The 144,179-nt window shown below is 43.7% G+C and overlaps 1 protein-coding gene and 1 non-coding gene across 3 annotated transcripts; one reads left to right on the top strand and one right to left on the bottom strand.

Moving 5' to 3' along the window:
- Positions 1 to 28,265: 28,265 nt before the first annotated feature.
- DOK5 (docking protein 5) lies at positions 28,266 to 88,561 on the bottom strand. 2 transcript variants are annotated; one of them, XM_028735241.2, is made up of 8 exons: positions 88,178 to 88,561; positions 49,531 to 49,638; positions 40,167 to 40,281; positions 39,924 to 40,043; positions 37,464 to 37,614; positions 35,874 to 36,009; positions 31,768 to 31,888; positions 28,266 to 28,825 (listed from the first exon to the last, which is right to left on the bottom strand). In XM_028735241.2, the coding sequence occupies exons 1-8, from the start codon at positions 88,241 to 88,243 to the stop codon at positions 28,767 to 28,769; spliced, it is 876 nt and encodes a 291-aa protein (XP_028591074.2). In that variant the 5' UTR covers positions 88,244 to 88,561; the 3' UTR covers positions 28,266 to 28,766. The 2 variants fall into 2 exon arrangements, with proteins under 2 accessions (XP_028591074.2, XP_028591073.2); XM_028735240.2 differs by having other exon boundaries at positions 37,464 to 37,653; positions 88,178 to 88,559.
- Positions 88,562 to 95,780: 7,219 nt separating this feature from the next.
- Positions 95,781 to 95,888, top strand: LOC144327893 (U6 spliceosomal RNA). Its single transcript, XR_013393068.1, has one exon. It is a non-coding gene; the product is annotated as a U6 spliceosomal RNA (small nuclear RNA).
- Positions 95,889 to 144,179: the final 48,291 nt, after the last annotated feature.

Raw genomic sequence — 144,179 nt, 5'->3', positions numbered from 1 at the left:
CTCTGGCTTGCCTCATAATTAGCTAAGGGAACTTTCCATAAAAAGGTGGGTCTTTTTTTTTTAACTGAAAGTTTTCTGGGAAAGGTTAGAAAGTTGGCACCCCAGGGAGAACTCCCCACTAGTCCTGTGAACTCCTTCTCCTCCAATGTGGGCAGCCGCCACTGAAGGTTGTCTGGACCAAGGCTGGATTTAGGTTTGATGAGGCTCTAAGCTACTGAAGGTAATGGGGCCCTTTATATGTCCAACTGTCCTTTGTCAACAACAAATTGTCACTGTTTTTTGTGTTGGATATATGCCATTTTCACACAGCAAAATATGTATTTTATCAAAGTAATTGCTGAACTGAAATACACTTACAAAGAAGCATATTAATGGTGAAATACAATTAAGAAGAAGTATATTAATAGTGAAATAATTATTAAGCTCTAACTTAAAGTGATTTTTTATTCAAACTTAATAATGCAAACACATTAGCATTTGGCAATAACAAAAGTTCCTTTAGAAACACAGTTTACAAAGACTCATAATCTAGTCTCTAGAAACTTGCTATAACATGAAATAATAAGAGGTGCAAACTACTAATAATTATAAAAAGCAGAATGTATATGGAAATGAGCAAACCAGTGATATTTTAGGGAGCAGGCAGGGCCCATTACTTACATCACAGGAGCCTACACAACACAAAACACTGTTGGTTTTATTTTATTTTTATCTTATATTTTGGAAATGTACATCCAGTTTTTTTTCCTTTAAATTTTTTGGGGGGTCCCCAAGAGAGTGGGGCCCTAAGCTATAGCTTGTAAATCCGGCACTGGTCTGGACTCTGAAAGATGCAGCTCATTAAGAATGTGGGTGCTAGGTTGGTAAGTAGGGCAGCCGAACAGGACTGTATATCATCAGCCCTAGAGTCACTACACAGGCTGCCAGGGAGCTATTAGGCCAATTGTACAAAGCCTTCAGCAACCTGAGACTCAAATAGCTGAAAGTGTGCTTCCTCTAATATCAACCACCTTGAGACTGACAGTTAGCAAGGGAGGCCTTGGGGTGTATGTGGTGCCACAGCCAGGGTCTGTCCAGGTGGTGTTGAACCATTAAAGGGCCTTCACAGTGGTGGCCCCGTTTGTAGAATGTCCTCCCTTGGTGACATGCATCTGTCTCCCTTACTGTTAACTTTGAGGATCAATTTTAAAACATTCTTCTTTGCCCAGGCCATTGATGGTTGAAATATACTGTTCTTAGTATCCTTGAAGTTATTAGCTGTGGAGTAGATAACTGTTTCAGGAAGCGGGTGGTGCTGTGGTCTAACCCACTGAGCCTACGGCTTGCCAATCAGAAGGTCAGCGGTTCGAATCCCCGCGATGGGATGAGCTCCTGTTGCTCGGTCCCTGCTCCTGCCAACCTAGCACTTCAAAATCACGGTAAAGTGCAAGTAGATAAAAAGATACCGCTCCAGCGGGAAGGTAAACGGCGTTTCCGTGCGCTGCTCTGGTTTCACCAGAAGTGGCTTAGTCATGCTGGCCACATGACCCGGAAAAACTGTCTGTGGACAAACGTCGGCTCCCTTGACCTGTAAAGTGAGATGAGCGCCACAACCCCAGAGTCGTTCACGACTGGACTTAACTGTCAGGGGTCCTTTACCTTTTAGATAACTGTTTCACTTGCAAGGCATTCGTCAATCAAGGTGCGACTGTATAGGGTCCTGCTAGAATATTGCTGCACAAGGACTTCTGCAAGCGCAGTGAGATTTCCCCCTCTCCTCCCCCACCACACACCAGCCCCAAATTGGCTCAGGAGTGTCAAGACACGAGAGAGGTTAGTATTGGTGCCAGCACCACAGAGAATATTAAAAAGATCTCAGAACACCGGCTGAAATAGAGATGGTGTTCTTGCTTTCAGGTCATCTGAAACTCTTGGTGAATAACGGTCGAGTCAGCACTTTCCCTTTTTGCTCTGAAATGACAAGGTAAATTGAACCATCTGCTGCCTTTTATTAGAGCTGTGCGGAAAGCGCATGAAATAATGTTGGAATATCTGACCTCTAAATTCTCCCTTTGTGTTTGTTAAATACAGATGTGTTTGGAGTAGATTGAGTTGTTGACATTTTGACACAGTTACATTGGACATGATAATATCCTGGGACTTATAAAAGGTATTGCAAAGGGAAATGGAAGGTAGATTTTTTTATATATTAAAAAAAAAGTCTTTTAGCCTGGCAGTAGGAATATAGCAACTATATATTCATTAAGGTGCTAAATAAGTTGCATGTTATTACCAAGAATACTTGGAGAATTCGATCTTTGCCAGTTCAGAAATGAATTGACCAGATCTGTACCTTAGAGATTGATGTGTGGATCAAAACTTAGGACATGTTATTGCTGCAATAATGGTGGCCCATTCAGACTGCAGGTTTTTTTAGTTGTTCTGCAATGCATTATAGCCACTGGACACCCTTGAGCTAGAGCAGAACAAAAGCTACAGCAGGACAAAAGCAGGACAATCCACACACACACACACACACACACACACACACACACCGCCCACAAATTTATGATCTGAAATGTCACAGGATTGTGGCAGGAAGCTATGAAGGAATGTGTCCACCCTGAAACATTTTCAGGTGCAAACGTTATTGAGAGGTGGATATAACTTCCCTGATGCCGTCAGGAGTAGAAATCAATGCACAATAAAAAGGAAGTCTGAGTCCTTTGTTATCCCACAGCTTCTGCACTGCCTGAGTGCTTAGAAAAGAAGTCTCAAATTGAATTTGAAACTACAACTTTTGAGAGCAAATATGTTGAGAAATGTGTCTTTTTAGAGAAAATGCATTTAAAAATACATATTTTTATATAACTTTCAGAGGAGCGGCCACGATAGTTTCATACTGCAAAACAAAAACAAAAACAAAGAGCCATATGGCAATTCTTTTGATGTATGCTTTTGTATATCTGGTTAAGTGGGCTGCAGTCTGAAAAATGCTAAAATAAACTTGTCTATCTCTAATGTGCCACAAGACTCTTTGGGTGGAATCCAGCTTGGCACTAAGGCAAACATCCCATCGATGCAAGGATTTCTCTTCTGGAGCATATTTGCAGAGGTTTGCATCACACACAGGAAGGGGAGGAGAGGAGGGGAAGTCCCAATGTGCAAATGGAAATCCTTGCACTGACAGGACTCATTAGTAGAATATGGCTCTTTGTTATATTGTTGTAAGTATTTAAATCATTTTTGGATGCATTCCAGAAGCTCATTTCATAACTTATGTTCATCTTAAATATATATGTATTATCAGGGGTGGAGGATGGTTTTGTTGTCAATTTGATTCTAATGTATCAGGACTGTGGTTGTCCAGATGTTGTAAAGCATGGAATCGGGGAGGGGAATATTCATTGTGTACTTTTTACAGCTGAAATAATATGCATTAATATCTAAACAAATGCCCTGTGAGACCTCCTGAGAGTTCTGCACTGGCTGGCAAATTCTTACTGGGACAAATTCAGGGTGTTACTATTGGTATATGAAGCCGCTAACAGCTTAGAACCAGTTTACTTGAAAAACATATATGTGTCCTTGCAGCCAATGCAGATCTCCAAGCAGAGATGTGATCAGCTAACAGAGTCTCACTCATTTCAGCAATCCTGACTATTTGATTGATTGATTTCTATACCACTTAATATATTTAAAGTATCTCTAAGTGGTGTACAAAAAACAGAAGCAACAGTTAATTTAAAATATTACCAAAAAAACCCCCACAGTTACATATAAAAACATTGCATTAATGCAAAATTACTAATATATTTCAATCAATAGCCATTCGTTTTCTCCCTCTGTCTCCAGGTTGTCACCCAGGGTCCAAACAAACTCTCACATCACCCACAAAAGTCTCACAACGAAAAGAGTTACTGGCAACTCTAACGTCAGCCTAGCCTAGACCCAGGTGGAATCTACACACATATAAAAAAAAGCTGTGAAAATGTCTTATTTTAAAACGTTTTGAAAAATACATTGAATTTTACGTAGCTCACTGTCGCCATCTAGTGTCGCATTTGTATACTGCACTTTACAACACATATAAAACGTTTTATTTGCAGCTGTGTAGCTGTGTCCTTGCTTTTTATGGGCAGGCTAAAGGTGGATGCCCACAGCTGTGTTCTATTCAGCTGCACTCTGGACACCCTGTTCCAGGTACAGCAGGTTTGTTGAGTTTCCCCAGGGGGTTCAAAGGATGAGAAAAGGGTCCCCCTCAACTCACAGCTCTTTCTTCACCCTCTGTCCTCTCCTCTTCTCCTCCTCCTGCTATAATATTCTGCACCTAATAGTTTCCACACCGAGTATGAAGGAAGCATCACAGACTTGCAGTAATCTAGTTTGAAGAACCAATGCCTAGACTACTACAGTCAGTGCCAGATTTACGTATAAGCTAAACAAGCTATAGCTTAGGGCCCCACTTTCTTGGGGCCCCCAAAAAAAATTAAAGGGAAAAAAAAGCTGGATGTACATTTCCAAAAAATATGAGATAAAAAACAAATAAAAGAAAACCTACATACAGCAACAGTGTTTTGTGCTGTGCAGGTTCCTATGATGTAAGTAACCACCTGCTAGCCTGCTCCCTAAAATATCACTGGTTTGCTCATTTCTATATATAGGGTGCCTACATTCTGCATGGACTGGTTGCAGGGCAACATGTGCAAATGGCTTTAGATACCCATTAGGACCATAAATTACCATATAGCATATTTTCAACACAAAAAACAGTGGCAATTTGTTGTTGACAAAGGACAGCTGGGCATATAAAGGGCCCCATTACCTTCAGTAGCTTAGGGCCTCGTCAAACCTAAATCCGGCCCTGACTGCAGTCAAGGAATCTTGGTCCAGGAAGCATCCCCAGACTCCTTCAAGGGGACTGCAACTATTAAAGTACTCTCAGTCAGCAAAGCATCAACACCAGTAATGTTTTGCTGACTGCGGCACAGTATGCCTTCTGTTTGAAGCTCAGAACTCAATGCTGCGGTGGTGTGGTGTGTTTTTTTAATCTAGTGACTGCCTGTCTTACTTAATCGTTGCCATTCTGTAGGCTTTCATCAGGCAGAGGCGGTGAGAGTGGCTTTCTGTTTCCCCACATGTCTTGCTTTATTCCACATTTGGTGGCAAACCACCAGATAGGTCGTGTACATATTACAGTGGGAGAGACAAGTCAAATTTTAATTAACACATAGGAGGCTTTGCGTTCACGATGCCTGAGATCTCCTTTGAGCTATGCTGAAATATGTCTAATTAATTTCTTCTGCTGCCCTGACTTTAAAGCAGGTGATTTTCATATTATCATTTAGATAATCTGAAATCAGACTTATAGATGCATTTATCATAGAATTGCAGAGCTGGAAGGATCCTCTAGTCCAACTCCCTGCAATGCAGGAATATTTCATCCAACATGGGGCTTGAACCCTTGACCCTAAGATTAAGAGTCTCGTGCTTTACTAACTGAGTGATCCCAGGTCTGATATGAGGGAGAGGGAGAGAGGGAGATGATCAAACATGCACCTTGCTCCCAGTAATGTATGTATGTATGTATGTATGTATGTATGTATGTATGTATGTATGTGATTTGTCTTCCTCTTCTTTGGCGATCACTCATAGCCGAGTAAGATTGTCTTCCATAAACACAGTTTTAAAAGTGAGTCCATAAGTGACTTTGGAGGCCAGTTCTGGATCCACACATCCTTCCACAGTGGGGACATAGATTTCCAGGCGGGAGTTGATCATGGTGAGGGTTTCCCTTCCTCTTCGCGCGTTTCTCCCTTTTGTGGGGATGTTTAGGGAGATAGGAGAGGATATAGTATTTAATAATATCCTTCCTAACTTGTGTTAGCAAGTTCTCACATCCCACACCTTTCATCCTGAGTTCAAGCGTCTTCAAAAACCCATGACATCTTTGGTAAAGGCTGTTCTCCAATTGGAGCGCTCGCAGGCCAGTGTTTCCCAATTGTCAGTGTTTGTACTGTGTGTGTGTGTGTGTGTGTGTGTGTTTAGATTTACCTTGAGAGTGTCTTTGAACCTCTTTTGTTGACCACCAGCATTATGCTTACCATTTTTAAGTTCAGAATAGAGTAGTTGCTTTGGAAGATGATAATCAGGTATCTGCACAACATGACCAGTCCAATGAAGTTGATGTTGAAGATCTCAGAGTGGTCCACAGCATAAATGAGCAGACAGTTGTCTTCACAGAGGTTCACTAGGTAAGCATGTGGTGGGGATTATGGTCACAGCAGCAGGCCCCACCCCTTCCATGTGCCCCACCACACCTAACTTTCCATACATTGGTCAGAATATCTTCAGAGCAACCTCCGTGCACTAGTCTTTATGCCACTACGCGGAAATTGTGTGGTTCAAACACCAGGGAAATGTGAGCGAAGTGTCAAGGAGCTGACCAATCCATCAAGTAAGGTTTGAGAGCCTTTTTCACCCCAAGGGTGTGTGCCCTCCCTGCAAGGAAAAATGGGGTGAGTGAAGATCGACATCAGAAACAAGGTGGTGAGAAAGATTGACATTGGGATCTAGTGATCACCATGTCAACCTTTCCTTAGCCATTAATCTGGGTGTTGTATTTTGGACCAGTTTCCAAGTTGTATTCAAGGGCAGTCCCGCATAGAACACATTCTAAAAATCCATTCTGGAAGTAACCAGAGCATGGAGTACGAAGGCCAAGTCGTCATCGCCTGGGAAAGCTTCTGCTTTGCAATACCTGTGTGGAGCTTTGACTATTTATTCATGATGGGATGGAAAAGCCCCAGCTGAGTCAGAGTCAGTGAGCAAATCAGCTGAGCTGATGCTAAGTGCAAAACGATTGCCTCGCATTGGCTGTCCACATGATGCCTCCATGCATAAAGGAGGGGGATAAAGCTGTCAGCCTTTCAGAAGATGATATCCTGAGTCATTAAAGAAATCCAAAGATACATGCATTGCTGCAGGCTTGAGAGAGGAGCCTGAAAGACGACGAAGAAAAAAACTAGGTTGGAAATCTTTGAGCGCTGTGTATAAATTGTCACAAGACGACTTTGAGTATTGCTCGCTCAGTCTTCTATAGAATAATCTTTCCTTCACAGGTGGCAGCCCGATCCAACGGATCAGCTTTAGCAGCTTGCTCTTCAGAAGCTAAATCGGCATAGAATTGCTTTGCCTTATCCTGATGATGTCTGTAGCATGCTGTGATTCTGCACGAGAGCAGTAAAATAAACACAGAATGCTGCAGGATCAGCACCAGGACCTGAGAATATCCGTGATAGGGCTGGGTGGGGCAGGAGTTGATTCAGTTTGCCTCTTCATGTGGACCTACCATATTCACAGTTCTTGAAACAATGTGTAAACCAAAACTCGCTTTGAAATTTACACTTCTCCGAAGTTTGCCATGCAGTTCTCCAACCAATAATGTGCACGTTTGGGGAAAGAATGCCCAAAATGTGTATATCATTTAAAATAACCTAAATATGCATTATGTATGGGGAAATGGCTTGCAAAAAATACATGTACAGGTTAAGGAAAATGCACACTGAAATGCTTACAAATTTCAGTGATGGCTTAACAATAATAATAGTTCCCAGTGTAAACATGTGGCAAACTGAATTTATGATTGCAATAATGGGGGTGGGGGACAGAGAGAAATGGTGGGTGCTTGCTGGCACCCAGAGAGACAAGGCAGGAAGCTCTGGCTACTTCTTCCAGTACTTTTACCTCTGGCAAGTCAGAGTAAGAGAGTAAGTAAAGGTAAAGGGACCCCTGACCAAAAGGTCCAGTCATGGCCGACTCTGGGGTTGCGGCGCTCATCTTGCTTTACTGGCCAAGGGAGCCGGCGTACAGCTTCCGGGTCATGTGGCCAGCATGACTAAGCCGCTTCTGGCGAAACCAGAGCAGTGCACGGAAATGCTGTTTACCTTCCCGCCGGAGTGGTACCTATTTATATACTTGCACTTTGACGTGCTTTCAAACTGCTAGGTGGGCAGGAGCAGGGACCGAGCAATGGAAGCTCACCCTGTTGCGGGGATTCGAACCACTGACCTTCTGATCGGCAAGTCCTAGGCTCTGTGTTTTAACCCACAGCACCACCCGCGTAAGAGAGTAGGTGCAAGCAAAAGGGAAGAGGAAGGGGCAATTGTATCTATATGTATGGAGTTTTAGGGGAGGGGTAGTACCTCTGTATTGAAAAACAAGCAACCGTAAGGGGCAGCAGACATTATGAAGGTTAAAATCTTATCCGAGAATGAAAACTTTTGAAACCAGAGAGGTGGAAATGCAAGGAGCAGCAAATCTGAAGTGATTTGTAGAGCATCAGCTGCTTTTGCCAAAGATTCTGTAAGTAAGCAACTCTGGGACCTTCTACACAGCAGAGGGAGGAATATCTCCAAAGATGGAGCAGGGAAATCAGCAAATTGCATCTCTCTTCACACCCTTCACCAGGGTGGAACTGAAGTGAAGGACAGATCCATCAACCTTCTGACAGTTGTCTACACCTGTAGGATGAAGCCCTGCAGAGAAGCTACACAGCCTGTGTTTGCTTTGGTAGTGCAATGAAGCAGGAGGATACGAAATAGAAATGAAGACTTTATGGCTAGACTTTTAAAAGTTTGGTGATTTCCTGTGGAGAAACACAGAACGCCACACTGTTGTGGAAACGGCAAGGCGGTTTGGAGCTGAGCATTCTTGCCTCCTACATGAAGCATCTCATCAAAGGAATGGAATGGAGAAAACCTACTCACAGTGGAGGAGCAAATAATAATGTATTACCGTATTTTTTGCTCTATAAGACTCACTTTTTCCCTCCTAAAAAGTAAGGGGAAATGTGTGTGCGTCTTATGGAGCAAATGCAGGCTGCACAGCTATCCCAGAACTCAGAACAGTAAGAGGGATTGCTGCTTTCACTGCACATCGATCCCTCTTGCTGTTCTGGCTTCTGAGATTCAGAATTTTTTTCTTCTTGTTTTCCTCCTCCAAAAACTAGGTGTGTCTTGTGGTCTGGTGCGTCTTATAGAGCGAAAAATGTGGTATTTGTACCCTGCCCATCTGGCTGGGTTTCCCCAGCCACTCTGGACGGCTTCCAACAAAGATTAAAAATACACTAAAATGTCACACATTAAAAACTTCCCTGAACAGGGCTGCCTTCAGATGTCTTCTAAATGTCAGATAGTTGTTTGTCTCTTTGACATCTGATGGGAGGGCGTTCCACAGGGCGGGCGCCACTACTGAGAAGGCCCTCTGTCTGGTTCCCTGTAGCTTTGCTTCTCGCAGTGAGGGAACTGCCAGAAGGCCCCCAGTGCTGGACCATCATTGCTAGTACCCATCAATAGCCTTCTCCATGATAATCCTCTTCCAACGCCATCCAAGTTGGGGGCCATCACTGCCTCCGGGGGGAGTGAGTTGTATAGTTATGCAGTACATAGAGGTGGGGCTTGTACAGTTTGGCCCAAGATATTTTTCTGCCTGAAGTGGAGAATCAAATGCAGAAATCCAACTCAGTTTGCACTGAAAGGCAAATGAACCTAAGTCCTACTTTCCAAAGCAGTGCATGAGCCAAAACATGACATCCATAAACATCCGCACATTTCTGATTTTACAATGCAGGTCTCCAACCAAGAAATGTGAAACATGCAAGAATACATTATATTAGAGAAAACTGTTTTGAAAAAGCAATGTGTGGATTCAGCAAAATCACACCAAAACACATGCATATTAGGAGAAATTCACACTAAAGTGCTGGTGCATTTCCATAAGGACATTTTCTCAAAATGTAAAGAAAAGAAAACCACAAACTGATATGGAACTGTGGAAAACAGAGCTTAAGATTTTAAGAACTGAAACTGACATACCCATCCCTAGTAGAACCCAAAGCTGGTTAGGTTATTTTGACACCTAAGGAAGGAAACCCCACAATCCCATCTCCCACTACCCGGCAGTAAAATGCAACAACAACAACAACAACAACAACAACAACAACAACAACAATAAATGTGCCAGAACAAGCCTAGATTCAGCCACCTCTGCACCCACAGCCTTGCCACTTAGGCTAAACAGGCAGAACGCAGAGGGTAGAGAAAACTCTTCCCACGCTATCCTAGTCTGGGGATAGTGGAGATATCAGGTCCAAATCAAGCCCAATTCTATCAAGTGATAACAGTGGCTTAGCCACTTCTGAACCATACAACCAACACCCTCTGGGGGCTAAGCTCCACCTGCCCTTTGGGTATGTGGAATGGAGCGATCTACTCTCATGGAGATCAGTGGAGCTGTTTGGGGCTTAGCATCATCCAATCATTCCCCCCCCCCTTGGGATTGGGGGTTTGGTTTGCAGCCTACACAACAATTTGCTGTCCTTTCAGGACACTGAAGCCAAATACTAGAGGTGTTCATTTCACTCTGTCTAATGGAAGCGTTAATCAACCCTGGGCTATCCACCTATCTTTTTAATGCACGAAGAGAAATCTTTCCGGGTGTTTTAATTACCCTTTGTATGCTTTTTTAAAGTTGCTATTTAGAAGTGTGTTAGTGCTTTTTTGTATTTGCGCTTGTCATTTGTCGTTTCTCATTTGTATTGTGAGCTAGCCTGGGACATATATGAAGAAGCGCTATATACCAATGTCATTCATAAATGAATAAATATCGGCAAGGCAGTTGTGTGTTTGTGTCACCATCATGTGCGCTCCCTAGCGGGCTTTCCTTTGCTACAACTATCGGAAGACGCAAGTGCACTATGCTCTTAGCTTACCCAATGGCATCATGACAACATTAGCAGGTGGCAGGATCCCTCAGGATCCTCCCCTAGGAGGAGCTGGCTTCAGGCAACAGACCCATTGGCAAACCATCTCCGAGTTACAAAGACAGACGGTTGCCAACAACAACTCAACAGTGCTTAATTTGAGCTGCGTGATAGCTAGGTGCAGCCTTCAAGGCTTAACCAATGAAGCAAGTGAAGCAATCTAAAAGAGAGTGTTTCTGAGCATGCATAAGGAACTTTTCCTTTCAGCCCTGCTTAAGCCCAACTACTAGCCCACACACAAACCATGCATCTATTTAGAAGCCCAGCTTCCAGATCAGATTGAATGATCTGGTCATGCATGATCACACATGCCTTATGTCTAAACTGATTACTGTAATATGCAGCCATCCTATTTCAGTTCCATAGGTGCCAACTCCCTGTTACTCTGGGTACCCAAGCACCCACAAAATTTCCCATGAAGGGACCAGGCACCCATAAATTTCAGAACCAGGGCCAAGCGCGCTGCATGGCACCTATGATCCAGGGTACCCACATTCGTGGGGCCATGCTGGCACTCAGGTTCTGTTCTGTGTTATTTCCATTGATTGTGGGTCCCTTGGCTCTATTGGGATGTGACATAGTTAGGTAGCCCCAGACAGACCAGGAGAAGGGGGAACACTAAGAAGGAGCAGATGGGGGAGGGGATGACTGGTACCCAGGGATGGAGAAGAGGGGATGGAGAAGAGGGGTCCTCTCCTTGTGACTCTAGGTGCCAGAGAAGGAGATGGAAAGCTGTCAGATCCTCCCCGCATCCCCCAGCAGAGCATGGGGTCTCATTAGGGTGGGGAGAGGACTTCAGCACACACTTTTGTATGCATTTCTGCCCCCACCACCCCAATGAAGGAAAACTGAATCACAAAGCTTGGAGGTGTGCACAAGTCAATTGTTAGCTGTGTTTCAATCTATGTATAAACCCAAGAGCTGCTAACTGGGCTACTGTACTAGCAGCCCAATCCATGAAGAGGAGAGAAGGGGAGAAGAAAACAGATGACCCCCACCCATATTGGATTTGACCCCCCCCCCCCCCACTTCTGCCAAACAGCCCCAAATAGACTAGCTCCAAGGAAATGCAGCCCTTGATAGAAGGAAGGATGCACACCCTTGTTTTATCTGGTTCCATTACTTATTTCAGCACATCAAAATCCTTGAAGGAAAAAATAGTACTTAAGACATTCCCATTCATAACCTTCTTCTTCAAACTAAAGCAATGAAATGCTGCTTTTAGCTTAGAATCTGGGCAGGACTGAGCCAAGGTGTGTGGAGCTGAAGCTAAAATCAGACTAAATAGCTACCACTGAGGGTGAGAATAATGAATTAATCAGTACATTTCTACATGTAACGTGGTGAGAAAATGCTAAGGTTTGTATCCCTCCCCTGATGATAAGTGGGAGACTGTTACTAGAACCTCAATTTGTAGATTCCCAAATCACTTTTATTTCATTTTTCCAGCAGTGCACATTTGATTTCTGTGAGCCAAGCAGGGGAGGAAATCAGAAGATCGGGCCAGGGTTTTCTCTCTTGCTGATTGCACTCCTAAAGAAGTGTCTTATGTTCAACCTACAAAGGGAGGTTACGGTGAACCTAGAGATGAGCCAAACTCATTGGAGCCATTCCACAGAACAATGTGCCCAGATTTTGGCACATAACTGATTTGCCATTCCTGGGGTACAAATCCCACTCATAGATAGATAGATAAACTTTATTCGCATTAGCCAACAGCCATAGCAACATAAAACAAGCAATATATACAATTAAAAAGACAACAATGGGTAAAAAGGACAATCAAATGACCAAGATTATCGTTCAGATAGTGGCCCTTAATCTCATTGAATCCCACTCATAGTGGCCCCCCACGTGCTGGCATTCTGCAGGAAGGTCAAAAGTGTATCTGGATCACATGGGGCAGGACTCCTGTGAATGCCCAGACCATAGCTGTCAACTTTTCCCTTTTCTTGTGAGGAATCCTATTTGGAATAAGGGAATTTCCCTTTAAAAAAGGGAAACGTTGACAACTATGGCCCAGACCCCTTTCCCACTCAAAGCCACAAGTGTTTGCCCCTAACACCTGAGTATTAGTGACTGTCGGGAGCCAGTGATGCAGTGGGCCACTCATTGCTCCATGGCTGGAAGGTGAGTCAAATAGGCTGGAAGTCAGGACCACGGCAATGATATGGAAGACGCCTGAGGAAGTGAACAGACAGAAGAGAAAGCAGTGGCTGGCCCTGAACAGGGTAGGGTGGAAGCAGCAGTCAGAGTAACAGAAAGGCCAAGCAAGAAGGCAAGAGGCAGGGGCTTGGAGGCAGAGGAAGAGAAGAGAGAATGAATATGGTGGGAAGGAACAGTTGGTGGGTAGCCTTATCTCAGCTACAAGTGCAATAGGGGAAAGTCTGGGGCAGGTAACACCAGTGGAGTGCACAGGGGAAGCGACAGAATTGTAGCAAGCAAGCACAGATCCTACATTACAGAATGTAAGGGTGTCAGTAGGGATCATACACTACAACGAATAGGTGAAAGGGCCCAGGAACTTATGCTGACGAGAGCACCCAAGTTCAGAGAGTGAGGGGCTCACCAGGTAGGTGAATACAGGAGACCCTCTGGAGTTCTGAAGATCCTTCAGACCTTCGGGGGGGGGGTCTCCCTGAGAGTCATAAACAGCTGCATCCAAAGTAACACTGATTAACACATTCTGCTAGCAGAATTGTTGTTGTTTAGTCGTTTAGTCATGTCCGACTCTTCGTGACCCCATGGACCAGAGCACACCAGGCACTTCTGTCTTCCACTGCCTCCCGCAGTTTGGTCAAACTCATGCTGGTAGCTTCGAGAACACTGTCCAACCATCTCGTCCTCTGTCGTCCCCTTCTCCTTGTGCCCTCCATCTTTCCCAACATCAGGGTCTTTTCCAGGGAGTCTTCTCTTCTCATGAGGTGGCCAAAGTATTGGAGCCTCAGCTTCAGGATCTGTCCTTCCAGTGAGCACTCAGGGCTGATTTCCTTAAGAATGGATAGGTTTGATCTTCTTGCAGTCCATGGGACTCTCAAGAGTCTCCTCCAGCACCATAATTCAAAAGCATCAATTCTTCAGCGATCAGCCTTCAGCTAGCAGAATAACTTCCCCTTTCTCCCCATGCACACACTGAATCTGTGCAAGGAAACCCTCTGGAACATAATTGGGGAAGGTGCTGGATGTCCAGGGGAGAGGGGGGAGGGAATCCCATTGCACAAGACATTGATGGGGTGTGTTACTTGTCTGCCACCCACTGGGTCAATAACTCATGAGCCTTACCTGGTATAATTGGGCATAAATCAGGTCTATGCCGTTTGCATATGAACATGCAGGGCTTGCAAAAATAAATGTCCATTGTCTGGATCCATTCCGTATAATGTTCTGATTGTATCTGAACCCAGCTATATTCTGCAGGACTTCTGTTTCCTTATTTACCTTTAAAGCTTGCAGTGATGCTACAAACAGCCCCATCCTTTCCCACCCTGCTTTCTCTGACTGCCTCATCCATCATAGTTACACACGCAACAGCCTGCATAACCCAAATTCAACTGATATGAAACTGCACACTCCCAACAAGTGACTATTATTTTGCTGTAAGTGAGTATATATTTTTTGAGCAGACGGAGCTGAATAAATAAAATAAAGGACAGCCAAAGGGACCTCGAACAAACAGAGAGCTTAACACACGAGTATGGAGATGAAACTCTAATTAAATGACTTGTTCTTGCTCAGAGCAAGCGGATCGCACCATTTTAAGCAATTCGCTGTGAGGACTCTGCCATCACATGCTGGAAAGCAAAAGCAACTTTGGATTGATTTGGTTTCAAGCTGTAAACAAGTAAATTGAATAATCTATTGGCAGAATAAATGTTATAAAAACACACGGAGAGACACAGGCCCTGAAAGAGACCTCGGCAAAATGTATTTTCTCTATTTCTGCTCAAGGTAAGCTCCATTTTCTATCGATCCTTATCGTCATCCTGCAAAAGGTCATCAAAGGTCCACTGCAAGGCTTCTTTGTTCCCACAAATATTTGTTGCTTTCTCTTATCTGGAATGAAGCTGTATGATTGTATGAGGCACTGAGGGTCCCCCCCCCCCTTCCCTCTGTCCGTTATATTCCTTTTTTAATGTTTTGAGGAAAGATAAAACTGCCACTAGTCAAATTAAACTTTCTATTTTTCTTTTTTCTTTTGCAAAGGTTTGAAAGTCTTTTTCTGAGTAAACTTGGGGCGGGGGTGGAATCAGACCAAGACCACATTCACATCATAAAGCTCTGTAATGCCACTTTAAACAGTCGTGGCTTCCCTCAAATAATTGTGGGGAGCTGAAATTTGTTTAGGGTGCCTAGAGTTGCTAGGAGACCCCCTCATCCTCTCTCAGCACAACAATTCCCAGAGTAATTCAACAAGCAATCATTCTTCACAGGAAACTTTGGGAATTATAGCTCTGTGGGGGGAATAGGGAGTATCCTGTCACCTCTCAGCACCCTCCAATGAAAATAGGGACATCCTATTCCATCATCATAATCTTCATCATCATTTTGCTGTTTATACCCCACCCATCTGACTGGTTGCCCCAGTCACTCTGGGTGGCTTCCAACATACATAAAAACATAATAAAACATTAAACATAAAAAACTTCCCTATACAGGACTGCCTTCAAATGACTTGGGGGGGGGGGAGGTCAGATAACTCCATATCTCCCAACATTTCTCTGATGGACATAGAGACGTCCTAAGAAATAGCAGGATCAAATCAGAAACCAGGGCAGCTTCTGTAAACTTGGGACTGTCCCTGGAAAATAGGGACACTTGCGGGGTATGGCCACAGAGGTGCTATGAAGCATGGGGGGGGGGGGGTATAAGTTCTGAAGCCCTGTTGGCCCCATGCTAGCCTCAGTCTGGCCAATAGGCATCAACAGGTACTGTCAGCAGCCTGCAATTCTGAACGGTGAGGATCAGAATTGGTAGAACTGTATTTTCCCGGTCTGCAAAGCAAGAGCTGTATAGGCAAAGCCTAACGGGAGGCATTTGTGATATAAAAATAGAAACATATGGCTGTAAATATAACACCTGTTTCTCAGGGCTTAAAACACTACAGGATATTATTGTGCATTTAAATATATTTTAGAAAGCACGCTAAATGTAGGTGCCCTTCTCTCCCTTGACTAAATTATGCTAAAAATAGAGATCATCCATCATTTAACACCGTGCACGTTTCATCTGGGTCATTACGTGTTTGTGAAGGAATCAGTGTTGATGCAAATATTAACTCCAGTTTCAGAGGCAAGATGTTTTGCAAAGGATGGCTTGCCTTTATCGCAGAAAGGGAGAAGTTAATCATTGTGGCCTGCGTACCTTTAATATCTTCATATAAAATGAAACATTAGCAGACATCCATTGAACATGGATGGGAAGGGACATAGGAGCCAACTCCTAGGGCCTGTGGGAACTTCAGCCCTGGGCAGTCCCATTCAAATGGTCTGTGTGCAGTGCATCATGTGATTGATTAAGCAGGGCGGGGCTTACTTGGGCCCCTACAATATTTTGCAGGGTTGCGGGGAGCCATTCCTGGTTAGCTTCCTGGCAGGTCAGCTACTATTTTTTACCAGGAGGGGGAAAAACAAGGTGGTGGGAAAGTTGGCATGGGGCAAATACTGTAGCACCAAATTGACTACACCAAGGCATTTGCACCACGCTGACCTCTCTGCCACCTCACCCCTCTACCTCCTAGATTGGGGTTCCACCCACTATCCACCCAGTGATATTTTTCTAGAAAAAAGAGATGCCAGAACTCAACTCCCTTGTTCTCTTATAATGCCAATGGTGCCCACCTGAGAGGTGCCGGAACTGAGTTCCAGAAAGTTCCAGCTGTTAAAAGCCCTGGTTCCACCCCACCAGCAAGCCTCTTCTGTTTTAGTGTGGTGTTGGGTGTATTTTTCCCCCTTTTATGATTGTTGTATATCAAGCTTGTTGTATGTGCATTTTTTCTGGGGGTACCCAAGGGTATGCAGTACCACCACTCCCCCCCAAAAAAATATTAAAAGTTTGGCACTTACTGTAACGTCTTCAGTGTGAGTACGGCACCCTTTTTCTATTTTAAAAAAAATGCACTGCCTAATCACCCTGAGCTCCTGTGGAAGAAAGGTGATTCCTAAATAACTAAAATAAATGCTATCATAGATATAATTACGCCAGTGCTTTATTTTAGGCCATTACACTAGACGGTCGGGTTGTGAACGTGAACTGTGCGGGAGGCACGTTCACAACCTGCAGCGTTCGCAACCGGCAGAGCCGCATCTGCACATGTGGGGGTCGTAATTTGGTGCTTCTGCACATGCACAAAGCACTGAAACCTGGAAATAACCCATTCCGGTACTTCTGGGTTCAGCGCGGTGCGCAACCCGAAAACGCACAGCCTGAAGTGTCTGCAACCCAAGGTATGACTGTACTTTGTTAATGTGAGGTTACATTATAGGTTTCTGGGAGTGGAGGGGTCAAAATGAGCAGAAGGAATGAAAAGCTGCATGAAAATTTCAGGAATTTCCGGAATTATCCTACGTAGCTTGGTGTACCAGGATTCAGGAGAGGTGAGATGCGGAGCAGAACAAATCCATGTGAAGAGACTTCACATGACCCCATTCACATGTTGAATGAAAATTGGGGGGGGGACTGAGGGGCCTTGTCATATCCTTGCCCCACAGTGACAATATTCACATTTCAGTGGACATCCGAGGAGCACATAACTTTTATTGGCCCATATGTGTAAAGAATGGCACAGATGACCATGAGTAAAGGGTAAGAAAGAACAAGAATGCAGCTTCCTCCATGCACTCTTTGAATGCAGGGAGGGGGTTTGTGGACACCCAGAAGGAGCTCATCTGCTGAGGCACAGCAGCAAAGCACCACTGCCACTGTTTGCCAGGATAAATAGCAGGAAGGACCGGGCAGTGCCACTGGTGGATTAAGGGTTGTGCCAGATTGGCTCCCTCAGTGTCCTCAGGCAGCCCTGACCTTCTTGCTGGTAAGCACCAGAGATGCAGATGTGGCTCTGCCCCACTGGGCAAGCTCCCCCTATGCAAACCATCTCATCAAAGGAACAGAATGAAGGGGACCTGCTCAGCCCCATCAAACCATGCTGCTTCCGAGTCGCTCCATTTTAAGACCCTAAGAAAAGCCTGCTGCATCAGGCCGGTGGCCCACCTGGTCCAGCATCTTGCTCTCACAGCGGCCGACCAGATGCTTGTGGGAAACCAGCAAGCAGGATCTGAACCCAAGAGTCCTGTGGCTTCCAGCAACTGGTATTCAGAAGCACTGCTGCCTCCAGCTGTGGAGAAAGAGCACGGCCACTGAAAGCTCTCTCCTCCATGAATTTGCCTAATCCTCCTTTAAAGCCATCTAGAAGATTGGACTTGCCAACAAAGGTCTGTATAGTTAAAGCCATGGTTTTCCCTGTAGTGATGCATGGAAGTGAGAGCTGGACCATAAAGAAGGCTGATCGCCGAAGAATTGATGCTTTTGAATTATGGTGCTGGAGGAGACTCTTGAGAGTCCCATGGACTGCAAAAAGATCAAACCTATCCATTCTTAAGGAAATCAGCCCTGAGTGCTCACTGGAAGGACAGATCCTGAAGCTGAGGCTCCAATACTTTGGCCACCTCATGAGAAGAGAAGATTCCCTGGAAAAGACCCTGATGTTGGGAAAGATTGAGGGCACAAGGAGAAGGGGAGAACAGAGGACGAGATGGTTGGACAGTGTTCTCGAAGCTACAAACATGAGTTTGACCAAACTGCGGGAGGCAGTGGAAGACAGGAGTGCCTGGCGTGCTCTGGTCCATGGGGTCACGAAGAGTCGGACACGACTAAACGACTAAACAACAACAAGAAGATTGGAGGCCATCACTGCCTTCCGGGGGACCCTGTTTCATAGCTGAACTATACACCGTCTGAAGAAATACTTTCTCTCCCATATTCTCAGACTTCCGATGTCTTTCAAAGATAAAGGTTGGGGACTCTCTCTGCAAGACAGAGGCATTCCCTCAAGCAATGTGTGCTGCTGTTTAATCCTCAGAGCCAACCCACATCTCCCCGGACCAAAGAGGAGGCAGAACCTTGAAAGAGAGGATTCTCTACTTAAACCCCGCAAGTCCCTGTTCATACCGCATGTGGAGCAGCAGCTCAGGGAAGGTTTGCCAGGGCCGATATATTTGCAGAGGAGACGATTACAGCTCATCCCCCTTTCCCATTTACACTTTTATTGTTTTGTCTATAAGGTTTCGCCGGCAAGATCCCATTTAGAATAGCCCAGGTGCCTCACGCTGGCTCTATTGCTCCACGAGCAACAGGGGAGATAAAGGATGGAGGCTTGATACAGCAGAAACTGGGGACGGTTCCACAAGTGAGATAAAAGAAGAAAAAGTGTAAGATGTTTTGACTTTATTAGCTATAAACCCCAGTTTAGCCAGGGATCAAAGCACAGAGTAGGCACTGATAAGTAAATAAAACAGTTGGCGGTTTCCTCTCTTGTCCTCTGAGATGGAAAAAGAGTGACACCTAGTGGTCAGAGGAGCAACAACGTTCCCAAAATGAAAGGTAAGAAGTAGGTCTAAGACCAACAACAACAACAACAAAAACCTCCTAAATTCTACAATGTAAAACTTGTTTTTCATGTTTTGTAATCATTGTCCCATTGGGCTGGGTGTGCTTATCTTCCTTTGCAAATAGATATTTATTTTATCAGCTGAATTCGTGGTGCAATTTTTCAGTGATATCTTGATGTCATCTGTTGTGATATAAAGTTATTCTGTTTGATGAGGTCTCAGGGGCTAAGTAGGTAATGGGCTGTATTCAGCTAAGGCTTACAGTCAAACCTCGGTTCTCGAACAGCTCCGTTTTTTAACGCTTTGGTTCCTGAACACCAAAACCCCAAAAGTAAATGCTCCAGTTTTTGAACATTTTTCGGAACCTGAACGTCCGACGCAGCTTCCCCTTGAGTGCAAGAAGCTCTTGCAACCGATTAGAAGCCACACTTTGGTTGTTGAACATTTCGGAAGTCAAACAGTTTTCCAGAATGGATTACATTAGACAACCGAGGTTTGACTGTACTCAGAGAACACACATTAAAATGAATGGACTTAACTTAGTCATGTTCACTCATTTCAGTGTGTCTGCTATTTAGTAAAGCTTAGCTGAATGCCACTCACTAGGTTTTGTCACATTCACATACTTTTAAAAATGAGATATGAGAGGGGGCAATCTGGAATCAGGTTCGTGGCGTGGGGAAGCATATACCCCCTCTGTGATATTTCCCCAACAAAATCTCTTCCCCTATGCAGCTGCTATTTGTCCCGAGAGGGAAATGGATATGGGTGCAAAAGGGAAAATAATTCCTGAAAAATGGGGTGGAAGAAATAGAAAGAAACATTGGGAGTTATATCTGTGGGGTGGCAACACTGATCCTCTCCCTTTGTGTACTAGCTACCTTGTATTTTCATTGGGACCTCACCATACAGTTATGCCATTGAGTTCAATGAGACTTATTCCCAAATGGGTGTGCACAAAAATGCAGTTTAAATCTTAAGTCTGACATGTTTTTAAAAGTGACAAACACTATTCATACAGTTGTGCATGAGCCATATTGAGTGCCTTTCCACACTTGCAATTTATAGTGCTAGGGGTGTTCTGGATATTTTGGCATGTTGCCACACAACATCATCAGTATTTAGCTAGTATTCTGGAATACCATACTCAAAAACCTGCTTTTTCCCCTCCTGCAAAAAAACAACAACCAAAAAACCTGACTCTTGTGAAAGACATCCCTACTCAAATGTAAGGCAAGCATGCCAAAAGCACCCCACCTGTGAGAATTTCAGTGAAACGGTCTCTTCCCTTTGATGATTTCTTTTCTCATTAACCAATCGGTGAAAAATAGGAGACATTTTCAGCACAGCACCAACATCAATGGCTTACTCACGCATAGGAGGGGAACCATGAATGAACAAGGTGTCTGCTTCATAACGACCACATCTGAGCCATGTCTGTCTTCGGAATCCATTTTAAAAGACTAGTAGACTGAAGACCTTGAAATATTTATTAAATCGTAGACATACCATTCAGGCAAATATGTCTTCTCCTTTGAAAGCACACGTTTTGACAGCGGGGGGGACGAGGAGAAACTAGTTAGAGAGAATTTTCTCATTTTAAAGGAGTGCTCATCGGGTCTATTTTTCCTAAGCAATCCAACAGATCCACCTTTCTTGAAATGGTTCCCAGTCACCAAACCGGCCAACACTTCTCTGGTGAAAATAGGAATGTCCTAAATAATAATAATAATAATAATAATAATAATAATAATAATAATAATAATAATTTTATTTGTACCCTGCCCATCTAACTGGGTTGCTGCAGCCACTCTGGGTGCCTTCCAACATATATAAAAACATAATAAAGCATTAAACATTTTTTTTAAAAAAAACTCACCTTCCCTATACAGGGCTGCCCTCAGATGTCTTCCAAAGGTTATATAGTTACTTATCTCCATACCCTCCAACATTTCTCGGGTGAAAATAGGGATGTCCCAAGGAAAAGTGGGACATTCTGGGATCAAATCAGAAACCGGGATGGCTTCTGAAAATCCATGGCTGTCCCTGGAAAATAGGGGCACTCGGAGGGTCTGTTGTTCCCTATTATGTTGACAGGCTACTGACAGCAAACCCAGCCAGGTCATCTTTGGTCCACTGAAGAGCATAGGAAGAGCCTGATGGATGAAGCCAGTGGTCCATCTATACCAACATCCTGTTGTCATAGTGGCCAACCAGATGCCTGTGAGAAACCCACAAGCAAGACCCGAGCACAAGAGCTCTCTCCCCTCCTGTGGTTTCCAGTAACTGGTATTCAAAAGCCTTACTGCCTCCAACCATGGCAATTCACACAGCAGAGGACCGGTACTGTTTATTTTAGGATTTATTGCATCTCTATCCCACCTTTTTCTTGAAGGAGCTCAAGACTGTGCACGATTCCTCCCCTCCTCAATTAAACCCCACAACAGCCCTGTGAGGTAGATTAGGCTGAGTGACAGTGACCCATTGAGTTCCATAGCTAAGCGGACATTTGACCCTGGTCTCCCAGGCTCCAGTCTGACACTCTAACCCAGGCTTCTTCAACCTCGGCCCGCCAGATGTTTTTGGCCTACAACTCCCATGATCCCTAGCTAGCAGTACCAGTGGTCAGGGATGATGGGAGTTGTAGTCTCAAAACATCTGGAGGGCTGAGGTTGAGGAAGCCTGCTCTAACCACTACAGCACACTGGTCACAATATCATTGTCCCAGATGCAGCAAGACTGAATATTGCTAAATTAAGAATGATGAATAATTATGCTATAATAAAAAATATCTGCGTGTTTCACTAATGAATGGGCATAATCTCCTGCTTATGCATGTCTTATGCATGTCTCCTCGGATGTAAGTCCCATTGAGTTTAAACAGGGCTAGGGTTGCAGGCTTGGACTCCCAGCTAGAGCAGGAGATTTCTAGAAGTGGCTGAAACTAATAATTATAATAAATTTATTTTTTGTACCCTGCCCATCTGATTGGGTTGCTCCAGCCAGTCTGGGCAGCTTTCAACATATATAAAAACATAATAATGCATTAAACATTAAAAACTTTCCTATATAGGGGCGCATTTCATTCCTGCTTCGAACCAAGGTAGTTTACTCTGTCCTTGTTAAAATGAACAGCAATGCAAAGACAGAAAGTATGTCAGATTCACTATGCGGAGCCACAGGGTAGCAATGCTCAACCCTTATTTCCTCTGCATGCTGTTTATGTGCAAGGTCATTTAATTAATAGTAAGCTGAAATCGCAGTCCTGGGGTGTTTAAAGGCCTTGTTGGTTGCATTCCAGCACAGCTTTCTAAGCTCTTAAGTCTCATTGATTTCAGAGGGATTTTGGTGCCCAGGAAGCCATGTGCTTGATCATGCACACTCCTGCTTTTATACCTATATATATATGTCCACAGCACTTATGAAAATGAAATGTTGGATGTTAATGGATGGTTAACTTGAATAAATGGTTAAGCCATGCAAAGATTTATTACAATCACATACATGTATATTCCATTGCAAACCGCTTAGCGGTCTTCTGTTGATCAACTGGTATTTACATTTTAAAATAAAACAAATAAAACCAAACTTAAAAACGTTAAATCAATGTTTCCTAAATCTTATGGGGAGGGGGTTATTATTATTTTTCTTTAATACTGTTATTTTATTTTTGTGTGTTTTTATATTGTAAACCACCCTGTGATCCTCAGATGAAGGGCAGTATAGAAATCTAATTGGTTGGTTGGTTGGTTGGTTGGTTGGTTGGTTGGTTAAATTTAATATTTCAGAACCTTTTGGTATTCCAGTGAACGAGGCATGCAGTGTCAAAATTCAGTCACATGTGCACCATCTCATCATGCAAGCCCTAAAGTATAAAGGAACCTATTAGAATTCATTTCCAAGCAGCTTTTTGGAAACCTTTTACCCAAAGCCAGAGGCGATCTGATCTCGCAATCCCTCTCCTTCTGCTTAGCTAATGACCTCTCTAGCTAATTCAGCTCACAATGGTGGAGCAACAACCCATCTGACAAATTGATTCTGATCATCAGTATCCACAGGTACACATTTGTCTAACAGTTTGCGACAGCTTTTGACACCAAATGTCATAAATGATATTCCAAATCATAAGAGGAATGCAAAACATTCGAAAGTAGCATGACCTCTCTGGGTCCCACTCCCTCTCTGCCACAACTCCGGTGGAATGTAGGCAGCTATCAGATGCAGCTGACTAACGGGCTTATTGTTTCAAGGCCAGGTTTATGGAATTTCCCATCTTCCTTATAACTGAACTACTCCATTGTATATATAGTTGCACTGTGTCAATTACTAGTGGAAGACAGGAGTGCCTGGAGTCCATGGGGTCACGAAGAGTCGGACACGACTAAACGACTAAACAACAACAATCAATTACTGGGTGGATATAGTCTTGATGGAGGCTTCTACAGAACTGCCACCTCCATGATAAACAGGAACACAAATGGATGCTGTCGTTAGCCCAAGGGAAAGCGCGAGCAGGACAAAATTTCCAAGATAGCAACCAATTCAGTCCCAAATTGCCATTTAAACCACTTATTTATGTGAGAAGCCCAGCCCAGAAATAAATAACGTTTTAATCTGTGTTCCTTATAAATTAAGCTCTGCGGAATTAAGCAGAGCTGTGCAGAAGGTCTTAAACAACAGTGTTGTATTGATTTCCTCGCTAAACAACACAATGCCATCTAACTATCCTTTATTTCACATGGATCCTTTGGCCAGAGCAAAGCAGATGAGCTGCACCTTTCTTTGTCTGCACCTACTTTGTCTCCATATTTACTAGGACATCTCACTTTTCTACAGCCTTTCAATTCGGAAGGACTCCTAAGGATGATAAAGCTGATAAAATTGCAAATCCAAAGACTATTCTTACCCACTGCCCACTCATCAGACTAGCAGAATTATAGCGCATCAGGTGGCTTATGGGACGTTTGTTCCCACAATTTTTTGTGCTGGCATTTCAGAGCTACATTTAATGAAGGATTAGTTAGAATCCTTAGCTGTGCTTTCAGGTTTTCAGGAATCTCTTCTGTATAGCTAGGTACCATTTCATTCATTCATTCATTCATTCATTCATTCATTCATTCATTCATTCATTCAAAATGCATTGGTGCTCTCTTTGGTCTCCCATTTCATTTATGATTGCTTTGTGATGCTCCAAACTGTTTAACTTTGCACAACTCAACAGCTGTGGACAACCTCTTCTCCTGTTGCATGCAACCTCTCCACGTCCTCCTCTGCAAATGCTGTTAAGTGACATTTATCTTTCCATCGCTTTCTTTGTTGCACTAGCTTCCTGGCTGTTGAGTTACTGTTGCTTATCAGGTGGGACAAGAAAGCTGGCATGATGCAAACACACTGGCAGAAGCACTGGATTGGCTCTGCCAGGGCATTTGTACTGTGCTGACCTCCCTGCCACCTCGCCTTCCTAGTAAGCAATGGCAATCTACCTGCTGAGGAGTACCACCCTACCCAGCAAGTCACTTCTGGCACATTTCCTTGTGGTGGCACCCCTTGGGTCTGACAATATGCCATTTTGAGTGATAGTTTGGCCTTTGCTGGAATGCCGGGTGTTGCAGTGAGAAGTGAGTGGCAAGAAGCCTCCAAAAAACACGTCAAAAAATTACATACTAAAATATTGTACCCAGGAACCGACCTGTGTGCCCAGTGGCGTAGCGTGGGAAGTGCAGGGGGTGCCGGCCGCACCGGGCGCAACATCTGGGGTTAGGGCAAATCCACGGGTTAGGGGGCGCAAATCCACAGGTTAGGGGGCGCAAATTACTTGCCTTGCCCCGGGTGCTGACAACCCATGCTACGCCGCTGTGTGTGCCTGACTCAGCTGTCAGGGGAAAGTGCTATGCATAGTACAACCAGTCTCATCAACTGTGGGAAACTGTGTACGTGCAGCTACTCACACAGATAATTAATGGCCTACTAACTGGAATGTGTTAATTCAGTAGTTCAGAGGTTCAGAGTTCTGTGTGTCAGTGTAGGAGTTGTGAGTCGTGTATGAGAGAGCTAGCTAAAGATCCGTGTTCTGTTCCTGTAAATAGTCCACTACAAGTGCCTGGTTCCTGCTTCGTCTATCCTGTCTGCAGCCAAGTCGCCAATTGCTTCCGTGGATTCTGCGTGTATTCTGCTAGGTCTGGCTAAGGTCCTGCAACTAGTCAGAAAGTTAACTAGTTAACTGTTTTATAAGCTGCCATAAAGAGCATGAAATCACCCCGTACGGGCCAGTCGTGTCCGACTCTAGGGTTGTGCGCCCATCTCACTTAAGAGGCCTGGGGCCAGCGCTGTCCAGAGACACTTCCGGGTTAGCGCCATCGCCTAATGGCGGATTCCCTCCGAGCTCCGGAGGGAATCAGCTCAGCAGGGGTCCGGTCCTGCCGTGTTTTCTATCCCACACATCCTTCCATAATTCATTTGAATTTTGAGAGGCTCAGCAAGACATTTCTGTCAATCTCCATTTCTCTGACCAGGCAGTTCTCTGCACCACTCAGCCAGTCTCAGTCCAAACGTATTGCTATGGTCAAGAGGTTCCACCCATCTGCCTACAGGCCAAAAAAACCAATATGATAGTAAATATGTGTGCTAAAGGAGTTACTGGTTCTTAGTCTCAGTTGTGCAGTTCCCTCCTCCCTCCTGTTGTCATGATGTCAATCCAGTCACATTAGCAGCTCAACTTTTCTGATAGATCCAGGAGCCTATACATCTGTTCTGAGCATGCTCAGAGCTATTTCCTGGAAGGCCAAACCTATACAGTAGCAAAGCTAAGGCCCAGACTCCCTGTCCAGCTTTGTTATTTGATACTGTCAGAGCTGCCCCAGGTCCCAGCTCACAGAGGACCAACGCCAGTCCGTTGCTATATTAAATAGTCTTTATTGAAGTTCAGTTTCTCATTTACAGCCACGGCGCGCAGCTCTACGTCTTAAACCCTAGACCGCCGAAGCTCCGTCTGAGTCTCCTCCCCCCAGACACCAGTTTAAGACCCTAGCCTTGCTCCACCTCTTTCTCTGCTCCCTCTTCCTCTGGGTCCGCCTGTCCGCCGGGGTTTTCCCCTTCCTAGACTCTTCTGACGCTGACTCCCCCGAGTCTTCCCCCTCCCTCCGGTGGGCTTTAGGACCTGGTTCCCAATCCGGGCTTTCTGCTGTCCCGCGCGCCTGTACATTTGAACTTGGTGCGCACGCCCAGCCTGCCACCTTCCTTCTGACCGTTATACTGCTCCTGTCGCTGCTTGCCGGAGGAGACGCTGACTCTGACCTATGGGGCTCCTCCCCCCCACTACGCTCTGGTGGGGAAGCTGGCCCTGATTTCCAGCTACTGCTTTGGGAGTCTCCGCTGGCCTCCTGCTTCTGGTGTGTCCCCCCTGGGACCCCCCTTGCCCTGGCCATCGGCGCCCCCTTCTGGGAATCTTCTGATTCACTGGAGAGGCTCATGGAATCTCTCGGGTCACTGTCATTCTGCCCTCCGCTGCCCTCAGATTCTTCCCCTTCGCTCTCCATTTCCTCTCTCCCCTGCGCCTCTGCTCCTGAGCCCCTGACAGATACTTTATTACTTCTTTCAATATTTGTGTGAACCAGCTCCACTGGACACACTCCTGTTTGTAAAATAAATGGGTTGGGTTTTGTTTTATTTCTTCTATTTATACCATATTTTAAACAAATGGGGATGACTTAGATTATTACAGTGGTACCTCGGGTTAAGTACTTAATTCGTTCCGGAGGTCCGTTCTTAACCTGAAACTGTTCTTAACCTGAAGCACCACTTTAGCTAATGGGGCCTCCCGCTACCGCTGCGCCGCCACTGCACGAATTCTGTTCTCATCCTGAAGCAAAGTTCTTAACCCAAGGTACTATTTCTGGGTTAGCGGAGTCTGTAACCTGAAGCATCTGTAACCCGAGGTACCACTGTATTTGTAAAGGAGTTTCCCGCATATCCTGTAGCAGTTCACCCTCATTTAAAGCTGGGCCAAGGATCCTTGGTATGCTAACATAGAGATACTGCCCTACATAGGTTAGAACCCTACATGAGTCGAGCCATGACTATCGGGACAAGCTCAATGGTGGAACAGCTGCTTTGAATGCAGAAGGTCCCTGGTTCAATCCCTGGCATCTCCAGGCAAAAATGTGACTGTCCTTGACTGAAATTCTGGAGCCCCTCTGCCATTCACTGTAGACAATACTGAGCTAGATGTACAAATGGTCTGATTCTGAATAAGGCACTTTTCTATGTTTTGTAAATTCATGTTCTGTTGCATTCAACAGTTGTCCCAGTCTGGGCTAACAGGATATTCTGCATCCATATTTCTCTCCACTAGTTTTCCCCCCCTTAATATCTTCCACTTCACTTTCACCACCTTCATATTAAGGCTTGAGCATACTATTTCACTTCATGTTTTGGTTCTCGCTTTATTGTTTAGCTGCATGTGTACAAGCTACTATTATATAAGTTCAGCTTTATTAAAAATGCCTATTGCAATATTGTTTATTTTTCTCAGCTCCATAACTTGAACGTTTACAAGAAATGAAATCCCTCGATTTGAGTTCGGCAAAGGATGTACGTATGTGCTTACCTCTTGTGATGCCATTGGGATGCAGTGCACTTCCCAATAAGATGTTGAGAATGTCAATTCATACTCTTATTACTTGTTGGCAGCACCTTAGATATGGTGCTTCTGTTGATGTTCTGAACCTGTGTCTCTCAGAAAACTCGCATGCAATATTTCAAGCGATGTGGCAAAGAGCATTTTACTTCTAAACTTCTAAAAGGCATTTTAAAACACCGGTGTATGAAATGAAACATAAAAAGACAAGAGAAATGTCTGCTGATAACTTAGATTAGTCTTAATCAGACTTTAATAGACAGGGACAACAGATTCCAGTTCCAAAAAACTGGTCACCATTCTGAAAATTGCTATGCTCAGTGATGAATCAGGACACTGAAGTTAAAGAAAAATATACAAATATTTCATGTAGTTTATACATGTAAACTACATTATCTAAGATACCATCAAAATGAATCTTGACCAACTGATAGCATAGGACAAATCATCAACAGATATCAATTATATTCCAAAGATAATAATAATCACACACCAAAGGAGAGCTTCTTTTCTTCTGGATGTAACTATGAAATATAGCAACTTTCCAATATTATCTCTAAGATGTATATCTTTTGGTTGAAGGTTAAAAAATAACATCAAAGTCTTAATCCAGTCTTCGTTTCTTCTGTCAGCATCATTATTGTTGGCCAATTGTCAATGAAAGCCTCTTTGCTGGAGCAGTCTATCTCAAGCAGCACACATTTCAAATGTCCTTGGCTTTCTTTTATCAATGCTCTGACCGATAGGTGGGGAAAGTCTCTGTCCGATGGATCTTCAGTGGACTATCTTCTCCAAATCAGATCAGGGGGTGGAGGGGGGAAAATCAATATATCAGTCCAACTATCATACATGTTATGTCTAATACATGGGTGGGGAATATGGCGTTCCATTTGTTGTTGGACTCCAACTCCCATCAGCCCCAGACAGCAAGGCAAGTGATCAGGGATGATGGGAGCTAGAGGCCCACAGATAGCAGGACAGTTTATTATATGTATATAATAAAACACCTTTAAAAGCAGTAAAAATAACCAACATAAGGTAAACCCCAGCCTACCCTTTTCTCAGTCAATTGGGACTCAGGAAGAGCCTTGCCCTTTTTGCACAATGGAATTTTTGATGCTTTTCAGCATCAACGAATCCTAGTGTGTCCTTATTCCTGTTGACCAGGCCAGCTTCTCCTTCCTGCACCTGCTGCCATCTTGCATAAAGCATGTTCTCACTAGCAGAGAGCACGTGTTGCGGTTGGGGAGCAGGCCACCATCATGACTAGGCAAATTTGGGAACCCAAGTCGGAAAAGGGTTAATTGGGTCGCTGGGGAGTTTTTGGTGTTGCAAAATTGGAGGAGGGGTTTAGAGTCTATAAATTGAGGAGCTAGACTAGGGGACTTCCTCTTGGCCGTTTTGCATCGGATCACCCGCCCCCCTCCCTTTTATAGGGTGGTTCTTGGGTTCATTTGACCTTGCTATGCCTGTCATGGGGTCGTTCGCCTTTGAGCGGGGGCCTGGTAGGAATTTTGCCATTTGGCTGATTGGCTCTTGCATCTTGGTTTTTGCCTACTGCGTAGCAAATCGTCACAACTTGTAAGGTTGGCGGTTAGGCATTGGTTAAATTGGTGATTGGAGGGGTAAGGTGCCTATCCCTCCAAATGATGCGAATGGGAATTCCGTTAAAGGAATCCAGGGGCTTGCCATCCTTTCGTCCTTGTCCGTGAAGCCGGACTTGGGCCGGGCAAGACCCCAACGGAACATGAGGGTGAGAGGTGTTGGACTGCATTTACCCAGCCTCATTTCTCCCCAATACTTGTTTCCCACGCTGGCTTCCGGTGGTGTCCGGAAGTGCCAGCTCTGTCCTTGGGGGGCAAGGACAGATAGTCATAACCAATGCCTAAGCAACCACTCACATTTTCTGTATTTAAATAAAGTTGTGGCCAAAATTGTGCCAAAAACCTTAAACAAAAATTAACGTGTGCTGTGTGAATTTTTGGGGGGTGGCACTGCGGAACTCAACACGCAATTCCATTTCACACCTTGCCTTCCACTCCAGATTAGGCTTAGCTTTGCCCAGTTTTTTATCCCAAGAAATCTACCTAGCCCTGTTCATGCTTAGCTGAATGTGGCTCAATGACCGCTCCCCGCTTAAAACGGGGGGCGCCCTTTGCGTGGATGCGTGCAGCCCCTAGATCTGGAGCGGCTCCAACAGCATAGGCTTGGCTTTGTCTTCCCTCAGGTGAGATACCTGGAGGTCTCCGCCGCCTACCTCAGTCAGTTGTCCAATCCCACCTGGGGGAAGCATTGCCAAGGAGACCAGGCCAGGTGGGGGAGGGATTACCTGCCCACACAATAGAGGGAGGATCTTACCTGGGACTCCTCACTTGGCTCCAGAGCTTCTACCTAGCCCTGTTCATGCTTAGCTGAATGTGGCTCAAATAACTTCTGGTCTGAATACTCTCAAACTAGGTTTGGGATCCCTATTAGATTGAGTCCAATTTCCACTGATCTTTTAATTTTCTCCCACATTTTCGTATGTTCTTTTGCTGTTCCAAATACGTTGCCAAGAACTGACCCTCACACAGATCAAAACTTTATTATATTGCCCACTGCACATTCCAGATAAAAAACTCTTCTTCAAGCATAAAAGGAAGAGGAGAAATCCCTATGGTTTAATTATCACATACTGGGAATATTTTGATTCATTTTATGTGCTTAAACACTGGGATCAACCTTCAGGTATACATGGCTGAGCAAAGATGGGCATTTTCAAGACTCCTTCCTCCCTAGGTTCTCAGGATTAGGATTTAGAAACATGAAGCAGCCACAGGAACTTAAGCTGAAGATATGAGCACCCAACTTTCCAGATCCGGGCAATGAAATGCTATATTGAACATTAGTGAATGTACTTATCCTGGCCACTAGATGTCCCTCAGAGATCATAAGAAAACATATTTAACATGCTGTCCAATGATTAGATGCATATATATGCCCCCTCCACACACACACACACACACACACACACACACACACACACACATATCTGCCATGTTTAGCAGGGGAGGATAATTAAAAACTTTATTATAAAATTTCCTGTGATCATATGTGAGGAGATATGAGGTATAGTTTGCAGCACTTTTGCAAAATGTCCAGAATAACTATAGAAGTGGAGGGAAGTGGCTGTTCTTCTAACAATGATCCTGGCAAATATTTGGCCAATAGCCCAGAAAATATTGATGTGAAGGCTAGACAGTATGAGGCAAATATCACCCAAGGACTGATGGCATCCATCTGTCTTTTCAGTGGGGAAATGTCTTCTGATAAACTGATCACTGTTGGCTCACATATGGCCATGACACTACACTAGCAAACCTTAGGCTCATCTACTCCCTCTTTTTTCTTCATTTCTTCCTTTTGCCCTTTCCACTTGTCTCCTGAACCTCCTGGTTGACAGCAAACCAGAGTTTGCTCTTACAACCAAATTGGCAAACTGTAATTTGTGCTTGTCCTTCAACCTGAAACTGGAAACCATGGTTTGGCGGTGGCTTCCAACCCTGGTTTGGAGAGTGAGCACAAACCATAGTTTGACATGGGAAGACAGGAAGAGAATCAGAGCATGTGAGGGAAGGGGGAAGCATGCAAGCATATTCCTGGCATACCAAACCATCGTTTGGCGATACACGCGATATAGTACTTATTAATGAAAGAAGGCCTCAACTATTATTCCATCAGCTTCCTACCTTGCAAGCCAAAGAGCTGCCCAGTGCTGTGTTGCCGTGTGATGTGCTGCCAATAGGCACTGCGGGGCAAAGGGACCATGGTGCTAAGGGAAACAGCCCGGTCACTCATTTTCATCTGTAGCTGAAAGAAAAGGCAACGGACCTTGAGATAAACACATGGCGATATAATTCAATCATGAAAATGTTGCATTAAAACCTAGCTCAAGCTTGTAGAAACTTTAGCTTGGAGATGTGTTACTGCAAAAGGAGCATTTTGCAAAATATGACTTGCCACTATTTTGTGATACTTCCATTTTTCCCAAGTAAAGGTGCTGCCCAACTATGAATTTCAAGACTCTTTTTTTTTTAACCTCTCTTATGCACAAACACAGGTGGCGCTGTGGCTTAAACCACAGAGCCGAGGACTTGCCAATCAAAAAGTCGGCGGTTCGAATCCCCGCGACGGGGTGAGCTCCCGTTCCTCTGTCCCTGCTGCTGCCAACCTAGCAGTTCGAAAGCACATCAAAGTGCAAGTAGATAAATAGGTACCGCTCCGGCAGGAAGGTAAACGGCATTTCCATGTGCTGTACTGGTTCGCCACAAGTGGCTTAGTCATGCTGGCCACATGACCCGGAAGCTGGATGCCGGCTCCCTCGGCCAGTAAAGCGAGATGAGCGCCGCAACCCCAGAGTCGGCCACAACTGGACCTAATGGTCAGGGGTCCCTTTACCTTTACCTTATGCACAAACATGGCTACCATTGCTTTTTATGTGACTTAAGATAGATAGATAGATAGATAGATAGATAGAGAGAGAGAGAGGAGGAGGAGGTTTTGGGCCACTTTCCGATCCTCCTCAGCAAACTTTACTTTTTATATTTGCTTTCTCTTCTCTAATCCCCTGCTTCCAGGGCAATAATAATATACCTGCCCTAAGGGCTTAATGTGCTCCATACCATGCATTTAAAGTGTTTTCAATGTGCATTTAAACTACATATCTCTCCCCCCCACAAAGAATCTGGGGATCTGTAGCTTCCCCATTATAACTCTGCAATTCTCAGCACCCTTAACAAACTACAGTTCCCAGGATTCTTTAGGAGAGGGGCAACTGGTTTAAATGTGCACTGAATGTGCTTTAAATGTATAGTGTAGATCTGCCCTTAGATAAAAGGGTATCTGGAGAAAGGCATCTTCTTTACAAGTACAGTTCATGCTCCCGTCAAAAGGATGGGATCCACGCAACGCTTTGTCATTTTTAGTAATTTAGTACCACTGGGAGGGGAACGGAAGCTATAACAAAGGACAGTTTTGAATCTTTACATTTCCCTTTTGCGATTTAACTCTTGGTCAGTTATGATATTCGGCTATATTGATTTAAGTCTCATATTTAACTTCTAATTTCTTCAAAGTTCAGACAAAGACTAAAAGTGTGTGGGGGTGTGTGGAATTAATATGAAATCAACTAGTTATCTTTAAACACCCACACCAATCTAACGAACACTGAACATACAATAGAGGCTTCCGCCCACAGCATGTTAAATAAATATGGTCCCTCAAGTAATGCTTCAACAGAACTTGTAATGTTATCCTACATTCCAGTGTCATGGAAACAACTCGGAATCTATTTTTGGAATTGCAGAACTCTGTCAAACATTGCACCAAAAAAAACCACACACACACACACACACACACACACACACACAACCCACCCCATTTCTCAAAGCAGAACCCTCATGATTTTGATTTCACTGTTAACTCCTATTCAGTGAAAATGGGAGTGATCATTTTTATTCGCAGAGAACATAAAACTTGCTAGAAGAGAACAGCTAGAGAAAAACAATTAGAAGGGGGGGAGCTCAAAAGAAAAGATTTTCATATATGCAATGTAATTTGTATACTGCTTATTTTATATAAACCTCCAAGCGGTTTATATAAAATATTCATTAAAATAATCAATGAAGTCAGAAATTAAAAATACGTAGGTCTAAACCATTTCAAAGCATAAATAGAATTGGCAGTTGCAAATATACATTATATATTAAAAAATACATATTAAAATGCATGCTGACTTGATGTATATGGGTAGGTTTGCCGAAGCAAAAATGCTTTTAGTAGGAACCTGTTTAATGTCAAGGGGCAGGGAGTTCCTAGGTGAGACTCTCCTTCCTTGGATGTTTTCAAGGGTGGGCTGGAAGGCCATCTCTCATAGATGCTTGAGCCAAAAGTCCTGAATTGCAGGGGGTTGGACTAGATAGATCGTGGGGTCCCTTCCAACTCCATAATTCTATAAAAGGTGCTCCCAGTTATTTTATTTATACAAATATTTATATACCACTATGTCATTTTTTAAAGAAAGAAAAATCAAAGTGGTTTACAGCAATAAAACATAATACCATGCAATAAAAAATATATATGAAAAATGTTAAAAGCGGACATCAGTTAACCATTATGGAAGGAAATAGTCTTAACTGCCTGCACAGACCAGGTAGAATAGAAAGGTTTTCAGCAGGCATTTAAAAGTTAGCACAGATTGCACCTGCTGAATCTCTGTGAACAGATTATTCCACAGGACTGGACTGATGACACTAAAATCTCAGTGTCTTGTTTTCAAATGCTTTGCAGGGGGTCAGACTAGATGACCTGGGGGTGTCCCTTCCAACATGAGTCTTGCTGATATGGGAAGGACCAAAGATGCTCCTGCAGGTGATCTCAATGATCAAGCTGGGATATAAGGGTTCAGACTATCCCTTGGAAATAAGTTGTTTAGGGCTTTGCAAATCGAAATTGGGTAGCAGCTTTCTCTAGAAATATAATTTTAATATTAACTTTGTGAGTGACAGGCACCATCTTAGAAAAGGCTTTCCTTTTCCTCTGTCATGCATGAGGGAATACTTGATCTATTGTGACATTTGCTTGATGCTTGCGTGCATCAACTTTCTTTGGAAGCACAGGCTTGTTCCTATGCAAATTATGCCAGTTGAAGCAATATTGCTCAAACAAAACTCATACGATTCATCATAAGATTTATTTAAGATGGTCAGAGCCCTGAAGCTGATAGGTAATAGAAATAAGAACATAAACACTACTGGGTCTTACCAAAGTACTATTTAGTCTAGCATCTGATACTAAATATGGATGATGATGTTGTTGTTGTTACTTATACCCCATCCATCCGGCTGGGTTGCCCCAGCCACTCTAGGCAGCTAAAGTATTGAAAGGGGTCAGAGATTCATATAGATCACATGGAACATGGGCTATACATGTGAAGATACAGAAGATGTCATTCTCATATACCCTTTTTAACTTGCATTTCAAGAATGCATCAGGAGCTTAAAGATAAAGGTAAATGGACCCCTGACCACTAAGTCCAGTCGTGACCGACTCTGGGGTTGCGGCGCTCATCTCGCTTTACTGGCCGAGGGAGCCGGCGTACAACTTCCGGGTCATGGTCATGTGGCCAGCATGACTAAGCCGCTTCTGGCGAACCAGAGCAGTGCACGGAAACGGCGTTTACCTTCCCACCGGAGCGGTACCTATTTATCTACTTGCACTTTGACGTGCTTTCGAACTGCTAGGTTGGCAGGAGCAGGGACCTGAGCAACGGGAGGTCACCCCATCACGGGGATTTGAACCACCGACCTTCTGATCGGCAAGTCCTAGGCTCTGTGGTTTAACCTTAGAAGTAGAGTTATAGCAAGAAGTATGAGGAGCAGGTATTTTACATTTCATGCAAAGGCTGAAGCCCACTACCCTACCGCATTTTGATATGCCATACATTACTCTTGTCGGGCTACAAGACTTAGATCAGTTGTAGCAACTTAGACAACATGCTCACTTCTTAGAAAGAAACAAAATCCATAAACCAATCTGCAAATCTGGTGCAGAGCCATTTCTTATCAGCTAGTTAATTGAAAAGCAGCCATAGTTACAGACTTGTCCGATAACCCCATGCATGAAGAAATGAAGAAATTGAATGAGTTAACAAGGAGGAGAGGCAGACAACCCCACACTCAAATCTGTTTGCAATCTGAAAATCACAATCTGAACTCATGCTTAGGAAGGTGGCCTATGGATTTTATGTCATTACCGCTGACTGCTAGAGGATGACAGGCAGGGCCAGTAAGCATACCATTGAGTTTTTCACACTCTGTAATAAGTGGTCGTGTTGTTCTGCTATGGTCAGAGCTGCCGAGTGAACCTTCTGATAGATTGCCTCCCCATCTCTCGTCTGAAAGATGAATAGCCCTTCCCCTGTGTCACACATCCTGCCAGAAAGAGAACAGAGTAGGGTCACATGTGAGCAGACTGATTTATTAGCATGCATCTGTAGTAGTGCCTGCACAGAAATGTAACAGCATGAGGAGATAACAGCAGCTGATTGCCATGGAGGGCCAGGCATTACTGTTTGGCAGAAGGAGGAGGTTGCCTTAGGTGGCAGATGCGGGGCATGGCAGCAAGCCAACAGAACTATGGGTGCCACGTGGCCTGCCCTGAATCCAGAAGAGCCTTGCTGGGTGGAGTGGAGCTGCTACATTAGTTTGCTGGCTGGTGGATTGCTGTTACTTACTGGGAAGCAGAGTGTTAGAGGCAAGATGGTGGAGCAAACACACTGGCGGGGGGGGGGGGCAGATTGACTGTGTTTGCCTCACGCCAACCTCCCCACCACCTTCCCCTCTCCCTCCCAGTAAGAAACAACAACCAGGAAGCTAGTTCAACCCCACCCAATAAGCCACTTCTTCCTGCACTCCTAGGCTAGCCTGCTACCCTCAAGTGTGGTGCAGGACAACTGCTCTGTCATGAGGGCTGAAGGAAGAGTCAAGTGTCAGCCCATTTGGTTTCTGAACATCCAGTTGAAGTGGGGCATCTTGTCCTTTGCCTCAGACAACAAAATGTCTTGTTAATATGTGTTAAGTCAGGAAGCAAATATTTGCATATATGAGTGCATATTCATAAGCATGCAACTAATATAGAAGTTTAGATACCAAACTTCACAGCAGCTTCAATGGCTTGGCAGACAGAATTTATTTTATTTCTTTCTTTCTTAGATTTATATAAGAATAAAAGCCTTACGAAAACATTCAGTGGAAAGGAGGACACAAAAGCAGAATAGCTCCCTTTCTTTCACTTTTAATTTTTATTTGGAAGATGATCATCACACGTTCTGAAATTTCATCTATACTTGTGGCAGAAGTTATCAAATGCAATTGGTTCCACATTGAGCCAAAGTATCAGTCTTCTCATTGTGGATAAAACGACAATCTACTCATTCAAGTTAAAATATATACGAAGGATCTAAGGCATGCGATTTGCATACAAGGGAATGATGTTGCTGCTCAGTTTTCTGTGTGGAGGTTTTCTGTTGTTACCCCCATGCCCCAATTAAACCATTGTTTAGTATGCTGCTGGCATTCAGCTCTAGTCAATATATGTATCTATGGTGGTGGCTCCACTTTTGCCCAAGGCCTGAACCCCAAGTCAAATTGGGTGTATTCAGAGGCATACGGATCTTGGTTGAGTGGGTTTCAAACAGCCTCAGATTGCTAAAAGTCAAGTTCAGCTCTGGGGCCATTTAAATAGGGATGGGGTAGTTCCCATAATTCTTTGGGGGAAGTCATGGCTATTTAAAGTGCCAGCATAGTGCTTTAAATAAATGTATGGTGTGCCCAGAATTCCCGAGTCTGAAGAACTTGTGGAGCCCTGTGGCAAAGCATTCACTCACCTCCCAGCTTCGAATGTAAACCATGTGGAGTCCCGCCCGTATCGTCGGAGGGCACTTAAAGGCCAAGAGACGAGCTTTACTCTTGGATTCTGGATGTCCCAAAGACAGATATTTTCAAACGTTATCTGCAAGGTACATTCCCCATGCACATCTAAATTAGGGGATGGCATCAAATACACATTGAATCTCTCTGGGAGAAAAACAAAAGATTTAGACTAAAATCCTTGCAGAATCAAAAACATCATGACAGACATTGTACAATCATATCATAACAGCATTTCTCAATGTCCAAAGAATTCTGCAGTTCTTCTTCTCATAACAGTCCTACAAAACAAGAGAGCAATTGGGAAATTCCACAAATGGGGGGAAGGGGAGTTCAGAAATAAATCCACCGCCTCTGCCATCAGAATTGAAGGATGATAGTCTGAATCAGTACACATGTAAGCTCATCACACAATGCAGGACCCTAGAAAATTAGGATTCTACAGTGTTCAAGGCGGATGCACTAAAAGAAGTTCATGGGAGGCAGAGAAAAGCTTCTCCCCCTATGTGGAACTTTCCCAATTTTTATAATGCTGGAATAAGACTACATTCTGCACATCAGAACGTTCAGTGTAGCTTTCTACCCAAGATGGAAGACCACTCACAGAAAGTGACACCCACAGTTCTCTTAGTAAAGTCTAGAATTCTACCAACTCATACTGCCAGCACTTCGTTCTGCATGGTGTGTAGAAAAGATCTCATCTGTAGCATTTCCCTGCCTCAGTGTTGAGACGATGCGTAACAAGGAACAGTATTCAGTCTTTAAAAAAATTGACTTTTCAGGGACTTAGGAACTAGACAGCCACTGACTGCAGACTTGGTTTCACATCCTTATGAAAGGACTATGGGAAGATGAATTTGCTATGGGACTAAGAGCAAACTCAACTCTTTGAGAATCAGTTGTTATCTGTCCAAAATGGCACCACCATATTACCAGGGAGATGTGTGGGGGGTTTTTTTTTGGGGGGGGACAACTCCAATCACAGCCCAGTGAGGCCTGAGCTCTGTGGGCACAGAATGGGGGATAAATATTAGGGAATGAGAATATGAGGGGCAGGATGCAATGGAATGGCATTTCCAGGAACAGGGAATGTATGGTTCATTGGAAACTTCAATGCAAGCATTCCGCACTATTATCCTTAGTTTGATCTTTGCTCTGTCACTTTGACAATCTGCAGGAAAGGGAAGTGATTGACTGTGCGAAAGCCTGCTACCAGTTTTAAAGGAGTTGACTGCAAAGCTGTTTGATATAGGCAGGCACGTAGCAAAATCTGTGCGATTTTAGGTTGCTGCCAAGCTTGATGGCTGCAGAATCGGTGCAAAGGACATCACACGTGGGCATGTTGGAGGCAGATCTTGTATGTGTGCCTCTCTCCTCCCCATCCATACTTTGAACACTGATATCTTTAAACCAACCAATAAATACAAATGTGCCAAGGGTGAAAAAAGCTCAGGTCCAGGGATTGAATGCATCCTCTAGGCCTTTTGACATGGCCTTCAAGACTCTTCATATGACATGGCTCTTCCTCAGACTGCTCTCCTTAGCCCAAGCTCAATCCCATGGGTAGGCAAACTAAGGCCCGGGGGCCGGATCCGGCCCAATCGCCTTCTAAATCCGGCCTGTGGACGGCCTGGGAATCAGCGTGTTTTTACATGAGTAGAATGTGTCCTTTTATTTAAAATACATCTCTGGGTTATTTATGGGGCATATGAATTCGTTATTTTTTCCAAAATAAAGTCTGGCCCCCCACAAGGTCTGAGGGACAGTGGACTGGCCCCCTGCTGAAAACGTTTGCTGACCCCTGCTCTATTCCCTTCTCCAATATCTTGAACTGGGGTGGTGCTTCTTATATGTTGCCCTGCAAGGACCCTTGAATTTTCTCTGGCTGGCACATAACCTACTATACAAAAGTAGGAGTCACAGCCTTTGCACCTCCCATTTTTCTTCCTCTGGCACCACTTCTGACTGGCATGCACCCACCTCCCCCAACATTTCCCCTGCTTCAGAGGCAGGCTTTTGACCCTAGAATGATTCGGTCAAACATAGAACAACATATGAAATGACATATGAAATTCAAAGCAGGCTTAGCACTGTGCAGCAAAACATTTTGGTTTCCTCTTTGTATCACAGCTGAGGTTCAATTTTTTAAATTGTTTTTAAATCCCAACTGTGTTACTGAGTTGTTGGAAGCTGAAACGCTTTAACTTTGGTCAATGCAATATATCCGCATCTATAAATAGGGTAACATTGGGAGCAGCAGCAACCGTGGAGCACAAAACACGATCGCATGGAAGAATGTCACACTCTGTTGCACTGGTCCACAGTATTTATGGATTTCATGAGCACATTGCAGAGGCAGCCTAAACGTTTCTATTTGTAGTTGTGTAAAAAAAAGAAAAGAAAAAGTATTTACATACCACTTTGTTCCCTCTCTACACCGGAAGCCAATAGGTCAGGTTCTCCAAGGCTAATATCATTAATCTGAGTCCCCAGGCACTCCACCTGCAAGACTTTACACCATTCATCCGCTTCAAGCTCTGCATATAAACGACCAAAAATCTGCATGTTGATGTGGTATGTAACATTTATAACGTTTACGGCTTGCTGCGACAGTTACAGCTACTACAGCTAATGACAACCGCCCATGCCACTAAACCTACCTGATTCACAAGCAAACGTCCTGGATGTGTCATCATTAAAATATATCCCTACAGCGTGCTTCCTTGTGCCCTTTGGCAAGCGCAATATATTCTTCACATGATTAAGTTCCGTAACCTGGAGTAAAAAGAAGAAGAAGAAGAATGGAGGGGGAGGGGAATAAAATAAGACAGCAACTTGCAGCTCTCATTAAGATCTCTGTACAAAGAGGTTTGTACGGAGGAGGCTTGTGTAACTTGTGACTCAGTGCACTGAACACAACTCACCAGGCATGTATGACAGGGACTTGTAAGTTTCTGTATTTGTTTCCTGCTCAAGATGGCAAAAGCAAGATGGCTTGTTAAGGACCTGGGAGGCTACTTTATGTGGCTAGATTGACTGCATTTGGCTTGCTGGGTCAGGCGTTCTTCAGGTTGGGTGAAGGCAAGGAGAAATGGGAATACAATGTGTTAATCTGTGCATTCACAATGAATAAAAAGGATGCATCTGACCAGGGCCATCTTACCCATAGGTGCTAGGGGTATGGGGCACCTGGGTGCCAGGCTCTCAGGGGCGCTAGGCCAAGAGTCTGGGGCCCAAGAGTTGAGTCTGGGGAAGAGCCCGCCTGTCGGTCAGAGCACCACAGCGGGCTCTTCTGCTGTGGGCGGCTCCACCCTCCTGCGCACCTGGGACTGAGCAACCTGGAGGGGGGGGCACCAGGCGGATCTTTGCACCCCAGCGCCGCATATGCTTAAGACAGCCCTGCATCTGACAAGATAGATTCAGGGCCAGCACAATAGGCAGGGATCTGCATTACCAAGGTATGGGATTGTGAGTGCACAAAGCTCAAGAGCAGAGTGCTAGAGCAGCAGTTTTGCTGGTGGACATGCACCAGAGACAACATCAGGTCCATCTGGGAACAGCTTGGTTCATATGCATGTCCTCTCAGATTTTCTCTAGTTGGCCAGAGAACTGGATGATGATGATTCCACCCTTCACCCTAAGGTCCCAGGGCAGCTCACAACAATTTAAAGTACATTAAAAACAGTTTAACACAAAATAGCTGGGAATCTCATGATTCTACCACGTTGCATAAGAATTTAAGATGAGTCTGCTGGTTCAGGCCAAGGATCTATCTGGATCAGCATATTGTTGCTGACCAGATGCCTGTGGGAAGCCTGAAACTTAGACATGAGTGCAACAGCATTCTGCCCACCTGCAGTTCCCAGCAACTCTTATTCAGATGCATACTGCCTTGGATAGAGGAGATAGAACATAGTCATTATGGCTAGTAGCTCCCAATAGCCTTGTTCTCAAAGTTTTTTAAAACAATAATTTTTATTAGTTTTCAATTACAATAATCCAATGGTGGTCTCATGATAGCAATGCCAAATTACAATACAATACAATTACTGATCCCAATCATTCAGATGCCCAATTATATAATTTAGGTGGCCTCCCTCATGCTAGAATTGATGGTTTGATGATTTTCTTCGTTTCTGTGTTCCAAGATCTTATTTATCTGTTACATTCCATTCAAAATAACCATTCCTTATACAAAAACTGCAATATTAACGACATCCATTCGTCTTGACACATTAAATGATTTATAAACCCTATAGGTGAATCATTCAAACTATATCCTTATTCCTCCTGTGTATGACATTTATTCTATCCATGGTCTTCCCAGCCATTGCTGCTCTCCATCATGCCTTGGCCAGAGTTAATATCCCATTGTTGTTTCAGAAGTTCTCCAGCGCTCCGCCACGTGGTTCATTGCTTTACAACTTCAACAGCACAACAATCACACTGTTTCAGTATATATCCTGTTTTCTCCATCCCCCCCCCCCCTCAGCCTGGGAAGGAGAGTGATCTGACGCACTTCAAATAGCTCAGTAATGAACCTTCCTTGGCAAGCACACAGATTCCTTTCACACACCCCGTTCAGCCGAAGATAGGCAAATATATTCTTCTCAGTGTTGACATTCATCTGTCTCAAGAGGCAATGGAAGAGTATGCCATTGAGTCAAACCGTTGGTGAGTTACAGCGCCGGCTCTGGCTGCTGAGACCGATACGGGAGAGATATGTTTTGTTGCAGCTGGGGCAGATGAAGGTGTTTGGTTTTGCCAGTACACTGTGGCATTTCTTCTCTCTATGGTCCTGCCAGTGGTCATTTCTCCTGCGGTCACTGCTGTGGATACATGACCTGACTGTCTGTCTCCAGGCACTGCAGTCATCTGCAAGGGATTCTCACATGGCAGGTTGCCAGCCTTCATGTCATATTTGCAGATATCTTTATGACACAGAATTGGTCTGCCAACAGGTCTGGTGCCTGAAGCCAGCTCCCCACAGAGCATGTCCCTGGGGATCTTGCCATCTTCCATTCTATGTCTAATCCTCTCGAAAAGCTATCAGGTACCCTGCCATTCCACCGGGCAGACATAATTATCTGCGCTTCACCTCTCCTTCCTGCCTCTAGCCTTTCAGTTGATTCACACATTCAACTCCCAAAGGCGTCATGAGGCTCATGGGGCAGTCATAACATCTCATCTTTTTTAAAAAAAATATTTTATTAAATTTTCTTTCAAATAGCCAGAAATTTACAGAAATAAAAAGTAAAAAGTAAAGAAAAGGGGAAAAAAAGAATACATAAACACCAACTTTCCAAAGTACTTTTACCGTTCCAATCGGACTTCCCCACATCTTCCGAATCCTGCGTTCTTTGCAATTAAAACATCAGCAATTTGTTACCTTATTTCATGTCTTACTGTATCTTTCAAATACTATGTTTCTAAATGTAAAATACTGTATCTCAGTTATTTGTACCTTAAAAATAAACATAGTATGGTTACTTCATGTTGTCCACCTCATCTTTCTTATAACTTAGTTTCCAATTCACCTATTCAAGTTGCTGAAGCAAGAGTTTCCTAATCGTACACATTCTTAACATTCATACAACTTATAATGCTTTTGCAAATAGTCCTTAATTTTTTTCCAGTCCTCCTCCATTATTTCCTCTCCCAAATCTCGGATTCTGCCAGTCATTTCAGCCAGTTCCATGTAGTCCATCAACTGCGTCTGCCATTCTTCCAGCGTGGGTAAATCTGGTGTCTTCCAATGCTTTGCGATGAGAATTCTTGCTGCTGTAGTAGCATACATAAACAAAGTTCTATCCTTCTTTAACACTTTCTGGTCTACCATGCCCAGGAGGAAGGCCTCTGGTTTCTTGGGAAAGGTATACCTAAATACCTTTTTTAGCTCATTGTATATCATTTCCCAGAAGGCCTTCACTTTTGGGCAGGTCCACCAGAGGTGAAAGAATGTCCCTTCAGCCTCCTTACATTTCCAGCATTTATTGTCAGACAAGTGGTATATCTTAGCAAGCTTGACTGGGGTCATGTACCACCGGTATATCATTTTCATAATGTTTTCCTTCAAGGCATTACATGCCGTGAACTTCATTCCGGTGTTCCATAACCTTTCCCAGTCCTCAAACATAATGTTATGCCCAATGTCCTGTGCCCACTTTATCATGGCAGATTTTACTGTCTCATCCTGTGTATTCCATTTAAGCAGCAAGTTGTACATTCTAGAGAGTATCTTAGTTTTTGGTTCTAACAATTCCGTCTCTAATTTTGATTTTTCCACCTGGAAACCAACTTTGTTGTCTATTTTAAACACCTCTTGAATTTGAGCATAGTGTAGCCAGTCTCGCACCTTATTTTTTAGTTTCTCCTGGCTCTGCAACCTCCAATTGTCTCCAGTTTTTTCAATTATTTCCCAATATTTCGGCCAGTAGGCCTCCATGTTGGGTCTTTTTCGAGCCTTGGCCTCCATCGGTGATAGCCACCTCGGGGTCTTGCCCTCTAGCAAGTCTTTGTATTTCATCCAGACCATGAATAATGCTTTTCTGACAATATGATTTTTAAACAATTTGTGAGCTTTAACCTTGTCGTACCACAAATATGCATGCCAACCAAAGGCATTGTCAAACCCTTCCAGATCTAGGACATCAGTGTTCTCCAACAAAAACCAGTCCTTCAACCAGCAGAAGGCTGCAGATTCGTAATACAACCTCAAGTCTGGCAGGGCAAACCCCCCTCTTTCTTTCGAGTCAGTTAGTATTTTAAACTTTATTCGGGGCTTTTTGCCCTGCCAGACAAATTTGGAGATATCGTTCTGCCACTTTCCAAAACATTCCACTCTGTCCACAATCTGTAGGGCTTGGAACAAAAATAACATTTTCGGCAATACATTCATTTTTATAGCTGCAATTCGACCCAACAAGGAAAGTTTCAGTCTTGACCAAATTTCCAAATCTTTTTTGATTTCTACCCAACATTTTTCATAATTATCTTTAAATAAATTCAAATTTTTGGAGGACAAATGGACCCCCAGGTATTTCACTTTTTTAACCACACTTAATCCTGTCTCTCTCTGAAACCCATCCGTTTCTGTAGATGTCAAATTTTTAGCCAAAACCTTAGTTTTTTGCTTATTCAACTTAAATCCCACCACCCGACCAAATTCCTGAATCAGTTCTAACACTCTTTTTGTACTAGATTCTGGAATAACATCTCATCTTAACCTATCTCTCATTACTAGATGCTACGGACAAAATAACAGCAGACATTGTTGCCTCCATGCTTTGCTGGAATGGTTCCAAGAAGCTTCTGGCTCAGCAGTGTTTGAAGGAGACTGGTGGACAAGATGCCCTGTGGTCCAATCCAGCAGAGTTGTTATTAGAGTGGGATGCAAAGATTAAGGCTGATCTGAAGCAGGTAAGGGAAGACCTCCCAGGGTGAGAGATCAGGTGGCTCCACCACTTTCTGTGTGAAGCAAGGATTCTGTATTTTCTTTTCTCTTTCTCTCTCTGTTTTTACTTTTATTTACATTAGTTTTTTTATCTTATTGTATTATGAGAAAGCTTTATAAATAAAAACAAAACAAATATTAAGTCTGATCTGAATGCTGAAATTTCTACCATATGTAAATAATACTACCGTAAAGGTAAAGGGACCCCTGACAATTAGGTCCAGTCGTGGCCGTCTCTGGGGTTGTGGCGCTCATCTCGCTTTATTGGCCGAGGGAGCCAGCGTACAGCTTCTGGGTCATGTGGCCAGCATGACTAAGCCGCTTCTGGCGAACCAGAGTAGTGCACGGAAACACTGTTTACCTTCCCGCTGGAGCGGTACCTATTTATCTACTTGCACTTTGGTGTGCTTTTGAACTGCTAGGTTGGCAGGAGCAGGGACTGAGCAACAGGAGCTCACCCAATCACGGGGATTCGAACCGCCAAGCTTCTGATCGGCAAGACCTAGGTTCTGTGGTTTAACCCACAGCGCCACCCGCGTCCCTAATACTACCTTACCACCTGATAATTTCTCTCATTCACTCACACACACACATGCACACATATTAATGTTCTCTCTCACACACACACCATGCAAAGGGGAAGGAAAGACTTTGCCCAACCCAAACAAGGTGATTTTATTCTTGCCTTGCTGAAATCTAGCTTTCTTCCATATATTTTTTCTCAATTAAATGAAAATATGCCATCATTTATTGTCTTTGGTTACAAAGGCTTAATATTTTCAAGATAGCTTTAATTTGAATTATGGGTGATATCCAGCATTAATCACACTCAGAGTACTTAATCATGCTTAAGTAATTAAGTTAATTAATATGATTGGGTCTCCTCTGAGTAGAAGGAAATGAGATATCACACTCTATTTTGAAACCCTTTCTCATATCAAGCTCTTTATGAAGGTAACTGTATATGGATGAGGCATGGACTATTGGCTGCCTGTGATGGCTTTATGCTGTTTAGGAGGGAAAGAAGTAATAAAAGTGAAGCATTACTCGATTTATTCACGTTATCAATTCATCCTTAAAGGTCAGACATCGAAAGAGCAACTGCTATGCAGAAATCCAAAAGGCAGAGCAATATATTTCAACGTACATCTTGCAAGCCTCAGTTCACATTTGAAGCTTCAAAGTTCATTCACCTGAAGAGTAAAATTTGTTTTCTTTTTGCTACTTGTCCTTCCCACCATTTCACTTCATTTTGGCATCAGTTCATAAAGCAGGCAAGGAAGATTGTTCATCTCCCATGATTGTTATCTTCATAGCGCCAAAGGTCCTGATTTGATATTGCAGAGAGCAAGAAGCATTCATCTACGTGAACACAATAAATTATGTTCTACTCAATAATAGCCAGACGATGCATACATTAGGGTGATATATAACCAAAACCGCAACTGGGAATGAGAAGCTGCCTGAGATCTGCTTTGAAGAGTTTGGGCAGAATGGATTCATTCTACTCTGCCAAAACTCCAGTGTACACTATAATATCTGGAATGGATTCTGCAAACTGCTGTAGACCTTTCCAGAGAGGCCTAACACTCTCCATTGACATACCTAGTAGGGATTGGCAGCTATGACTAGTTTTTCCAATTTCTCCAAAGATTGTTAGATGTTATATATAAATTTTCCTTAACATACACATTTTTGCAAAGCTAATTTTCGTAATACAATGCATTTGTGTATGCTATTTTCACTCACACACGCATTTCTGTACATGTTACTTGGCTGGAGAGCTTAACTGCAAAAGATGGAGAGGTGCCAATTTTAAAAGATGTTTCAGTTTGCATATTGTTCCAGAAAATTCAGTAAGTGCTCCCCGATCTTGAATCCTCATGCTGTTCTAGGCCTCCCGGCAGACATGCTGTACAACACTGTGCTGGCATGCCTCAGATAGCATAAGGGAGCTGAAAAAGATACCCTCATACCTTCTCCTTTCAAACATTTCTCCTACCACCTCGTTATGCAAACCCTTCTGCATATAATTTCCCTTGACCACGACTTAGGTCCAGAGTTCTTTCCCATGAAAGGAAGGGCTGCCAATACAGCACAGGATCTCACTTCTGGAAGCTGCAGGAAGACAACTTTCACTAACTCCTACAGCGCCTCCTCCACTGTTCCAAATGGACTGCAAGGGGAACATTTAAAGCTACCTTCCACCAGCAGGCACTGGGAGCATCTCATGCGTGTAACTATGCTCCCAGGATGCTGCCACTGGCAGAAGGAAACTCTGGATCTATGCCCATGTATCTATAAAGCCAGATCATCAGAGTTATATGTCAGCATCATACATCACCAAGGCAAGGGAACATAAGTCAGATGAGCTAGTGCAATAAATCACTAGGAAAAAAACAGCTAGATTATATCAGATCCAGGCACTGTGGAATTAAACTGATCCTAAATCATTGCCTGTGATGCTTATTAGAACACATTATTGACTCCAACGAGGCCAATAAAGGTTTAGTATGTTTTAGAATTCCTGGCTCTATGCATAAAAAAGAGAGTGCTGTTGTTCATTGTGACATGACAAGAAGGCTTCTTCAGTGCTAGTACTCCTTCCATGAGAAGTTTGAGCATCTTCTTCTGTATTTGTGTTCTGCTGACAATTGAACAAAAATCCTTTTTTACATAAGCTTTTTGATGCTGTTGTTGTTTGTTGATCAGTGGTACCATAGTGTGTGTCTTGACTTTTGCTGCTGTCTTTAGTGTGGTAATCTAGGGTTTGATTAGTTGGATTACTGTTTACTTTTGATTAATAAACCACAATAAACATGTTAAAGGCCTGGCTTTATTTGTAATTATGGTTGCAAATGTAGAAGTTCTAGGAAGTCTGTAGATATCACCATACCCTGAATTGCCCTGTTTTTACCAGTACATCACAAATTCCCAGCATTCCCAGCTTCCATCTGGATCTGGGAATGTCCCACTTCCCACCTCCAGAACTACTGCCGCTGAACTAGGGGAAAAGGATGAAACAGCCAACTCTCTCCATGGCTGCCACCCCAGGAGACGCCACACAGACCAGTGCAGCCTGGTGGGTGAATGTCACATCGAGAGGAGGCCTTGCTGGTGTTGCTATGGTAACCCAGGGCACCTGGCACCCTTATCTCAGAACATCCAGACATGGGGATGTGTTCCTCAAGACATGAGACCAAGCACTGTGTAATTTAACCCACTGTTCACATTACACCAACATAAACGGGGTTTAATGGGTAGCTACATACCTTGAGTGGCAGAGAATCTAGTCTCTGGATTATGCAAAGGGAGGAAATAAAGACCCATTTTAAAGAAGCAAATGTTTAAGAGACTATGATCTTCCATTTCAGCCCTAATTCCCACATCATTCAGAGGTGGATGTACCACTTATACTTCACATTACCATGCGAAGAAGGGGAGAGAGTAAAAGAGACATAAGATTTGCATCAATAATTTGTCGGCTCAGTATCATTACAGATGACACACCTTCTGTGCTGAGCCGAAATTAAAGTTCTCTAAATATACATTCTGTGCAATCCCAATAGGAGTTGAGATGAAGCAGGGGAAGGGATTTTGAGTCTCTTCTCGTGACTTTTGAAAATGGCCTCAGATAAATTTCCCCTGAACTTCTATTTCTAGACACACGTAGGGCCAATTTCCCCCCAGGCTTCATGGCCAGTCCTGTATAAATTATGCATCCGAGAGATGTAGATCGGAGCAAATAGTTTAAGGAGATTCAAATGTGGTATTCTCATGAGATTTATTCCTTAAACACCTCTCAAGCCAAATAAGAATGGATCAGCCACCAAAAGCTTATCTTTTCGCTCCCAGGCGCCGAGACTGTTTGCACACCTAAATCCCAATTTTCTAATATATTAAGCTGTTGCCGTCAAAGATTAAAAATTAAAGGGTCTATTATTGTTATGGTGCTGAGGGGAATTACACATGTACCTTCTCAGGCAGAGTGATCCCAAACTGATTATTTTTTTACAAGGAGTCTCAGAAACTTTTCAATCTAGCAACAACGATTATGCAAATGATGAATGAATTATATTGTTTCCATTGATACAACTCCTGATAGGTATTCTCTGAAAGGGACATATTAATTTTTAAAGTTACAATTTAAATATACTATTTATATCTTCTCCAGGGCTGATTATAAACTGATAGGAAGAATAGACCTTAAGAAGAGCCTTTGCTGGATTAGGGGAAAATCCCATCTAGTCCAGCATTCTGTGGTCAGCCAGATGTTCTTGGGTGGGTGTGCAGAATGGGCCCAGAGAGGGAGGACTAGTGAAGTGCCAGTGGTGCATTGGGGAGATTGGGGAGACATGTGGATGGATGGGCAGCAAGGGCAGGTGGGAGGAACTGCCACCTGAGGCGACCACCTCACCCCGCCTCATGGGTGGGCTAGCCCTGGGAATGGGGCCTAAATCATAACAAATCATTAACAGGATTGCCGCTAAAGTCTAGATTAACCATGGGAGTTACTTACATGGGAAAGCCTTCTTGTGAAGGAGACACAGGAAGCATGCACGTTCTCTTACCTTATGATAGCATCTGAAGTAAGCAGCACGCTCATCTGAAAATTTCTCTATTCTTTTGGGCCCTTTGCTTGATGCTTTCTTGAAGACTAGCCAGCATCTCTGATAAATCTAGAAACATTGAAACACATTATTATTATTTTTAAAAAAGTGAACCTTGTGACAAATAATTATTTTCAAATATTCCATTTGGGGGAATGAAGAGTCCCATAAAACTGCAAGGGGTGGGTACTCAGCTCAGCAAAATCCCTTGAGTTGGTTTTGATTCCTCTTTCTCAGACTCTTCCTCCTCCGGCTTTCCCAAATGATGTCCATTTTCTGTACCAACTGACATTCTCACTCACAAGCATGCATTTGTTGTTGCTTTTGGTTGCCAAAACCCTTATTTATTTATTTATTTATTTATTTATTTATTTATTGACTTCAATGCTTACTTATTTACAGTGCGCTTTTTTTGGTAACAAATGAGGTGGCAGTACTCATATTGTGATAAAAGTGTCATGGGCGCCAGAACAAAATGGCTGCCGTGGGAGGCAAAGAAAAGTGGTATCCATGACTACAAAATCACACAAAAATCACTGCTTATTTATCTTATTTATATTCTGCTTTATAATCCTAAAAGATCTCCAAGTTGCTTATTTGCACAATGCAATCACCTTCAAGAAGATCTGCCTATACAGAGTGACACCCACCATTATCCAAGTGGACATCCTCTTCCTCCCCTCATAAGCTCTCCCCTCCTGGGTCAGCTGCTTGAAAGACACGGCCAATGACCTCCACAGCTATTGTGCTGTCCCCACTGCAGTTCCCCAGATTCAGCCCCTAACCTCCTTTACACCCTTCCCCAGGAATGGACTCCAATGGACTTGGGTGTTGTAGAGATCGCCATCAACTAGGCTGGACATGTGTCTTACTTTACAGGCGTATGGCAGGCGTCTGTTTGGAGGGTGGTCAGGGGACAGTCGTCTGAAGGGAGAGCAGGGAGAGCTTTGAATTGGCCTGTCCACTCTTCGCACCTGGGCAGAAGACTGAGAAGGTCCACAGACCACTTAGTCGCAGTCTTCTCTACTATCTTAAAATATATAGTGTTCCTATTTATGTTAGGAACATAGGAAGCTGCCTTATGAGTCACACTATTTGTCTATCTAGCTTAACCATGTCCATACTGACTGGTAGCAACTCTCCAGGATGTTAGGCAGGGACCAATCCCAGCCCTATCTGGGGGTCCTGTATTTTGAACCTGGGACAATGTGTAAATATTTTTTTTAATTATTTCCAAACCTGCATCTGTACATATGAAGAAGCATGTTCTCTTTCATCCTTTTTTTGTTGTTGTTGGTGCTGCATAAGCAGCAACCCGATCCCCAATCCCACAATAGCATAATTGCTGGCAGTGAGCACAGAGGAATGGCAAGATAATCTTTAAAGAGTATCCCTGTATTACACTGGTAATTGCATAATTCAAGAGAGATTCAAATTGCCTTTGATGCAGAATAACAACTTCATATACACCCATTACAGTAGTGGTGGTAAATGGCTGAAAGATGTAAAACCATTGGTAGTTGTTAGAAGAGGAAGAAGGAAAGGACTACATCTGAAAGCTGGTACAGGGAGCTAGACGGTCCTGTTTCAAATCTCCTCTCACCATGAACATACTAGGTGGAGGGGCAACCAACGCAGTGGTCTGCAGATGTTGTGGAATACAACTCCCATCACTCAACCAGCACTGCCAATGTTCACGAATGATGGGACTTGTAGTCCAAAACAGCTGGCAGGAGCACCATGCTGTCCACCCCTGTGCTAGGTGGTGTGTCAGGCAAGGTGGTGTCTCTCAGCATCAGTCTCATACTGACCCACCTTACAGGGTCATTGTAATGACTACATCTAGAACACGTGGTTGGTGGATGGATGTTTTTCCTGATATTTTTTATGAGTCTATCAGTGGTACCTCGGGTTACATACGTTTCGGGTTACATACGCTTCAGGTTACAGACTCCGCTAACCCAGAAATAGTACCTCGGGTTAAAAACTTTGCTTCAGGATGAGAACAGAAATCATGCTCCAGCGGCCCGGCGGCAGCAGGAAGCCCCATTAGCTAAAGTGGTGCTTCAGGCTAAGAACAGTTTCAGGTTAAGAACGGACCACCGGAACGAATTAAGTACTTAACCTGAGGTACCACTGTACATTTTTAGTAGAGCGGGCGGAGAGATTGGTGCTAGTGGTTGGTGACACTATTGATAGTGACTGGGAGATACTGAAGCAATTGGGTGGGTGGTGTGCTTAGGGATGTTTCTAAGATGTGGGGGTAGAAGGGGATGACTAGTGGACATTGTACAACTTGTGTCGACATAAGGATCTGGCTGTAGTGTGCATCTCTCTGTGAGTGAGGTGAACGTTGCATGCTGTGAGTAAGATGTCCCTTCGCAAGGAGGAGGGATCCCTGACTCTTAAGCTGCTTTCAGAACATGCTGCCAATTGCATTGTAGCTTGTCCGTTCATTTGCTGTATACAATACATGTTACATAACAGATCGGTTATTTTTGAAAACCTTTTGGTAGTCATATTTAGGAGCAAATATTAAATAAATAAATTCAATTAGGGGATGTCGGCCAGTCAGGGTCTTCCCCTTATGTCTTCACACTACGTGTAGTACACAGGCACAGCCCTTTCCCATGCTGGCTGAACACACATCAGAGAGGAGTAATTTCTGCTGTGGGTGTCTATGGTTGGGGCAGGACAGGAGCATTGTGCCCACTCACAGTAGGGGGTTGTTGGTGTTGGGGATACCCTCCACAGCATCCCCCACATGCCCTTTCGACCTGCAGGCGAAAGGTTATGTGAACCTCCCTAGTAGGCAGTGGTGAAGCTTCATGCTCCAGCACCGGGGGCAGAGAGCATATGGGGGCATAACTGGTGCACATCCCGGGGTGTGGCACACTGCCCACAGGGGCATGGTGCGCGTCCTGGGGGCATGGCGCCCAGCCCAGTGGTCAGCCGCAATGGCACCCCACCGGGAATGTGGTGCTGGGGGCGGTATGCTCCTCCCGCCCCCGTCCTCTGCCAGTGCTAGTAGGCGATTGCCATGGAAGACTTAGAGGACACACCAGTCAGAAAGCTAGGCAAGAACTTTATTGTCTCCCTTAAACAAGAGCAGAATAGACCGGGGAAATTTCTGACTCCTCCCAGATACAATTACTGGACTCCAGTGCCACCTAGTCCCTAGGCTGTATAATGACAATATCCACACCAACTCACAGATGCAAACAGGGAAAATTCTTTGATGCCTGTAATACATTCTGCTAAGCAATCCTGGAGGCCCTTTCCTTGCTGTCTTCGTTTCTTCTGCAACAGCTTGTTCTGCACCCGCTTCAGAAGCCAACATGTTGGGAAACCGATCATAACAATTCTCTTTGTTAAAAACCTGAGGATGGTTCGTACAATGTTTAGACACACAGCTGATTTGCTGTACTTATTATAAGATAGCTGCAACTTAAACAGCACCACTTACTATATGGGCAGATGGTTATGTGGGGAATAAAAGGGAAGAGAGGCACCGTGTTTCGGCAACCAAGAAGGAACGAAACTTAGCTGCATAATTTAAAAACATAACAGGAGGTTGTGCCAGAATGAAATAACAAAGCAAAGTTGTCCAGCAGTATATGTTACCATACTTAACACTTCAAAATGAACCTCACCAGCTACCACAAGTGAAATGGAGTGGCAGGTTGTACACCAGATGGTGCTTTAGTGTCCATGCACCTAGATGTGGAAGGAAGTCAAGATGTATGTTTCTGTTGTCCACTTAGAAATTCACCATTGAGTGCCATGAAAAAGGAGCAAGCGAGCATTGCATCTGAACTAGGCTAGTACGGGTGCACACACTAAAATTTCCCTTACAGGGATAAATTAGGGAAAGGGGATTTTTTTTTACAAAGGACAAGCTCCAGAAAATAGAAACGTAAGAAGCTACCTCATACTGAATCACACCACTGGTCCATCTACTTCAGTACTGTCCACCCCAACAAGCAACTCTCCAGGGCTTCAAGACAGGAGGTTTTCCCCAGCACTACCTGCACATGCCAGGGATGTGGGTGGTGCTGTGGGTTAAACCACAGAGCCTAGGACTTGCCGATCAGAAGGTCGGTGGTTTGAATCCCCGTGATGGGGTGAGCTCCCGTTGTTTGGTCCCTGCTCCTGCCAACCTAGCAGTTTGAAAGCATGTCAAAGTGCAAGTAGATAAATAGGTACCGCTACGGCGGGAAGGTACCGTATTTTTCGCACCATAGGACGCACTTTTCCCCCTCCAAAAATGAAGGGGAAATGTGTGTGCGTCCTATGGTGCGAATGCAGGCTTTCGCTGAAGCCTGGAGAGTGAGAGGGGTCGGTGCGCACCGACCCCTCACGCTCTCCAGGCTTCGCATACCTCTCCGCAAGCAGCGGGAGCGCTCCTGCTGCTTGCGGAGACTTGCCTGCATGCTGAAGCCTGCGCGCGCTGAGCTCAGCGCGTCCAGGCTTCGCGGACCTCTCCGCAAGCAGCGGGAGCGCTCCCACGGCTTGCAGAGAGCTGCCTGTTTGGGGGCTGGGGTCGGGGGAAGCTAGCTAGCTTCCCCCGCCCCAGCCCCGCGCCGGGGGAAAAATAATTTTTTCCCCTTTATTTCCCCCCCAAAAAACTGGGTGCGCCCTATGGTCCGGTGCGCCCTATGGTGCGAAAAATACGGTAAATGGCATTTCCATGCACTGCTCTGGTTCACCAGAAGCGGCTTAGTCATGCTGGCCACATGACCCGGAATCTGTACACCGGCTCCCTCGGCCAATAAAGCAAGATGAGCACCGCAACCCCAGAGTCGGTCACGACTGGACCTAATGGTCAGGGGTCCATTTACCTTTACCTTTTTACCTGCACATGCCAGAGATTAAACCTGGAACCATTTGCATGCAAAAAAACATGCTCTACCATTGAGCTAGGGCTCTTTCCCAAAGGGATATTTTTTTTTAATGAAAGAAGCCTTTCATGTTTGTGTGAGTATCTCTTGGTTGTTATTCTTGGGTTGTTGTTTTTTAGGGATCATAGAATTGTAGCATTGGAAGGACCACAAGGGTCATCGAGTCCAACCCCCTGCAATGGATGAATCTTTTGCCCAACGTGGGGTTCAAACCCACGATCCCAAGATGAAAAGCCTCATGCTCTGCCAACTGAGCTGTCCAAGGTCCATCCCAGGATGCTCTGCCTTCTCTGCAAGTCGTGGGCAATTTGACTACTCTCAAGGAATGGATGGGAAATTTGGTAGCAAGGGAAAGTGCCACATTCAGTAAAAGATCAGATTTTTTAAGAGAATGTCAAATTTTGCAGTACACGGAAATTGGTAAAAAATATGGCAATGGTGTTGATAGAATTCAATGGTTTGAATATCTTCCACTAAGGTATGTGTTAAATTATCATGGGAGGAAAGTGAATAGAAAACGAACTTGGTTTGAAAGTAATTAATTTCACAATTACAGTACACTAAAGGGTCATATAACGGGGGACGGGGGTGGTGCTGTGGTCTAAACCACAGAGTCTAGTACTTGCCGATCGGAGGGTCAGCAGTTCGAATCCCCATGACGGGGTGAGCTCCCATTGTTCGGTCCCAGCTTCTGCCAACCTAGCAGTTTGAAAGCATGTCAAAGTGCAAGTAGATAAATAGGTACTGCTCCAGCGGGAAGGTAAACGGCGTTTCCGTGCGCTGCTCTGGTTCACCACTAGCGGCCTAGTCATGCTGGCCACATGACCTGGAAGCTGTCTGCGAACAAATGCCGGCTCCCTCGGCCTATAGAGTGAAATGAGTCATCCGTGACTAGACCTAACAGTCAGGGGTACCATTACCTTTTTAAAGGATTATTGGCATTTAATGCCTTCAAAATTAAGCAAAATGAACAGGTTAATGGAAGGGCTATGTTGCTTTCGTAAGTGGTTTGGGAGTATGAACAGCGCAAACCTATTGCAAGGAAATTCATAGAATTGTAGACTTGGAGGGGACCCCAAGGGTCATCTAGTCCAACCTCCTGCAATGCAGGAAATTGGCCTGAAAGAAATTAATTTCAAAATTACAGAACACTAAAGGGTTATTATCTGAAATATATTGGGATTTAACGACAGAAGAAATTGTTCAGATTATTAGAAGAATTTATATAGACATGTTACTGTTATCACTATTAATATCTCCCCCACCAGCAACCCAGAAGTAACGGAGTGCATTACTTCCAGGTTTTGCCACTCGTGCAGACGCTCAAAATGACATCACGCGCATGCGCGGAAGCGGCAAAATGCGATCCGCACACACACAGACACGCCGTCGCGTCTTACATTCCATTCAGGATGCGAACGGGGCTCCGGAATGGATCCCGTTCACATCCCGAGGTACCACTGTAATCTTCAACAACAAGAACAACAGAAACATACATTGTGCATCTTAAAGGGACTTCCTGCTGAAAGAGGGAAACTATATTTCGCTGAAACGAAGCAGATTTAGAGATCAAGTGTAGAATTCTCTATATTTTCCAAAGGGGGCAATATACTAAGTAAACAACGTAATGGCCTAATATGAAAATGATGACTGAATAGCTCTGTGAGCATTAGCCTTTCTAGAGCCAACTGGGAAAACACAAGTGGTAGATATGCTAATGCAAAGCAATGTGGGGTCCCAGGAGAACAGGACCGCCTAAGGAGTTGGCTTTGTTGGTATTGAGATGCTGTAGAAATCTAATGATTGTATAATTAAAGCTGGCAGTACATCTTCCTTTCTCATTACGTATCCTTGAGAAGGAACTGGGGGCTTTGTCTGCAGGGCAGTTTACAGTATATTATATACTTGGGGAAAGACTGGGGGTGGGAATACCAGGCAAAAGGATACAATGGGGTGATGCACTGGAATTAAGTGGCTTTGACAGCGAATTCAGAGAGCTCAGGATGGTTTGGGAGTTTTTTGCCCATAATTTCAGAATGCAATGGTTTCAGAAGCCAGTTAAAGGCTTTTTTTCTGATAGTTTCATTTGATAGGACTGGGAGCACCAGTAAAATGGGGAAAAGACAGAATATGTAAACTGGACATATAAAACATACAGTGGTACCCTCAGGTTAAGAACTTAATTCATTCCAGAGGTCTGTTCTTAACCTAAAACCGTTCTTAACCTGAGGCACCACTTTAGCTAATGGGGTCTCCCGCTGCTGCCGGGCCGCCGGCATGCAATTTCTGTTCTCATCTTGAGGTAAATTTCTTAACCCGAGGAACTAGTTCCGGGTTAGCTGAATCTGTAACCCGAAGTGTTTGCAACCCACGGTACAACTGTATAGGCCCATTTATCCACCAAGACACACAGAGTTACCTTATAGCAACTATCTAAATTAACATTGTCCACAGTGACTGATAGCAGCTCTGCAGGATTTCAGGCAGGGGTCTATTGCCTCCTTATAGCTTTGCAGTTTCTATACTTAGAATGTGGAGAGGGCGCCATCTTGTCCTTTGCCTCAGGCTACAAAACGTCTTGGGCTGGCCTTGAGGGCTAGCTTACCATATTTCAAAGTGGGTGAGCATATTACCATCTAAAATGGAGGACTGGATTTTGTAAGGGGGGGAAATCAGTTATTTGAGTCATGGAAGTCCTCTGTGTGTCACATCCACTTTGATCCTTACAGACCTACATAATAGATTATTTTAAAAAATCCATTGGGGGTGGGGACATCATGGCAGCAGACCTTCCACATGTGCATTCAAAAGAACAGAGATGGAGACCCTCCAGATGTTGTTGGATGACAAATACCATCGTCCTCGACTGCTGAATGCATTGGTTGGGGCTGACAGAAATTGGAGTCCAACATCTGTGGGCTGGCAGCTTCCCAAACCCTTTATTAGAGCTTCCATAAAGAAAACAATACAACACACAACACACTTCGTTCTACCACACATGAACCCCATTATGTCGACCATCCTCTACTACAGCTTGGAAAGTATTTACTATTAGTATTTACTATTAGTATTTACTAAGTATTTACTAGTGCTCTACGTGGGGCTACCTTTGAAAGTGACCCGGAAACTGCAATTAATCCAGAATGCAGCAGCTAGACTGGTGACTGGGAGTGGCCGCATAACAGAGAGATCTGCATTGGCTCCCAGTATGTTTCCGAGCACAATTCAAAGTGTTGGTGCTGACCTTTAAAGCCCTAAACGGCCTCGGTCCTGTATACCTGAAAGAGTGTCTCCACCCCCATCGTTCAGCCCAGACACTGAGTTTCAGCACCGGGGGCCTTCTGGTGGTTCCCTCATTGCAAGAAATGAGGTTACAGGGAACCAGACAGAGGGCCTTCTCAGTAGTGGTGCCCGCCCTATGGAACGCCCTCCCTTCAGAAGTGAAGGAAATAAGCAGCTATCCTATCTTTAAAAGACATCTGAAGGCAGCCCTGTTCAGGGAAGTTTTTAATATTTAATGCTGTCCTGTTTTTAACACTTGATTGGGAGCCGCCCAGAGTGGCTGGGGAAACTCAGCCAGATGGGTGGGGTATAAATTTTTTATTATTATTATTATTATTATTATTATTATTATTATTATTATTATTATTACATCCACATTTGTACTACAATATTTTCTCTGTGTTTCTCAAAGCACACATCATACGAACCGTGGTCAGGATCGCAAGAGTGACTTGACGAGGTTTTTTAACATATTTTGTTATCCCTTTGAACAGCATGCCATATCCCAAAATGCTTCTGAATCCCTCCTGCATTTCAAATGAAGTTTTGCCAGGTGACAAGGGATCTGCTTTCAGAGAAATGCAACCCAAACCCCTTTGGGGGGCATGCACAGCTAATTGCATGGCTCTTTGGATCCGAGCCAGTTTTTGAGAGCTCTGAAAAGGATTGCCTGAGACACAAAAAGGGCATTCATTTTTGTGAACAAAACCATCCAATCTGATGCAATATTTTATCCCCGCTTGCTTGAGTTGCACGTTCAGGATGACAGATCTAGGTACCAAAGATATACATCATCACAAGAGAAGAATGGCGACGTTTGATGGTAAAATAACTACACAGGATTAGGAAACCAAACTCCGTTTCCAGAGAGTGCAGAGGTACGCCAGCAACCGCTGCGGCATCCAGGTGGCATTGCGTTCAACAGCTTGGCAAATAAAAGCACAGCTAAAGATTTAGGGAATCCAGCTGGTGGGTGAACAGTTTGTGCCTTATTAAAATAACCCTAGGATTATTTGCAAAGGTTAAGCAGGATTGTTTGAATCTGTAATGCTAGCAGCCAGAAGGTAAACATGCTTATTTGTCGAGTGTAATAACGATACTGCTGAGAAGGGATTTGCTTCTAGTCAAAGTGAATTTCTGTAAATTTCTCCCTTCTGTAAATCTACAAGTCATGACTCTAGGGCCGGTTTCTCAGCATCTGAAACCTTTGGCGGTATACTACTGCTTATGCTAACAATGGCGTCAATTTGTGTGGCATTTATCGAAAGGTTAGAAAACACCACACACTTATTCTTTGAGAGGTTTTGATTCAGTTCCTGTACATCAAGGGCTCTCAAACTCTCCACCCCCAGAGCCCACTTGAGGTAGCTGAAAATTGCTGAGGCCCACCAGACACAAAATGGTGGTGCGGGGGGCACAGCCTGCCACAAAATGGTGGCAGGCGGAGGCAGAGTTTGGCATAATGAGTCGGCAGCTACTGACATCATTTTCTACTAATATCTCACCCATCTTTGGGTGAATTTTCTAAATTCTTTGCCACACACCTTTTCTTGCGGCAAGGAGTTCTCTAGCTCATCTTCTCTCGGGCTAAGCACAGACGTTTGCTCGGGAGGAAATGTAACTCAGCTTCCCTACTTTAGGCAGAATTTGACAATTCAGAAGCTCTAAGTGGAGGAGGCTTTATGGAACGCCTTGGTTCCCACAGAGTTTGCTGAGAACCAGGGTGTTCTTGCACACCACATGACTTCCACATCACACCACCAAATGGAGAACCCAAGCAGCAATACTTTGCAGAAAGCTGCAGCTCTTGCTGGTGGTAGAAGTCGGGGTGGAAATGGGAGGCAGGAGGTGGCAATTCCAGTTTCCCCTCAGGTGGAGAAACAGGATGGGCTTTCCTTGCCTCAAGTGCAGCCCTGTGAAGGATAGCATAAGCATCTACTTATGGCTAACGACACTTTCTTGGGCTCCATGATCACTGCAGATGGTGACTGCAGTCACGAAATTAAAAGACTCCTGCTTCTTGGGAGAAAAGCAATGACAAACCTAGACAGCATCTTAAAAAGCAGAGACATCACCTTGCCAACAAAGGCCCGTATAGTAAAAGCTATGGTTTTCCCAGTAGTGATGTATGGAAGTGAGAGCTGGACCATAAAGAAGGCTGATCGCCGAAGAATTGATGCTTTTGAATTATGGTGCTGGAGGAGACTCTTGAGAGTCCCACGGACTGCAAGAAGATCAAACCTATCCATTTTTAAGGAAATCAGCCCTGAGTGTTCGCTGGAAGGACAGATTGTGAAGCTGGGTCTCCAATGCTTTGGCCACCTCATGAGAAGAGAAGACTCCCTGGAAAAGACCCTGATGTTGGGAAAGATGAAGGGCACAAGTAGAAGGGGACGACAGAGGACAAGATGGTTGGACAGTGTTCTTGAAGCTACCAGCATGAGTTTGACCAAACTGCGGGAAGCAGTGGAAGACAGGAGGGCCTGGCGTGCTCTGGTCCATGGGGTCATGAAGAGTCAGACACGACTAAACAACAACAACAACGGCACTTTGTCATTATATCTGACAAGGATAAGCTTTAAACTGGGAGTGAGGAACATCAGATCTGAAGAAGAAATGCAATCCTTGAGGCCTCTCTAGACCACTCTTACCAGCCCTCCTCCATGGTCTCTGCATGGCTGGAATATCTCCTGGAAGTCTCCATCCTGCTTGCCCAGATGAAGAAACGCATGGATGGTGTGTAGAAACAAACCTTTTGTGTTATCATGTACCCCAGTGATACATAAGGGGAAGAGTCATGTTAAGAGTCACAGCCCCCAGAAAACTGCTCACAGGGGAATGTGGCTTTCAAGCTGGAAATTTTTCCCCAGCCCTGGTGATGGTTTGCTGAACGAGCAGAGATTAAACCATGGTTTCTGATCCTGGCACATATAGGCTGGATCTAGACACATCAAAGAAGTGTTTCAGTTAAATGTGTTGTAAATTTAAACAGGGGAAACAGGTAGAATAAAAACTGGACTCCACAGCGCCTCCTGGCGGCATGATGTTACATTGCATATACAACACAAATAAATCACTTTTTCTTTACCAATCTAGATGAGTCCATAGTTTCCAGTTTCCAGTTCTTCGGTTACTGAGTGGGTGGTACTTCGTAAGACCTGCAGACACTGTGACTCACCAAGCCAAACTGAGACAAGAATCATGTATTTTCTCCTCCTAGATGCTGATACGATTCTCCCTGCTTTTGCTTTTGGGACATCTATAGAGCCCCTGCTACACCACCATGCATTGTGAGCTATGTTCAGGCTAGTGGGTCATAAGTGATTCAGGTCCTGTTCAGACATAACTATAGACAACATATAGTGGCTATATATTTTAGATCACTATAGATAACATGGAGTGGCTAGGGTAATAATAATAATAATAATAATAATAATAATAATAATTTGCTCATTAAAAATTCCAGCATTGAGCAAGTGAAATCAGGTTCACAAATGTCTAATGACAACATCCTTTGAGAGCATTTTGCTCTCTGAATAATAGACTTGCCTAGTACGTGCGCATTAATTCATTGTTTCTCTGGCTGTTGTCAAATCCATTCATAACAATTATTCAGATTGTCATCCAATATATAAAACACACTGTGCATTTCTGCTCAGTGGAGCGTGGGGGAAATGAAGTGGCTTGAAAAACCACAGCTGCATAAAGCTTCTCCTTGACAGCTCATGTTGAAACACTATCCCTGCACCAAAATATCAACTTAAAACCTCATTCCAGAGCCTTAACATTTCCAGTTTTTGCTAACTTAAGCCCCGTCTGCATTTTACACTTAAAGCTGTATCATCCCACTTTAAACAGCCATGCCTTTCCCTAAGTAAACCTGGGAACTGTGGTTTGTGAAGAGTGCTGAGAACTGTTCCTCTCACACAGCTACAATTCCCTCCATCCCCTGGGAAGAGAGATTGATTGTTAAACCATTCTGGGAACTATAGTTTTGTGAGGGGAATTGGGGGGGGGGTCTCCTAGCAATTCTCCAACCACCCCTCACAATTTCCCATGCATAATCTTGGCCATGCTCGGAACTGCTACATGCTGAGGTAGCCAGCCCAAATTATAATGTTTTTGCATCAGAGGGTACACAAATGGATGTATATGCAGTTTCATGTCCATCCATCAATTCTTAGACTGGCTCTTATACTGGTCCCAAACACCATGAGAATGTGGCCCCCATAAGGTTTTCCACCAGGGAATGTGGCCCTCAGCCTGAAAAAGGTTCCCCACCTCCGAGACAGAAAAGTCCCATTGAACTTACAAGGGCTTACCTCTGATCTGGCTGCTGCATGTTGCAAGCAACACCTTCCAGATCAGGCCCACACTAACTGCAGCGCACAACAAACTTTAATTCAGGAAGCAAACTCACAGCGATAGCAATACCCAGAGAGATCAATAAAACACATTGTCAGGATTTCATTTTCTTTTGCATAAGGATTACGGGGAAATGAACACAGACAAAGACAAAGAGCTTTAATGTATCCCTAAGTGCTGATTCTTCAAAATGATTCATTTGCCTCTCTCTCTCTCTCTGGTTAAAGAGGAGGAAAAGCACTGGCTTCACACTTTTGTATTGATCCCGACACATGGCAGCTATTACAGCTGGATACTTTTCACAGCCAAAGAGTTGAACAGAAGCAATTTGTTCTTAAATGAGGAGGATCAAATATCTGAAGGAACACCAGGAGGAGATGGGGTTGGGTTGCCTGCCTGCCTTTCTGCCTTTCTCTGTCTGTCATTCAGGCACTTGGAATTTCTTCAGCTCAACATCTGCTTAGACAAACTGCCAACAACCACGAAAGCTAAAACAATGATAGAGATCAGCGTTCTGGGAGAGGGACAAAATAAGCAAATACAAAGAGTTTGTTAACATGTAATTGCAGAATCTGGCAGCAGGCCTTGCACTGGGTTGTGGTCATGGTCTGCGCAGGGTTCAAACTTCTGCTCTTAGTCTTTAAAACATTTTGCCTCATTGTCTTTGGAAATGGCCAGTGCCTTCATGCAATCGATCCATCAGTCAATCAAATGCTGTTAACAACTTTCAGTTGCTCTGTGACAACCACTTTCTTAAGAGTTGCTGTCAGGCTGCAAACCAGGGCAATGGGTATGATTATTACCTTTTTTATAGTCGGTTATACATTCCAGCTAGACAGAAGTCACAGGCCTACGCAGAACAGCACCTAAGAGGCATTTTCACAGTTCAGGACACTTAAAAAATGCTTGGGGAAGGCTGCTGCAAGGGGTAAAAGGTAAAGGTAAAGGACCCCTGGATGGTTAAGTCCAGTCAAAGGTGACTATGGGGTGCAGCACTCATCTCGCTTTACAGGCCATGGGAGCCAGTGTTTGTCCACAGACAGCTTTCTGGGTCATGTGGCCAGCATGACTAAACCACTTCTGGTGCAACGAAACACTGTGACGGAAGCCAGAGCACATGGAAACGCCATTTATCTTCCTGCCGCAGTGGTACCTATTTATCTACTTGCACTAGTGTGCTTTTGACCTGTTATGTTGGCAGAGGCTGGGACAGAGCAACGGGAGCTAACCCCATCGTGCAGATTCAAACCACCCACCTTCTGATAGACAAGCCCAAGAGGCTCAGGGGTTTAGACCACAGCGCCACCCGCTCCCCTGCAAGGGTAGCCTAGGAAGAGGAAGAGGGAATGGGGCCATGGAACATGTCAAAGGACACCCCTACACTAAAGGGTACATAGAAGTATCAAAAGGTTTAGGAGGGCTGTTTTGCAGGATGGGGAGTGATGCTGATGAAATACAACATCCATCTTGGCTCATCACTAACAGGACCACCTGGGCAGATAAAACTCCACTGTTGATGAACTCTGGTATGCAGGCCATCAGTTGACCATTCCTTGGCCCAGGTCCCTATTCCACCTCTCTCAATATTGTCTACAGTGACCGAGACCGCTCTCCAACATTTCAGGAAGCAGTCTTACCCAACACCACCTGGAGATATTTGCGAACCAATGTGCTCTACCAATGAGCTCTCTCAATTTGAAGGTGCCTGGTGTAGCACTATCTCTGAAGCCTCTGTCAGCCCTGACCTTGACCAGCATCTGTGCCAGTGACTGCTTGGGGGGCACATCTAAGTCATTCAGGGTTCCTTGGAGGAAGGGTTGGGCATTGGTATAACCAATAACTGAGTGTGCTGCCATATACAAAACAGGTGCATTGGTTTCAAATGAAATGTATGGTTAAGAATTTGAGGTGTTATTTCCATATTGCTTTTTGGAATACAAAGAGCAGTTCTTATCTCAGTTATCCCCAGAATGACATTTGTGTGAAAAGACTCACAGAGGTCCAGGGCTAAGGAACAGTTGTCCACCTTGCAGCTACTGCACTGCAATGGTATTGATAAGCTAATTTTGGGTTGTTGTTTTTAAACTTCTTTATTATATTGCAAAGTAAACACATCAAAACAAAACCATACATAAAGAATAATATCCAATAAAACAGAAAGAAAGAAAAAGTAAAGAAGAAAAAGAAAAAATGCGAAGAAAAGTAGACAGTAAAAGAATAAAAAAAGTATAATATTTCAATACAATAAACACTATTTTACATCATCATCATCATAATGGTCATCTAATGTTATGACTGTCACTACAGTTGTGTATAGGACAAATCAGCTTGCTCATGTCCACAGAATGGAAGACAGGAGAATCCCCAAGGATGGGCTCTACGGGGAGTTGGCTTCCAGCACCAGGCTAGTTGGCAGACCAACTCTCTATTACAAAGATGTCTGCAAAGCCTGGCAACATCGACCCAGCTGTGTGGGAATCCCTTGCAGATGACCGCAGTGCCTGGAGACAGACAGGTCATGTACCCATAGCAGTGACCAGAGGAGGAATGAGCATTGGGAGGAACGCAGAGAGAATAAATGCCAGGGTGCATCTACAGCAGCACAGCCAGATGCCTTCATCTGCCCCAGCTGCAACAAAACATATCTCTCCCTTATCAGTTTCTACAGCTACAGCAGGCACTGAGGCCTTCCAACAGTTTGACTTCACTCCCAAAAGTGCACTCCTCCATTGTCTCCAGAGACAAACAGGTGCTGACAACAACAATTACTGTCACTACTGTCCTGCATAGGAGAAATCAGGCCAAGCTCTGCTTCATCGAGGCATATGGAAGACTTTCTGGAAAACAGACATTTCACTTTATTTATTCTGCTGTTTCCACAACAAAAGCAGAATGTGCCTGCCGTGGTTGTACAAGCTGCCAGGAAACACCTATGAGAACTGACAGATGAGGTATTCTGAAGAATTTGTTTTTTTATTCCGTCTTTTTTTTCTTTCTTTAAGTGAATGCAATACCCTGCAGTGCAAGATCATATTCTACACACCTGGCTCTGTGCCCAAAATTTGACTTTTCTATACGTGAGATAAACCTGTAAAAATAGACGACCTAGAGATAGGGTGGCAGCTCATTAACGGAGACATTTCTCACCATGCGTTCTGCTTCACTAACGTTGTACTTACCTTAAAGGAGGGGGATCACGACAAAATTTCTCCATGCAGGGAATTTTGTATCACAAAAGTTCTGAAACACAGTAAGATGTCAAGAGCTTTCCAGCTGAAATTTTATGCTAAAAACGACCTGCATGCTTGGAAAAGGTCAGAGCTGATATCAGGTTTCTGACGGAATAAGCAGGAACCTATGAAAACCCTATGAAAAGCCAGAGACCTTGCCAACAAAGGTCCATATAGTAAAAGCTATGGTTTTCCCAGTAGTGATGTATGGAAGTGAGAGCTGGACCATAAAGAAGGCTGATCACCAAAGAATTGATGCTTTTGAATTATGGTGCTGGAGGAGACTCTTGAGAGTCCCATGGACTGCAAGAAGATCAAACCTATCCATTCTTAAGGAAATCAGCCCTGAGTGCTCCCTGGAAGGACAGATCCTGAAGCTGAGGCTCCAATACTTTGGCCACCTCATGAGAAGAGAAGATTCCCTGGAAAAGACCCTGATGTTGGGAAAGATGGAGGTCACAAGGAGAAGGGGAAGACAGAGGACGAGATGGTTGGACAGTGTTCTCGAAGCTACCAGCATGAGTTTGACCAAACTGCGGGAGGCAGTGGAAGACAGGAGTGCCTGGCGTGCTCTGGTCCATGGGGTCATAAAGAGTCGGACACGACTAAATGACTAAACAACAACAATGAAAAGCCAGTCATTTCAAATTTTGAACCCTCCAAATGTTTTGGACTACAATGGCTAGAACTGATGGGAATTGGTCTCCAAAATATCTGGAGGGCAGCAGGCTGACGAAAGCTGCCATGGTGAGTTTTGAGGTTCAAGAACTGCTGTACGGTGGCGGCATCAAGACGCTACTCCAGTTGAAGATGCTGAACATTAGCTAGCCCCTTACAATACCTTTGGGGCATGGGGTGAGGTATGACTGCTACAGTGCCAGACAACTTCCCATCAAATCCCAACAAAGATTATGGGAGTATCATCCAGCCAAATCTGGAGAGCTGCAAGTTCCCCATTTTTGTTTTAAAGAGAACATTCTCTCAGTGGTCCTCCAAGGTTCGCTGAAGGGGCTTCTAGTAGTTTAAAGCTGCCACATTCCCCAGCCAGATTATTGGTATAAATAAATGATTCCTTGCATCTGCAGTCTGGCAAGTCCTGACCCTTTCCAGCAATGTTTCCACTCCAGTTGATATCTGGGCTTCCAGTCTCTAGGCCAATGGTGGTGGAATTTGACAGCATCCCTAATTATTGGCAAGGCATCCCTAAATATTGTCAATACATCACTGAACATTATGAACCTCCAGGAGAGTAATCGCGGTAAGGTAATTTTAGCATATGAAGGTGAAAAGAGATTCTATTATGAAGATTCTGTGATATGCCCCTCTCTTTTTATTTCTCTATATTTGGTGGGTTCCAGCCTTTGGAAGCAGGGTGAGCTATCCCAGATGAGCTGTCCAAGTTGAGCTGTCCAGAGCTGGTGGCTTCCAGTGTAGCTTTGTTTAATATGCAATATATTGTTGTGGTTAATATTATTTATTAATCGCCTTCAACATACATTCCAAGTCAATGTACAAAATATAATAAAAGCAGCACCAACAACACACACACCAGAATATGAATTTTAAGAACAAGACAAAGTAGACACACATGGCACTAGACCTATGCAGACAACTGGGGAAGCTTCTCAGAATAAAATGTCTTCAGTTGTTTCTGGAAAGTTCAGATAGTGAATGCCTGCCATACCTTGGCAGTCTAATAGGTCCATCTCCATGACTAATCTATAATGTTCATTTCATCTCTTAAATCCGAATGACCAGGATACCTAAAATAATGGCTATCCAAACTTTGAGGTCCCACTCCAGTTGGTACCACGGAAAGGGCCTCCTCAGTGGTGGTACCTCAGTTGTGGCATACCCTTCCCACCTTTCTTGTGGCCTATTCGATGCCAAGTGAAGACTTGTTTATTTTTCCTAGCCTTTCAAAAACCCTGTGGTTTTTAACATGTATGAAATTGCCATGGTTTTAGCCACCACTTTTGAGCTGCGGTTTGTTTTTATTTCTGCCAGGGAGAAGCTTTTCTGCTCTGAAAACTGTGATTTTATGATACTGTATTTTAATTTTGCATTTTATTGTTCTATGTGTGCCATCCAGAGAGCAAAGCTATTGGATGGCCATGTGTGAATATAAGAAAATTCAGAGACGACAAGTTCCCAAACTATGCCCAACATGTTTCGGAATTAAGAAATTCCTTCAGTGGGGCAACACTTCTTACCAGAAGTGCTACAGAATTTTATCTGTCCTGGTTGATCTTGAGAAATGTTGCTGCTAACAAATGGATTTCTTGATTCTGAAGTGATGTTGGGATAATAAAACATGCTGGCACTCTGAAAACTTGGATTTTTCCTCTGTCTAGTCCCTTCTCTCTCCTTTTCGGCCTTATGTAGGGCGATAGTCAATTTTAGTCATACTCAAAAGTAGACCTATTGAAATTAGTTGATTTCAGTGGTCTGTCTACTTCCAGTATCACTCATAGCAAACAAATAAACCATAAATACTTTTTTTTATAAAAAAAAGTGAATTATTTATCTATGTTTTTTAAGGATGACACTATCTTTATTTGTGGCATGCTTGACAAAATGGAAGCTCACCACTGTCACAAAATGCAAGGCATAAGAATGTAAGAGACCTGCTGGATCATGTCAGTGGCTTGCCTTGTCCAGCATCCCATTTTCACAGGGAGCAAACAGATGGCTGTAGCAAGCAGACTCGTTCTACCTCTTCAGCACAGTTTACATGCAAACTGTCTTTTTAATTAAAATGGTTAAACCAATGAGTAGTATGAAGAAGTAAGGCTTCTATGTCTGCATCCTAAAATATGCCTCAAATTTATTAAGCATGACACTGTTATTTGCCCATGACACTGTTATCACCCTCCTGCTGCTACAAACGCACGGTTCTTATTTAAAAAGGGACATTCACCAGTTGCAGAACTAACCACACATTTCATTTTACTACAGGGAGATAATGAGATACAGAGAGACAGAGAAAGGGAGAGAGTCTCCTTGCAGGAAAATATAGATGTGCCATAATGTGTGAAGTGCAAAATGAGGTGAGGGGTTTTTTCACCTCCTGCGGGCTCATGTCAGGGTTGGAGTCAGACGCAGGTCAGCAATAAAGGAAGAAGATCTGTTGTCAGGGAACTTAACACTTTATTCAAGGAAGCAAACATACAACTCGGTCTAATTGATTCAGCAACACTTCCCAATAGGTCCTGACCCCGTGGAGCAGTTGCCAGGATTGAAGATCTGTGCCTTCCACCCTCTCTAAGGCTCTTCCCCTCCCAGATGTTCCCCAAGCAGTCTCAAACTGCAACTGCAAACCTCTGACCTCAGTTCTGCTCTTCTCATTACTATCTGAGTTCTTGAAAACCAGGGGGGAAGGGAGTTTGTCACAGCCGGAGAGAGAGACTCCCTGGATTCTTGACCCCTCCTCCTCTGCTTCAGCCTTATAGTCTGAACTGCTCTCTTTCGCAGGGTCCTCTTGCTCACTAAATCCTGCTGCCCCTTCGGCATCCAGCACCTCCTCCTAATCTTCTCCCTCTCACCTCTCTTTGGTGTCCCACAACCAATGCACTGGCAGGTGTCTCCCACCACTCCTCTTTGTCCAGACAGTGCCTGACTGCTCATGGATTTGGAACATATGGCAAATACAGTGTTAAGCAGCCATTAATCTTACCACACCATGCATAAGCATGGGAGCTCTGATGCCACCCATAAAGCAGAGGTGACAAATTGCTGCCCCCAGGACAGTTCTGGCCCATTAAGTCTCCCCATCCAACTGTCATATGAATCCCTCAGAACCTGTGATTCAGCCGAGGACCAGGAGGCACCTAAGGATGAGGACTCAGAGTGGAAAATGGGCAGGGATGAGACGAGGTCACAGAGCCTGCTTGATGAAACCTCCCTGTCCCCAGATGCACCTGGGCGTGACAAGGCAGGGGACCCAGTAACTATGCTTTCTGAACCTATGGAGGATGAAGGAGCCTCAAGGTCCCTTCCAACTCTAGAATTCTATGATTCTAAATAGAATAGTTGTTGTTGTTGTTTAGTCATTTAGTCGTGTCCGACTCTTCATGACCCCATGGACCAGAGCATGCCAGGCACTCCTGGTCCTCCACCGCCTCCTGCAGCTTGGTCAAACTCATGCTGGTAGCCTCGAGAACACCGTCCAACCATCTCGTCCTCTGTCGTCCCCTTTTCCTTGTGCCCTCCATCTTTCCCAACATCAGGGTCTTTTCCAGGGAGTCTTCTCTTCTCATGAGGTGGCCAAAGTATTGGAGCCTCAGCTTCAGGATCTGTCCTTCCAGGGAGCACTCAGGGCTGATTTCCTTAAGAATGGATAGGTTTGATCTGCTTGCAGTCCATGGGACTCTTGAGTCTCCTCCAGCACCATAATTCAAAAGCATCAATTCTTCGGTGATCAGCCTTCTTTATGGTCCAGCTCTCACTTCCATATATCACTAAAAATACATCTTATGGTCCAGCTCTCACTTCCATACATCACTAAAAATACATTCCATACATCCCCTTCATGGATCACTGCCTTGCCGTGGCGAAGGGGCTTGAACAACTCAGGGAAGCTATGAGCTATACCGTGCAGGGCACCCAAGATGGACAGGTCATAGTGGAGAGTTTTGACCAAACGTGATCCACCTGGAGCAGGAACCGGCAAGCCACTCCAGTATCCCTGCCAAGAAAACTCCATGGACAAAGACAACAGGTATATAAATAGAATAGTAGCACACTCAATATTTGGTTTGGTTTTGAGACTCTTTCTTCCAAGGAGGCCACTCCATTTCCTACCTGGGGTAGTGCAGATATTCCCACCCCAGCTCTCACCAGGAAGAGCCTTATGACCACCATTGTTGTGGGCTCTCACCCCACAAGGTGACCAACAGCTTTCCTTCCACACTCTCTCACCATGCTGGGGGCCATAAATAAGGTCTCAGAGTGGCAACTCCCCAAGTGGCAACCCCAAAATGGATTTTCGGTGTAAGGAACACAGGAAACTGCTGAGTCAGACCACTGGTCCATCTAGCCCAGGATTGACATCAGTTTCTCCAGACGTTTGGTCAGGGGATATTTCCAGCGCTACGTGGAGATGTCTGGACCTGAACCTGGGGCCTTCTGTAGACAAAGCTACCACTGAATTACAGATATTCCCACCAAACCAACCACTGCCTCTTCTGTCTAACTGGGGCTGATCCTCCAGAACACTCAAATTTATATCCAAAATCGTAATCTGGTATTCCTCCTACACTTGTCCCTAGTGCTGAAAGTCCACCTTGAGTGCCCACACTAATATCCATTCTGCTTCAACGTGAAGCTGATTCCAAACATAAATTATATGAGTAATGTTCACAGTACAGTAACTAAGTCTATAATGACAAAGACACAGAAAATACTATCGATCCAGCTCAGTTCCTGCTACCTGACTGGAGCTTCCACCAGCGCAGATCAGATATTGCTTAAAAATAAATAAATGAGTCAGTTCATTAATAACTTGGGCTGCTTGCCAGTGCAATACATCCAGTGACTAACTCGTGGCCATACAGACTTTGGAACTTGGGGGACTATGAGGACTTAGCAATTAGGATGAAGGCTGTGCCATTTTATGGTTCTCTCTATCCTACTTACTGCATTTAATTAGGAAGATGCAGAGGAGGGGGAAGAGCTGTCGTCTGTTGCTAATGTTGACGTAGCTTGTACAACGCACTCATTAACACTTTGCTCACCTCCATCTTCTGTGGTATGCAGCCTTCTTTCCTCCACTTTTAATAATGATGGTGATGGTGATGATATGAGCCATAAGAGAATGACGTACAAAACAGATGGAACATGCCTTCTGCTTATTGCTACAGGGTGATACCTTCATGGTACTTTTTGCTAAGGGACTGGTCCAGTTGTGCACACACATCTCTCGATTTCTGACCTCTTGGTAATCAATCAAGACTTGCAGTAGCAGGTACAGGGATACGAGGAGCATTTTGAAGGTTGTTTGGTTGTGGGGAGAAGAGTCGAGGTGGTCAGAAGGATGTGATGAATCTTGCCTTTTTATCAGGCTTGTTTGCTTAAAAAAAAAGCCTTGCTCATTTAATGGGCCAATCATGCTATTTAATGATTTTTAAAAAAACCAACAACCCTCTGCTGGTTTAAGTTCAGAGCTAGAGCTGTCTGATGTTCACTCAAGCTCCACAAAGCCAGAAAATTAGAAGCTAAGACCAAGGCCTTAACAGATGTGCCCCGTGATCAGAACCCCCTTGCTGCTATAATAAGCTACGCCATTCAATATTATTGAATTGAGTTTATCGTATACATACATATACTTGAACAAAAGAAGAAATTGGAAAGCATACTCTTAACCAGGGATAGGGAACCAAAATCTTGGGGACCAAATTTGGGGACCTGCAATTGTCCAGGAATCTGTCTGATGCTCAGGACTCTCTTAAGGCTATTCCCCTCCCCCACACTGGGCCACACACACTTTCTCCAGGCCACACCCTCACTGGCCCTGCTCCATGACCCCATCAAGTGCTATTCTTTGAGCAAAAAATACCCTTTGCTTGCCTTGATGGAGGAGAGAGGTGTGTGCATGTGTCTGTATATCTGACTTTTGCACAGCTGGAATGTAGCCTACTGTATCAGCATTAAGAGTCTCATCTTCCCACTTTTGCTTCTGGACTTTTCCCCTGCTGGCATGCATCCCCCGGAAGGAATGCAGCCCTCAGATGGAACGGGGTTCCTTCCCTCGCCACGCTCCAAACTAAATCAGTAAGTTCACTGGAACCAACGTTTTCTTCGTTGACATCAAACAAATGAGGAGTCCAATTATTTAATCCTCTGCAGTTTAGGCACCAGGAAGTAAATGGTGTAAACATCCTAATGGATCAATAATTTCAATTAAAACCAGTGACATTAATTTCACTGAAGCAAAAGTCTGAGTCACTCTTGCAGCGTGGGACTCCGATCATATTTGCAGACAGTGCAATGAAAGATCTGTCAGCTCCAAAAAAGCTATATGAATCAAATCCACAGTATGTCACCCCAATTATTGCTGGTTATCTTGCAGATGGATAAAGAAGCCTTGAAAGTCTTACACTTTGGGTCTGTTTCTAAAAAGGCAAGTGCCAGTGTTCAAAAGTGTGTGGAAAGCGCACGTTCTGACCTAGGTGCCCAGAGGGGGAAGATGATAGCAGCTTAGTCATTAACAAAGTGTAACCCATATATTCTCGGAAACACCCTTCATGAATTTCTTTACGTTTCTACGTGGCCTGTTACCTAAAGAGATGAGTGGTACAGCGGTAAACAAAGCCCTGAGTCATTTTAAAAGCGTGGGCCCTGGTCATACTTGATGACTCAAGAAAATGAAAATGGAAAGAAAAGTCCATCAACTCCACAAAAATTAATCTAATCCCCAGTTAGTCACTCCAATTATCGTTGGTTATCCTATATACTGTACATATATGAGAAGAGGCCCCAAAAGTTGTACACTGTGGTCTGTCTCTGAAAAAGGCAAATGCCAAGGTTCTGCCTGGAGGGGGAAGATGGTTGCAGCTACTTAGTAATGAGCTATATGTAACCTGTACATGCTCAGAAGCACTCTTCACAAATTCCTCTGCACTCTGTGGTATAGTAGTAAATTTTCATAATGGCTCCAGCTGCAGCCACAGTCCCAATAAATGTCTATAGCATAGCTGTAAACCTTCCCTTTTTTTGCAGGAAATTCCCTTATTCCAGCACCGTTTCCCGCTGCTTCCCATTGCTATCTCAGATTATTAGATATCCTGTAGACTGTCCCCGGGACAGGTGAGGCTGCTGATCCCTTATTTTTGAGGCTACTGGTCCCTTATTTTCAAATCTGAAAGTTGATAGCTATGGTCTATAGGTATGTCCCTCAGGGAAAGTCCCAAAATGCAGGCTGCTGAATGGATAGCGGTAGATAGAGAACACGAGCACCAATAAATAGCATAATATCCAATTTATCAGGACCATCACGACTGCAATTCTATGCATAGTTTCTTTGGAGCAAACTCCACCAAACTCAGTAGAGCTTACTTCTGGCAGCACACTGAACTTAACAAAAAAAAGATATTCAGCCAGCTGACATGCAATATGTAAGGCAGTGGTTTCCAATTAGCTAAGTACAACAGTAGGATTGCCATATTTCTAGAAGTAAAATTCAAAAGTTCTTGAGATTTTGGGGAAAACGAAACTCAAAATTGCCGATTTTTGAAATTTTTCTGGAAGCTACGGCAGCCGTAACAGCAGCCCCCCTGTTTTTCAAAAGCCAAGCCATTAACCCACTATTTTTGAAAATTTTGATATCTCTACAATAGTTTTTGTTATGTGAATGGTGCCGCAGACACCCTGGGTGGGTTATATAGAACAACTGGGGTTCACAGACCACCAATTGGGAACCACTGCTTTGAGGCATTCAATCGGAAACAAAAACAACTTGCAAAGAAGTATAACCATTTAAACTGCATTAAAGAAAAGGGAATAAATAACCCGCTTCACCCTATGGCCTTCCTCTATGCTGATCTGTTGAAAATAAACTTGAAAGCCTCGACGTCAACTCATTCGTTTTCCAAAGCAAGAAGACTCCATCAAATAACCTGCTGCTCTCATTGTTGACATCATCACTCCTGCTATGGAAAAAGTCCCACGCTGAACTCCGTAGCATTCTCCTTCTCCCTTACTGAGACCCAGTTCAAATCAAGGCCTTCCCTTTTGAAACTAAATGTAATATGCAGATGGGACCACAGCCGTTTCCTAAGGTGCCACGTTGTAAACGTGAACCATTCCTGGCAGATGTCTGCTCCATCTTTTCTTGGGAAGGAAATTCCATACGCCCTCTCAGTTGTTTGTTCCGGTGAGCAGCTCAGTTTAAATTGTCATCTTATAGCCCAGACAGCATTGCTATTGCTGCTGCTCTCAGTAGATCAAGAGAACAATTGCTCCCTTTTAGAACATTATATTTTGTGTTTGAGTATTATAATCATCTTGCAGCCTGATCTAAACACGTTGACTTTCCAACGAGTTCTCAGTGTGAGTGCTCAGAACTGCAGCCTTAACTGGCTTTTCTAAAATACCTTGCTATTTCCATTTGCCCACATATGATTTATCTCCCTGACCTTTTCCACTCTCATAACTTTCTCGAAAACCTTCAGTTTGTTGACTGTTGGTGTTACTGGCGCAGAAAGTTCATGCTTTAATGTTTTTCTTTGAGACGCTGCCTTTACTGATATCTGATGCATTATGCATTAAGTTTCTGACACAGTCTGCCCTGGGAAGGTTCTACCCTGGAAGTTGTCATCTAAATGTTCTATATAAAGTAACTGGATTACTTTCAAACAGCTTCTGTGCTGATTTGGATCAATGCAACTCCATTTAATTAAGCTCCGCCAATGAAGAATAGAAAGGAAATAGCCAATGGCATGCATTACTTTAAGCAACTTCACTTAATTGTCACTAGTAACCAGCAAATCATTTCCCACAAAATTTAGTGGGGAATAACTACTCTAAAGGCTTAAGCACTGAGTCACTGAGAAGCAGTAAATTAGAGTTATCACCTCACAACCTAGACTTTTAAAATACAGGCAGCTGTGGTTCCTCTTGTGAGGAACTACAGGGGCTACAGGCAGTGCTTTTTTTCTTTAAAAATGTTTAGGGGTACTCTCATTTTCCTACTCATATTGAAACATTGCCCCTCAATGAGGTCAAACTTAGATTCACAAAATGTTTAGGGGTATGTGTACCCCCAGAAAAAAAGCACTGGCTTCAGGAACCCTTGGCTCTCTGCACAACTGGCCTTTTAGGATGAAGAGCCATCAGGCCTACAGGTTGGAGCATATTCCTAGAGAATGAAGGATGGTCAGTGTCTCTCCCATTCAAGACTGGGCACTATCTCTCCTCAACAGGAAGAGATGTAAAAGCTTCCTTTTCTGCCTAGGACTTTGCCTGGATGATGCAAATCCATCTCTAGGTCTTGGCCTGGTTTCTGGTGCTGACTTCACATGAGAACAATGATTGATGGGAATGCTGTAGCTCTCTCTATGGTAGAAGATCCGCTTTTCATGCAGGAAGTCTGAGGTTAATCTTCAGTACAGTGGTACCTCGTGTTAAGAACTTAATTTGTCCTGAAGGTCTGTTCTTAACCTGAAACTGTTCTTAACCTGAGGTACCACTTTAGCTAATGGGGCCTCCTGCTGCCGCCGTGCCGCCACCACATGATTTCTGCTCTCATCCTGAAGCAAAGTTCTTAACCCGATGTACTATTTCTGGGTTAGTGGAATCTGTAATCTGAAATACTGGCCAACTACTGCCAGTCAGTGTAGAAAATACTGAGTTAGATGGACCAATGACACCAGCATGAGTGGGATGGATCAAAGCCAGTTACAGCCTAAGGCAGGAATATAAAACAGGGAGAATGTCTTGCTGAACACAAAGCTGCTACTTTGAGGAAGCACCCCTTAGCTTTGAGCTATACCACCAGGCGCTGGCTGAAAGTTACAAGCTGTCCTGGTTAAATGTAAAACATACTGCTGTTTGAGAAGGGTTCTGTTACAATAACTACAATGGAAAGGGCCTCCTCAGTGGTGGCACCCCAGCTGTGGAATACTCTTCCCAAAGAGGCTCACTTGTCACCTTTCTTGTGGCCTATTCGATATCAAGTATTTATTGAAAGTGCCTGAGGCCGCACACATGAAAGTCATGACAACACATTAAAAGCTAAAATACACAGAATAAAAATAACAGAATAAAACCAGATTGGTTATCACAACTTGTCAAATGTTCTCCAATGTCTGACTAGGTAAATATATAATACACAGGCACTTATATTTGGTTGTAAGTTGCTTTGGATTGCCTTGGGCACCTTAAAGCAAGTAAAAATTTAATCAATATATTATTATTATTATTATTATTATTATTATTATTATTATTATTATTATTATTATTTCTTGTTTTCCAAAGGAATGGATGAAATAAGTATTTATTTCTGTTATGCACACTGTGGAAATGCTTCCAAAGGGAAATCATTCAACAGAATGCCAAAGATGACCAAAGCAACTCTTAACAATTCAGACACTTGCAGAAATATGTCTGTTATCTCTGTTCTACAATCCTAAAACAGGCTTGGCAGACATGATCAGCTATAATAATAACTTTAATAACTTTTAACTTCCTTCAAGAGTAAGAATCATTTTTTTTTAGCTCATCTGACACATGAACCATCATCTCTGAGACATGAAAGCATTTTGCAACTTTCCCCAAGATGCTGCTTCAAGATTAACTTTTAAAAAATATTCTTTTGTACATCTTCAATGACAGCTAGCGGTTTGTCTTGGCAAATTTTCCGTTATGATGTGGCTAAAACATAAATCCATGGAATCTTGGGGGGAAACATGGCCTGGAATTACAAATTACACACCACTAAGAGTCAGCACAAGCAGGTCGTGCAGAAAAGCATCCAACACGAGCACGGTGAATTTAAAAATCACAGTGTGCTCTCTCTCACGCACTCTCTCGGTTTCCCCCTTGGTTCTCTAATAATTGCAAAACAGGGAAATCAAACAAATGGCCTGTCAAAAAAATTGGCAATAGAAGAAAGTCCTAATTTACATTCTAAAGATGGCGTCTGTTGAAATACCAAGAGATAAATAAAACCCCTGTACATTTGGGGATTGTAAATTAAAGCAAGTCTGAATGACTTGTGTCCCAGCAAGCCAAACACAGCATACTAGCCACATATTATCTTCTGTAGGTGCCTGACACACACACACACCCTGTATTTACAGTCCCAGATAAACAGCAAAATCAGATCAGTTATTTACACAGCCAAGCTGCAGTTGGCTTAAAAGATTTCAAGTTGTGCTGCTTAATGATTGTCATGGACTGGTTGGGCACAGGGGAATGGTGAGAGAAAGGGAAGCCCCAAGGGAAGAAGGCTCCAAAACATTGGGGGGGGGGACACGACGCTGAGTGGTCAGAGGGAGAAGACTGGGAGGAGGTGTCAGAAGCTGAAGAGGTAAACTGGGTTTGCTGGGAGAGTCTATGGCAAAGAGAAGTCCAGAATCAAAAGCAGGTAAAGAGCCACAGGTGTCTCCTCCTGCTGCTGCAACAAGCTCCCCTCTCTCCTGGTCTCCCAGAACCAGGAGAGGCATGAAGAGGGCAAGAGTAGTTAGCTTCACACAGGCATAGTCTCAGATTACTTGGGGGAAACCCTGGGGAGGACAGGATTTAGGTAGCTGTGGGTAGGCAGGGACCTTCGGTCTTCACAACATGACCTGCTAGAGATGAGTTGCTGTGCTCATTAGACATGACACTCCTGTGCAGATCCCGTTTTTGCCAATCCAGAGTTAACTCCAACTTACTCAGTGTAATTTACTGCTGGCTCGCTCCTGTCAATGATACTGGCAAAGAAGATGAAACCAGGTAACTGGTAGAATGTGTAAAACACTAAGAGGGGCACTATTCTGAGGCAGATGTGCCTTTCTCTCCTGCCAGTCAAGAGCTTAGCAGAATACATGAGAAGAACCCTGATGGATCAGGCTTAAAGTCTAGTTTTCACGGGGGGCAACCAGTTACCTATAGGGAGCCCCAAACCCCTCTCACAGTTTCCAGCAACTGGTATTCAGAGGCAAACTGCACTGACATGGCCCTGAATGCTCCCTAACAATGGACCATCACTGATCCATGGTGGATTTGTCAGCAACTGGACATTTACTGCCTTATTATCTCAATGCAATTTGGGTTAAGTGGGGGCATAGAAGGAGCTACTGGGTGGTTGTTCTTATGTCCCCTGGTTTGTAGTTTCAGAAAAGTTTCAGATACAGGCCACCTGCATGCATGTGCAACAAGGATTGCTGCACATTTAACTGTGGGATAGGTGTTCGGGGGCAGGGAACAGAAGACACTGTGTTTTAGAAGTATGGCGCATTTGAAAAAACACAGGAATCTAGCAAAATGTTATCGACGAAAAGGAATTTCTGATCAAAGAGCAAGCGAGAGAATGAATATAACAGAATAAGATAGAAACACAAAATACTGTAAACAGGTGGGTATAGTGGGAGATAGAAAAGTTAGACCCGGCCATTAATAAGTATTAGAATGGAAGAATTTGACAGTAATATCAAATAAAACAACCCAACTTTGCAGGGAGTGCCCAAAGGGGTAGAATACAAACTAATACTACAGAAATATGTAGGATTGAAAGACAAGAAACGACTTTAACGTTCAGATAAATGCCTGCATGATCACAAAATCCATGTGGTTATTTCAGAGATGCAACCGTTTTGCACACACCTGGGAATGGGGCTGACTAGCTCATGGAAGGTACATGAGCTCAATTAATCTTGGTGCACTGCAAGGCCTGGTGGGCATCAGCTGGGTGCCTGGTGCCCATAGCTCTGTTACTGCCCCTTTGGAAGTCTGTAACTCCTTAACTGCCGTTTTATTGGTCGATAAAATTGCAATCATTGCAGAAGCAGCAGGACGGGGAAGTGGGGAGCAAGGTAGAATTCAGAGTCCTCCGCCAGAAACAGCAGTGGGTGGCTCTAAACCGGTCTGTGAACACATTTGGCAGCTTGCATCCAAGTTCAAGCCCTGCCAGTTCCAAGTCTTGTCCTCAGGTTGCCCCATTAAAGAGGATATCGAAGATGCAGGAAGGAAGTCACTATGGAATGCGCAGGTCTTAGCAGTTCACACTCTATATATAACAGAAGCCTCTCCGCCTGGGATTCTTCTTCGTGTTACAATTGGTGGGGAAAGACGGTGTTATTTCTGAACACAAGGACACCCCCTCCCTGAGTATGTGTCAGTGGATTTTGACAAGCCATACAAGGTTCTCAGGACACCTGCAAGGATGATACAAGATCTAGCAAGAAAACCGTAGGAGAGGCAGCCAATGGAATCGCCCGTAATTAGACTGAAGCACTGGAAGAGAGAAATGGTGATCATTTTACAAATAGTAGAATGAGTATCGCAGGATGTAATATAGTAGATCATCCCTTCCACTGACAATAGAACAGGAAGCAGTGAGTTAAAGGAAGGCAAATCTAGGTAGAGAGCAGAAAGTGCCCTTTGGATTCAGTTTTCATAGTCCAGATAAATAACTGTATAATATATTGCATAAGCAACATAATATTGTGATTACAGATCATTCAGTCTCACAAGCATATGTAGCAAGCGTATTGCAGATCCTGCAAGTGTCCCTGTTTTCCAGGGACACCCCTGATTTAGAGAAGACATCCCGGTTTCTGATTTGATCCCAGAATGTCCTGCTTTTCCTTAGGATGTCCCTACTTTCATGGGAGAAATGTTGGAGAGTATGAAGTTATCCAACCTCCAAGCCATCTGAAGGCAAACCTGTACAGTGGTACTTCGGGTTAAGAACTTAATTCATTCTGAAGGTCCGTTCTTAACCTGAAACTGTTCTTAACCTGAAGCACCACTTTAGCTAATGGGGCCTCCTGTTGCCGCCATGCAATTTCTGTTCTCATCCTGAAGCAAATAGTACCTTAACCCGAGGTACTATTTCTGGGTTAGTGGAGTCCATAACCTGAAGCACCACTGTATAAGGAAGGTTTTTTTTAATGTTTAATGTTTTGTGTTTTTATATATGTTGGAAGCTGCCTGGAGTGGCTGGGGCAACCCAATAAGATATGTGGGGTATAAATAGTGAAATTATCGTTATGGAATGAGACATCCCTATTTTCATCTGAGAAATGTTGGAGGGTATGGTATTGTCTAAACCAGGACAACATTAGGACAATGTTCCCAGCTGTTTTTAACTTATAATCAGCAATGGAGAACAAGCATTGGAACAGGGAGTGCTTAATTGGAACAGAGAGAGTGCTCTCTCGCCCTGACCTAGCCACTGTGATCCACGTGACGGTCACCTCCAGACTGGATTATTGTAACTCGCTCTACGTGGGGCTGCCCTTGAGACTGACCCAGAAACTCCAGCGGGTGCAGAATGCTGCAGCGAGACTCCTTACGAGGTCTTCGCTTCGAGATCACATTCACCCGGTGCTATACCAGCTGCACTGGCTCCCGGTGGAGTACAGGATCAGGTTTAAGGTGCTGGTTTTAACCTTTAAAGCCCTATACGGCCTAGGACCCTCGTACCTACGGGACCGCCTCTCCTGGTATGCCCCACAGAGAAACTTACGGTCTTCAAATAAAAACATCTTGAAGGTCCCAGGCCACAGAGAAGTTAGGCTGGCCTCAACTAGAGCCAGGGCTTTTTCGGCTGTGGCTCCGATCTGGTGGAACACTCTGTCACAAGAGACCAGGGCCCTGCGGGACTTGACTTCTTTCCGCAGGGCCTGCAAGACAGAGCTGTTCCACCAGGCCTTTGGCCAGGGCACAGCCTGACTCCCTCCCTCGGCAATCTTTGCGGAGCTCTGGCCCAATGGTTGCCAGTGGCTTGAATTAATTAATTTTATAATGAATGATTTTAGCATGTTGTTTATGCTGTACTTTTGTACTGTTTTATTGTTGTTAGCCGCCCTGAGCCCGGCTTCGGCTGGGGAGGGCGGGATATAAATAAAATTATTATCATTATTATTATTATTATTATTATTATTATTATTATTATTAATCGCCACCCCCAGTGTTATTTCCCAGCTGAAATATTCTCCTTCAATCACAGAATCATAGAATGGTAGAGTTGGAAGGAACCCCAAGGATCATCTAGTTCAACCCTCTGTGATCTTTTTCTCTCCAGCAGGGCTAATAACAGCTTGTGGCGGGGGGGGGGGTTAATTTTAGTGGGGGAGCTGTTCAGCATTCCCCTTCCCTAGCTGATTTAAAGAGTTTTTTTAAAACTACCTTGGCCCTTAGATTACATGCTGAAATAGAAGTAGAGGAGCAAAGCCACTTCGTGGCGCATTCCATTTACTAAGGAAGAGCATTCTGTAGATGCTCAGAGGTATTTCACTTATGAGGGGGAGAAACTGAGTCAGTGTTTGGGGATCCTAACCAGAAGGTGCACATATAGTTTAAATCATCTAATTGATGTACTGTGTTTGTTTTTTATCTAATTTTATATTGTTTTGTTGCTTTTTTTTAATCTGGATGACACATTGGGGGGGCCTTTTGGAAGTCAAAAGGCAGATAAAAAAATTTGCAGAATGATAATGAAAATGACGACAACAACAGCAACAATGTTTTTGCCTTGAGATTCCTGGATTTTCAATAAGAATTTGGTATTTTAGAGAGGCAATGCGATAATTTTACTTTTCTTTGGAAGGAGGATGTGATACTATTGCTTCCATGGCAACTATTTTTTTAATTAAATGAATATGCTAATTGCCCGTTTCAAATGGAATGTAAAATTGCACTTTTACTAACAGTAAATAACCCAAATCAGATTTTTAAATTAGCCACCAGCTATCATTTCTGTAATTCCCTTTCCTGCTACATAGATATTCACTTATTGTGGCCTTCAAGCAAAAACTTGTGTGTGTGTGTGTGTGTGTGTGTGTATTCCAGCTGGTTCAAATATTTAGCAGGACTTTGTGTCCTGTCTTATCACAAATAACAAGAATGAGGCTCATACCATTGGCTTGGATGGGACCAACTGCAATTAGTCGCCTCTCCTCCTTGCCCCAAACTGAGTTCATCAGTGGCTATTTTATAATTTCATTCTATATCATTATATAAGATCAGGTACCTTAATTTCCTTATTTTCTTCTTCCTCATCCTTTGGCATTATGACTATTAGACTATGTGTCATTTTTTAAAAAAAAATCAATTTGAGTGTAATACATTTATATAATATATTTATGATGCCAAAGGACAATGGATGAGGAAGGACAAAGGAAGTAAAAATTAAGGAAATTAAGGTACCTGCTCTTATATAATATAATAGTGAATAACTAATCGTGGTTTATAATTCCTCAGTTGTTAACCCACATTGAGCCAGAATTCCCTGTGTCACATGCCAATGCTCTAAACAACTTGGGCCCCAAATATTTGAAGAAGTGTCTCATCCTACATCAATCTGCCCAGATGTTAAGATCAGCAGCGAAGACCTGGTTGGCTGAGCTGTCACCCTCCATGGTTCAAGGGGTGGTAACATGTGACAGGGTCTTCTCCGTGGTGTCCCCCAGGTTGTGAAATGACCTCCCCTATGAGGTCTGCCTTGTTCCATCACTTATGCTTTTTGATGATTGGTCAAGTTGCACCTCTTTGGTCAAGGGGCACCTCAGGCCTTGGGCTGAGTGGACATCTTCCTTCCTCCTCCTCTTCCTCCTCCTCCAGTGTTGCCTACAGTTCTGCGCTGTCATTATGTAATACCAATATTGGTTGTTTTTCTGGTTTTTATACTATGATTTTAATTGTACATTGCTACTTATTTTAATTCTTACTTTTTTTGACCCACCATCAGGACCAAGGTAGACTATAACATAAAATAGTAAACAAATAAATAAAGAGAACAGTGGCTTAATATGAGACAAGATCACACTGAAACCATTAGGAATAAGTCTTTGGCCTCAACACTCCTAGTTCACACCCACTATTCCTATCTCTGATTCCATGTGCTTGTGATCTTGTATTCAATATCTAATTCCAGGGAGGCTAGAATGATGTTGTGTCAAAGCAAGTCATGAATGTTCCAGGTGTTTTAGTTGAGATTCGTGCTCGGCAGCCGCAACAGCGGCGTGCAAAGTCGGAGGCTCTGGTTCAGTTGCTGCTACAGCACCAGAGAGTGCTGCACAACAATGACATTGCGACATGACGTGATGACATCGTGCCACGTCACAACGTCACTAGGGCATGGCGCAGTGCATGCCAACGTTGGGCACCCACAGTGGGGGCCCCAAGTTGGTGCCCCAGCCCTTCTGCTGCTACCTTGCTTTGTGCTAAGCCATGGTTTCGATTAGGGTGTCATTCAAACCCAGCCTTGTGGTTTGTCTCTTCCAGGCAAAGCACAAACTGTAAGCCAAGAACAAAGTTTCGTTACAGCTTATGGTTTGTCTAAAGCAAGAGAAACTACGAGCCTGGGCTTGGACAACATGCTAAGCCAACCGTGGCTTAATTCACAGCAATAGGAACAGAGGCAGAAAGCAGCCACAAACTCATCTCCACGAGCCACATTGACATCCTCTTTCTCCAAAATAATGTCTCCTGGACTCCATTAATTCTAACTATTCTATTTAACTTTAAAGGAAATGCATAGCAGTACTGAATTTGTAGGTTTTCCCTTTTCCTTTCGGCATCTCCATAGGCATCCATGTTTTATTAGGTAAAGGTAAAGGGACCCCTGACCATTAGGTCCAGTCGTGACCGACTCTGGGGTTGCGGCGCTCATCTCGCTTTACTGGCTGAGGGAGCCGGCGTACAGCTTCCGGGTCATGTGGCCAGCATGACTAAGCTGCTTCTGGCGAACCAAAGCAGCACACGGAAATGCCGTTTACCTTCCCGCTGGAGCGGTACCTATATATCTACTTGCACTTTGACGTGCTTTCGAACTGCTAGGTTGGCAGGAGAAGGGAGCAACGGGAGCTCACCCCGTTACGGGGATTCGAACCGCCGATCTTCTGATAGGCAAGCCCTAGGCTCAGTGGTTTAACCCACAGCGTATAATAGCTTATAAATACATAGGTGAACAAATCAAATGGATAATAACATTTGGGGGAGGGGGAATTTTTCCAATAGGTATCAACAATATAATAATAAGGGACGCGAGTGGCGCTGTGGGTAAAAGCCTCAGCGCCTAGGGCTTGCCGATCGAAAGGTCAGCGGTTCGAATCCTTGCGACGGGGTGCGCTCCCGTCGTTCGGTCCCAGCGCCTGCCAACCTAGCAGTTCGAAAGCACCCCCAGGTGCAAGTAGATAAATAGGGACCGCTTACTGGCGGGAAGGTAAACGGCATTTCCGTGTGCGGAACCGAATATTAAAAACAATACAGCATCAGACATTAAAAACTTCCCTAAATAGGGTCGCCTTCATTGTCTTTTAAACGTAAAATAGTTGTTTATTGCCTTGACATCTGCTGGGAGGGCGTTCCACAGGGCAGGCACCACTACCGAGAAGGCCCTCTGCCTGGTTCCCTGTAACCTCACTTCTCACAGCCAGGGAACCACCAGAAGGCCCTCGGTGCTGGACCTCAGTGTCCGGGCTGAATAATGGGGGTGGAGATGCTCCTTCAGGTATACAGGACCAAGGCCGTTTAGGGCTTTAAAGGTCAGCACCAGCACTTGGAATTGTGCTCGGAAACGTACTGGGAGCCAATGTAGGTCTTTCAGGACCAGTGTTATATGGTCTCGGCGGCCGCCCCCAGTCACCAGTCTAGCTGAAACTTTCTGGATTAATTGCAGTTTCCGAGTCACCTTCAAAGGTAGCCCCACGTAGAGCGCATTGCAGTAGTCCAAGCGGGAGATAACTAGAGCATGCACAACTCTGGTTAGACAGTCTGTTCCACACCATGAATTCAATATAAGGTGTCCTGGACAAAGTATAAGCACCTCTTTCCACCTGTATAGGCCCTGAGCTCCCATCTAAACAAGCACCTGGTGGTGGTTTTTTCTCATTACACCTGGTGCAAAACACAATTAATTAGCAATATAATGAGAGCAGCAGCACTGACCATTTTGCTGTCTTTGTTTCAAACACTTTAAAAAAAATGACAGCAAAGCTAACAAGGGTAACACCATAGATGAGCACAATAATCACAGAAAGCTTACCACACCTGAGGTGACAATTTAATGTGAACTGTACCTGAGGGCCCTAGCACACGGTACAATTTGGCATATTTCATTATGATCTTCGCAAGGCATCATCTGTTTGAAACTTTTAATAACTAGCAAGCTTTATCTCCTTCTCCCAACAGGCCACCTTTCCCACTTTTACTGTACCATTGGAAGTGACTATTCTGTGGCTCCTTAGCATTCTTTCTTTCTTTCTTTCTTTCTTTCTTTCTTTCTTTCTTTCTTTCTTTCTTTCTTTGCAATGTAACAAGCTTTATTAATAGTCTTATAATACATTACATATATATAGTAAATCTCGTTGAGTAAATTGAGATTTCAATCATATACACACACACAAAATAAAAAACCCATATACTTGCCCTTTCTTACATAGTTATAAACCTTAAGCTTCAGCTGTGTTTATGCTACTTTTTATGCGGTTATTGACAAAGATTATTAACAAAATTTATTAACAAAAAATATCATAAAAACTTTGGACTTCCTGTCAATTCTCGCTGTATGCTTTTATTCTAATAGTGAATGTACCTACAATTTTTAATCTATTCTTTATATATTCTCTAATACATTCTTACAACAATTTGTACTGTTAATCGTATTTCTCCTATATTTCTTTATCCAAGGTCATTCAAATGCTGCCATAGATGAAAAACCATTGGTATATTTTTGTACACATCTCTTGTATTTTTCCCATTCCTAGTGAGAACTCTAGGAGTCAACTTGCAATTCAGATCTGAAATTCACCTATTTTTCCGTCTGCTACTTGCCACGTGAGACACCTTAGTTATATGTTCTGTATGAGCAATCTCCAAGATCGGTCATAGTTCCCATTTCACAGATGGAAGAACCAAGGCAGAACAATAGTGAGTTGCCAACGTCTATCAAGTAAATTCATCAATGGGTGAGAATAGAAACATAAGAAGCTGCCATTGGTCCATCTTGCTCAGGAACGTCTACACTGACTGACAACAGCTCTCCAGATTTTCACATAAGAGTCTCACATAGCACTACATGGAGATGCCTGGGACTGAACTCAGAATCTTATGCAAGCAATGCATGTGCTCTACCATTGAACTATGTGCCTCCCTCAAATTTGAACCCAAGACTTCCAGAACCCAGTCCTAATATGGATCACTGTAGTTCAACATTGTGTGGCAGAGAGCATGATGGCGGAGTTAAGACTATCATAGGCTACATAAACCTCCATGAACCTAGAGTACAAAATGGAACAGAAGTGTAAATAAATGAAATCATTGCTTAAACGTAAAATGTAGAGCCAAACCAGGAAATTAAGGCATCAGTTTCTGTTGCAATCAATAACGCACTGGTCTGGAGATATATCTTTAAACACACACGTGTCCATACAAGCTATTTCTTCTACACACACACACACACACACACACACACCTTCCATACCATGAAACTTTGTGAACATTTATAGCCAGCACTTCTGTACAATATCAACCCCATTGGAATAGCATAGGTTCCTGTTTCCTCAAACTCTCCAACCAAGTAGAGAGTTGCAAGCTCACTTAGCACACTAAAGACTGTGGCTTTTTTTAGGTACCAAATGTTGCGTGGAGGGGGCATCCTTGGTAACATTTTGACACCGAAACTTAGACCTACAGATGCATTGCAGAGGCTTCCGACAAGTGCCATGTATGTAGGAAATGACATCCTCACATTTGCACCTGTGTCCATGCTGAGCAATACACATTTGAAAGGAACATCTAATATTTAGTCAGGTAGCAAGACATGTGTCCCTTCAAACAGGTGATTTGTTAATATGAGACTATGATATTCAAGAACTGTCATTCCAATTACCTACACGACGATATTTGTCACACTGCAGCCAATGTGAATCTTACATATTTGTCACATTGCGGCCAATGTGAATTTTACATTCCCGTTGTAGCTTGATGTCTGCGCCAGCTAATGCAGCCTGAGATCCTATACACACTTAATGGGGTGTAGTATGGAGTCAATGGGATTTCAGTCAATGGGACTTAATTCTGATTAGACATAGATATGACTGTCCATGTCCACGGTAGCACCCTTGCATGTTGGCTCAGAAACAAATGCATTACTGCTGCATGTCATCTAGGCATTACGTTGTAGATCATTATTCAAAAATTTTATATCTCTGCTTTCTTTATCAATGTTCAAGGCAGCATAGGAATGTAAGGAGCTGCCTTATACTGACTCCTACAATTGGTCCATATGGTTTACTTTTGACTCTCCAGGGTTCCAGACAGAGATCTTTCCTAGCCTTACCTGGAGATGCCAGGGGTTTTACCAGAGACCTTTTGCATGCAAAAAATACCACTGGATTTACTGCCGCGGCATATTTGTTGGGGTATAAATGTCACTGGATCCTGCAGGGCTTATTTCTGAGCGAGCTTGTCCAGCATCAGGCTGCTTATCTCTAAGGTGCTACAACACTATTAATCTGCCAGGAAGTTCTTTTGGGTGAGCCCCATTGAAATGAATGGGAACTGCGCATGGGCATTGAACCACTGAGTCCTAAAGTCTGCTTGCTGGCTCCTCTTCTGAAAGTGAAAAGTTAAGAGGGGACACTGGCTGACTAGGAGATCCCTTAGACAATTCTAATATGATTGGAGAAGAAATTTATCTAAGCACGCTCATAAATCTTCGGAAATGAGCCTCACTTCCACAAACCCCATTAGCAGAAGAGTTCTGTGACATTCCAAAGCTTGCTACTTTCTCCACACACACAAACAAAGCTAAGGCACTGGAAAGACAGCATTAGAGCCAGTGTGGATTTTGCAGGCTTCCCTTTCCTCCACCCCGCTTGTATCCGTTATCGAGAAATGTCCTTTGCACGGTACTGCAAGCTGCTTCTATATTTATAATGCACATATGGCAGTGGAGGGAGACCTGGAAAAGGACTGGCCCTTTGCACAGTCAAAAATAAAATAAAAATAAAGCATGCAACCTTGTTTCCCTTTCAGATCCTCGGACAACCGCACACAACGCACGTAGCCAACGCTGTGGTTAAACAACACCAACCCATTGATAAATCAAACACGGTACAATAACGCCAGTGGAGGGTTTTGGTTTGTTTGTGGGGTTTTTTTAAAAAAAATAATACTTACTCCTAAACGCCTGCTCCTTATCTTGACATACCCTTGCTTCACTATGTCGTTAAAATTGGAAGCCATCCTGGACGGTGGGAACAGAAGGAGCGGAGTTGGAGCAAAGTTGCAATGCAATCCAGTTTGGGGCTGTGGGCTTGGGCGGTGGTGCTGTGTGTTGGTGTTGTTGTTTTGCTTTAAATCCCCCCACCGACCAGTCCTCGGAATATATCCTCCTCCTGACCCAGAAACTCCCCGGCAAGAGTTTTGTTGCTGCTGCTATCTTTGGGGGGAAAAAAGAAGAAGGAAGGAATCCACTTGGGAAGTGAGAGGAGAAGAGTCAATGAGAGACGGAAAGCTCTCCTGCTGGATCAGCTGACGAGAGAGGCAGACAGCTCGCAGCTGACTGGCTTGTGCGATGAGATCAGAGAATCAGCCCAGAGAGAGCTTCCCCCTCCCCAAGCCTCGTTCCTTCCTCCCCTCCCCGGTTGTGGGCGGCGAGATCCGCCCTCACTCGCTGCCTGGGTGAAAGAAATGCTACACTTATATATAACAACGTCTGTTTGCCCCCTTCCCTCTTTGAAAGCGGCTTTTGCTGCGCCGGGAAAGAAGGGCTCGCCTGATTGTGGTCCAGGGATGAGGATACCTGTGGACCTCAGTCCAGATGTTTTGCTGGACTGCATCTCCCATCATCCCTGACAGCTGGCCATGCTGGGTGGGGTTGATGGGCAATGGAGTGCCTCTGGAGGGCCACAGGTCCCCCCCCCCCGTCCTTGGCATTAAAAAAAAGTGGGGGCAAGAAAATCGGGTTTTCAGCTGGAGACTTTGTGTTAGCACCTAATTGGTAGTAGCATCAAGGGTGAACTCCTGGAATATGGGTGCCCCTGAGCAGATGCAGAGGGCATTTCTGCCAACCTAAAGAGGGTCCCCTGGATGCGGGTGGCACTGTGGGTTAAACCACTGAGCCTAGGACTTGCCGATCAGAAGGTCGGCGGTTCGAATCCCCGTGACGGGGTGAGCTCCCATTGCTCGGTCCCTGCTCCTGCCAACCTAGCAGTTCAAAAGCATGTCAAAGTGCAAGTAGATAAATAGGTACCACTCCGGCAGGAAGGTAAACGGCGTTTCCGTGTGTTGCTCTGGTTCGCCAGAAGCGGCTTAGTCATGCTGGCCACATGACCTGGAAGCTGTACGCCGGCTCCCTCGGCCAATAAAACAAGATGAGCGCCGCAACCCCAGAGTCGGCCACGACTGGACCTAATGGTCAGGGGTCCCTTTACCTTTACTAAAGAGGGTCCCCAGCTATTAATAGTGTCCTCTATTCATTTGTTCGTTCAAATACAAAAGTATTGTTTGTTATAGGTGCTGTTATTATTTTGTAGTGTATTTTGTTGCTCTTTCACCTGGCGGACAGCAAGAAGAATTTCTGTTAGCGAGTGGCTATGTAAACGCAGGACATAAAATACAGAACAAGTACCTAAAACGTACTAGGCTCCGAGTCAGAACAAGAATAAAATGAACAGGTCCCATAGTACTCACAATGTTGGGCTGGGTCACTGGGGGGTTGGGGGCTTCCAGGATGAACCCCATAAGTAAGCGGAAGAGGGGGGTTAACCCCCCTAACATTGGCCCATTTTTTCTATGGCACAGAGCAAGTATTTGGTTATGCTAAGTGTAATGGGTATGAGTTACTCGTGCGTAAACTGCCGCCTCTCTAGGCTAAATTGCCTTGTTAAACCGTTCTGACTGCACAGCCCATCTCCGCGTGGCTGTCTCAGTCACTAGCAGAATCTGCCTGTGAGCGTTTCTTAAACCTCTTCCAGCATAGAAGCTGTTTGACTCCCAGTGTCCTCCTCCTCTCACTGCGCGGGAGTCTTCTGCGCAGGGAGGGCGTGGGTAGTGGAGGGCCTGTGCTCTCCTCACTGATGTCCAGTGAAGAGTCCTGGAGCTCTCTCTCCGCTTCCCCCTTCTGCCCCCCTTTATCCCTGGTGTTGCACTGATTTCCTTCCCCCTCTACCGAGCTGCTTCTCCCCCTGGTGCTGGGTCCTTCGCCAGCATCATCTGGGAGCCTCCCCTTCGCCTCTCACTCTGATGTCAGTTCCCTGACACTAAGTGTGGTGCTTAACTGGCTAGCCAATGTCACTACCTCAATGGAAGGAAAAGGTTTGGCAAGCTTCTTCTTATACATTTTACCCCAACAGATAAAGGAGCCCAACAGCTGGAAGGGATCCATGGCATCATCTAGACTGACCCCCCAACTCTATACAGTATGGTTGTCTGGTAGTCCACCAGAATTTCACAAACTGTAAGCCAGAGAGGACCAGCAGGTCTTAGTCCACTTTCCGGGACACTTTCAGGCAGCGTGCCAAGGGCCTTTTTGCTTGCCTGCCTCATTTCTGACAGCAGCAGCTCCCAAACAGGAAGAGGTGGTTTGTAAGCAAGGCTAAGGCATGGGAATTTGACAGGGGGCAGGAAAAAGAAAGAAAGAAAAAGAAGGAAAGAGGAGAAATGGACGACAGGGGAACAGACTGGGGACTAATCTATACTGGTAAATTTATAATGTTATAAATGTGTTATAAGCATACGACACCAGAGGGCACTGCAGAGCAATGTAAAATTGACAATGTGAAATTCCATTGAGAGCTATAGAACGTTTCTTTTTAAAGCGTTTTTACAATCAGCATAGATCCAGCCTGGGTGTGTTCAAGCATAGGAAATATTGCATTAGTTTTCCCGATTATAATACTAAAGCTTCTGTCCTGTTTTCTAATATTCTGTTCACACTGCAGTACTTGTTGCATTGTGGAATTGTTGCATTTTGACCAATATACCAGCATGGAGCTTTTTGGCAGTAAGAGCTGTTTGATAGTGGAACAGACTCCCTCGGAAGGTTGTGTACTCCCCTTCATTGGAGGTTTTTAAGCAGAGATTCGGTGGTCATCTGTCATGGATGCTTTAGTTGAGATTCCTGCATCGCAGGGGGTTGGACTAGATGACCCTTGGGGTCCCTTCCAACTCTACAATTCTATGATTCTACGGTGTGCCAAACTTCATTCACATTGGTGGATGGCGTGTGACAGAGTGACGAACATTCCTGGAAAATGTCTTTACTCCTCACCCACTTCTTCTACATGCCTGCTTCTGTTCTCCCAATAAAAGCAGCAGGAAAGAACTGGGTGACCGTATACTGCCTCAAATTTCATCACTTTCGTACTCCTGGAATCAAATAACATGGAACTGAGTGCCAAACATGTGCAGTATTCCATTAGACTTCTGGAAGTGGCTTTTACGTACGTCTTTTTGAAAGCTAAAATGTAATGCATAAAGTGATTGTTAGGGATACGTGGAGGAAAGTGAATAAGCTTCCATTTGAATGCAGCCAGTGTCTTCCTGAGTGTGAAGAAAGGGGAAGGGGGGAGAATGGGAAGGAAAGATGGTGAAAGGGATGGTTAGACTCAAGGAGAAGACAAGAAGAAGCACCCAGGGGTGCTGCTGCACCCTATGGCACTCCCCTTCACACATACACACACACACTCATCACTCCCAACATCCCACTTGTCTCTCTGAGCCAGGGTGACTGATGAGCATCTCCCTTCTGCCTCCACCATGGCAGAAAAGGCTCAGTGGCCCAGAAGGTACCGCCACCCCAGAGCAGATGGAGATGGTGCTCTTCATCACAGGGAAGTTCCTTCAGATGGCCTTTTTGAGAGGCCCAGCTCCGCTCGGCTGGTGGAAGCAGCCATAAGCGGTGAGGGTGGTGGTGTGCTTTCCTGCCAGCAGTTTCTAGGAACACTGTAAATACCCTGATCTGAAGTCTCTGCATACACACAAGTGCTTCATAAGACATCTCCTCCCCACATAGAGGGAGGACTTTTGCCAGCAAAGTACAGTGGTACCTCGGGTTACAAACACCTCGGGTTACAAACACTTCGGGTTACAAACTCCGCTAACCTGGAAGTAGTACCTCGGGTTACAAAGTTTGCCCCAGGGTGAGAACGGAAATCGCGCACCGGCGGCATGGCAGCAGCAGGAAGGCCCCGTTAGCAAAAGCGCACCTCAGGTTAAGAACGGTTTTGGGTTAAGAACGAATCTCCGGAACGAATTAAGCTCGTAACTCGAGGTACAACTGTTTCAGCATCAGGCTTCTTATTAAATTCATTCTGTGCAAGCTGCAATCTTGAATGGAAATGAGTGTGTGTGTGTGTGTGTGTGTGTGTGTGTGTTTCAGCATTTTCCACAATAGCATTATTATGTTGTCTCAAACCAGTGCTAGCATTTCTAATTGCGAGAGAACAAAAGGTCACATTTATGGGCTAGTCCTGTTGTTAATAATTTAAATGGATGATAATTATAAAATTACATTATGGGAAGCACGGGGGGAAAGCGTTTCGATATGTGGCTGAGATTTCTTTCTGAGAGGTTGTGAGAAAGGAATGTCCAATATTTAGACTGAAGCCGTCTGCTTGATTCAGAAACCATCCACTGAGGGGTCTCCACGCCCAGCTGTGCTTCTCAGGCTCTCCCTCAAGGTGGATTGGTGAATGCATCTGATCAAAGTATCCTTCAACAGTAAGAGAAACAACTCATAATTTCTTTAGAATGTCGAAAAGATTAAATCAGAGGTGTAGAACCTGCGGCCCTCCAGATGTTTCCAGACTACAACTCCTATTATCACCGACCATTAACCACTGGCCGCTGAGGCTGATGGGAACTGGAGTCCAACCACATCTGGAGGGCCACAGGTTCCACACCTATGTGTTAAGTATTCACCCTGCTCATCTTTCGTGAGCACAGGGAACCAACGATTACATGAAATGTCCGCCCTACAAGAGCTTCCACATTTGTTTCAAAAGTCAGGTCAGCTTTGCATTTGCTTATGGTCCTCCCGGCTCCTTAGAAATGATTGGGAAAACCCAGAAATGTAGTATCTACATTAGCACACAAGCAGGGATCTTTAAGGTAAAGGGACCCCTGACCATTAGGTCCAGTCATGGCCAACTCTGGGGTTGCGGCGCTCATCTTGCTTTATTGGCCAAGGGAGCCGGCGTACAGCTTCCGGGTCATGTGGCCAGCATGACTAAGCCGCTTCTGGCGAACCAGAGCAGCGCATGGAAATGCTGTTTACCTTCCCGCCAGAGCGGTACCTATTTATCTACTTGCACTTTGACATGCTTTCGAACTGCTAGGTTGGCAGGTCCTGGGACCGAGCAATGGGAGCTCACCCCGTCGCGGGGATTCAGACCACCAACCTTCTGATTGGCAAGCCCAAGGCTCTGTGGTTTAACCCACAGCACCACCCACAAATAATCATCCCTCTCTCGTAACATTACAGCTCATGGGCACCCATGGAAGCTAAATGTTGGAAGCTTCAGGACAGAGAAAAGAAAGTCCTTCTTGGCGCAGCGCATAGTTAAATTATGGGACTTACTCCCCTAGCAGGCAGTGATGGCCGCCAACTTGGATGGCTTTAAAAGAGGATTGGTCAGATTCATGGAGGATAAGGCTACCAATGGCCAGTGGTGATGATGACTATATGCGGCCACCACCACTGGAGGCAGTGATGCTTCTGAATTCCAGTTACTGAAAAGCACAGGAACAGGAAATGTTATTGTTATGTACTGAAGTTCTTATCCTGGGCCAGCAGGGGGATATTGTAGATAGTTTTCACTCAGGTCCACATATACAAATAAGGGATTGAAAGTGACGTTCAGTGATTGGATAGTTACAGAAAATGGTTACTGTTGCGTTGTAGTGGAGCTCTATATAAGCAGGCTGGCTGAACCCTTCAGTTCAGTTCTGTTCTGGCCTGTGAATAAACAAGAGCTGTTTGAAGAATTGCTGTGTCGTCTGATATGTTCACCCACAACTTAACAGCTATTATGCTTTGGTCTTGCTTGAGGGCTTAACACAGGGATCTGATTGGCAACTGTGAGAACAGGATGCTGGACTAGATAAGCCACTGATCTAGCAGACTCTTCTCAGTTTCTTAAATGCTACTTGTTTTTAAACTACAGCAACCTGGTGCACACACACACCCCAAACCAGCCCTCGTCACAGAAAAGAAATCTGAACAGCTCTTCCAAGCCTGTCTGAACAGCTACTGAGTCAGAACCAAATACTTCTTTTCTCTCTTCTTTATCCCTACTCCCCTCCCCCCTGAACTATTTCAAGTTGTCTTATTTCCGGCAGAACAATTCCATCTGTACAGACCTTCAAGGTCTTCTTTCGTCATTTAATGCCTACCTAATCAATTTGAATGGGTAGTCAGAGAACCAGGAAGAAAGTGGATACCCCAAGGATATTTCTCCCAAACTCCTATGACATTTCATGCTTTATTGTCTGCATCAGATAATTGGTTTTATCTGGATTCACAGAAGAACTTTCGGTTTCCATGAAAAGCACAACAAACAAATGAGAACTCTCTTTCATTGCACATTAGGATTCATTTTTTTAAAAGTATTTCCTGGTTCTCGCCCATTCCTGAACGCAAATAAACATTTTCTGGTGCTTACTGAAGCTTAGCCTAACCACAGCAATTACGGCAAAGTCTTAATGAACCAGTTCACTAATGAGTGTGTCAGGCTTTGGCAACAGAGAACTGACTGAAGCAGAACCCGGACTAAATGGAAACAGTGACGGTCAGCAGATCTGGTGAACAGCAGGTGGTGAAGGGAAAAGGGGTTCATGCCTAATTGACAGAGTTCACTCTCCATCAAGGGTTTGTGATTGCTGCCTTTAGGCACTCCTGAACCCATCTCAGTTCCTGGCCTACCTGATTGTAGATTACCCAAGAACTACTTTATACAGACAGGGAGGGATGTGGCAATTTTTACTTTCATCCAATATAATCCAAGATGGCGGGAGGAAGGGTGTGTGGGTTTATGGGTGTGTGCTACCATCTCATAAAATATCCGTGCAATACATAGCAATATTAAAACATAAGGTAGTTCTGATCTGCCTACAGGATCAGTACCATACAACCAACTTTAGCAAAAACCACTACAAGAAAACCAACATTAAGGAAGCAAAGAAACCAGCAGTTAAAGAGCAAATCAACAATCTAATCCACAAATGGGGAACAGAGAACAATTCCAGTGTGGAGTGTCTTTCCAGAACTGTAACAGAAAGTATTGCAGTTTACGGGTGAAAGGGTCATTCTCGACAGGAGAGATTAATGTCTGCCATATAATGCTCTGTCAGGTGACAGGGCTAGATCTGCCACCTAACGGACACTCCTAAGATATAAGGTAGAAACACAGCACTAGTGGTGCAAGAGAAAAAATGCAATTGGATGTTAGAGACTTCTGACAAAAACAGAAACAGGAGTGGAAATTGCCAGTGATTGCATATTCCTCCCATGTCCAGAACACAAATAAATCCAGTTAATATAATCAGAATTCACTGCTATACTTACTTTCAGGGTTTACATTATAGGAAATTGATTTCCTTTCCTCCCCTTTGCATTGTGTTTCATTTACATTGAAATGAATGTAATGGAATAACGTAACGTCAATTTAAATTGCATAATTTACGTAAAAAAGATGTAGCATAGATATGTTATGTAATTTCTTGCATCCCTAGTGCGAGAGCTCAGCTGTTGAGTCCTAGTTTGAGAAACATACACAAAGAGCTCGCTTCGGCAGCACATATACTAAAAATTGGAATGATACAGAGAAGATTAGCATGGCCCCTGCGCAAGGATGACACGCAAATTCGTGAAGCGTTCCATATTTTTGGCTGCTTCTTGAAAGCACTGAAGTGTTGGATAATGGCAGATGAAGTTGATGGACTATATGGAATTGGCGGAAATGACTGGCAAGATCCGAGACCAGGGAGAAGAGTCGGTGGAAGAAGACTGGAAAAAGTTTAAAGACTATTTATAGAAATTAATGAAGGCTTTAGTAGAAATGTTATAAGTATAAATAGATTAATAGAAAATTAAAGGAAAAAATAAGGCAAGAATGTGTTAAGATAAGATAGGATAGAAAACAGAGGAAGATGGAAAGGAATTGCTGAAACAATTACCGGTAATAGAAGTGGAATACAAAAAGGGAGGTGTGAGGAGGTCGTTGGAAATAAGCGAATGAAAGACAAGATATTGAAAATGTTTGAGGTGTTTCCAAATTGTTTTTGTTTGTTTTTGTTTTGTTTTGTTAGTTTAATGTGTTATGTAGTGTTTTGTATTGTATTTGTATTTGTATTGTTCTTTTTCTTTTTTTTCTTTTTTGTTTGTTTGTAGTGTTGTGTTGTAACTGTTTGAAAAGTAATAAATATCATTTAAAAAAAAAAGAGAAACATACACAAAGAGCACCTTACAGACCCCTCATGTATTACCCAGCTAGTTTTTCTCTTTTTTATGTACCATCACATGCTCTTTTCCTTCCAGATCAGTTCCCTATCAGTCTCACGCACCTCAGTGGGCCCTGCTCAGCCATAGCATGATTGTGTGTTTGCACATTGCTCAAAACTGATCTAAAGCCTTCTCTGGTTGATTGAAAGCTTAATGCCTTGCTACCCTCCTTCCCTCCCTCCTCCTCCTCCTCCTCCTCCTCCTCCTCCTCCTTCTCTCTCCCTGCCATTTTTATTCAACAGTTTTGGTGCCGAAAATATGCGGTGACATTGTGAGGATGGATGATCTGCAGTGGGAGATTTAACACTGAAAGCTAAATTTACCATAGAGGTATAAAAATGGTGCTATTAGGAAAGACTGTCATGAAATGATTAATACTAGAAGGTTATGATCATTCCTTTCAGCCTTCAAACTAGTGAAGCCCATTAATCTGAAATCTGTAGAGTCATGCCAAATGTCGCTTGTTCCAGTGCTTATCGAGAGAAGCCACGATGTCTTCTTCATAAGGAAATCAATATTGAATGTGACCTGGCCTTTGTTTCACACTAATAAAAAGGGAAAATAAAAAGGCTGTGTGCAAATGCATTTCCATGTGTTTGTGGATCTAACGAATTTGTAGAAGTGGAGTTATAGGCATCATTGAATGAATACTGAAATGCCACAAGAACTGTCCTTTAAAATGCTTTTCAGATATATACCTATAAAGAGCCTCTCTCTATACTGGGCTGTGAATCAGCTGCTTAAGAGCAGCAGCTATTCCACGATGGGAATGTAAGGCTTCTATCTTCCTTCAAATTCATCCTCAAAGCCTACCCTTTTCGTGTGATCTTTAGATTATCCTTTTAATCTTTGTTCTCAGCTGTAACTAAGCTTTAGGTACATGTGATGGTGTCTGCCCACATTCTTCTCTTCCTACGATATGACATCACACTGATCACATGATCTGTAGGTATAAATAGATGAATGAACAAAAATAATGGATAATGGTAGTAAGAAATGTCAGTCTTCATAATGTGCCACAAGCACAGAGTATTCTATTCTATCCTATTAATTTACAACAGGAATTGTCTTATGTTTTTAGGTGTGTAAGCACATTTGCAAACCAGAGGAACTGTTGTGAGAACCACAAGCATCATACAACACACACCACAACCTTGTCTAATGGTGACAATAGAATGATGTTTTCCATACCTCACAACTTAAGCAGGCCGTCCCTGATCACAGAAGCCAATCCTAGCTTCTATTTTGATCCCAGAATGTCCCATTTAAGACTGGCACCCTGGCACAAGTCAGCAGTGTCAGCACACTTTCTGGGATTCCTTTGGCGATCATCAAAAGGTTGCTGCCACCACTGCCACAGTTACAACAATGGCTGTGGCATGCCCCTTGGAGGCTGGATCTGAAACCTCCTTGGCATCCCATGCCCATGTTGCCTCTACAACAACCTCTCAGTGAATGGCTCCCTTAGGGAGGAAATGGCGAGGGCTGCCCTCTGAGCTCTGCACCCACCTGACATTATTCAGAATGGGCATCTCCTCCCATAACAAGTATTGATTCAGGTAATGTTGATTGGCTTCTCTCCTTGTTCCTGATGTGGATCTTCAGTTACCCCTTCTTAGTTCCCAAAATGTCTTGGGCTGGCCCAGCAGCTACAGCTTAAACCAATTATTCCATGTAGATCAGTCTATGCCCCTACAGATGTTCCTGAACTACCACTCCTATCAGCCCCAATGGTCAGGAATGATGGGAGTTGAAGGTCAACAACATCTGGAAGACCACAAATTCCCCATCCCTGTTATAGAAAGGATGTGGTATAAATGTACAATGTATAGGGACCTTACGGAAACTAAGCAGCTCTTTGGTCTGGTTGAGATGGAAGACCATCTGGGAACTCTGCATGCCATTGTAAGGTACAGTATACAAAACAATAGATAAAATCAACAGCTGGTGCCGGTTTTTTAAGTGTGTATTTATTAAACTTCTACCAGCATATAAGCAAAATTCTCTGCACACTTTGCTTTAAAAACAAACTCTCACAATAACATTACAGTCAACCAAAATAAAATCCACAACAGCAATCCCAAAAATACATACTGTAGGACAAAAATGAAAAATGTGATTCTCCGGTTTAAAATCAGCTTCAGTTAAAAACTTTCTGAATTTATTTATTTTTACACGTGGCTCTCAAAGGCCCAAATGGAAGGTGCTAAGGAGCTCTCCTAGGCAGGGTAGCCTCTGTGGCGCCCCCAAGTGATGAGATTCCCTCACCACAGAAGTCCATATGTAGTTTCCATTACATGCTGAAGACCAACTCTCAGCTTAGCCTGCCTCACAGGGCGATTGTGAAGATAAAGGGGGGAAGACAATGGAACACAGACTAGGAGGAAAACCAAGTTACAAACACACAACAAGCAAAGCATATGTGCAGTTTCAGAACTCTCACACAAAACTCTTTGCCAACCTTGATAAACAACAAAATTCTTTGTGCTAAAGTACAGTCTCTGGGAATTTTAACTTGCTGCAGTTGTAAGATGCTTCATTATTTTATGGTTGTATTTGCTTATTCATTTTGCATTTTATATTTTTATTTTATGGTTACTGCCGATTGATAAATAACAGCCCAGTGTGACAAGCAGACCAGTAGCAGTCCGGGGGGAAAGGTTGGGCTTAGAAAATCTGAGGAGGGCAATGCAATATCACATTTTTTTCTCAATCAGAAGGAAGCCTCGTTTATATCAAGAGAGCTATTTCCAAGTGATTGTGTTTTGTTCTGCAAAGGCAGCACACTTGGGGAGTGAATGAAATCATGTGGACACAAGAAAAATGCTTAAACAAACATACTCCAGTATCCTCCATCCAGCTTCTCTTATTTTGCTGCTGCTCTGAGTCCCAGCTGGGGATAGTCAACATTTCTTCTTGTGATTGCTTAGCAATGGAGATTAAGCATCCTTAACCATGGTGCTGCCTGCCACATTCCAAAGCCTTGGCATTGTCTTTGCATTTTGTTTTATAACTTTCTTTAGAAATGTTTGATTGACTTACTTTTTTTATTAAAAAAAAATTAAACGTCTGGGGCCCCTACTGGCTCCTGTACTTCCCTGTAGGTGGCCCTGATCCAGACCATCTTTTCACACGACTATAAACTTTGTGAACTCTCTGGCATTTTTCTCTGATCAAGAACAAGGAATGAAAACTTCAGTTTTGATGCGCACTCTGAAATAAAATAGAATCTTTCCCACTTCGCTTTTCCCTTTCTCTGCCAATCCTTACCATGATGGAAAAGAGAGCTCAATAACCTCTGAGCCTTTTAATTGCAGAAGTAGCAATGCTGCCTTTTCTCTCCATTTTCAGCACTCCTTCTACTTAGCTCTTTTCTTTTCTTTACAGCCTCCCCACATATGCTGCTTCTCTCTTTCTTAATTTAGAAGGATTGATTTAGACTTACTTCTTTGCTTTGCAAAGAAAGAGACAGGGAGAAATAAACTTTTCTTTCCAAACAAGCTGTACATATCCATTAAGGAGGGACCATAGCTCAGCGGTAGAGCACATGCTTTTTCTGGAGTCAGGCCTTAGTTTCAGTCTTTGGCATCTCCAGTTAAAAGCATTAGGCAGCGGGAGTTGAGGGCGGGGAAATGTCTGACTGAAATTCTGGGGAGCCATTGTGTCGGAGCAGAAAATACTGGGTGAGGTGGACTGTGAAGAAGAAGAAGAGTTTGGATTTGATATCCCACTTTATCACTACCCAAAGGGGTCTCAAAGCGGCTAACATTCTCCTTTTCCCTTCCTCCCCCACAACAAACACTCTGTGAGGTGAGTGGGACTGAGAGACTTCAGAGAAGTAGAATGGAAGACCTCTTTTGTGACTGACAGGTCAGAGGGATTGGTTTCACCAGGGCCCTCCAATCACAGTGCTTTGAGGGAGGGGTGCTGAAGTAATATTTGTTCTTGTCTGTTTTGTGTTCTCTACTCGTTCTGTAGGGTGCTTGCTTAGAAAATGTTGGACTTTCAAAGCCTTCTGGCTCAGTCACATGCCCACCCAGCCACTTCTGTCAAATCAGCTTTGCACTTAGTTTCTGAGACTTTGGGTGCCAACTGAGCAGAACGTGAGACTGAAACTTTTATCATTTCCCCATTTATTTCAACCCCCTTTGTTATGTACTGAGTTGAATAGGATCCAAAATGCAGCAGTTTGATTGGTCCTAGAACAATAGGATTCAGAATGCAGCAGTCTGATTGGTCCTAGGACAATGAAGCAGTATGATTGGTCCGCAGGAGCCACCCAATCCAGCTCCAGGTGGAAGTGAATCCACAACCTGATTGGCCTATAGGAGAATCCGGGAATTAGCCAATCATGTGCAGCCCATTGTGTAAATAATGTATATAAAGCAGATATTTGGGGGGAAAACATTCATTTCTCCTCACCACTATGAGCTGAATAAAGAGCATGAAATCCACTCTCGACTCCGAGTATATTTCACCCTTCATCTATCCTCCTGAAAATTTAGTGGCTACTTTCCTAGCAGCAGTTCTACAATGCGCGGATGGCGCTGTGGTCTAAACCACTGAGCCTCTTGCTGATCGGAAGGTCGGTGTTTCAAATACCCACAATGGGGTGAGCTCCTGTTGCTGTGTCCCCGCTCCTGTCAACCTAGCAGTTCGAAAGCACGTCAAAGTGCAAGTAGATAAATAGGTACCGCTCCGGCGGGAAGGTAAACGGCATTTCCGTGCGCTCTGTCTCTCATCGCGGTCCTCCATGTGCCAGTAGCGATTTAGTCATGCTGGCCACATGACCCGGAAAACTGTCTGTGGACAAACGCCAGCTCCCTAGGCCTGAAAGCAAGATGAGCGCCACAACCCCAGAGTCGCCTTTGACTTGACTTAACCGTCCAGGGGTCCTTTACCTCTAGAATGCATGACATTTTGCTACTGAAATCTTTCACCACAAAACTACAAGGAGTGAAAACATCTTCCTCAAAAAAAAAAAAAAAAAAGAGGGGAAAAGCATAGACTTTAATGGCACCTAGTAGAATGCGCACAAACCACATTAAACCTTCAGATTTATTATTTTTAGCATAAATAGTAGAAAAGATATGAAGCCCAAAAACCACCGGACCTATTTGTTCTTAATTTGGCAAGTTTATCCACTCAAGGGATGCTACTATGCCTCAGTATGTCATCCAATTCTGTAAATTTGGGAAAGGGGGGAATTGCAGAATTTTTAATGGAAAAAAATTAGGCACCCTCTGGAGTCACCCTTTTGATGCAATCGGAGTTCAAACAAAAACTTGTGTTTGGTGCATACCCTAATGATTTGTTTCTTAGCAATAAAGGCTAGAGTCACCCTGCATTTTTATCTACACTTCATCACCACCTACAGTTTATTGTGCTGAATCTGAACATGTGAAAAATTCAGGTTTACGGTGCTTAAAGAAGAAGAAGCAACCTCAAGTCAGTTCTGCTCCTGTGATGGATTAGTGTAAAGTAGAGGAGTCAGCTGCAGGTGAGATTGTCCCAGTAAAGCTCATTAATCAATTCCTCGATACGAATTTAAAATGTTTCTTAGGTGGTTAAAGGTAAAAAAAATATAAAGAAATAAAGGATAAGAGATAGCAGATTGTATTTAAAAAGAAAACAACAGTACTGTACTTTTTAAAAAACCGAATCCTAGACTGGTATAACCTTTCAGATAGTTTCAACAACCTGTTGTTGTTTATTAAATTTGTATCTCACACTTCATCCATAGATCTCAGGGTAGTTCACAGCATTAAAAGACAAGCGAAAAACACAAATATACAAGTAAAGCATATTCAAAAGATTTTTCAGAAAGCACAAGATTCCTCATAGCAAAACACCTGCCCCAATTAGAAAAATGGTTAATCCTAGTCTAATATATTCTGCATCATTGTGAGAGCCAACTCACATTTGTCTCCATAATTTAAACAATGCCTTGCAATATCTAATTTCCTACATAATGTCCCCACTTGGTATATAATTATCTGCCACCCAGTTATTTTGGGAAAATATACAACAGCACATATTTTTAATATGCATATTTTATGCCACCCACAGCTATGTACTCACAACCACTAATACAGTTTAGAAATTCTGCCATGAAACAGGCATTGAATGAGCACCCTTCCATAGGAAAATACCGGTATATTTTTCACACAATGCATAAATAACTATTGGAATTCATTGTCACATGATGTGCTGATGGTAAGCACCTTAGAGAGTTCCTGTCCGCCATGGTCATCCAGGGAAGATGAAGAATGAGAGAATCAGAACAAGCAAGAATATGTTACACTTTACACAGCTTTACACAAGAAATAGTAATAAGACTAGGACTTGCTGATCAGAAGGTCGGCGGTTTGAATCCCCGCGTTGGGGTGAGTTCCCATTGCTCGGTCCCTGCTCCTGCCAACCTAGCAGTTTGAAAGCACGTCAAAGTGCAAGTAGATAAATTGGGACCGCTCTGGCGGGAAGGTAAATGGTGTTTCCGTGCGCTGCTCTGATTCGCCAGAAGTGGCTTAGTCATGCTGGCCACATGACCCGGAAGCTGTACGCTGGCTCCCTCAGCCAACGGAGCGAGATGAGTGCCGCAACCCCAGAGTCGGCCACGACTGGACCTAATGGTCAGGGGCCCCTTTACCTTTTGCCAACATAGATGGCTTTAAACGAGGATTAGACAAATTCATGGAGGATCAGTTTATCAATGGACGTTAGACCTGATGACTATATGGAAATCAGTAGTGCAGTGGTAAAGTTCAGGGTCCATTCATTATAGGCACAGCCACACCTCTTCTAAGATTGTACAATAATATTATAATGATAAAATAATAATAATTCAGGGTGCATTGCAATGATCAATGTGTTGCCTTTTGGCTTAGACCTACTATTTTCTCTGCATGGGCATGGGCAAATCATCTGGAGTACTCCCATAGCTTCTTTCTGAGTGTTGGCCAGCAGGCAATGGCTTTTTCCATCTGCCTAAGGGAGCTGTTTCCAGAGGAAGAAATGTGAGGGGAGACAGACTCTGTTTGCCCTCGTGGGGTGGTTGGTTTCACCTGTGCGGTTCCACCTCCAGCCCAAGAAACCTTCAGAAGGGAGTCGCTGTGCCAGGAATTCGTGTATTTTAATGAGCAGAACAGAATAAAATATTATGAGTCGTTGGGGTGTGGAAAGTGTGTGCATGAACTTAACAGTTTATTTTTGGCTGCTATTTGCTAATGTGGTTTATATTGTTTTATAGATTATAAATGCTGCATTAATTTGTTAATCGATATGACTTTTGCTTTAGCTTATTTTCAGTCCTTGCCTTGTTAGCAGCATTTTATAGATTGTTATTGTTTCACTGAGGATTTGTTAATTATTCTGTACAATTTATGCTGTATTTGTAATGTTCTATTATGTCATTTTTATTTATTGTTTGTAAGCCGCTTTGAGATTCACATGAATGAAAAGAGGCACAGGAATATAACAAACCAAACCAAATCAAAATGAAATGAAATGAAATAAGTTGCTCCATTCTCTTGAACTTGCACACCATTCTCTTGAGACTGAAACACTTTGGGTTTCCAGTGCTCCTAAATCAAAGAATCGCAGAATTGGAAGAGATGATACGGGTCGTATAGCCTAACCCGATGTAAGGCAGGAATATTTTTGCCCAATGTGGGGCTCAAACCCACGACCCTTAGATTAATAGTCTCGTGCTCTACCAATTGAGCTATGCGTAGCTTTGGAGCATACAGTGACTAAAATGTGCCCCCTTTGTGCTAACTGGGTGGCCCTAGGACACTGGAGACAGAGATTTGCTACAGTAAAAGGTGCTTGCATATATGCACCCTGTAACTCTGGGTCCCTACATCACTGATGGAAACTACACTTTGAGGCAGTATGCCCTTGAAAACTAATAGCTGCCAGGTGAGGTCAAAAGCAGGGCAAGGTTGTTATCCATGCCCTGTTTATTGAATTCCTGGAGGCAGCTGACTGACAACTCTTCCCAGTAGGAGTTTGGGAGAGATGGACTTTAAGCCCAATCCAGCAGGGCTCATTTTATAGATGGACTACTGGTCAGCGTCCGTGTTTTCCCATTCAAAAGGAAATTAGCATTCGGGGAAGTGTGGAAGTTCAAAACACTACATAAGGCCAATAAATAAAAGTCGAAAGAAGCCTGGTTTATCAGGGTTTCTGGTGTCTGGTTTTCAGTGACGATAAGGGTATTTTCAGGTATGCTGCTTATACGAATTCTTCATCAGAAAGATACATCGTTTACAAAAATCTGCAGGCGCTAAAGAAAAATCTGCTGTTGTGAAAGCAGAAACAAGGATGATCCATTGACAAGGTTTTCTACTGGCTGGTATAATTTTATTCTGTGCTTTATGCCAATGAATAATTTACAGGCAATGCATTTGAGATGAATAAGTCATTTCATTCATGTAAAATTATAACTTTTAAATGAGGTTGTCCTTTGGGGGTGGAAGGACGCCTCGTATTCTATGTTAGCAATTATAAATGCCATAAATTTATATTTATATGCCTGGGTTGTGTTATTTTATATTTTAAAAATCCTACACACATGCATGCCTGATTCATTCTTCACTTCCGGGGGGGGGGGGGCAGGGGCGGGAGTTGCTGCTGCTGGGTGTATACCATCAAAGGGCAACACTGCAGCTTAAGACATTGAAGGGCTGGTTCACAGAGGCAAATTGATGACTTGATGCCTAGAGTACTAAATGTTGGCTTGCACATGCAAATGAATCATCGCAGAGCAAATCTCATATATAATATCATGTCAGTGGGCTGGTCCAGAGCAACATATTCAGACTTTAGCCCCCTTGAAATCAGTGGGTGGCATTCAAGGTTGGCCACACTCAGAGAAGATTCACTGAAGTTAATGGACGCAACTAACTTGGTTCATTCATTTTAGTGGGCCGAATCTGAGAAGAATTTAGCTGAATAATAATAATAATAATAATAACAATAACAATAATAAATAAATAAATAAATAAATAACACGCCATCTCCCTAAATAGGGTTGCCTTCAGATGTCTTCTAAAAGTCAGATAGTTGTTTATTTCTTTGACATCTGATGGGAGGGTATTCCACAGGATGGGCGCCACTACCGAGAAGGCCCTCTGCCTTGTTCCCTGTAACCTCACGTCTTGCAGTGAGGGAACCGCCAGAAGGCCCTTGGAGCTGGACCTCAGTGTCCGGGCTGAACAATGGGGGTGGAGACGCTCCTTCAGGTATACAGGACTGAGGCCGTTTAGGGCTTTAAAGGTCAGCACCAGCACTTTGAATTGTGCTTGGAAATGTACTGGGAGCCAATGTAGGTCTTTCAGGACTGGTGTTATGTGGTCTCGGCAGCATATAGAATGCAATGGGACTTAAGTTGCACATGACTAATTTGTCCTGTTGATTTCAAGAGGACTAAAGTGTGAGTAACTTAGTCTAGATCGTAGAATCATAGAACTGTAGAGTTGGGACCCAAGGGTCATCTAGTCCAACCATGTGGAACACAGGAATCTTTCGTCCAACATGGGGTCAGAACCCATGACCCTGAGATGAAGAGTCTCGTGCTCTACCGACTGAGCTATCCTCCACCCTACGTTTTTCCATTTACAGTGGTACCTCAGGTTACAGACGCTTCAGGTTACAGACTCCGCTAACCCAGAAATAGTACCTCAGGTTAAGAACTTTGCTTCAGGATGAGAACAGAAATTGCGCGGTGGTAGCAGGAGGCCCCATTAGCTAAAGTGGTACCTCAGGTTAAGCACAGTTTCAGGTTAAGAACAGACCTCCAGAACAAATTAAGTTCTCAACCCGAGGTACCACTGTATTTAATTCATGCTTTCAGCTACACATTATTGTTGAGAAAAATCCTATGATAGACATGCGAGGCTGAAGCTCTCCACTACCCAACAAGACTGAGAATGCTGTAACTATGCAACTATTTAAGCTGGGCTAAGTCAGTTCATATACTAACACATGGCTGTTTAAAATGGTTGTGGCATTACCCCTCTCTTTCTCTCTCCCCCCGTCCCAAAACCCTGCATTTCAACTTTCAGAATAAACTTTTCACATTTTCAGTCCTGCCCTAATTTAAAGGCAGAGCTTGCTCATTACAGACCCTTACATTTGTTGCCGGGTATTGCAGAATCTTAGCGAGTTCTGAATGTAGCAAGGGCAGAAAGGACAACTGTAATGCACATCTGCAAATCTCACACCGGCCAAGGTAGTAGGATAATATATATATTTTTCTGCTAGGGCATAAGACTTGAAGTTATTTTGAGAGGTTGTTTTGGGTCTGGGTTTGTTTTTCCACAGGAGAACCAGTTTCTGAACAAATGCACTTTTAAAAATTCAATTTCCTTCTAGCTGCTAGAGGAAATTCACATCGAGTCTTGCCTGTGCAGATGGCAGAAGTCCAAGCATAGAGGAGATCTAGATGTCAGTATGATGTTCTGTCTCTAGTTACCAAGGTCTGTAATGGGTAATAGCTTAGACAACAGGATGAAAGGCTGAACAAAAGTCTCTCTCTCTCTCTCTCTCTCTCTCACACACACACACACACACACATTTATGCAGCAACAATCCAAAGTAAAGCATTTTTAAATCCATCTGATTAAGCAACCTGCTAATAATCACCCATTGTACTCAATGGGTTTCATTATGGCTGGATTATGCCCTACATTTAAAATACTAAGAAACTGATGTTTCAGCACCAAATTATGTTCAAATTAGTCCTAAATAAAACATGTTAATTTGTGCTGACACAGTGTTCAATGTAAAAAGGTGTGAAATCATAATATAACTCACTTTTTGACTTAGGAAACAAGAATGGGGGGTGGAGTGTTTTAGTTTTGGTAGGTTATCCATGCAAACAGTTTGATATAGTGGAGATGTGGATTACAGTTGGATTAGTGTCTTGTTATTTTTTTTTTTAATATAAATTTTTATTGATTTTCCAAACACATAATAAAAACAAACAATACACAAAACAAAGACATACAAACATATAAACATGTATAATTTCATAATCTTATTTTCATACACCTTACTTCCCGGACTTCCCCATAATAATAATAATAATAATAATAATAATTTATTATTTATACCCCGCCCATCTGGCTGGGCCTCCCCAGCCACTCTGGGCGGCTTCCATAAAAACCAAAAATACAATAAAATATCACATGTTAAAAACTTCCCTGAACAGGGCTGCCTTAAGATGTCTCTTGAATGTCAGGTAGTTATTTATACCTCCCCTTTTCTGCATCCTTGTTTTACATTTCTTCAGCAACTCCTCCAATTAACTAATTATTTAATTCACTTTCATTAGATTCTTTTTTCTTTAAGTTATTGATTACAGCTGCAATTCTCTATTTCTTAGTTCCTTAACATCTTAACACTCCTCAATTTTACAGCAATTTTTAAGATATATTTTAAATTTCTTCCAGTCTTCTTCCACTGTCTCTTTCCCCTGGTCACGGATTCTGCCGGTCATCTCTGCCATTCCCATATAGTCAATCACCTTCGTCTGCCATTCTTCCAGAGTGGGTAGTTCTTGTGTCTTCCAATACTTTGCCAAAAGAATTCTTGCTGCTGTAGTAGCATACATGAAAAACGTCCTATCCTTCCTTGACACCAATTGGCCAACCATGCCCAGGAGAAAAGCCTCAGGTTTCTTAGGAAAGGTCCACTTAAGGACTTTCTTGATTTCATTATAGATCATTTCCCAAAAGGCTTTAATCTTCGGGCAGGTTCACCAAAGGTGATAAAAGGTACCTTCAGTCTCATTACATTTCCAGCATTTATTACTGGGCGAATGGTAAATTTTTGCAAGCTTGACAGGGGTCATGTACCACCTGTAAATCATTTTCATTATGTTTTCTCTTAAGGCATTACATGCCGTAAACTTAACACCGGTGGTCCATAACTGTTCCCAGTCAGCAAACATAATGTCATGACCAATGTCTTGTGCCCATTTAATCATAGCTGATTTCACCATTTCATCCTGTGTATTCCACTTCAACAGCAAATTATACATTCTTGACAAGTTCTTAGTATTGGGTTCTAACAGTTCTGTTTCTAATTTTGACCTCTCCATCTGGAAGCCTATTTTCCTGTCCTGTTTAAATATCTCATTTATCTGAAGGTAATGCAACCAGTCTCGTACCTTGGACTTTAATTTCTCATAACTCTGTAATTTAACTTTTTCACCATCTTGTTCTAAAATTTCACAATATTTTGGCCATTTAGACTCCATATTAAGTTTTTTCACCTCTTTAGCTTCCATTGGTGACAACCACCTGGGAGTTTTACTTTCCAATAAATCTTTATACCACATCCAAACATTGTATAATGCTTTCCTAACAATATGGTTTTTGAAACCTTTGTGCAATTTTACCTTGTCATACCATATATATGCATGCCAGCCAAATCTATTATCAAACCCTTCCAGATCCAAAATGTCTGTATTCTCAAGAAGCAGCCAATGTTTCAACCAGCAAAAAGCTGCCGATTCATAGTAGAGTCTTAAGTCCGGCAGGGCAAACCCCCCTCTATCTTTTGCATCAGTTAAAATCTTAAATTTTATTCTGGGCTTTTTGCCCTGCCAGACAAATTTAGATATGTCTTTCTGCCACTTCTTGAAACAGTCCATCTTGTCCAAGTGTCTTGTTATTAACCAATGGAGGACAACTTCCCCTAAACAAAAGTGACTGGGTTTATTGCTACATGCTTTCAATGTATGTATTGGGCCTTTATGTTAGAAAAGGACACAGGAGAGGCACTATGGTGTAATGGTTAGAATGTTGGACTAAGACGTAGGAGTCCCAGCTTCAAATCCCTGCTCAGCCATTAAGCTTTTTGGGTGACCTTGAGTCAGTCGCCTTCTCTTAATCCATGGGTAGGGAAATTAAGATCCGGGGGCCAGATCCGGCCCAATCACCTTCTAAATCCGGCCCGCGGATGGTCCGGGAATCAGCGTGTTTTTACATGAGTAGAATGTGTCCTTTTATTTAAAATCCATCTCTGAGTTATTTGTGGGGCCTGCCTGGTGTTTTTACATGAGTAGAATGTGTGCTTTTATTTAAAATGCATCTCTGGGTTATTTGTGGGGCATAGGAATTCGTTCATTTCTTTTCCCCAAAAATATAGTCTGGGCCCCCACCATAGCTGTCAACGTTTTCCTTTTTTTAAGGGAAATTCCCTTATTCCAAATAGGATTCCTCGCAAGAAAAGGGAAAAGTTGACAGCTATGCCCCCCACAAGGTCTGAGGGACAGTGGACCGGCCCCCTGCTGAAGAAGTGTTATGTACTGAAGTTCTCACCCTGGGCCAGCAGGGGGATAGTATAGAAAGTTTTCACTCAGGTCCACATATGCAAATAAGGGGTTGAAAGTGACGTTCAGTGATTGGATAGTTACAGAAAATGGTTACTGTTGCGTTCTAGTGGAGCTCTATATAAGCAGGCTGGCTGAACCCTTCAGTTCAGTTCTGTTCTGGGTCTGTGAATAAACAAGTGCTGTTTGAAGAATCGCTGTGACGTCTGATATGTTCACCCACAACTTAACAAAAAGTTTGCTGACCCCTGACTTAGTGTAACCTACCACAGGGTTGTTGTGAGGATAAAAAGAGAAAGGGGAGAATGATGCATGCCACCTTGAGCTCTTTGCTAGAAAGTTCAATATCTTACTGCTGATATGTAAAGTCCTTCGTGTCATGGGACTACTTTTCTTGCGGGATCACCTGACCCCCTAACTTTGATCTGCAGAACTGGTACTGTTGTAGTTGCCACATAATACTTGTTATAAGAAATCAGTCTTTTAGTGTGGCAGCACCTACATTCTAGATCTCCCTTTTTAATTTATTTTTTTATGGATGATTTTAATATTTTTGGTAAACCACTTACAGGTAAATAAAACTTTATGTGTAGGAAGTATTTGCACAACTAGTTCTTTATTCAGTTAGGGATTTACATGAAGAATTATTCACTTACTATAGCACTGCTCAAGCATGAATTAAAATAATATATTAAAATATACATGAAATGCTTCTAACACTCAGAATGTACTGATGCTGAGGATGTAACACAAAGTGTTGCAGCACCAAATGCTTCTGTTCTGGGTCCCAGTTAACCAGCCATTCAGCTGCATCCTCTTCCAAAATACTCCATTATTTCTTTACTCCCTACCCACATTTACACAAGAGACAAACAGCTGTGGCAGTTAGCATCGTCAGACATCATGGGCTGTTCAGATTTTGTTTCATTTCCTCTCTTTCTTTCTTTTTTGGTCCTCTTAGTGATTATTTTTTCTAAATATTTTTAGCCTTCTGAAAACCTTGGGATTCCCCAAGCATTCCGACTCCTTCCTTTGATGCCTGAGTGCTGCTTTCCCCCTACACAATCACTTCTGAACACAGCTGTTAGAGGGAGTTGTTGGTACCATTACTGCTGCTGCTGTTGCTGCTACTGCTAGTATTACTGTGTGGCATCTTCACTATATTTATGCAACAATTCAGCCCATACTGAATACTTTATTTTTTGGTAGGAGGCAATTTTGATTAACAGTTTAACATCACATTGCATTTTAAGATTTGACTCTCATCCATTATTTTTACTGAACAGTGCTTTCAGGCCCAACTCCAATAATAAAATTAGTTTATTTGTAAGCAACCAAAATATTACTTTATTTGGAAGCAACTAATTCAGCTTTGTGATCAGCCACAGGAATAGCAGACCACCAGCCCGTCTCTCTCTCTCTCTCTCTCTCTCTCTCTCTCTCTCTCTCTCTCTCTCTCTCACACACACACACACACACACACTTTAGACCATTACACAATCCAGACCGTCAAGTACATACATTGAAACTGAAGCTCAATTCAGATAAGACTGAGGATTCAGCTACACTGGTAAAGAAAAAGCGTTTTATATGCATTGTGTATGCATTATAGCACCATGACTCCAGATGTTCTGGTTTTGCCCACACAATTTCTCGTACAAAGATTGCAATGCGTTTTCCTGAAATGCTTCTTTGGTGTGTTGAGATCCAGTCTGAGGCACTGTTTGTGGGCAGTTTTCTAGATCGATGGATGAGAGGTTACCTGCCCTTGATGGGCTTACACTTGATCTGAAAGAGCAGCTACATAGCTTGGGTTGCTTCCAGTTCCATTGCTGTCTTTTGGACTCAGTGGCATGGCATGCCTTCCATCAGCTTTGCCTGGTGGCCCAGCTGCACCCCTATCTGGACAGGGATAGCCAAACCTCTCTTGTCTAGGCTCTGATCAACTTTAGGTTAGATTACTACAATGCATTATATGTGAGGCTGCCTCTGAAGACAGTTCAGAAAACAGCTGGTACAGAATTCAGCAGCCAGGTTGCACACTGGTGAAAGACGGTTTCAGCATATAACACCAATCCTGGTTCAACTGCACTGGATGCCATTTAGTTTCCAGGCCCAATTCAAGGTGCTGGTGTTGACCTATAAACGGCTCGCGATTGCAATACCTCTCCTCTGCCAGTGTGTTTGCACCACACTGACCTTGCTTCTTCCACATCTTCCGCTCTACCCTGCATCAATGCAACCAAACGGAGATCAGGTGAATGGCAGCAGCCTCCCCCTCCACACACATTGTCTGCTACTGGTTCCACCGATTTCAGTGGCCCTGGTGCTTACTAAGTGTGCACAGGATCAAGGTTGTTCAAGGATGTTTTGCTACTGGAGGCAAAACAGAAAATTGCACCCTCTCCTCCTCTTCCACTGCCTCTTCCCTGCCCCTGCCGCTTGAGGTGACTCGGGGCAGCCAAGGGAAGCCCCAGAATGCTGAAGGGGGGGTGGAGCCTGGAGAGAGACAGTGGGGAGAAGGAGGGCAACATGCACAGGAGGCAGTAAGCAGCACGCTTCCAGCTAATCCAACCTGCTGCCTGAGGCGACTACCTAACCAAGTCTCAGGGGCAAGTAGCCCTGCATAGGACTGCATTATTTTGATTAATTGTTTTCTCTCTCAGACATCCATCATGAGCCATGCCATATGCTGGAAATTTTATTTGGACACTTTAAGACAAAAGCAAAAAAACTAAGGGTTCTTCTCTCTCTCTCTCTCTCTCTCTCTCTCTCTCTCTCCCAGCACCTACCATTTTAATAATATGGCCCAGGAAAAATAATTTCCCACTGGGGCGGGGGGAATCACAAGCAGCTGAAAGCTGATGGCAGATATTTTTTGGGAGAAGGGGAAATAAATTCTCACCCCATTATTATTTTTGCCAGATGACAAGAGAGAAAGTTTTCCATTAAAAAGACTCTGACAGGCTGGGGCCTCCTTTGGAGACATACAAACAAACAGCAGATCGCAGCACGGCATCTTTAATACATTCCACCCATGACAGCAAATCATTTCAGACTTTGCTAGAGAATAAATATGAAGAGTGAAATTAGGTGCTGCTTTCTTTTTTAAAAAAAATTGTCAAAGATCAAATGGAACTTTTATCGTAATTCAAGTGATTCCACACACCTCCTCCCTTAGATAGGTGGCAAACCTCTGGAGATCCCCAAATGTTAATTGAAACTTTGACACATTACTTTTTAATCTCTGGGCCGAAAGCTACTCATGTTTACGTGTCAAATCCTGTTAAACTGGGAGGTGGAAAAATTTTTAATTAAACTGCCATACTAGCAGTTTCACACCCAACACACCATCATTACCTGCAATTAAATGTATTTGAGGGAGATTCAGCAAGGAATTTATCCTTACAGTTTAGGGGCAAATGAAGGAACATGGGAAGCTGCCTTGTTGTTGTTGTTTAGTTGTTTAGTCATGTCCAACTCTTCGTGACCCCATGGATCAGAGCACGCCAGGCACTCCTGTCTTCCACTGCCTTCTTCCAAGGAGGCCACTCCATCTCCTACCTGGGGTAGTGCAGACATTCCCACCTCAGCTCTATGCATAGGATTGCATAGTAACATGTTGTTGTTTAGTCATTTAGTCGTGTCCAACTCTTCATGACCCCATGGACCAGAGCACGCCAGGCACTCCTGCCTTCCACCGCCTCCCGCAGTTTGGTCAAACTCATGCTGGTAGCTTCGAGAACACTATCCAACCATCTCGTTCTCTGTCGTGCCCTTCTCCTTGTGCCCTCCATCTTTCCCAACATCAGGGTCTTTTCCAGGGAGTCTTCTCTTCTCATGAGGTGGCCAAAGTCCTGGAGCCTCAGCTTCAGGATCTGTCCTTCCAGTGAGCACTCAGGGCTGATTTCCTTCAGAGTGGATAGGTTTGATCTTCTTGCAGTCCATGGGACTCTCAGGAGTCTCCTCCAGCACCATAATTCAAAAGCATCAATTCTTCGGAGATCAGCCTTCTTTATGCTCTTTATGGAAGCTGCCTTATACTGAGTCAAACCCATGGTCGATCTAGAGCCATACTGTCGTTGTAATTTTCAAGCAGAGGTCTGGAGTTTTCAAGCAGGTGTCTTTCCAAGTTCTGCATGGAGTTGCCAGGGATTCAACTTCATGCAAAGCAGAAGCTCTGAGACTGTGTGATGGCTCTTCCCCAAATAATATTTTGCAGACCTGCAATAAATATTTATAGTATGTATAAACGAGGAAAAATGTTTCACAGGCTTGCAATAAATGAGCTACTTATGATTATTCTGAGACATGTGTTTGCATGGTTTCCCTCCCCACCCCCAGTAGAGTTTATCCCATATCCTTTGGGCAAAATGAGCAAAGACTTCCTAGGCCGCAAAATCTGGGAAGGGTGTGCAGCCAGCTGCTGCAGTAACCAATCATAATGCGCTGTAGTGCATTATGATTGGTCTACAGCGCATTATGATTGGTTACTGCAGCAGCTGTACAGCCATAATGCGCTGTAGTGGGCCCAAAAATGGAAGCAAGAAGAATTACCGATGATTGAAGAATGGAGGATGAAGTTAATGGACTATGCAGAACTAGATAAACCAACAGGAAGGTTTCGAAACCGGCGGGACCAGAAATTCACGGAAGACTGGAGGAAATTTACGGACTATTTGAAAAGTATATGTGAAGATCAGACGACGTTTGTAGGTTTGCAAGAAGTTTTTTGAGGAGCAATATTGGAAGTATTGCAAAAATGAAGAAGGGGAAGGATGAATTGTTAAGAGATGTAAAGGCAATATAAAGTTAAGAAATGCATAAGAAGTGGTTAAAACGGTGGATCATCAGAGGTGCTGATGGAAGTCTAAAACGATTGTATAAGTGATAAGGTTTGTGCTACATTTTATAACTTATATGTTAAAAAAACATAATGTGCTGTAGTGGAAGTCAATATTTAAATAGCTGGTAAGCAGCACAATGTGTGTATCCTACGCCATTACAGCTCCTTCTGTTTGGTTATTCAGAAAAGTTCATTCACATCAGCAACTACACAATGGGATAGCTAATCCCTCGCCCAGAGGCCTGATCTGGCACACAAATGTGGCAGCAATTTTTCTCTGGCCCACCAAGACGCCACGTGTTTGTGTGTTTGCAGATGGGCTTCTCTGCCTGCCTTGTGTCGAGTTGTGTGCCCAACAACTTTGGGGTCCCCCCCTAAAAAAGGTCAAAAACTCTGGGCAATCCTTTCCTAAAATAATAAAGCATGAAAAAAAAAAGTGTCCCTGGGTTCCTTGAAAAAAATCTGGTAACCATGCTATAGCAAGCAACTGGAACACACTGTAGTAACCACTATCTTGGCATCAGGGTGACACAATAAAAATAAATAAATTATTTATACCCCGCCCTTCCCAGTTCAAAAAACCGGGCTCAGGGCGGCTAACAACAAATTTAAAACACTTAAGTGATGCAACAAAAAAACAGCATAAAATACAGTATGAAATGTGAATAACAGTAAATTCGGAATTCAAAAATCAATTTAGGGGGGAAATCCATCCAATAAACATTAGATGATCACCCGGGCTAGCTGGCTAAATTAGTCCTATTTGGGCCAGCGAGGAGACCAGGGGAGAATTAGCTGTGGTATCCCAGAGCGGGTAATCTTCATAAAAAGGGGAGGGGGGAAGGAAGGGGAATAAAAGTTCAAATTGAAAGCCAAGCAGTGATATGGGTGGAGGGAATGGGGGGGCACCTGCCCCTCCTGAAAAATGACTTATCCCTTTCCCTTCTGCCATGCTCAGCATGCACACAAGAGCATGGGATGCTCTGCAGTGCATGGTTGGAATTGCTGCTTTCGAACGAGTCGATGGGCTTTCTGTATCCCTTCCCCTCCGCATAAAACAGCGTTCCCTCCCAGTTCCCACCACTGAACTATATTTCTACGCATGCCCCACCCTCCCAGCCTTGTCTGATTCCCAGCACCTTCAAGAAATTCATCAACAGGCATCAGTACGCCCAGTGTGCTGTGTTTTTATTTCTTAGACTTTTTTCCTTAAAAAAAATAAAAGTGGATCTGAGATGATCTTGAAAAATGGGAGAACAGGCGAGAAATGCTGCCACAGGCCAATACAGTAGCAGCTGTTAATTTTATTTTAAAAGCCATTTGTTTGAAATGTTTCAGCTTGGATTCAGTTTCTGGGGGCAGACAGGCAGAAGGACACATTCGCCGAGCAAGCATCTGCCAGCACAACCAGTGCCGTCTCATGCATTCTGAGCAGGCAGGAGAGGGATGAGCTCACATGGAATTGAAATTAACTTATTAGACATCCCTCGCTTTCCTAGTGTGATTCCCCAGCATATGATTGTGAAGGCAGGAAGACTCTTCCCAGGGCCAGCTCTTCCAAGAAGCAAAACAGGGCAGCATCATTAATTGGGGGGGGGGGGGGGAATTGTCGAGCTATTTAATTAATCGGAGTGCATTGTTAAACTATGAAATTCTCTCGCACGAGAAGCAGTGAGGGACACCAACTTGAATGGCTTTAAGAGAGAATTAGACAAACATTTGGAGGATAAAAGCTTTCACTCTGAGGGCTATACATTTAAAGCAGTATCATACCACTAAAAAATCCTGGGAATTGTACCTTGCTCTGAAAGTTGTTAGGTAGGAAACTCTCATATTCCCCTCACAGGAGTACAGTTCCCAGAGTTCCCTGGGGGAAAGGATTAACTATTAAACCATTCTGAGAATTATAGCTCTGTGAGGGGAATAGGGGTCTCCTGACTCAGCGACCATAACAAACTGCAGTTCCCATGATTCTTTGAAGCAAGCTATGAATGTTTAAAATGGTTCAATGCAATTTAAATGTATAGTGCATATGGGGCCTCTGTTCTACCTCCATTGTTACCTCTGAATACCAGTTGCTGGAAACAACAGGAGGGGCGAGTGATGTCCTATGTCCCTATACAGTGGTACCTCGGGTTAAGAACTTAATTTGTTCTGGAGGTCCGTTCTTAACCTGAAATGTGGATTTCATGCACTTTATTCAGCTCATAGTGGTGAGGAGGAATGAAAGTTCCCCCAAAGTATCTGCTTTATATATATTATTTACACAATGGGCTGCACGTGATTGGCTAATTCCAGAATTCTCCTATAGGCCAATCAGGTTGTGGATTCACTTCCATCTGGAGCTGGATTGGGTGGCTCCTGCAGACCAGTCATACTGCTGCATTGTACTAGGACCAATCAGACTGCTGCATTCTGAATCCTATTGTACTAGGACCAATCAGACTGCTGCATTCTGAATACTATTGTTCTAGGACCAATCAGACTGCTGCATTTTGGATCCTATTCAACTCAGTACATAACATAACCTGAGATACCACTTTAGCTAATGGGGCCTCCCGCCGCCACCCCGCAATTTCTGTTCTCATCCTGAAGCAAAGTTCTTAACCCGAGGTACTATTTCTGGGTGAGCGGAGTCAGTAACCTGAAGCGTCTGTAACCCGAGGTGCCACTGTATCACAATCGTCCAACAAGCAATGGGAAATGCGGACAGTGGCACTGCAACTATCATGCACGTTTTCAAAACGAGAGGCGGAAGGGTTGAGTGAACCCCCACTTAGGCAACAATATAAAAGAGTTGGCATCTGACTATTTTAAACTGCAAAGTGCCTTGTGCACTTCGGCAGGATGTAAATGTAACTAAGCGAGAAAGGAAATAAATCTTGCACAAACCCCCAGTTCTCTCTTGCTTATGCACTCTGTGCTAAACAGCCTGAGGAGTTGAAAAGGGGTGACTAGAGAAGCAAAGCATCACTCTCTCAACAAGCCATTTCCTGCCTTAGTTTTATTGATTCATCACTATCCTCCCTCCAGCAGTGTCTCCATTTATTTGTATCTGGGAAATATAAAGGCTGGTGGGAGAGAAGCTCGCCCCCCAAGCATCATTGTAATGTTAAAAAAAACTCCACCCACCATTGGCTCCAGCTCCAACCACCGTGTGACCACAGCACCCAATAGACTTTTCCCACTGGGGATGAACTCAAAGGGACAAATGTAGCTTATGTGGCTTCACACATAAGATTTAAAGGAGCTCTAGCTTTAATTGGCTTCATAATGTGGATGTAAGACCAAGGCTGGCCTGAATATTCACTTGCATGACAAATACTTCTCATCCAGTGCTCAGGATAAACTAGTTCAGTTGAACAAAGTTCACTGAGACGATGAAAAAAATCTCTGAGCCACACCCGAAAGTCATTTTGATAATTGCTGGGTGAATTGTTCATTGGTGGGGGTAGAACTTTGAATGATTTCTAGTTCACATTTATCCCCCCCCCCCCGCCCTGCCTGCCCCCCAGCAGGAGGCCTGGGCCCTTAGAATAACTTTTTCAAAAATAATGGAAGCTATCAGACATATAAAGAAAGTTAGAAAGCAAACTGTGGAGGCACCATTTTACGGCTTATTGGGCAGATAGAGAGGTGCCATTGGTCCTAAAGACACTTGAGTCAATCACTGTTGCTAAGCAATAAGAAGGAAGGAATGTGAGGCCTTTTCTGTATCTTTTCTACTGAAGAGATTTGTGTTCTTCCAATGGAAGCAGTCTGTATTAAGAAGTACAAAGTGAGAGATGCCTTGTCCTTTTAACAATAGTGCAGCTGGGACAAATTAAACAGGGTAAGTCTTTTCTAGTATGGAAATACAACGATGGGGAAACCTTCACTTGTTGACATTCTGTCTGTCTGTCAGAAATCTTATTACTTCTGTGCGGCCCTGGATTTACTTTTCAGCCCTGTACTTCAGCACAGTAGCTTGTAACTTGATGAACTCAAACTGAACTAATTCATTTTGTAAAGGGGCAAAACTGAACAGGAAATAGTTCCTTTTAAAAACGAACTTTCCAAGCTCTTCTCTCCTTTGCTTTCTCTCTCTTTCTTTTAAAGGTTTGTTTATTGTTTCAAAAAGGATATAATCAAAAAGAAAAACTTCGCCCCACTCCTCTTTGCTTTCATATGAATAGCAATCTGACATTTAACATAAATAGCAAGAGATGTTCAAATGTGATTTTTTTAGAATCTAACCTGTGAAAGTGGCTGGTGCTGAAAGCAGCATGTTTTCTGGGAGATTTTCTAGCAATTTTGATGAAAGTAATGTGGATTACGGACATCAGAGCAGTCCATAGGTTTGGGACACTGTTCTGTTTTGATGGAGTTGCCAATTTCACTCCAAATCCTGCTTTTCATGAATTTTGATAACCACATTTCATGAAATGTACAGTAACCACCATTGGAAAAGGGGGATAACACTAGTCATGTTAAACGACATTGCTGAACAATCCTAGTAATCCAACATCCCTGATTTCATAGAAATCACACTTGGCAGCATTTTGCAACGTGGTGGTTTTTTTTTAGTTATTTTGTGGGCTGTGTTTTGAGTTTGGTTTCTTTGTTTAAGGAGTCTATTAGCAATTCAGCAATCTTGTCATCAGTTCTGTTGGCTGAGCTCCCTAGAAGCTCTGCTCATATATGGCAACTAGTTGGAACAGGCAATCTTTATGCATACTTCCTTTACTTGTACTGTAAATAAATCACACTGGGCTCTCTGGACCAACTTCTTGCCAAATAACCATGCACAGAAGTGATCAACACAGCCATACCCGTAACACAGAGTTGTACATGCTTAATCCCATTGAAATCTATGGATCTAATACTTTGCTGGACCGTAGGGTAACACGGCAATCATATTCTTAGGTGTTTTGTAAAAGATTCTATTGAACTCAATGAGACTTGGTTTGCAAAAAGCCCCATAGTTAGGATCAAACTGTGTATTTCGATAAAGCTGCCAAAAAAAAAAAAAATTCCATGCTTTCACAGATGGGGATAAAATTGCCTAAGGAAAAATAGGAAATTTGAAAGGAAAGTAAGAGAGGATAAGCATGATTATAATAACGCAGCAATTCAACACATGCTGAATGTCAGGCAAGGTCAAACGCCTGACTGTTCAGAGGATGAACATAAGTGCGAACAGTGGGGCATCAGTGTTTCTGCAGTCCTCATATTGCTGCTCTGTTTAGAGTAAGTGTTTGAAATAGGTGCATAGCTCATTTCTGAACTGCATTTTCTTTTAGCAGAAATTGGAGATGCATAACTACTTTTTTCCCTTCTTTGATTATCTTAAGTCATCCTGCTTCCCGTCATTTAGAGACTGCCATCAATGTACACAATGCTTTCAAGAATAAGGTCTGCAAATAGGACAAGTCCCTGCCCTGAGGCGCTTACAGCTTTGTGCATTACAGTAAAGGGACAGGAGGGAAAGGGTGAAAAAGGAGGAGCAAGAGGAATAAGGGGATCAACAATTAGTTTGGTTTCAGCAGAGGATAAAGATTGAGGAGAAATCTGTTCAGTTAACATTTAAATGTGAACCTTTGCTAATATGCATTTCCCAAACAATTTTGTACTGCTCCAAATTTTGTGTTGCAGTGTGTGTGTGTGTGTGTGTGTGTGTGTGTGTGTAAAGTGCATGCACACGCACACAAATGTGTGCCTTAGTGAAAGTAACATGTCTGGGGAAACTGCTTGCAAAAACAAGCAAACATTGCTTGTATACTGGAGGAAACTGCCTAGAGGTATGTGTATATTAGAAGAAACGTGCAAACAAATGCATATGAATTTTCTCTTTTTTAAAAAAAATGCTATCTGACACAGAAAGGTGTGGACTTAATTTTAGATTGGAAAAATGAAAAGCAGAAAAATCGAAATTGACATAGTATTCATCCCTAGTTGAGGCTGATGATTAATGGTTGCATCCATTTAGTTCTACTCAAAGTAGACCCATTGAAATTAATGGACACAACTAACAAAATAAATTTAAAAAATTGTCCAGTAGCACCTTACAGACCAACTAATTTTGTTCTGGGTATAAGCTTTCGTGTGCATGCACACTTCTTCAGATCATTTTTTTAAATTTTTAATTATTATTTTTACTACATCAGACCAACACAGCTACCTACCCGAATCTACAACTAACCAACATTTGTTAATTTCAGTGAGTCTATTTTTAGTACAATTTAGCCTTCCTCCACACTATACATTTAAAGCAGTATCATACCAGTTTAAAGAGCCATCACTTCCCCCAAAGAATAATGGGAGCTGTAGTTTGTCAAGGGTGCTGAGTGTGGTTAAAGGTAAAGGGACCCCTGACCATTAGGTCCAGACGTGACTGACTCTGGGGTTGTGGCGCTCATCTCGCTTTATTGGCTGAGGGAGCCGGAGTACAGCTTCCAAGTCATGTGGCCAGCATGACTAAGCCGCTTCTAGCGAACCAGAGCAGCACACAGAAACACCGTTCACCTTCTCGCTGGAGCGGTACCTATTTATGTACTTGCACATTGACGTGCTTTCTAACTGCTAGGTTGGCAGGAGCAGGGACTGAGCAACGGGAGCTCACCCCATCGCAGGGATTCAAACCGCCGACCTTCTGATCGGCAAATCCTAGGCTCTGTGGTTTAACCCACAGCGCCACCTGCGTCCCTGAGTGTGGTTAGGTGATGCCTATTTCCCTCACAGAGCTACAGTTCCTAGAGTTCCTTAGGAAGAGGGACTGGTGGTTAAATCAACCTAGGAATGGTACCTGTCTGAGGGAATGGGGTCTCCTCACAACTCTAAATGCTCACAAGAAGGTGGAAGATGCCAAAAAGAGGTGGAGCCTGCCTGATATGAGATGGGATGGAGTTCCAAGAGGTAGGTATTGCAGAGAATTGCTCTCCTCCTTGCTTTCCAATAATACCACTTCTGCCTACACCAACAAAGCAATTCTGGAACATGAGGCTGGAGAGGGAGAGAGAGAGAGAGGATGCATTTCATTATTACAGAAGCTTCTGAGATGCTAAACCCTAGTACCAGTTTTCAGGTGCAAGCCTTGTAAAAACCCTTTTGGGTAAAGTGGGACATCTAAAGTGTCTGTTTGCTGACACGACGGATTCTGTGATTGGACTGCAAAAGCAAAATAAGATGAGGTGCAAGATTTTGAGCATATATATCATCCACACCCACAGGAAAAGGTTTGGGAAGGAAGATTCACTTGACAACACAGGTGATGGCTCAGGAGGCAAGCACCATCCAGATTGCTCTTCCCTGCTTGACGTTTGCATCTCAGCTAGTTGTCAGCTCTGGCAATTAAAGGGAAAACATTGCCTGACTTCTAAATTGACGCCGTTTGACCTACACGCTGCAGAGAAGGAATAAATGTGTAACTCGGCAAACACATCCGCTTGGCCGGGTTCCAAGCGATAACCCTCCTTTCTTTGCATCCATTTCAACATGTGACGTTGGGAAGAGACGTCATCGTGGCATTTATTCTGCATTTCGTCTGTAAGAATTGAAGGGCAGTGCACCATGGAATCTAGAAGGGAGGAGGGTCTCTACCGGGCTGAAGGTCTTCAAGCCGGGGCTAGACAGCCATTTGTTAGAGATGCTCTACCCCTGGGTGCCTGTGTCAAGCAGTGAGTTGAACTTGCCCCCTCCAACTCTATGATTCTGGTCCAGAAAATTCCCCACCGACTTTCAAAATCAGCTTTTCAGGGGACACAGTGATTGTATTTAGGGGAAAGGACAAGAAAGACCCTTGTGTGACCATCATTATCCTTGCCTAAGTTAGGACCCAAACCCCTACATTAATTGGTCTTCAACTGGTCGCTTGGGACCCACCAAACATGGGTCACAACTAGGGTAGCTTGGCCAGGAGCATCACTCGCCCTGAGATTTCAGAGCCTAAACCTGAGACCTAGGGAGGTCCCTAGTGTTGTCATGGGTCTATGCAATAATTTGCAAGGAAGGGTTACCTGGTAGAGGGAGGAGAGGAGGCCATACCCTGCAGAGACTCTATGCAATAACTTGCAGCCAGCTCCCACTGGGCTGAAGCTTGCAAGCAGCACAGTCTTCTTATTTTTTCAAAAAATGAAATAAGGTGTTCTCACCCACCTGGCCATTCAAGCGCTTACCTTGCCACCTGAAGCAGGGAGCAAGCAAGCCTGGAGACATCAGGTGAGCTCTGGCAGTATGGCAACCCTAGTTACGTCAGGAGCACAACCACCCTATAAACATAGCTGTCAACTTACAGATTTGAAAATAAGGGACCAGCAGCCTCGAAAATAAGGGATCAGCAGCCAAAATAAGGGATCAACAATTACTTTGATAAAATACATACTTTGTTGCGTGCAAATGGCTTTAGATACCTATTAGGTCCATAAATTACCATATAGCATATATTCAACACAAAAAAAACAGCAACAATTTGTTGTTGACAAAGGACAGCTGGACATAGAAAGGGCCCCATTACCTTCAGTAGCTTATTAAAGGGACATCATCAATAAGGGACAGCAGCGGGACATGGCGCTGGGATAAGGGACTGTCCCGCCAAATAAGGGACGCTTGACAGCTATGCCTATAAATATGTTGGAGGGTAAGAAATAGATTTCCAAATGGATCTCTGGGTTAAAAAGGATGGACTCGAATCTGAAAATCTTGATGAAGGTGACTGGTCTACAAAGACCAGAAGATGCTCTCCAGGGTTTCAGACATGCTGAAACCAGCAGCTTAATGGAAATGAGCCTGTACTAAGAAAAATTGCTGTTTTGTAACGGTTCCTATCTACATCCTCCCCCACACTCTTCTTATGATGATAATGATTATTCAAAGCCAGGCCGTGCTGCTGCTATGTCTCCACAACTCATGGCCTTGTCATACTAAGTGTTCAGGAGAACCTGGGGAGCTGCAATCAATAATTGTCCTGAAAGCCAGAGTGATATTGATTTGTGCTTTTTAATGAGCTCAACTCCCATAATAGATCTGTTTGACAACTACATAATCTGGGTTTTATTATCTCTTTAAACATCCCACAGCTATTCGGTTAAGTAATAAAATAAAGAGCTTGCACACGGGGCAGGCTAAACTTGCCTCTTGAGTAAATGGCAGAGCGTAATTAAAGTTTAGGCAGGGGATTTGTGTGCCCTGCTCTGGAATTGACTGATGATCAATTGCTTCTTCAGTTCTGTTAAACTGGTTTATTACCCAGAGTAGCAGATTTTGACAAGAGGAGCAAGGAGGGGTGTATTCAGATTAGCCAAAGTATATTTGCTGATGCAGAGTTAACATTTCTCTCTGCTGCACTGTTTGGTCAATGACTTTGCTTGGTTACATACGCTTCAGGTTACACACTCCACTAAGCCAGAAATAGTGCTTCAGGTTAAGAACTTTGCTTCAGGATAAGAACAGAAATCGGGCTCCGGCAGCACGGTGGCAGCAGGAGGCCCCATTAGCTAAAGTGGTGCTTCAGGTTAAGAACAGTTTCAGGTTAAGAACAGACCTCCGGAACGAATTAAGTACTAAACCCAAGGTACCACTTTAATCAATTGGGTGGCATGGGCCCTGTGTTGTTTGAAAGCCTAGAGTTTATAGATTTGGGGAGAAGTGGGGATTCTAACAGCGCCCAAAGTAGAATACAGTACATACTCCATAAACATAGCTGTCAATGTTTCCCCCTTTTTAAAGGGAAATTCCCTTATTCCAAATAGGATTCCTTGCAAGAAAAGGGAAAAGTTGGCAGCTATGTCCATAAATCACAAACCTACTTAATCTGCAGCTCCTGAAACAGTATGTGAAAGGAAACACAGATATCCTTCGAAATTCACACTTCTCCCAATGTTGCAATGCAGTTCTCTAACCAAAAAATAATAATGAATATATCAGGAGAAAAGCAGACTTCCTTAAAAAAAAAAAAAGCAATGTGATGTGATGTGTGATTGGAATAATAAGGAAAAACTCAGAGAACCGAAACTGAGTGATTTGTCCATTGAGAAATGCAAGAGGGAAGCTACAAGAGTTTTGATAAGACTTATGCAATTTTCTTGAAGGGGCTTAGTACCTCCCTACAAGGAGGAGGTGTTGGATGGGCATTGTCAGTTGGTAGAAGAGAAGTAAAGAGTTTGAGGAAGTCAAAGCAAGTTGAAACCAGAAAGCAGGAAGTGGCCAGGGGGGTGAATTTTGCATATCAGTTCACAGTAATTGGCCAGGTCCTTCACTCTGGGTAGCAGGTAACACAGTGTATCTATGAAATTACACAGCCAATTTTTTTTTATTGTAGTAGCAGCAGTTCATCCTCCCAGTTTAATCAACCCAGTTATACAAAATCAGCTCTGCTCACATGAGTTGACCATATGGTGCTGAACCCAGCTCGGCTTCTAACCTCCAAGAAACCTTGACAGCCACTGTGACCGAGCATTCAATTGCAGAGTGTTAAGTCATTGCTCGTTAGGATCTTTGCCATCATTGCTGAAGTATCCATAATACGAGGTTCTGCTCTGTGTCTAGAGCCAAAAGCTTTAATTGCATCTGCCAAAGCCAAAGTGCTTCACAGATGATCGCTCATTCTTCTGGCTTTATCTCTGTGCATCCAAAGGCATGAGAGAATGGAAAGATAATAGCAATTGTTAAGAGTTGCTACATATCACTAAGAACACACACACACAAGTATAAGAATTCCAGGAAAATGCTGAAGCTATTGCGATATCTGCTGTGCATTCCAGAAACCCAGAATTTACCACAAATCTTTTGCAAATAGGGTCTGTGCATGAAAAGGTCAACTTGTGAAAATTTCACCATTATTACAGAATTGCAATATGCATTTCGATTTAATTACTTTTAGGCCTTTTTCTATTATTGCTCAGATACCTCTCTCTCTTTCTCTCTCTGAGGTCTACTAGATAAAATAGTGGCAGATGCATTTATCAGCAGCTATAAGCAATTGGAGTTGCAGTTTCCCATTGCTGGTCAAATTCTTCCAAGCCTGGTTCAGGTAAGAACATTGGGGGCTCCTAAATATTTACCTCACATTGGAGGTGTGCTTTGAAAGCCCCCAAATTCATATCCATTCTCAACTCTTCTTCATCCCTCAAAGTCCCAGCTGGCACCCCCCCCCAAAAAAAACCCCACACCCTTCCCCCATACCTCGCAGGTGGCAGTGGGATGTACACTGGTGTGTACCCTCCATAGCTGGGTTTCTGTAGGCTCTGCTCCTACTTGTCCCTGTACCTTTTATACCTACACGTCCCAAGTGACTAGATGGTCAGAGAACCGTGCCATGTCTGCATTCCCACCTGTGCAGGTGTCAAAACAGGCACCCAACAGCTGCGATGCCGCACAATTTAAGTACAGCACAGATGAACAGCCAACAGAATCAAGATGGGGCAGGGGGGAAGAGCAGCGCAATGGTGCGTCTGGGTTTCCTTCTCAATATAGTTGCAGAAGGAAGCCAAAATCCCAAAGAGAACTGCAGCTGATGAGGAAGCAGGTCACACCAGCTTGTAGGTTCCTCTCATGACATCACAGAAACCAGTACCTTGGCAGCAAGCAAGCCAAAAACTCAGACTATTCTCCAGCCATATTTAAGAGCCCTACTGGATCAGGCCCCTTTATGGATCATGGTTTTCCCAGTAGTGATGTATGGAAGTGAGAGCTGGACCATAAAGAAGGCTGATCGCCGAAGAATTGATGCTTTTGAATTATGGTGCTGGAGGAGACTCTTGAGAGTCCCATGGACTGCAAGAAGATCAAACGCATCCATTCTTAAGGAAATTAGCCCTGAGTGCTCACTGGAAGGACACATCCTGAAGCTGAGACTCCAATACTTTGGCCACCTCGTGAGAAGAGAAGACTCCCTGGAAAAGACCCTGATGTTGGGAAAGATTGAGGGCACAAGGAGAAGGGGACGATAGAGGATGAGATGGTTGGACAGTGTTCTTGAAGCTACAAACATGAGTCTGACCAAACTGCAGGAGGCAGGAAGACAGGAGTGCCTGGCGTGCTCTGGTCCATGGGGTCACGAAGAGTCAGACACGACTAAACGACTAAACAACAACACAACTGGATCAGGCTGAGGGTTTATCTATCCCAGCATGTTTGACCCCAAGGACCATCATTCCTGACCATGCTAACTAGGGAGTTGAAGTTCAACAACATCTGGAGGGACTCAGGCTGTCTATGTGCCTCAGAGAAGGCCCAACAAGAAGTGTTTTATTGTTAAATGTGCCTGATGCTTTTCGACACAATTACCTTTATATCAAGGGCTTATCTCTAAAACAGGCATGGCAACATTTATCTATTTACCTGGCAGCATTCCCTATTGCATACAACAAAACTCTTCTGAGTAAAGATGCATAGGATGGCACTGGCAATGTTTACAAGGAGATATAGTAATATTATCTTTGATTTTCCACCTCTGAATTTCCAAATGCTATTTATTAGCAGCTGGTTGGGAGAATTAAACCATCTGCCCTTGCGAAAACTGGGTATCATTGTAAATAAATAGTTTGGTCCTGGCAGTAAATTCATCCTGACTGCAGCTTGTCTCATTCATACGTTTCCTACTAATAAGATTACAGCTAGAATATTATATCTGTCAGGAACTATAATAATTGTTTTCCAATGTGAGGTATGGATTGAAATGTTTCTATACTGAGCAATTTTGGAGCCCAAGTTCTGAATTTTAAATGCAGACTTCTTTCATGCTCTCTAAAACTAGAAGCAGCTTGAAATTTCAAAATTCAAGTTATCTATATCTTAACCATTCTTCTCTTGCACATTTGTATGTTCAGTGATTCTGTGTTTTCTGGGGGGGCCTGTTGGATTATTAAATAACTGCCACATGGAGCTCTCACTAAATTGTTCCATATACCATGTTGTTTGGGTGCAGACAGTGTGCCACCTTGAAGATTGGGCCAGCCGAAAATTTGGCCATGCCAAGGCAGACATCCCCAAAGGAAAGCTTGCAGTGGCGTAGCAAAATATCACCATTCTGCATGCTGGCCATCATAGAATCATAAAATGGTAGAACTGGAAGGGACCCCAATGGTCATCTTGTCCAAGATGCTGCAATGCAGGAATCTCAGCTAAAGCATCTACAACAGATGGTCATCCTTCCTCTGCTTAAAAACCTTCAAGGTGTCCTACACATGAGTAGGAATCCAGCAGAGACACATGCCTGACTGGCATGTTCTTTCCCTCCTAGTCATCCGTTCGGCAGATTCAAAAGCTTTCTCCAGCCCGAACACCACAGTGACTGATAGAGGCATCAGTGCACTTCAGGATCAGCAGAATATAGGCAGTCAGCGTTCAGACTCAGTAATGCAGGTTTTTTTGCTAAACTACATTTATTTACATATACACACTCGGAGCATCTTAACTCAGCTCCTTCCTCTCCAGCAAGCATGGCCAATGGCTAGGGATAATGGGAGCTACAGTTCTGCAACATCTGGAGGGCCAAAGGTTCCCCACACCAGTTTTAACTAGAGGTTTTGGGAGTTGAACCCGAGGACCTTGTTACACAAGGCATGGACTCTACAGTTCCTCTTGTGGCTGGTCTCTCTGCAATTCTCTTCTTTATTGAGAGCTGGAGAGCTGGGTGCATTGGTTGACGGCCATCCCTCAGGCTACAGGTAGGTAGCCGTGTTGGTCTGCCGTAGTCAAAACAAAATTAAAAAAATTGCTTCCAGTAGCACCTTAGAGACCAACTAAGTTTGTTATAGGTATGAGCTTTCGTGTGCATGCACACTGTATCTGAAGAAGTGTGCATGCACACGAAAGCTCATACCAATAACAAACTTAGTTGATCTCTAAGGTGCTACTGGAAGGGATTTTTTTATCCCTCAGGCTGCCAGTTTAAGAACCGCTGTGGGCTTCAGTTCCGCTGAGCATTTTAATTTGCATCCCCCCCCCCCACACACACCTGCTCCCATCCCCTGGAGCCTGTCCGATGCCACTCCTGCTGCTATTGGAAGTTTTTTTAAAAAAAATTATTTGTATTCACCCGTTGATTTGTTCTGATTTTAATCACTGAGCTCACGGGGTAAAATTAAACAAAATAAACATGTTCCAATATCTCATTGCTCATCACGTCTAGAGGATATTGCACAGAGATAAAAGGTTTGCTTGATTCAGAATCAGTGGCAAACCACATGAAATTGCTTGCATCGAGATGGGGGGGGTGCAAGATATTCCTCAAGAAGAGCCCTGCCAAAAGGGCTACCCAGATGCCCCGGGGACATCCGCAAGGGGGTGTGAGCTCAACAGCACTCTGCCCACTTGTTATCTTCAGCAACTGGCATTCAGAGGCATGCTACCTTTGACAATGGAGGTAGCATAGATCATAGGGATAAAATTGTTATTGTTTAGTCGTTTAGTTGTGTCCGACTCTTCGTGACCCCATGGACCAAGCACGCCAGGCACTTCTGTCTTCCACTGCCTCCCGCAGTTTGGTCAAACTCATGTTGGTCGCTTCAAGAACACTGTCCAACCATCTCATCCTCTGTCATCCCCTTCTCCTTGTGCCCTCCATCTTTCCCAACATCAGGGTCTTTTCCAGGGAGTCTTCTCTTCTCATGAGGTGGCCAAAGTATTGGAGCCTCAGCTTCACGATCTGTCCTTCCAGTGAGCACTCACGGCTGATTTCCTTCAGAATGGATGCATTTGATCTTCTTGCAGTCCATGGGACTCTCAAGAGTCTCCTCCAGCACCATAATTCAAAAGCATCAATTCTTTGGCAATCAGCCTTCTTTATGGTCCAGCTCTCACTTCCATACATCACTGCTGGGAAAACCATAGCTTTAACTATACGGACCTTTGTTGGCAAGGTGATGTCTCTAAACTGAATGAAGGCATGATTTCAAAATAGGTGCTGTATGAAGAAGTGTTTTCTTTTATCTGTCCTTAATCTTCCAGCATTCAGCTTCATCGGATGTCTGCAAGTTCTTGAGTTGTGAGGGAGGAATGTTCCTCATCCACTTTCTCCATACAGTATTTCTGAAAGTCAAATGGTTGTTTATTTCCTCGACATCTGACAGGAGGGCATTCCGCAGGGCGGGGGCCACTGCCAAGAATGCCTTCTGCCTTTTCCAGCTCTACAATATCTTTTTTCAGGTGAGGCGACCAGAACTGTACACAGTATTCCAGATGTAGTCAAACCATTGATTTGTACAATGATATCAGTTTTACTTTCAATTCCTTTCCTAACAATCCCTAGAACGGAATTTGCCTTCTTCACAGTTTCCGCACACTGGGTATTTATATTTATTCATCTAAATTTCAACACCATAATTCCTGTTCCAGTAATCAGTAAGGGGACACTAGTCTGTTACAAATATAGAGTTCCACTGTCTGCCATCCCTTAATCTTACTATTTCACTAATTTCTTAACTGCTGTGCTAACTGCCAAATCCTATTTATCCAGTCTATAACTGCCAACGCCTCTGTGTTTCTCAGATATTCATGATGATCCATTTTTGCATCTGTTAATGAATTGGAAACCATTGGCGGGTGTGATTTTAATGCACATGAATGAAAAAGCTCGAACAATATCATTTGGGGGGGGGGGGACAAAGGTTAATTCACATCCCATTGTTCTCTTCATGCATCTTTTTACTTATTTCCAGAACACTTGAATCAAGCAGTCTATATCAAGCTGCTTTAAATGCCTGCAATGATCAGCTAGTATTGAGTAGCTTTTAAGTAGCTAATGAAGGGATGGAAAAGTATTGGCCCAGGTTCAGCCTCTGTTTAGGCAGGTATTATTCAGATCCTTGTGCTCCCCCCCTTTAACTCCAGAATACATCTGCATAACAAGGAATTATGTACCCCCAGACCTGTAGTTCCACCTTCTTCCTCTGAGGGGTGCTAGCTTTCACTTTGATCAGATTAGAGGGCAAACTGCTGAAGAAGAGGCAATTGGAAGTTCATGATTCACTCGGCAGATGCCATTTTGGACCAGGGCTATAAAACAAAATAAACATACCCTGTCCCTCTCAGGGAGCAAACAATGATGGATTACATTAAAATAAAGCAAAGCAACAACCCTCCCCCCAAAAAATCAATCTCCCGAATTAAAAATTATGCTAATATTTTAATTGACATATTGCATGTCAGCAGGAGTTAAAATGAAACCATCTATCTTCCTAGATATTCAATCATTTCTATGTTGCCAGAAAATTGTTCTTGCTTTTTAAATGTGAGGGGGTGCTGTTGTTTGTGCCCCCACGCTGTATATAGAATCTGCCAATCCCTTAATGAATAATGTAACTCTATTATAAACACACCGTTGAAAAGGGAATTTATATTCATGAAACAGAAAGGGCTTCATGATTCACAGCTCAGCTGAGTTATTAGGCCCCTTGAACAATTTGGCGGACAAGACCCCCAAATTTCCACTGGCTTGAGTAATCTAGACCAGTAATCTTCAATGGGTTCTGAGCCATCTTTAACACACACAGCTTTGCTCTTGACATCTCCTCTTCCTGCTACCTTTCCTCTTCTGGACGTCTTCCAAGCAGACAGTCTCTGGTGGGGAGGAGTATCTCCCAACCTGGGCTTTTCTAGTTTTCTGTTCAGCTACGTGTAAAGCTCTGTGTGACCTTGGAGTCAAAGGGGAAGGGGAGCTCAAGGCAGAGGGACCGGGCAGCTGCTGTGGAGCTGTTGCAATGTCTGGCCCCTCCCAGTCCTCTCCTTCAGATCCTGAGCTCCATGTGTGTCCTGCTGCATCCTGCCCTCCCTGCCTTTAGTGCTTCTTGTTCACTCAAGCCTCCTGTGACTTCCACCTCCCAGCTTCCTCCCTCCTCTGTCTTCTGCGTCCCACTACGCAGGGACAGAGGAAGGGAGTGCGATGGGTGCAGGTCGCCCCGGGTGTCACCACTGAGGGGGGGGAGACAAAATGCCGGGCAGCACTCTCCACGGCGCCTGCCATGCATCTCTCCTGGGAGAGGCATGGTGGCTTGGGCACGCACAGGCTCCGCACTGCCCAAACAGTCCACCCACTGCTCCAACAGTCCACCCACTGCCCCCCCCAGCTGTAGGACGGCTGAGTGGGAGGAGGCAGGCAGACTCTACAGGCCCACACGGTGTGCCCCGCCCCTATGGGTGGCTTGCCCCACCCCTGGGAGCACTGCCCCAAGCACTCAAGCAGGCTGAGACCCTCCCTGCTCGCCAGAGTGGTGCATGCTCTAGTTATCTCCCGCTTGGACTACTGCAATGCGCTCTATGTGGGGCTACCTTTGAAGGTGACCCTGAAACTACAATTAATCCAGAATGCGGCAGTTAGACTGGTGACTGGGGGCGGCCGTCGAGACCACATAACACCGGTCATGAAAGACCTACATTGGCTACTAGTACGTTTCCGAGCACAATTCAAAGTGTTAGTGCTGACCTTTAAAACCCTAAACGGCCTCGGCCCAGTATACCTGAAGGAGCATCTCCACCCCCATCGTTCTGCCTGGACACTGAGGTCCAGCGCTGAGGGCCTTCCCTTCTGGTGGTTCCCTCACTGAGAGAAGCAAAGCTACAGGGAACCAGGCAGAGGGCCTCCTCAGTAGTGGCGCCCACCCTATGGAACGCGCTCCCATCAGTTGTCAAAGAGATAAACAACTACCTGACATTTAGAAGACACCTGAAGGCAGCCCTGTTCAGGGAAGTTTTTAATGTGTGACATTTTAATGTACTTTTAATCTTTGTTGGAAGCTGCCTAGAGTGGCTGGGGAAACTCAGCTAGATGTGTGGGATACAAATAATAAATTATTATTATTATTATTATTATTATTATTATTATTAGTCCTCTGCCACTGCCACCACCATTCTCCTGGGTCTGAGTCTTCTTCCTCCATGGCTTCCCTAGGGAGTTTCTCGGCTGGGGCCTCCCACCATTCCTCGTCCTCCAGCCATTCCCTGACATGGAATTACTTGCCAGCACAAAAGCTGGGCAAGGGCTGTAGCTCAATGGTAGAGCATCTGCTTTGCAGGCAGAAGGTCACAGGTTCAATCCTTGGCCCCTCCAAGTATGACTGGGAATGCCCCCTGCCTGAAATAGTTGAAGAGCCACTGCCAGTCTGTGTAGACATGCCTGAGCTAGAGGAACTACTAAATATGGCTCCGTGTAAGACAGCTTCCTGTGTGTTCCTGCCATGTTGTGTTTTCATACGTTACTGCAAAATATGTGATTTGACACCACACTGCTTTTTAAATGAGAGGCTTCCCCCTTTGCACCCCTTTTGAAATTATTTGATGGTCATAAATAGCCTATCTTAACGGCATCAATAAAATCCCAAATATGGTGCTTGGGAGCAGATAACATTGCACTTTACTTCTTTAGGGATAAATGCAAGGCTGTCATTGGGATGGTAAGCAGATGTTCCTCCTCCCTGAAGGGATATAAAAGATCTCCTGACGCTACGTTTTGTGACACTTGACTTTATCCTTGGTGTCCTTGCCAAAGTTCTATTAAGCCAGGAGTGATCCCAATTTCCAGGGGTTGAACTACTTGGTGTAATACAGAAATAACTCCAGAAACAAACGTCTCGCTTTTCATAGCTTGCCTATGGCAGCTCATATTTATTCTTAGGATATGGCTAATGAACTCTGACTTCTCGTTTTTCACCAGTCACTGATCATAAGAGTCACAATAATGAATCTTAATGTAGACATAGACTGAGACATAGATATAGATATCAGCAGCAAGTGTGTTTTACGGGTTGGTTGGTTGGTTGGTTGGTTGGTTAGTTGGTTTAAAAATGAACAGAAGCCAAGGTAAAGTAAAGGTAAAGGGACCCCTGGGTTGCGGTGCTCATCTTACTTTACTGGCCGAGGGATCCGGAGTACAGCTTCTGGGTCATGTGGCGCACAGAAACACCATTTACCTTTCCGCCAGAGCGGTACCTATTTATCCACTTGCACTTTGACGTGCTTTCAAACTGCTAGGTTGGCAGGAGCAGGGACCGAGCAACGGGAGCTCACCCCGTCGTGGGGATTCGAACCGCTGACCTTCTGATCGACAAGTCCTAGGCTCTGTGGTTTAATCCACAGTGCCACCCGCATCCCTGTGCCAAAGCAGCTAACAAATCTGTTCTGCTTTGGGAAAACTCAAATCAGTGAATTCAATGGCTCTCTAATTGCATGGTTTTGGGGACCACTGACAAATTGCTGAGGGTCTTGTCAGACTTCTTAATAATTCCCACCACCCCCTTTATTGACAAAATAATCAACAAGCACTATATTATGAAATCATAGGCCCTAGTTCAGGCTTCTGAGAAAAGCACCTTTAACTCAGGGGTGGGGAAAGTTTTTTTGGCTCCATGAGCCAGATCCTTATTACATACCCCTCAGCTGTCCTGATTTTCCTGGGACATCCCAGAATTACAGAAGCCATCCTGGCTTCTGCTTGGGTGCCAGAATGTCCTGTTTCCCCCCTCCAGCCCTGCCACCGAACTCAGGGAGGAGAAAGGGTCGGTGAAAAAGCCCAGCACCAAAAGCTGTGTGTCCCAATTTTCGGCGGTGGAATGTTGAAGGGCATGTCATTAGGATCAGCTGCACAGGCCAAAGTTGGCAGGAGGCTGAAGGTACCAACTTGTCCATCGCATGGCATCGTTATGACATCATTCAACTTTGGCTGGATGCAAAGAAACAGAATTAGCCAGCTGCAGTGATAAGCAGGAAATCAAAGAGACCAGTGGTAGATGGAAACAGAACTAATAACAGATGGGGCCAACTACCATATTTTTTGCTCTATAAGACTCACTTTTTCCCTCCTAAAAAGTAAGGGGAAATGTGTGTGCATCTTATGGAGTGAATGCAGGCTGCGCAGCTATCCCAGAAGCCAGAACAGCAAGAGGGATTGCTGCTTTCACTGTGTAGCGATCCCTCTTGTTGTTCTTGCTTCTGAGATTCAGAATATTTTTTTCTTGTTTTCCTCCTCCAAAAACTAGGTGCATCTTGTGGTCTGGTGCGTCTTATAGAGCGAAAAATATGGTAATTCTGGTGTTCTCTCCATCACATGGACCTCAAAGGAGATTGTATTCCACAGTTGTGGTGTCACTGCAGAGAAGATTCTCCCTTGCACCAACGCATAGTGCATGGTTCCAAAAATCTTGGACACTAAGAAGGCTCTCCCCACAAGATCTTAATGCCAAGGCTGGGAATATTAAGAGAGGTGATCTGACAAGCCATTTATGGCCTCACAGTTCATCACCAATGGCGTATTTCCATTACGTTCCTTATTTTCTACAAAACTGGGTATTTTATGATTGTGAAGCTACTGTATATGTTTGACTTCTTGATTAAAAGCAGGGCAGTCTCGGGAAAGAGATATGCGAGATACATACCAATCACCAAAACCGAAGGAGACATCTGCTCCAGCAAACACACCTTCTCCTCTTCCATATGTCTTATCACATTGGGAGCTCACATACTGAAACTGATTTATGCTTCCAAGACAAGGCGTCGTCTCCTCTTGGCCATAAAATGGAATCCAAATCAAAGGAGGTGTCTGAGCGAAAGAGAATCGCACAATAAGAAAATGAATAAATATAATACAAAAGAGTAACATAAAGAGAAGGGGATTTAGAAGTTTAGAAATGTTACACTTCAATGTTATGACCAGGAAAATTTGTTTTCTGTGTCTGTGCAAATGAATTTTATAAAGATTCCAGTATCTAGTGCCCGATCAGATAGGTGAATTGGCTGCGATTCATAGCTTTAAAAAAATTTGCTATTATAAAAATAATTTAAAAAGCCAGTTTCTGGTATTAGTGGTTGTAGAAATGTTTTAAAATGTGGAGACAGAGCATGCTCAATGTTTTGTTGTCCAGGAAGCAGAGCTTACGTAGACTCAGGCAGCATATAAAGCAGAAAGCATGTCTAAAGCTTATTCCCACCCCACCCCCCAAAAAGAATCTTGGGAACTGTAGTCCATTTTTCACAGAGTTATAATTTCCGGCTTGCAAAAATATGTATGCAAAAAAATGTGTATGTGTGCCAGAGGAAATGCATTCTAAAATTCAGTTGAATTTTCATGAGGACTTCTGCAAACTGATGCAGAAATGCAGTGAAGTGAAGACAGAAAGAAATGAGAAATGGAGAGAAACTGAAATTGAAATATTAATCCATCCCTAGCTTTCCCTGGTATTGAAGTGACATTCAATTGCCAGTCTACTCTGTAAGCATGGACTGCAAGAAGATCAAACCTATCCATTCTTAAGGAAATCAGCCCTGAGTGCTCACTGGAAGGACAGATCCTGAAGCTGAGGCTCATGAGGCTCATGGCCACCTCATGAGAAGAGAAGACTCCCTAGAAAAGACCCTGATGTTGGGAAAGATGGAGGGCACAAGGAGAAGGGGATGAGGGAGGATGAGATGGTTGGACAGTGTTCTCGAAGCTACCAGCATGAGTTTGACCAAACTGTGAGAGGCAGTAGAGGACAGAAGGGCCTGGCGTGCTCTGGTCCATGGGGTCACAACATGTCGGACACGACTAAACGACTAAACAACAACAAACTCTGTAAGCAGAATAATGGGGGCAGAAGAGTGGCAGAGCAGCTGCTTTGCACACAGAAGTTCCCAGGTTCAATACCCAACATCGCCAGGTAGGGCTGGGAAAGATTCCCTGCCTCAGATCCTGGACAGCTGCTGCCAGTCCGTGTAAACAATACTGAACTAGATGGATCCATGGTGTGACTCCATATAAAGCAGTTTCCTGTGTTCCTATGAGGGTAGCATCTTGTTCACCTGAGGTGGCAAATTTTCTTGGGCTGGGTCCATTATGACTTTTTGGACTAGACTCTAAAGGGTTCAAAATACCCTTCAGTCTCTGAGAACAGACTATCGCAAATCACAGAAAAATGAGAATACCACCTTGCCAAATTCATGTATTTCATTTCAGCTTTGCCTCCTCTTTAGGCGGTTTGGCCGATCGCTACAAAATCAGATTTTCAACTGTCTTCTTTTTATGTTACGATGTTCTGAGTCACTGAACCCCATGATAAATTACTGTTCTGTGACTGTTGCAACTTCGTATTTTGTTGTTGTTGTCAGTAAACAGTTCGCTGATTTATGCCTAATATAAATAAATGCATTGCGCTGAGATGCAGCCGTGTCACACGGAATGGGAGAACCTTTGGGAACCTTCAGGGGCTCTGGCTGAACACTTCCACCCAAGCGTGTTAAGATATAAGAAAACAAACAAACTACAATAATAGAGCAAGTTACAGTTTGTCCTTTAGAACAGTTGGCAAAGCGATCATGGAAATGACTGCCCCCAGCCTTGCTCGCTGACAGGTGAACTGAGAAACATATGCCTCTGCTGTGGTTAGACGTCCAATGCTAAAACAAATCACAAAGGAACTTCACGGCACTGTTTTCTTTCCCCAGCTATGCAAGCGAGCCTAGAGTAATGGCTTTCCCCTACCACAATAGCCTCCCAGCTGCAGTCGCTTGTTGCTTACCAGGAGGGGCAAAATGGTGGGGTTTCCTATGCGCTTGATGCAGAAGCTGCAGTCAGTGCAGAATGCTGCGGCATAATTGCTGTCAGGAGGCCTTGTAACAGCTGTGCTCAGAGATCAGCAGTGATTGCCGATTTGCTACTGGGCCAAGTTCAAGGCATTCCTATTATTATTAATAATAATAATAACTTTTATTTATACCCTGCCCTCCCCAGCCAAGACTGCGCTCAGGGCGGCTAACACCGGTATAAAAACAAATGATTGAAATACAACTCAAAAACAAGATTAAAATACAACATTAAAATGCAGCCTCATTTCAGTAGGAACTCAAATCAAAAACTTTTTGGAGGATGAAAACGTCTTCACCAAGGCCAACTATCCAGACTGGTCCTACATGGGCCAGAAAAAAAGCCAGGGAAGTCCCCAAATAGGAGTTCCATCACAGAAGGAGAAAGGAGAAGGTGACTGGGATTCCCCAGCCACTCTGGACAGCTTCCAACATATATAAAAACATAATAAAACATTAAACATTTAAAAAACCTCCCTATACAGGGCTGCCTCCAGTTATCTTCTAAACGTTGTATAATTAATTCTCTCCTTGGCTTGAGAGTCACTTAACTCCATACACCCCAACATTTCTCCAATTAAAATATGGGGCATCCTAAAGAAAAGTGGGACATTCCAGGATCAAATCAGAAACTGGGACAGCTTCTGTAAATCCGGGAGTGTCCCTGGAAAATAGGGACACTTGGAGGGTCTGAGATTATCTGCTTTGATGGAGTCAGATTTTGATGGGGTCTCTCTTGTTAATTTAGGCCTTGGCTTCAGCATTAGTCATATGGATTTTAAAATTCTTCCCTAAGCTTTTTTTATTGCATTGGATTTTCCATCATAACAGTTTGTTCTTCTAGGTGTATCCTCAGCTGATGCTCAAGACAAACAGAGTCAGAAGAGGGAAGCGTGGAGAGATGAAATATGATGACTTCCATAAAGGTTGGCACCCCACTCAGGTCTCTTTTAATTGGTCGTAAAGGAAGATTAAATGATGTGTAGCAAAATCGTTCCCAATTAACCAAGTTAGACACAAAAGACAGACCTCAATTTGACTACCAACTTTGACAATCTCATAAAAATGTTCAATTATAATAAAGGGAGAATAAAAAAGTGCTATTTATTCTTTGCGGATCTTTTTTAGTGTTTCATAAAAGAAATAAGGGCATGTATAGTCTCAGCAGAGAGCATATGGTTGAAAAGACATGTTTTCAAAAAGTGTGAGGTGTGTCTGGAGTTCTCAAACAGCAGATGCAATTGCTCTCGACCTGGAGCTGCATGGGAAGTCAGAGGACTGAGGAAACGTGTTTATTTAAAACATTTTTACACCAGTTCTCGTACTTTAGAATGTGCTTTAAACAACCTGATTCAGTGACCTAACCTATCATTAAAACAGCAATTTAAAACCACATAACATAAAAAATCCACCTGTGCAGCAGAGATAAAGCAGAAAACTTAATTTCCTTAATGGGCTGGAGCAGGGGAAATTCCCCCTTTATTGAACCCATGGTGCAGAGGGGATTGCAAGTATGCCTGCCCCCTCCCTCAATCTGAAGTGCTAATCCTGCCTCCAACATCATTGGTCATGCATGCAGGAACATCCCATTCTGAGATGTCAAGGGTGGGGAGCCTTAGCTTCAGGAGTCAAATGCAGCGCTTTGGACCTCTCCATCTGGCCGCCCCTAGCCCAGGACCCCTCTGCAGGCCACACCCATCCCCAGTCTTGCTTCACCCACCCGCCCAAGTGCTGTGGAAGTTGGAAGCATGGAAAATAATCCTGAAACAGTGCCTACTCATGCAGATGACCTGCTCCTGATTTCACCCCCAATTCTCACCTCCCACTACAGTGGTATCTCAGGTTAAGTACTTAATTCATTCCGGAGGTCCGTTCTTGACCTGCAACTGTTCTTAACCTGAAGCACCACTTTAGCTAATGGGGTCCTTCTGCCACTGCACTACCGGAGCACGATTTCTGTTCTCATCCTGAAGCAAAGTTCTTAACCCGAGGTACTATTTCTGGGTTAGCGGAGTCTGTAACCTGAAGCATATGTAACCCAAGTTACTACTGTACAGCCCAAGACCAACATCCCAGATCTTTCCTGAGCATCCCTCAGCATTAAGGCAAGGCTTTGAAGGGGGCAAGGATCTTAAGTAGGAGAGGAAATCTGGAGTGTTCCCCGCTCCAGATACACAAAAGTACTGATTGGGATACAACCCAATATTCACAAATTCAAAGAATTACTCTCATCACACATGTACAGTGCAGGCTGATCCACTACAGCAGATGGGGCCCCACTGAGCTCAATCTGCTGTCAGGCAACCCCCAACTGCCTGCCTTCTTTCTTATAACTAGTCAAGGTGGTGGCTCTGGAGGTCACTTTCCTCTTCCTCTATTTTGCCCTTGCAAAACTCTACAGGAAACAGGATAGGGACAAACGATAATTTCTTGGCTCTGCCTGTCAGTTGCCAGTACCCGAGGCCATACAGAAAGGAGGATGGGAGAGAGGGAAACGGATGGAATATGCATGCACTCTCAACTGCCTTACAGAGTCTGCGTCACCTGGAAGATCACAGCCGCAGAGATAAGGAAAGAAGAGTCATTTCGTTGTCTGGAGAGGTCACTTCCTGGTTCGTATGGAGAAGCCATTTTCAATGGAGCCCCACAATGGAAGTGCAAAGCTGTATTGAGGCAGCATGAGGTGCTGAAATTTTGCTCCCCTTAACAATTTGCTCCCCCTACGCTATGCCACTGCTGCCTGTCTAAGATAGGGCTCGACTAATCACTTTATTCTTGATCTGTGTCAATTGTGTATTTTTATCTCTAATTTTTTTTAAAGTTACAAAAAAGAAACTTCATTAGAACATACCTACCGATGTAATGAACCACAAAATATTATCTAAATACATACTTCTTAGAGCCATATCTGAATATCTTATTGTAAGGTTCACATTGATTGATTGATTGATTGATTGATTGATTGCATTTTTGAGCCAAGCACAGGGGAATAAAATTGGAAGAAGGGCAAAATCCAAAAGAGAATTACATTCTGAACTGTGCATTACTCGAGGAGATGAAAATCTGTTCAGTCTGCTTAAAACTGCAGGCCAGATTAAATGTTCCTCCATCCATACCATAAGAAGACAAAGTCTGGTGTGTTTACATAACCATATGCAACCACTGATTTTCAATTATTCAGGTTGTCTAATGGGGCTGTGTGTGTGCCGTTTTGCTCTAGCCAAAGCAAATTCATTAGCTTTATGAGAGGTTAGTTATCACTTCATCCACAGGTAGTTATGCAGCTAATGACCTGAAGAGGGGAGTGTAATTAAAGCCTTCGCTCATGGGCTTTACTCCTGCTAATAGTGCCTCACTCCCCTCTTTATTTAATGTACTATTTATTTCATCCACAAAGGCCACTAACTCATTAATAACTGAAGAACGCATATGCAAATATGCAGAGGCAATTTTGATATATCTCCCAGGTTGTGAATTATGCTCCACCACCGGGGAGAGGAGCTGTTATTACAGTTTGTCAATGAGATAGGTGCAGCAAGAGTTTCATAAAGAGTTTTGTTTTATCAAAGGAGGTAAGAAATCAATATGCTAGGTTTTTCTAAACAACAGCAACTCTGACAGTCTGCAACCACATTAGCAATAAAGAAAAGACAACAGGTCTCTGGTTCCCCCTGCTCTCACCTCTTTGCTTCCAAAAATAAAAATAAAAGTTTTCTCTCTGAAACCAGTTTACACATCCTAGATATACAAACAACACGCCCATTCTCTGAATGCAGGCCCTAATGCAGCTGAAACAGGACCACACACATGCAAGAGGAGGTATTAAGAGGCTCATGAGAATACTAAGGTTTTCAGAAATGCAAAAATGACTGGGCAGGGGCCATAAACGTGGAGGTGTTAGATAATCTCAAGCAGCCCAGTGAGGACTGTGCATGCTCAGTGGGCACAGGACTTGCTAATTGTTAGAGGGAGAAATGAGGTTTGCTCACTTCTTTTTCTTTGGAGATCACTCGTAGCCAGGTAAGATTGTCTTCCATAAACACGGTCTTAACCGTGAGTCCGTAAGTGACTGTGGAGGCCAATTCAGGATCCACACGTCCTTCCACAGTGCGGACATAGGTTTCAGGACAGGAGTTGATCACAGTCAGGGATTGCCAAGTGTGCCTTGCTCGTAGCACGTTTCTCCCTTACGTCCTGAGTTCGAGTGTCTTCAAAGCCCATGACACCTCTGGTAAAGGCTGTTCTCCAATTGGAGCGCTCACAGGCCAGTGTTTCCCAGTAGTCCATGTTTATACTACATTTTTAAAGATTTGCCTTGAGGGAGTCTTTAAACCTCTTTTGTTGACCACCAGCATTACACTTTCCATTTTTAAGTTCGGAATAGAGTAGTTGCTTTGGAAGATGATAATCAGGCATCCACGCAACATGACCAGTCAAACGAAGTTGATGTTGAAGAAGCATTGCTTCCACAATGGTGATCTTTGCTTCTTCCAGTACACTGGCATTAATTCGCCTGTCTTCCAAAGTGATGTGTAAAAATTTTTGGAGACACCGTTGATGGAATCTTTCGAGAAGTTGGAGATGGCATTTAGAAGTTTATAAGTTCACACGTTATGCTTAACACACTTTACATGCCTTCTCTACACATGCACAGGTTGAGGGGAAAGTTCAGTACTCAGTGGTTGGGCATCTGCTGTGCATGCAAAAGGTCGCAAGTTCAATCTCCGCCATCCCCAGGTAGGGCTGGGAGGGAACCCTGCCACACACCTAGAGTGCTGCTGCCAGCCAGTATGGGTGATACAGAGGTAGACGGGTCCAAGTATCTGACTTGGTAAAAGATAGCCTCCTATGTCCCTCCGTGTCTGTGAGAAAGAGTGCATACTTGTTGACTTGTCCACCTCAACTGTACGCAAGCACACAGACTATACACTGGTTAAATGTTGCACTTGAATAGCTGTACAGTGGTGCCTCACAAGACGAAATTAATTCGTTCTGCGAGTTTTGTCGTCTTGTGATTTTTTTTGTCTTGCGAAGCACGGTGTCGGGAAAGTTTTGGAAAAGCTTCAAAAATCACCAAAGTCTTTAAAAACCTCAAAAAAGGCTACCACACCGCGTTCTATGAGTTGCTCCTCAAAGTCAAGTCGCAACTGTATTAACGGTGTTAAGAAGAAGGAAACAAACTTGCAAGACGTTTCTGTCTTGCGAAGCAAGCCCATAGGGAAAATTGTCTTGCGAAGCAACTCAAAAAACAAAAAACCCTTTCGTCTAGCGAGTTTTTTGTCTTGCGAGGCATTCGTCTTGCGAGGTACCACTGTACAGCTCAACTACTTCTGTACACTGATAGACAGATTGGAGACTCGGGGAATGTAATGTGTGAATACCCATTGAGGGAGGAGAAGTGTGATGGAATAACCTGGAAGAGATGTGGCTTCTGTAACACGTCCCTCAATTGGTTTCCCTCAACTATTGGAGGCAGTACGTCTCTGAACACCAATTGCAACTGGGGAGAGTGCTGTTGTGCTCAGGTCCTGCTTATCGGCTTCCCAGCAGCATCTGGTTGGCCACTGTGAGAGCAGAGTCCTGGACTAGATCGACCTTTGACCTGATCCAACAGGCCTTTTCTTGCATTCTTATGTCTTACCCGATCAGGAGTGCCAGCTTAGCCCCACGACCATGGGTGCTTGGGGGCCGTGGGTGCCACACAGTGTGTATGGCCCTGGCACCCAGATTTGTGAGTGCCTGGCCCCTTCGTGGGGAATTTTATGGGTGCTCAGGCACCCAGTGTGAGAGCCAGTGTGGCGTAGTGGTTAAGAGAGGTAGTCTCGTAATCTGGTGAACCGGGTTCGTGTCTCCGCTCCTCCACATGCAGCTGCTGGGTGACCTTGGGCCAGTCACACTTCTTTGAAGTCTCTCAGCCCCACTCACCTCACAGAGTGTTTGTTGTGGGGGAGGAAGGGAAAGGAGAATGGTAGCTGCTTTGAGACTTCTTAAAGGGAGTGAAAGGTGGAATATCAAATCCAAACTCTTCTTCTTCTTCCAGGGCCCCAGGTAGTTGATGCCTATGCACCCCACTGCTTCTTGAAATGAGAGTAGGAACTAAAGTGATTTAGAAATGGTTGTATGGGGGTGAATCAATTCTGGGTGAGACCAGCAGGGAAAGGAAACTAAGGGGTATATAACTAGTTTCAGTTTCGCATGTAGTTTTTGAGCAGAACGTTGCAAAATAAAGGTTGTTCCTTCTAATCCAGAATTTGAGGGTCCTTACAAAGACTACACTTGTCTTTTCATCTGTCCCTTTCCCATGCATGGGACACAACAAGCAGAGGAAGGGGCTAGTCCAAAGGACAGGGAGGAGGGAGGCTGCTCTTGCCTTCTTTCCCCAGGTGAGCAGTGAATTTAAAGGTGTTGAGGAGCAACTCAGCAACCTTAAAGCAAAACGTACACTCAGTAATCATATTCAGAGCATTTTTACTCAAGCAAATGATAGTGGGGTTGCCATCATTCTTAATCGGTGAGGCGCATGTCTATTTAATCGCTGCACGTGAGAAAGCTATAGCATTTCTCAGAATTATAGTGCACTAATGGGGAATGCACACCTGTGACCATCTGCCTGATATGCAACAGCCAATGGCCACCTCCAGACTGTCAGTATTTTGTGGAAGAGATTCAATCACATACGAGAAATTTAGTTTTGCATGACTGAAATGGATTGAAGCACTCTGTCGCTTTAGCACAACAGAGTCACACAAAACATGGACTTTTTGCAGTTAGGAAAGTGACAGAGAAATAAACTAAAAGATGTGGGATAAACAACAGATTAACCAGAAGACATACAACATTTCCATAGGCTGCATTCAAATAACAATTTATTCCATCTTCCTTTCACTTTGTTTGTGATCTTTCACACAACATAAAAGACACCTCTGGAAATCTCAGCACTTACTTCTGCGATAATTGTTTCCGG

Source organism: Podarcis muralis, chromosome 5 (assembly GCF_964188315.1).
Source record: "Podarcis muralis chromosome 5, rPodMur119.hap1.1, whole genome shotgun sequence".
NCBI lineage: Eukaryota > Metazoa > Chordata > Lepidosauria > Squamata > Lacertidae > Podarcis > Podarcis muralis.
This window is presented reverse-complemented; position numbering and strand designations above follow the sequence as displayed.

Bases quoted from the DNA above. Each gene is read 5' to 3' on its own strand.
- DOK5 (XM_028735240.2), bottom strand. From the start codon at position 88,243: ATGGCTTCCAATTTTAACGACATAGTGAAGCAAGGGTATGTCAAGATA. The intron at 37,654-39,923 runs GTATGTAAATAC...TTTTTCTCCCAG, and splicing joins TGTAGAGAGGGAACAAAGTG to AGAGATTCAATGTGTATTTG. The intron at 36,010-37,463 runs GTGAGTGAATGC...TCTTTCTGGCAG, and splicing joins TTTACATTCGAAGCTGGGAG to GATGTGTGACACAGGGGAAG.